At 42.5% G+C, this 144179-nt stretch overlaps 1 protein-coding gene and 1 long non-coding RNA gene across 2 annotated transcripts; one reads left to right on the forward strand and one right to left on the reverse strand.

Moving 5' to 3' along the window:
• Positions 1 to 2187: 2187 nt before the first annotated feature.
• LOC133267033 (uncharacterized) lies at positions 2188 to 110028 on the reverse strand. Its single transcript, XR_009742622.1, has 3 exons — positions 109857 to 110028; positions 57295 to 57402; positions 2188 to 2331 (listed from the first exon to the last, which is right to left on the reverse strand). It is a non-coding gene; the product is annotated as an uncharacterized LOC133267033 (long non-coding RNA).
• On the forward strand, positions 17156 to 29882 carry LOC133270048 (inducible T-cell costimulator-like). Its single transcript, XM_061454880.1, is given in 7 exon segments — positions 17156 to 17197; positions 17200 to 17272; positions 23234 to 23272; positions 24724 to 25062; positions 26499 to 26611; positions 27226 to 27316; positions 27816 to 29882. Coding segments are annotated over 6 exon segments (696 nt in total). The 3' UTR covers position 27316; positions 27816 to 29882.
• Positions 110029 to 144179: the final 34151 nt, after the last annotated feature.

Consider the following 144179-nt stretch of genomic DNA (forward strand, 5'->3'; position numbering starts at 1 on the left):
TCAGCTCCTGCCCTAATTTGTTTGCACCACCAGTGGTGGGTGAGTTGGTCCTATTAGTCACCTTCACAGAACTAGAATTGGCCAGGAATTTGATACAGAGAACGCTCACTCTGTGTGTGTGTGTGTGCACATGTGCATCCATGCAAACAGCAATTAAACTATGTTTGACAAAACTTTCCTGAGGTCAAAGTTAGACTTTCTTTTCAGTGCCAGAAATGGGAACTAGGAAAGCCACTTTCTTGAAGGCTGTGGTACTCAGCTGGGAAGTGAGGCACAGATTACTACTGCCTGATCCCATATCAGAGGCAGTGACATGCCTAGACCACTGACTATCCCAGTAGAGTGCTCACTCTCTCTGCACTTCCAGTGGAAAAGTTTCAAGGCTGGCAGGCCCTCCTTTTTTTAACTAAATATCTGTGAAAGATTACAGTTTTGCACTGGTACAGTTTGGGAAATTCTTATCTTGAAACTTTGCAAGTTCAATAGCAAACATTGTAATGATCTATTTTTTGCATTAAAGCTCTTTGAGACTGCTAAAGGGGGCATGCTATGAACATCACTGTTCTGTTACAGCACAGGTCACCAGCAGATTTAGGGGTGAGTACTGTAAATCTATATCATGCAATAGAACTAGAAATCCTTATTTTCAACAGGTGTGAGACACTTAAACGTTCTTTATTCACTAGACAGAAGAAACCGACTATAAAAAGTTCAAAACGATTAAGCATCATTCTTTCTTATGCAAGAAAGGTCTCTGATCTGAAAAACTCCTATGTATATCACCCATTTAGGTGCTGTAACCTACTAAGGAGTAGCCTTTTGAATCCATTTCCAGATGGAGTTTTATCTCTGCTGGTAATATTGCGCTTAGTTCTTCTCCTTTTCCAAGTCAGATAGGGCAGTATCCAACAGAGATATGCAGTCAGGCATCTTATTTGTACTTTTTGTAGGTATTTAAGCATGGGATACCATAGCACACCCTTTTGAAACTGGCAAAGTATGTAGTAGGCTCTGCCCTTGGCTCATAGTCCTGCTGCAAATAACTCACTCTGGGACAGAGATTTCTAACAGCAAGGCAGTCTGTACATACGTATTCATTGTCACCAAAGCAGTCTGCACTGGGCACATATTATACAGAGTCTTTTAACTAAAAATGGTTGTCTCTACACTTTTTAAATTCAGGTAATTCGGGCTTATTTAATGGGCCTTACATTTGCTCCTGTACATTCCTTTTCCCCATATTTATTTTTAAAGCTGTAAGTTTATGCCTTTGTGAGTATTCTGGGCCTTACAGACTACTGTATGGTCACATTTCTGTGTGAATCCACAGACAGCTGCTGTTGCAAAATGAAATCTCTAGCATATTTTTTTTTCATGGTGAGCTTCTGTTTCTTCATTCCAAAGGCACAAAATAAGATGGTCACTGTTAACTCACTGGCTGAGGGAATACCAGACGACACTCAGTTCTGTAGTAGGACAACACAGCAGCAGTAACTCTTTTTTTTTAATATGTGGTAATATTATTACTTACAAAAATCAAGGAGAGTACAATACAAATGAGTACTAATAAACTAGTACTTGCTTTACAGTGTCTGCAAGCATGACTCAAGACAGAAAAGAAGGTAGGAGTGATGCTAAAAGACACTGCAGCAGCTATACAGATGGTGATTATAATCTCTGAATTCCTAGGTGGTGAAGCGGAAAGCTTCTCCCCTTTGGTATTTCTGTTGGAAAGGGTGAGTCAGGATGAGATCTCAAATTTACCCACAGACATTACAGGAAATGTGAGAATGCCACAGTTCAGACTACCTTGAACAAAGGCATGGAGAATCATGGGAAGGTTGAGGTGGAAAGGCACTTCTGTAGATTGTCTAGTTGACCACCATTGCTCACAGCTGGGTCAGCTGCCATGCCAGTGTTTGACTACACTCAGTAAGAAAGTTTTCTTATATTTAAATGGAATTTCTTATATTGTATCTTCTCCTGTCACAGGCTGCCACTAAGAAAAGTCTGGCTCTGTCCTCCTCACAGTCCCTCATCAGTTATTTATATGTACTAATAAGATGCCTCCAGAGAGTTTCCTTTTTAAAGCCAAACAGCCCTAACCTCTGTGAACTCAGGAATGGCCCTTGCTTGACTTGGATGTAACCAGTTAACCTGTTGGGAGGCAAGACATTGCTCGCTTTTAACACAGTTGTGCAGGCTGCTCCCAGAGTTCTGTGACTTTTGTTTCAAGGCTGCTTGTTTCCTTTGCCTGTACTGAGCACATCTGACTTTTTCCATCATGGAGGCTGTGCTACAGAAGACTCTTACATGGGTGAACTGCTTGGTCTGCAATGGAAATAGCAGCTCAGTTAGAGAACATGCATTTATTGACCTAAACAATTACCCCAAAGTAGTACCTTTTTCCTATAAAGCAATAAGCCTACCCAAATTGCATTACAATCCTATGAGCTTCAAACAATATGCAGGATATTGTACTTCTTAGGGTTTGATGCTATTTATCAAACCAAATTACAATTTGCTATCATTGTCAGCAACAATGAGAACCTAAGAATATAACTGTGCCTATAGCAGGTCAGACAAATGATGCACTTCAAACATTGTTCGCTTTCCAACAGTGACCAAAAGCAGATGTCAGGAAAGAGAATAAAATCAAAGAAAGTATGCTATGAATCCTTCCTAGAATACTGTCCCAGCCCTCCCTCACCAGCAGCTCAGGAACTTCAAAGGCTGATGTCTTTGTATCTGAGGGATTCCTCTTCCATGGATTTATCCTGTCACTTTTTGAAACCCTGTGGACTTTGAGTCCAGGTAAACAAGGATGATCAGCTGTTCTGCATTACAAGTGAAATGCAAGAACTTAAAAAAACTCAAATAGCCTTGAAAACAGCAAGAAAACCTAGACAGACAAAAGGTGATATCGGAGGGAGTTTTCAAAGCTTGGAAACAGTGAAATGTTTGTTTCACAGTGGAAAACTAGTTATGTTTCCATATCAACTAGAATAATTTGTAGCTGTATTATATAAAGCTAATAACAAAATCACCACTTGCTCCTCTGTAAACCACTAACACTCATCACCTAGTTATGAAAACGTAACTAGAAGGAAAGATGCAAATGGCCAAATTAATTTTTTCCCCTTCAACTCCTTTTTTTTTCTTCAAGCAAAAGAGGCACCAAAGCAATCCATCACGCAAGCATTACAGAGCCCTCCCTGATGTCACTAAAACATGTACTGTAACCACAGCAACCCAATGAGAAGTTGCATGACTGGCTTACTTGGGGTTTTTGCTGCAGCTTTTTTCTTATCTAGCAGAGAAGGAAAGAAACCAACAGCCTGCAGAGCTAAATGCCTATATCAATATAATATGAATCAATGACTTGAAAAATAAAGAATCCTGTGTTGTTGATTGCATGTGCAGTAAGACCCCTAGCATAAGAAGTAATACATTTGTATGCTTCCCTCATACTGTGAACACCAACAAAACAAATAGTGCTTAAAAATCCATGGGTCTTGCCATGTGGGGCTGGTTGAAGCAATGGAAGCAGAGCAACAGGCAAAGCAGAGGTAAACCCATCTGGGCTGCTGCACTGTGGCAAGATATCGCTGCCCGGGTGCAGAACCTGGTGGTGAAGGTACGTCATGTAGATGCCCATGTACCCAAGAGTCGGGCCACTGAGGAACACCAGAACAACCAACAAGAGGATAAAGCGGCTAAGATTGAAGTGGCTCAGATGGACTTAGATTGGCAACATAAAGGTGAATTATTTTTGGCCTGGTGGTCCCGTGACACTTCAGGCCATCAGGGCAGAGATGTAACATATAGATGGGCCCATGATCGAGGGGTGGACTTAACAATGGACACTATTGCCCAGGTTATTCATGAGTGTGAAACATGTGCTGCAATTAAACAAGCCAAGCGGTTAAAGCCTCTTTGGTATGGAGGACGATGGTTGAAGTATAAATATGGGGAGGCCTGGCAGACTGATTATATCACACTGCTACCAACCCGCCAAGGCAAGAATCATGTGCTTACCATGGTGGAAGCAACCACCGGGTGGCTGGAAACATACGCTGTGCCCCACGCCACTGCCCGGAACACTATCCTGGGCCTTGAGAAACAGATTTTGTGGCCACATGGCACCCCAGAGAGAACTGAGTCAGACAATGGGACTCATTTCCAGAATAACCTTATAGATATTTGGGCCAAAGAGCATGGCATTGAGTGGGTATATCACATCCCCTACCACGCACCAGCCTCTGGGAAAATCGAATGGTACAATGGGCTGTTAAAAACTACACTGAGAGCAATGGTGGGGGAACATTCAAGCATTGGGATACACACCAAAGGCCACCTGGTTGGTCAACACCAGAGGATCTGCAACAGGGCTGGCCCAGCCTAGTCAGAACTTTTACATACTGTAGAGGGGGACAAAGTTCCTATGATGCACATGACGAATTTGCTGGGGAAGACGGCCTGGGTTATTCCTGCTTCAGGTAAAGGCAAACCCACTCGTGGGATTGCTTTTGCTCAGGGACCTGGGTATACTTGGTGGGTAATGTGGGAAGATGGGGAAGTTCGATGTATACCTCAAGGGGATTTGATTTTAGGGGAAAACAGCCAATGAACTCAATCGTATGCTGTTGCCTGCTGTGTAATACTTTTATAGCCCATCAACTAGATGTCTCCAGGTCACCAGTGACTGGCCCTGACTTCCCCCCAACCATCGTTCCAACAGAGAATGAACTTTGATAGAACCAGACGAGTTCTGCAGTAAAGGAACGATCAGCATCAGCAGGCAACAATCCAACACTGCACACAGCCTTTCCTGCCCTGAAAGACTTTACAAGAGATGGAACCTAACATCATGGACCGAATGGACTCGGCAGCATTATAGGGATTGGTCCATGCACTAAGAAATGATCTCTTTCTCTGTGTGTGTGTATGTGGATGTATACATATATGTAAGAGCGATGGTATATTGAAAATGTGGGATCTAAGCATGACGTGAATGGTATGGAATAAGGGGTGGATACTGTCCTGGGTTTAGCAGCAGCAGCCATTTTTTTCTCCTTCTTAGTAGCTGGTGCAGCATTGTGTTTTGACTTTCAGCCTGGGAGTAGAGCTGATAACACTGATGTTTTTAGTTGTTGCTAAGTCTTGCTTACTCTGCCCAAGGACTTTGTGAGGCTCATGCTCTGCCAGGGAGGAGGCGATGCCAGGAGGAAGCAGAGACAGGACACCTGACCCGAACTAGCCAAAGAGGTATTCCATACCACAGCACGTCATGCCTGGAGAGTTAACTGGGAGTTACCCGGAAGGACATGGGGCTCTCATGTGGGTCGGACTCGTTTCGGCAGATGGTATCATATTCTCTTCCCTTATTTCCCTTATCATCATTATTATTGGTGGTAGCAGCAGTGGTTTGTGTTACACCCTTAGTTACTGGACTGTTCTTATCTCAACCCGTGGGAGTTACATTTTTTTGATTCTCCTCCCCACCCCTCCGGACCGGGGAGGGGAGGGGGGGGAGGGAAGGAAAGAAGGAGGAAAAGAAGGGGGCGGAGTGAGTGAACGAGCTGCCTGACTGGTTTTAAACCACGACAGTCTCAACACAGAAAAAGGTCTTTAAAAAGATCTGGGAATAACCAACTGGAATATAATCACATCCAAAAGCACCTTTGAAGAGATACACAGCAGCACCTGAAAGGACACTTTCATCAAAGGGAGGATAGTTCAGCTAACAAAAACAAGCATCAGCTGTGACGCTGATCTCTATGGAATGTACCAAACACAGCTTCATTGCTAATGGCTTTCCCATGGCCACACCTTGCCTCTGTTGCTGATGCAGTATGCTAGATGGACAGGGATAAAGAATTGCAGCAACCAAACAGGGCAAGCAGCCAGAAGAGTTGATTTTGAATTAAAGAGAGGACATATGTGTGTGACTTTTCTGTGGTCACCTGAAACAACAGAATGAACCGCTTTCTATAAACATCTAAAGATCTGTGGAAAGAAAACTGAGTTCTATCAAACCATATTTTCCAGGGATATCTAATGAAACTTAGCTCCATTCCTGTCCTGGCAGCAAACCAAGGCATCTTCCAGACTGAAGTGGATTCCTGAGGAATTCCAAAGATTGGCTTGGGACAGTGATATGATTAGCCCCAGACACTAATGTAACATTAATGTTTAGCAGCAGTATCAATACAGTGAAAGCAGAGAAACACCAACTTTCACCTTTCCTGATAGCCATCCAAGCAATTCATGAGGGTGTAATTATAAGGGCTGGCTCCCCCAGGTGAGAACAGGTCAAGAATCTTGCCTCCCAGGTATGTATTCAACAGTGGGTGCTTAGTGAGGAATGGAACAATAGAAAAAGCAAATGGTAATGCTATTCTAAAAGATTGTCATAAACTACAAAAATCTGCAGGTTGAGGACTTCTTTGGGTTAACGTCTTTGTGACTCAGCTGACTAAGCTGAAGACACAGAAAATCCAGGATTCTGTATCTATCCAAACAATACGGATGACTCTATTTCCCCAGCTTCACTACACTGCAGCAGACTCCAGCAAGCTGCTTGACTTCTCTGGATATGGCTGTGCATTGCTGTGGCTTGGTCAGAATTGCATTAGGCTACAGACCCAAAAGTGAAGAGGCACTTTGGCTAGGACACCAAAAGCTCCCAGAGCAAACATTCACTTTTAATGACCAGCAACCACAGAGCTGAGATCAAAGAGACCAAACACGAAATGCCTTTTCTTTTAAGTTTACCAAAAGTCAGTCATGGGCAAGTAGGGAGCTGCACATTCCTATATGATGCCTGTACATCTGCCTGGGCCAATTTACTAGTAGCTGGGAACAGTTTAGACTTGAGTAGAGCTTAGTGAGGTTTTATGCTGAGAACAAGGGTGTATCAGTTACAGCAGAGCTTGCTGAATGGGACTAGATACTTCCCACATTCAGGCTTGTTCTGTGATCCAATTAAAGTCTAGTTTGAATACATTCATCCTGAACTGTATAGTGTGCACCAAAGACACAGGACAGATAACCAAGATGGGAGCTGGGCACCTGCAGAGCCCAGCACTTTCACTACTAGTGCTGTGTCTTGGCCCTATTAACTTTCGTAACTTGCATGCACTGCAGTTTCTTCTGGTTGCTCTCTCAGAGTGAAGTCCCTGAAAAGCAAACTGATTTGACATGGTAATATGTAGCTGTGGAAGACCCTCAAAATGAGGAAGAATGTCATATCTTCAAGGTCCAGGCTCAGCAATTAAGAAGTTGTGCAACTTCTTCCCAAGCTAGGAACTTCACTGAAGAAACCTGGAGTCTTTACATTACAAAGGCCAATTCACCAGAATATCTATGGTGATCTGTAATGTGATCAATGTGGTTAAAGTAATGTTTTAGAACAGTCATTTCAATCACTTATGTCTTTGCAGAACACAGACATCTGATTTCTACTTTTTGCTCATTCTAATTTTTACTGCAAACTCCTTTTGCGTGGTGACGGCACCCAAGCTGGCTGTGAGAGGAATGCCTAGATGTTTCCCTTACAGTGAGCTCCTGAAGAACACCAAAAGCTTTTAAGCTACGCTTCACTGGATTAAAAGTAGTCTGGGATGAATAGCAAACACATCTGAATAGCAACTCCCATCCTGTCTCCTGCATTCCTGCAGGCAGGTATTTGCTCCCAGGCTTAATATTGGTTAACTCAGTGGCTTTCTGAGTGGCAGCAAACTGATGAGTTCTGTCTGGCCTCTGGGGAGTTTCTTCAGCCTCTCTGGAGGTATGGCTGTCCTCCTTTGCTCTTCACTACAATATCTTCAAGTCTGCCTGCATCAACGATCCCTTAATCTGTCCCTCTGGCACAGCACATTCAGCTGCTTGTGCTGGGATGAAACAGCCTTTGGGTGCTACAGGGGTTTCCAGCCAAACCACGCTTCCTGAAGGATGACAGTCCAGCGGACAACCAAACGCACTGTTCACACCAATGGCTTACACAGGGTCTGAGTATTTCCTCCACACAGGCAGGGCAGCCCCCTGCCCAGAACTGCCCTGGGCACCACCATTTAAATGTTCTGCTTGTGCTACAGATGCTGGGTCTGCCAAGCAGGTTGGAGAAGATGATGCCTTTGATTGCTGGAATCTCTGTGTGGCTTCTGGGAACAGTTTCTGGCCAGGATCCAGAACTCAGAGTTGCTGTTATGGAGCTCAGCTTACTCTGAATTTCTTTTGTGTCCTGAACTTCACATCAACACTAGGATAAGGTATTAGTATGATCCTCTTCTTCATTCTCTTGGGAATATGATGAAATGTGTGGCCTCATATGAGAATTTTGTCCTCTTTTCCAACTTAACACATGCAGGTCAGTGCCACTTACTTCCTTTAACATGTTTCACATGATTGATGTTTCCAGACCATGTAAAGCCACACAAGCTGCGCTGATCATAAATGTATGTTTTATTTTTTCAATTAACTGCTCTGATTTCAGCAAGTTTGTCAGCATAACCAGATTTAGTAAGTTGTTACTGATCATGGAGTATGGAGAGACCTTCCAACCTGAAGCTTCTCTGCTCTGGATGTGGGTAATCAGAGTTTTACTAATGAGCCAGCCTGGGCTTTGGCTGGAAGCAGCAATCTGCACCCAGTCGCCTGAGGAGGGGCTGCTAACAAATAGAATGGAACACAGTGACATGAAGAAAAAATGACCTCTATTCAAACTCCTTTGACTCTTGGTCATTGCTGGCCTGCTGCAAGGATTGTTCTCACAGCTTGTTCTTTCTCGTCAAATTAGCGAGCACAGATGAACAACGTTCCAATGCCTAAACAGAATACCATTCTCAGCTCTGACGCGTTCAAAATCCCATGAGTCCTAAGAAACCTGCTCTGTCACTCCAAGCGCAGGCACTGCAGAAGGAAACAGTGTGCTGGTCTCCATTGTGCAGGTTTCACAATTTTCTCCTGATGAGAAGCCCAAACATTTTAAACATAAAGCCATGTGTATGTGGACGGAATCGCATGGGATTCTAGAACACCGCAGAGAGGAGCCAGACCTTCATAAGGGTCAGCAGCCAGGGAGTGCCCCTGCGCGACCCTGGGATGGCCGCGCTGCAACGCACGAGCTACGCTGGGCTGAGGTCAGGGTGACAAGACCACAGTCTGTCACCTAAAAGCAGTCCCAGCAGCGCAGCCGGGCTGGGGAGGAGCCACCGGGGTTTGCTGCAGCCGCCCTTCCCCTCTCCGCGGCGGAACTCGCAGCCCCGTGCGGCTCTACCTGCCCGGAGCCGCTGGGGCAGCTCCGGAGCTGGGCCGGGTGGCGGCTCACGGGCCGGCAGCGCCCCCATGCGGCCTCTCCGCGGCGGCGCGGGCGGCGCTGCCGAAGCAGCCCCAGCAGTGAGCCCCGCGGGGGCTGCTTGTGCCGGGGCACTACCCGACCACAACCGGAGGGCTGTGCCGTGCTTATCCCTCGGCTGGGCCCTACTCAACACCCTCCTGGGATGGGTGTTCACGTTGTTCCAGGGGCTCCGCTAGCAGAGGCACACACGGAGCAGGTGTGGCGGGTCACCGGTGGGACGCTAAGCACTTTCAGCCACGGGTTTCATTGCCCAGGAACCACTGCACCACCTGCTCCCTGCCCTACTGCTGATCCTAGGTGAGCTCAGGCTGGAAGGCAGCTCCCCGAGCATCTCCTGCTGTCCTGGGTTCAGCAGTAGCAGTCAGTCTTTCTCCTTCTTGGTAGCTGGTGCAGCGCTGTTTTGACTTTCAGCCTGGGAACAGTGCTGATAATACCGATGTTTTCAGTTGTTGCTCAGTAATGTTTACCCTGACCAAGGACTTCATGAGTCTCATGCTCTGCCAGGGAGGAGGGAAGGCCGGGAGGAAGCAGAGACAGGACACCTGACCCAAACTAGCCAAAGAGGTATTCCATACCACAGCACGTCATGCCTGGAGAGGTAACTGGGAGTTACCTGGAAGGACACGGGGTCTTCTGGGTCGGACTCATTTCTCGGCGGCTGGTATTGTATTCTCTTTCCTTGTTATTTTCTCTTATCATTGTTGTCATTGGTGGTAGCGGTGGTGATTTGTGTTGTACATTGGTTGCTGGACTGTTCTCGTCTCAACCCGTGGGAGTTGCACTCTTTCAATTCTCCTCCCCATCCTTCCGGGACCAGGGAAGGGGAGAGCCCCCGGGGGTGCCTCAATTGCTTCCAGCCCGGCACCACTCACTGGAAGTGAGTGAACAAGCTGTCTGGCTAGGGTTTAAACCACGACACCTGCCAAAGGGGAAACAAATCCTTCATCAGTCCCTTTCCACGGGAGCCGAAGGAGTGACAAAACACAGCAGTGTGCTCAGCTTTGGTTGTCTTTGTTCTGGTACCGGAAAGAGGACTGTGTCAGGACCAAGCCTTGAGGGTGACAGAGCAAGTAATCTCTGGTCTGCAGGGGGAGTACCGACTTCTGCAGCTTTGCCCTACATCTACAAAGCAGTCTGTTCCCAAGGCAGTAACCTGTGAGATTCTGAATGACAGGCACAAAACAGAGGACCCTTAGTTTCATATCTGAGGAAGCTGTGATTTCATTGTTTGTTCTCCTCTAAATCCTCCAAGGCCTGAGCTGTCTAAGCCTAGCTCCAGATAACCACTGATAGCACCAGCAAAGCCTGGCCTGAAAACGCTTGTGAGATGGGATTTTCAAAAGCAGTGTAAGTCAGCTGGGAACAACCAGTGGCATGTGTGTACTCAGGTTCTTCAGTGTTTCTGGAAGTTCAAGCCAGGCTTGTGCTGCTTCACTGGTCCTTGCAGTTTTCAGCACAACACTTGATTTATCTGAAAGAAGACATCACAGCTTTGAAGGCTGTTTCTGTTGGATAAAGCTCCCCTTTGTTATACTGACAACACAGTGGTAGCAAAAGTTTACCTTTAAAAAGTAATCATGACAATGCTGAGATAAAAATCACACCACAAACCCCAAGTACCACCACAGTATGTGGCTCTTTCAGTCCTAACTCCTTCAAGGCATCTGACCAGATAACCACATAACAGGAGTCCCCACCCCACTACAAGCTTTGAAACAGTTGGGGTGTGAAAATTCTACAGACGGTGCTTAATTCATCACTGTCACACCCAAAAGACAAATTCCAATCTAAAAGCAGAATAATTGTCCTGGTCACCCAGCTCATCTGCATATATCTGTCATGTGCTGCTCTGCAAGTGGCAAAACAGTAACAATCTGGCTCCCCAGGTTTGCACTTCATTTGGGTTTTGAGTATTTACTAGCCATTCTGAAAGACCTTCCTTCTGAATCTAGGTACAAGCAGTGCTGGTGATGAAGCCCCACACAGCAGCATGTTTGCCATAGTGTAACTGCAATGGCTTCAGAAGGTATCCCCCTACCTCCAAGAGCACTGCCCATGAATCGAGTGTGATTACAACTCTGCCTCCTGCACACTCAGACCTACGTTACTGAGAGATACTTGCTGCTCACAGTCCTCTTCCTGTTACATGTTTCAGGGCAGGAACATATGTGGTTGTTATCTTTGTTGCTCTTATTCAAGGTAGTAAAACTTCCATAGCCATCCTGTAGTTCTGTCGTCCACATCACCAGCACATGCACATGACATTAAATGGTCCATTCCTATCTATGCTCTGTGTCCTGGAGAAGTGATTAGGTACCACTTTAGGTTACTACTGTAACAGGCACAGGCGCTGGATACACAGATGCGCAGCAGCTCCTGAGACCAGACAGCGGTGGTCTTCCGCCTATATGGCTTTCAGTCCAAAACATTAGTTGCAGGATATGAAGCATGAAACGGTTTGGGTTGGAAGGGACCTCTAAAGGTCACCTAGTCCAGACCCCCTGCAGTGACCAAGGACACCTTCAACCAGATCAGGTTGCTCAGAGCCCTGTCCAACATGACCTTGAATGTTTTCAGAGTTGGGGAGTCTACCGCCTCTCTGGACAACCTATTTACATCGACTGAATTTGCCACTTTGTGCCTCTTGACTGAAGTTACAGGTTAGTGCCCTTGCATGTGTTAAACCTGGGCTTAACTTCTTAATATACTTTTTTTTTTTTTCCTTCTTTTGGAAAACTTGATGGCAATGAAATATTCTCAAGCATCATCCTGAAAGGTGATCCATGGAGCACGCAATCTTGTACCAAGAAGCAAAGCCACACACACTCACACCCTAAAGAGAACTCTTTCATTAGGTCTGCTTTGCAGAGAGGAGTTTGCCCAGGTGAGCTTAGCCCTGATAGCTTCTGCTGGCACACTTGTAGAGAGAACTTAATGGTGTACCCCACATTGATAGAGAGAACCCTACAGCGTACCCTGGGGACTGTGGGAGAGATCAGACCAAAAGAGGCATCAGAACAAATGAGGGAGCACGTGAGCTGCATTTCAGGCTGAAACCTCTACATCTTGAATGACTGCAGCTTCTTTACACACCTGATAGGCAGTGATGCAGATGGGAAGTAGGATTCAAAGCCACCACAGAACCTTAAAAATAGCAGAGTGAAAGGCACTGGAGGTGGTGTGGTTTAAGCCCATCTGGTAACTCAGCACCATGCAGCTGTTCACTCACCTCACTCCTCTGGGCAGGATGGGGATTAGAATCCAAAGAATATAAATCCCACAAGTTAATATACGAACAGTCTAATAACTAAAGTACAGTATACTACTACTACTGCTACTGCTACTACTACCGCTAACATTATTATCATTATAAATATAATAACATGGGGAGAGAATATAAAACTAAAAAGGGAAAGGAAAAAACCAATAAACACAAGTGACGCATAATACAATTTCTCACCACCCACTGACCGATACCCAGCCTGACCTGAACAGCTATCTGGGCCTTCCAGGTAACTCCCCCCCAGTTTATATACTGGGCATGACGTGCTGTGGTATGGAATACTCCTCTGGCAAGTTTGTGTCACGTGTCCTGTCTCTGCTTTCTCCTGGCTTCCTGTGCCCCTCCTCACTGGCAGAGCATGAGACTGAAAAAGTCCTTGATCAGGGTAAGCATTACTTAGCAACTAAACCATTGATGTGTTATCAGCATTGTTCTCACACTAAACCTGAAACACAGCACTGCACCAGCTGCTAAGAAGGAAGAAAATAACTTTTACAGCTGAGCCCAGGGCAAGAGGACAGGAAACAAAAACGCCCAAGTGTGGAAGCTTTCTGTTCCAGCCCTGAGGGAATGACCCAGAGTCATGAGAATATAGGCCAGATATTGAAGGAAAGAATGAGAAGCAGCAGGAGCCAACAGAATATAATTTGTGTGGATAGGCTGTAGAAGCCTCTGCAGAAAGAATCACAAAACATTCTACTGAGAGAATATTTTATATTGCTGTGGGCATCTGCTGATCATCCACAAGCAGAAGTGGAAAACTGTTGAGACAGAACAAGCTACTTCAATGTAAACACCACTTTTGTTTCATAACGAGCAATGCAGTAGCATTTTGCTAACATGGATATTATTTAGGGTGATACCAATCAGTAGAACGAGAGTTATACGATTAAACAGAGCAAAGCAAAATATACTTAGTTCATCACAGGGAAAATTGTTGTTGCAAATTAGCTTCCTTAGGGAAGCTTCCTTAGGGAAGCTGCAATGATTTCCAAACTGCTTGGAGTTAGAAGGGGGAAACATTGAAGGTCACGTGGTAGACAGCACTGATGTATGGACCAAGGGATGAGCAAGCCCTTTTCTCTTTGCAACTGGGTGTATCACTGGATGCATTTTTAAAGGCATAAAAATGCTCATAAGGATTTTCCAAGTTGTTAATAGTCAGTAATGGCAAGTCAGAAGCAAGATGATAGGAGAACTGTACTACTGTACGGGTAGTGTTGAGCGTAGGACATGACGAAAGAATGGGACTTGGGGGAAGGAGAAGCCCCATTCCAGAAAGGAGCTACTGCACATGCTGAAGAGTAGCCTCTGCTTGAAGAGAAGAGCAGACAAGGACTGAAGGTCAGTAAGAGGAGTAAAGAAGTTAACTCTGAGAGTCATATATGGAGGAGAGAGTGAAAATCAAGACAAAGAGAAATGAGTGATGATGGAAAAAGGAAACACGTGTTTGTGAACAAAAATAGTTGTAGTTATAGGAAGTGTGTTGTGGAAACAGATTGCTTGTCCCAGGTGGTTAACTGTAACTGTAACCAACCATAGTATTTACAGGAAACATTTCCAAATTGCAGTCACAATGTCTTTGTGAAGTAGTAAGCACTGACAGAGGAGGGAAGCAAAGACAGAAAGATTGAAAGGCAACAGAGGAGTCTCTGTTGGTGTGGGATTAGGTGAGCACAATTCCTTGTGCTCAGCTCTGAGCTTAAGCTTTGTGTCTTCCGCTTCTGAACAAACACTGTGAGTGCCCTAGGCTCTGCTGGATCATCGTCAAATATACTTGACCACTGAAAGAAATCACTGTTTAAATCAAGGTTCAGAGTTCTGCCAAATGTACCCCAAACTGCACCCTGTCCTGGACCCTTTTGAAACAAAGGGAGCAGTGTCTTCTAGCAGCCCAAGTGCCAGGAAGCAGAAAAGGAGAAGGTGTAATTCTAGACTTGAGGCTACAATTACAGTAGAAGAAGAGAACAAATACAAACTGCTTACTGGACAGTAAGACTTGTTCCAGTTGTTGTAGTGAGATCTATTCTGGTAGCTATTCTTACCCCAGGAGGGAAATAGATGTGTATTAATAATCTCTGCATTGGTATAACTGGTAAGCTCACTGAGAAGGGAGGGAAGGAATAAGTTGCTTCAAAAAAAAACCCTATATTGATTAAAAAACAAACACACCCCCCCCCCATACTAAAATAACTTTTCTTGGCAAAGTATCTAAATTTTTAAGACAGACAACCCACTTTTTGAATGCTAACAATACTGATTTGGTTTAAAGCTTGTTTTCACAAAATACAGCTAAAACTTTGCTCAAAGGAATACATTCCCCACACACCTTTATTGGCAGCCAGCAGTAGGCTTTGTAGACTCAGCCCTTGGTGTGTTGTCAGCGCACACATCTGTAAAGTGTGTATGGGTACTTTACACATGATTTTCTTCCTCCCTTAATTTTGTAGCAGCAGCAGCTCTTTTTACTGTAAGTCTTTCTGGCTGCTTGTCTTATGTTTACTTGTGGGGACAATAAAGATCCCCTCACAAGAGAGGGCTGCTCTGTTGTTTCAACACTTACCACAAGTTGTTATGGGGGACAGTAAGATGATCCTACCTAGAAACTCAGTAGATACCAACATGGGTCATAACTTCACAGGCAAAGCTCAGGAGTCAGCTGTATCTTTTTCAGCTTTCTCATTGCTTGGACTATATATTACTCTTAAGCTTCGGAATTAAAAGCATACTGCAGAAACTTTCTCTAGTTAGAGTTGCTTAACTTCGGCTTTGGAGACCTGAGCTGAAAATTTATATCAAATCCTGACTTGACTCAGGCTTAGCTCCAATTTTAATTTAACAAAGTCCAAAGATCTGAATAGCTTTGCAAGATTTTGAAAAGAGTAAAAATCTCTGCCAGTCCATGATCTTTAGCAGTAGTAGTGACAGAAATTAAGTCACTTTGTGGGGAAGAGGAAAACAACACATAAAGATTTATTCACAAGAATGAATCTATAACGCAGTCCTGCAATTCACAGATTATTTGGTACCACTGCATGACCATTACATGAACTCACCCCGAGGAAATCTGTCAGGCACCACTATTTGTCTTTTGTGTCTTCCCTTTGTGCAATCAGAAATGCTAGCTGCATCTAATATATTAAACATGATTTAGAAGCTACTTTGCCAGCATATTATCTGCACTGAAATTAGGATGACAAGATGGCCTGGGTTCAGCTGTAGCAGTCATTTTTCTTCTCTGGACTTTAGCCTGAGAACAGCGCTGATAACACCGATGATTTCAGTTGTTGCTCGGTAATGTTTACCCAATCAAGGACTTTTAGTCTCATGCTCTGTCAGTGAGGAGGGGCACATGAAGCCGGTAGGAAGCAGAGACAGGACACCTGAACCAAACTAACCAAAGGGGTATTCCATACCACAGCACGTCATGCCCAGTATATAAACTGGGGGGAGTTACCTGGAAGTCCCAGATCGCTGCTCCAGTCAGGATGGGCATCGGTTGGTGGGTGGTGAGCAATTGTATTCTCTTCCCTTGTTATTTCCCTTATCATCATTATTATGGGTGATAGCAGTAGTGGTTTGTGTTATACCTTAGTTACTAAACTGTTCTTATCTCAGCCCATGGGATTTGCATTCTTTCGATTCTCCTCCCCATCCCTGCGGGAGCAGGGGAAAAGGAAGAGGGGAAGTGAGTGAGTGGCTGCGTGGTTCTGAGTTACCATCTGGGCTTAAACCATGACATAAGCATAAATAAATAGCCAGTTTTAAATGATCATAGAATGTGTTATCCCAAAGGGTCCTAGAGCTTTCCCAGAATACAGATGGATAGCAGGCCAGAATAGAGTATGCTGCACAAAAGCAGGCAGAGGAAAGGAGAGAAACTTTTCACCTCAGGCCCTTGGGCAACGGGTCAGATCTCCTCCTCTCACAGAGCCCCATGAAGTTTCTCATGCCCATGCAGAGCAAGCCTGACCACCAGGGTGGAAGCTTTATATCTACTGAGCCTTCGGGAAATCACAGGGCTTAGGGCATCTTTCTGCAATTTGGACTAGTTCTTTCAATGAATTCCAGGACCAGGACATGCAATAGACTCCTACCCTACTAAGTAATGGTTTTTACATAGAGCAACACCATCAGTTATGCAAGACCAGCTGAAAATGGTGCGGATGAACCAGATTGCCAGTTACAAATATGCATGTATTGTAAGTTAATTTAAGGGACAAGTTGGGCCATCTGCAGGAAGTGTTCTGTAGATGACTGTGTCCTCTATCATGACAGATTTAACCAGAAACAGTCTTTGTAAAAGTGAACATCAAACGTAATGTCAGAAAATCTTTCATCTTCTTGTCTGTGACAGCAAACCGTGAAGTAGGAAAAAGCAGCGAACTCCACAGGTGTGGGCGACAGCTAATGCTGACATAGCTGTAACGTAGTCAGGGGTTAAATTAAAAAGTCCTTCTGATTATCATATAATTTCCCCCATTGCCCACAAACCACTTCCTTTTCTACTCATGAATTCTTTCCCATCTTCACAGTAGACAGAAGGCTGGTGCCTCTCTGTCAGGCAAGCATGAAGTTCGTTGCTCTAACTTTCTGTGTCCTCTGCTTTCAGTTTGAAACCCTGTATGGTGAGTACTCTTTTGGATTATTCTCTTTGCAGTAGATGTCTCTATGGGATAGAACTCACCCAGTGATGGGAGACAGTAAATGAGCCATAATAGCAAGGGTTGGAGGAACAGAGGTAACTAAGGCAAACAGCTGCGAAAAGACTGCTCTCAACTTTAATGCCGCTAGAGTTGGTGTGAAGAGAATTCCTGCCAGCACAGGGCATTTGCTTTGAAACGGAACAGTACACTTTTTCAATGTTTATACCTTTTAGCTCATCTGCTCAGTGTTATCTTCTAGCTGTTTAGACTGTAATGCTCCCACCAGCTTCCCTTGCTGGGCATTATGTCTTATAGCAGCATGAGAGTAAATGGTTTAATAAGGGAAGCCAGGTTATTGATATTGAACCTGCTCTTGTCTGGGTAGGGAATTTTTTTACTATTAAAAATCTGTATAGCATGGGAGAGTGGAAGAGCTTGTTTTGATGCAGGCTTGAAACACAGATGACTTAAAAGGAAGTGTAGCATCCCTAATGCTGTGTTGAGAAGGCACATGGTGACAGCACTGATCTTAATCCAGCCACAAACATGGCTGTAGCATTTTACAAGAGTCAGTGTTTTATCACAGCTACACAAAGTAAAATATCAGAGCTCACATTTATCTGTAGCCTCTCTGAACCTCCCCTATTACCAGGCAGGCACGGCAATACAGATAATATCTGATTAAGAAGAGTCTCTTTTTTATTGTAAGTATACTTCCCAAGGGTTTAGTATGATGCATCACCTAAGTAAGACCTGAGATTTAGTGCACACTGTTACTAAGCACCATCTGAACATGTTCCCTTGAAGGTCATGCCAAAGGCTATCAAATATGGTTGCTTCTGAAATTCTAGTGATGTAGGATGGGTTTCAAGTCCCCCTGTAGAATTTAAGTACTCCTGAGGTTTCATACAGAATTTAAGCTTTCATTTGAATAAAAACCAGTTTCCAGATCTTCAGGCAATGCAGATACCCTTCTGAAGGTTAACTAATACAGCAATAGTATACTGAGTTTTCAGAGAGATTGAAATGATGGGTGAAATCACAGGGGAGGAGGATGGTGATAATTATCTCTGAAGGGACATGAGCTGCTCCTTTTCTCCTTGAAAAGTTATTCTTAAATCTGCTAACAAAAAACCCTATAAGTTCTGTTAAATATTTCTCAGCTAGTCAACTGAGCAGGTATACTCGACCAATATGCTTTTACATGTGTCTGAAGCTATCTAGCTAGGCCATTCCTAGTGGGAAGAAATAGGCTGCATTTTAAGGGTGCAATCAATTGTGCTATCTGGTACCAGCATTTCTCCCTTCTTTTTCCCTTTCTCCATATATGGTGGATAGGATTTGATCAGGGAGCTGAGGAGAGGAGATTGCAGGAGAAAGAGCCTGCCTGTAACAAGAATTGTATCTATCTCTCAACTGTTTTACATTACAGTGCTTCCAGTATAAAAAGTACTAATTATTATCATTCTTGCTCAAAAGAAAAGGACTGTAAAAGATCAGCTCCATGTATGACACATTAGTCATTTAGAGAACCAGCCAGCACTTCAGAGAGCTCTCAAGCACTATGATGAATTTCTGGGAGCAAAAGGAGAGCAATATCTGAGATTTTGTTGGTTTGATTGATTGGTTGGGTTGTTTGTTGTTTTGTGTTTTGTTTTTTGTTTTTTTTTGACTAAGTGATTATAAGCCCTACTTGTGACTTGTGGATAGGGTTTTTATCAATGTAAATAAGTCACAGAAGGTGATGTATGTGTGTATATGTGTATTATGAGTTTATATCCTAGTTGTGATAAAGAAAGTGCTGTAAGAACATGGAGACTCTCTGGTGCCTGCAGAGAAACACAGGCAATGGGGTTTGGGAGTACAGAGCTGTAGGATTCTATAGCACTTGAGGCCCTTGCTATGAAACATTGCACATGAGCTTTTGCATGCCAACATTTGCAAAGCATTATTACTGTTACCCACAGATGTCCTGTTCCCAATATAGGAGGAAATCATGGTCATTTCTCAGAAGGGTGTCTGAAATATTATCAACAATGGTTGCTGTGTCAGTGATATGTTTTATAAGAGTTTCTTTATTTCACAATATATGTTATACCATACAAATCATTCAGATTATAAATGGCTTCCTAGAGTAATTCTGTCCATTACTTGCTTTGCCCAGAAGCACGGCTTTCCTCTCTTATTCCTTGATTCTTAAAAGCTAAGAACATGTTAGTTTCAAGCATATGACTAATGACACTGAATTGACACTGTCATCTTTCAGAGGACCTTGAAAGGTCGAAGCTATAGCAACTTTAAAAACTGTGTGGTTTCATTACGCATTTGTTTTTAACAAAAGAAATGTGTTTGGTTTAAAGGCAAGGTCTGCACTCTTCTTGCTCACCTTCAGAGGCAAACACACCCAAGTGAAATTATCCTCTTCTTTTTCATCAGCTGATTAGTTTTCTGAGAGCTGGGGCAGGTGAAACAAACAGCAAGAAAACCAAGCAGGAATATTCTATTCCCCTACCCTACAGCCAAGGTTTAAAATTAATCAAAAGTGGGTTTTAAACTTCTGTTAGGACAAAAATGCGTAATGGATGTTTAAAATTGCACTGGCTCTGCCAAAGAGCAACCAGAAAGCTCAAAATCACAATCCCACTAAAACAAAAATAACCTGCCTCCCACTGGTCTTAGTGTACACTCACACTATCATAGAAATGCCCAAACCTCTGCCAAAGGGCTTTCACGCTGCAGTAAAGATGAAACCAAGACAGAAATGTACATGACTGTAAATACACACATACATAAAATGTGCACACACACTCTTTCATAGTTTGACATAGCAAGATGTTACTTTCATACACATGTTCATCTCTTGGATTCACATCTGAACAACAACATTTGTCTTGACACTCTGCTTCACATGAGGTGAGCCAGGAACAACTCTATGCAACTCCACAGTGTGACACTGCTATGAAATGAATAAAAGATTTTCTTATTCTTGTCTCAAAACCTTCATATGTGGTTGAATTAGCTCCTTTATGAAAAATACTAAAAAGGAACCTTGCTGCCAAATCTAAGCAGCTTTACTCCTGACCCAGTGGAGGTTCTTCTGCTCATTTTCAGCAATACTGTGATGTAGTCTTTTATCCACCTGTTTTTTTTTTGAGGTGACTATTAGGAAGGTTTAGTGAGCAAATCTCTTTATATTACTGGAAGTTTAAATTCCAGTTTCTTATCTCCCATCCCACTAAATGTACATTTATACTGACTGTAACTTAGCAGATGACATCCCAAATGTGTCTGGTAATTAACTACAGAGTGTTACAGGCCTGTATGACCATCCTAGGATTGAACCCTCACAAATGGGCACAGGAGAACAGCAATCAGGCACAGGGAAGGGGGAATAAGCCACCTTTTAGTATGCAGTGAGGGCATTCAGATTAGGAGCTGATACAGTACAGCTAGTGAATTGGAAATTCATAACAGATCTCACCCATTGTGGTCATCCATGTAGATGGTTTTGTGTTTTAATCTCAGGCATCGTTGATCTCATTGTAAAATGCGGTCCCTTTATACTATGCTAAGCACACTCACTTGTTTCAGAGGAATACTAATTGTGTCACATGTGCCAAAATGCTCATTCAGAGAAACACATTGCTGAGTCTTTCTTGAGAATAGACTGTTAAGGCTTCTTGGCCTGAGAGAATACAAAATGATCTTTCAGCTTGCCACAAGGTCGCACGAACTACATGCTTAATGACCTCTCTCTGCCCTTTTCCATTAAAAACAAGGATTAAAACCATGATCTCTGACAAACATTTTAAACCACCTGCTATGAAAGGGCAATTTCATTAGCTAACAGCAAAATATAGCTATTCTTAGGGACAGAGAAATTAAATTCAAAGCTGTTACTTCACAGAGAGCAAGGTAGCCCTGCACTCCTCTGGGGTGCTGGGTGAATATAGCACTGCTTGCCTCTGTAGCTGTCCTGACAGAGCCCCACCTGCCTCTCAGACAACCAGTGACAAATGTAGAGGTCTCAGCTACAGGTGGATGCTTCTCAAGAGTATCAGGTTGGCTTGCACATTCACCATGCTCCCTAGCTTCTGCTGTATCAATACAGTTTTTTTCTTCCCTAAATAATGTGTCTGCTGCTGAGCAGAATTTAAAAGGTATACGTTGCCAAACTACATGCCATTAAACTACAGAGCATTTTAAAAGACCTTTACTTCAAATGCTATTCTCATAGCAGCTGTTTTCTCTCACCATGCAACATGCAAGTCATCAAGAACTGTTTATTAGACCTTTGCTTTCAGCTTTTCACACTATATGCCATTATGAGGGCTCACACTTTCTGTGTCTGTGCATTCAGTGTATCTAGAGCTCTATCTCACTGTGGCGAAGACGAAGCTCTGTTTCACTGTGGTGAGATGTGTGTTTTATCTGTCTTATCTTCACACCAGTGGTATAAGATGCCAAATACCCCTTCTGTTATGACACACTTATATAGTTGTTGCTGAATTAGATAAGGGTGCTGACCATGCACAGTAAACCAGGAATATGATAACTAGGAGAGAGTAAATCAATCAAAAAGAGGTAACAGTTGCTACTGCTTTCCAACTGAGCATCACAAAGCATCTTCCAGAAGTCCATTAGCTTGTGTGTCACACTAAAAATATTTTAAACAAGTATCATTCATTGCAATGCCTTTGCCAGTGGTAGTAATTGGGGAGCAAGAATTCAAAGAAGGAAAAAGCATGGACACTAAAAGATTGGCTCTGTTCAGAAAGAGATGAGAGCATACAGAAGTACCCAAATGAGAATAATCTGTTCCTGTGCATATGCAGGCTGGATGTCAAAGATAACAGGTGCCTTGGAAAAAGGATTATTTCTACTGGGTAATCCTGTGTGACACTTGACACAGTTGGGGACTTTGTGTGGATCTAGACTACCGATATAGCAGTATCAACAAGAATAGGATGGTGCATCAAAGTGTTTAAATATTGGCCCTGTATTTCCTTAACATCATAAAATCCTGATGTAGGGTGTATTTCAACCTCAGCAGTTTCTGAAGAACTTACTCAGGTTACCAGAAAACAGAAAAAGCAGATAACAGGGTTTTTTCTACTTGTGTACTGAGCTGTACCTTGAATTTTAGGGCACCACAAAAATAAAATTTCCTAATAAAACCCTGTTGGGCTGTGTTATGCTGCCAGTACTGACATACAAACCATTTCAAAGCAGTACATGCCACCAATGCAGCCAGAAAATTCCACTTCCAGTACAGTGGGTTGTGAACCACTTGTCTTCTGTAACGGAGGCTGCTTATGCACAATAGACTGAATGCAGTTTGATAATCATGAAGGGGAAAAACTGCTGAAAAAGGAACAGAACTGTAAGCATTACCTGAATATTTTTTTGCTGTATGTACTGGAGCATCTTCAAGATACGCATTCTGGATGTGCCATAAGATGTTTTGGTACAGTGTTGAGCAGTGGGGGAAACAGAAAGAACATAGACCAACATGAGCACTTTAGTTTGGAAGCAAAGTATAATTCTGGCTCAGTGCAGATTCTGGATTCATAAGAAGTGAAAAAAAAATGCTTTTTTATTTGGGGGCAGATTTCCTTTGGGGGAAATTTTAGTTTCATCTTGGCTTCTATTTATGAATTAAGTCTATCACTTTCCGGAGGTGTTTTAAGAATTTGTAAATGCTATATGTATAATCAGTAACAATTCGTACCTATTGCATTGTCTTTCTACTGTGTTTTTCCTACTTCCTATTTTTCCCATTTATCACATCATAAGATTCTATAGTGTAGCACAGACAGGATGAGATAGGCTAATGAAACAAAGTGGAAAATAACTTCAGCATGTTAACATTGCATGGCTCAGCTTCTGTTCCTGCATCTCTCTTCTTGAATATTAAACAGAAAACTATTCTGTATTTTTCAGGATCAGACAGCTGCTCGTCAAGACCGTGCAAAAATATAGGTAAGATACATGCATAATTTGTTTAATGGTTTAAAATGCCTTTCTAGATCAGAAAATACTGACCTCAAATGAAAAAGTAGTAATTCTTTTACAGCACACTTTAACATATTTTTGTCTGAGGGAGTTTCTCATGCTATTGGTTGCTGATTTACAAAGTCAAACTGTGAGGTAGCAGGAGGTGGTTGGTCAGTTTGTTTTCTTTATCTTCTCCAATAAATTTGCCAAATGAGATTTGCACAATGTCTCAAAGGTTTTAGACAATTTTGGGGAAGATCAAACTTGATTTTTTGATTGCATGTAGGTACATGCACACAGAGATATTTGTCTTCTACTCCTCCCATTTTGTTAGTAATAAAGGTGCTATGGCCATTTAAATAATTAGGTTTAAACTTCATGTTATGCCTGTGACCACTATCTACTCTAGAAAAGAAAGATATGTCTTGTGGTTAATGCACTTCTGTAGGAGTTTGGTGTTTACATCCCATTTCAAGTTTTCAGCTACATCATCAAACTTGTGGGATAGCCAGCCCAAAGTGTTGTGGTGAATGATGTTAAATCAAGTTGGCGGCTGACCACAAGTGGTGTTCCCCAGGGCTCAATATTGAAGCCAGTTTTGTTATGTTTATAAATAATCTGGAGGAGTGAGTGGATCGAGTGCAGCCTCAGGAAGTTTGAAAATGTCACAAAGTTGGGTGGGGTGTTGACGTGCTTGAGGCTCTACAGAGGGATCTGGACAGGCTGGATCAATGGGCCGAGCCCAACTGTATGAGGTTCAAAGAGGCTGAATGCCAGATCACAATAAGCTGTGAATTCAAAGAGGCTGAGTGCCACTTGAATCACAATAAGCCCATGCAACACTATATAGGCTTGGGGAAGAGTGGTTGAGTCACCATCCCTGGAGGTATTTAAAAGATGTGTAGATGTGGCTTTTAGGGATGTAGTTCAGTGGAGGATTTGGCAGTGCTAGATTAATGATTGGACTGGATGATCTTAAAGGTCTTTTAGGTCAACCCAAACGATTCTGTGGTTCTATGATCATTAGGGTGCAAAATATTAATCATAAATCAGAGATGATAATTTTTGTCCCACCTTGTTTTAGGATAATCCATCTGAGGCAAGGATTATATGTCCATATAGTGTTTTGTCCAAGGCGGCCTTTGAACATTCTCAAGTAACTCACTGATCCAATGCTAACAGTGACTCTCCAGCCTTACAGTGGACAATAGGCCAGGTCTTATTTATTTTCTCAGTAATGCCTGACATGACCAGAATAATGCACTGGTATCTCATTGTACAGACTGCTTTCCACAGCCAGACTATTCTGAGTACCTACATGCCTTAAGTTTCAATCACATGGCTCACTTGCTTTGTTTAAATGAGTTTCTTAACATTTTTAGGGATTCTTTTCATTGCTATGTGAGTGACTATACTTATAGTTTTCATGTCTTCAGATCAGCCTCATGTCTCTGACTCCCAAATGATGGTGGAATTTGAAAATGGAAACTTCAGGTTCATATTCCCCAACCCCAAAAATGTGAGTGAATTCAGCATGACCCTCTTCAAAGGGCATGAAAAGAAGGAGATCTGTGCACTCCATTTGAGTGAGGGGAATGTTATCCCCAAGAGTAATGTCACCTACTGTCAGACAATGCATTCAAAAAGCAGCACCACTTTCATCCTCAAAAATCTGGAAAGAAAACACATGGACATGTATACCTACTGCCTGGAGAAGTTCTTACCCCCTCCTTATATAGAGTGCCGGCTGAAGGAAACCTATTTGTACATCCAAGGTAAGTTTACTTCTCTTCTCCCCTCACTTCAGGCTACTGATAAGCAGACATTGGACATAGCTATGCTGCAGTGAAAAATGTGATTAGATTTTGCACAGATATTTCTAAGACAGTTTAAGATTACTTAGCAGGGGGCTGGTCACAGTGGAGCTGAGTTGGCAGATTGCTCAGTGGGACCTCTCCATAGTTATTCATCTTCTTGGGCAGGCTTTGTAGGCCATGCTGAGCTCTGCATGGTGCTGTGGAAGCTAGCGAAACATCTTCTGGAGTATTGCAGTCCCACCTTTGCCTGCAGCACAAATTTCCCATTGTTCTTTTTACAGGCTGCTGAGTGTAAATGTTAAGATTATTTCTAGCCAGAGGAAAAAAAATCTATCCTGGGAGCTATCTTTATGTGCCTGGGATAAGAAAAACCCCAACAACTAAAACACAAAACAGCTGTCAAATATCTGTGCTAGTAGTGGTATTTGGAACTCTGACGCCACACTGATGTGAAGATTATGTTCACCTCTCTGAAGCAGGCCTTCAAGTTTATAGCCTTTTTAGACCAGAAAAGATTGACAGCTGCTGAGGATTTTTTGCATTTTACTAAGAAGGGCTTGGACTAACTTCAAAAGACTCACTATATAGGCTTTAATTTTTAATTGCCTAACACTCAGTGACTCTTTGGTATATTAAGTGAAGAGAGTTAATACTGGCTTTGCTCATACCTCTTCTTGGTTCTCTGTATAGTCCAGTTGCAACATGTTACTGCCTGTTGCCCTTCCCTTGCTATCTTTTCCTACCTCTTAACACAAGGACTAAACAAAGATAAAAGCTAAGGCTACAGTTATGTGGTTGGGTCAAATTATCTCTCAGCCTTCTCTAAACGTAAACCAGCTCTCAGAATTAAGATGTGGCATCCCTTTTTGTCTGCAGTGTTTCCCGAAGCTGTACATTTCCATTTTTATAGATAGCCAGATGTTCATAGCTATTGCCAGATATTTCATGCCCTAGCATATTTTCTCCCTGATCTGGGCAAGGGCAATCTTGTGTCCGTCAGCTTGCCTTCCTATCCAAACATGACTGCCTTTCTTTTGTCTATGCTGCCTTTTAAATCACCTGTAGTATTCACTGCATGTAAGCTTTGCTCATCTGAAATACCATCAGGCTCTCAGACCTGGTTTGGTTTCTTTTCAGTCTACACTTTCAGCCCTGTGTACCAACAGTTTCACCCTTCCTGGGAAACTGTAATGTCCTGCTTCCTGCAGAATACACACTTCCAAGGTGGCTTTTCACCTCAGGAAAATCCTTCTCTAGAGCTCACTTTTGCTACGGCATTAATATGAAGGGAAGAGGGGAAAAAATTTGGAAAGTTAACTTGGGTGGTGGTGGGGGGGGAGGAGGAAGTGAATACAAATTATCAGTAACGACTTTTTTTGCCTCCCCAACTTCAGATAAGGAGGATTGCATTTCAATGGGACTCACACCATGGATAATTACTGGCCTGATCACGTTTGCCATGATTTCTTGTGTCTGTTGTGTCATAGCCTGCTACCTTTGGAACAAGGTAAGCAAGTCTATGAGATTCTGCAGGACCCTCCTTCCAAAGGTCATGGATGGGGAACTTGGTTTAATGAGATTTAGAACATGGGACAGGCACATACTCACTCAGCACATGATGTGGTTTTTGACAAAGAGGCTGAGTTGTTAATTTACCCCTGGAATTCAGTCATTCAGCAGCTCAGATTTAATTTTTCTAAGACAGAATTGCTTATTAATTTAAAGAGCTGGGAATCAAAGGAAAGAGAGGAAATGCTGCACAGGTCAGCAAAATTACCTTGGTAACCAATTCACCTGATTGTTTTCTTCAAGAAGGGGAAACAAATCATCAGTGGAGCAATTCCAGCACTGTTTTGGAGCAAAAGCACTTAAACAAAGAACCAGTTGGCTCAGGGAAGAGACCATGGACATTCATTATTCTTTTGGACAATGTGTGTTTTTCATTTTCAGTTTGTTTTATTCCAAGTTTCCTATGTGAGTGCCTGTCTCTTCTGACTTAAATATTCCCACTGAAAACAGTGGGAGTAACTGCCCTACTTAAACAATAAAGGCAGATGTGGCAGAGGTCAGCGACCACAATGACCACAAATTATATTCATGGCATTTTCTCTCTGTTGGCAGAATCAGCAGTGTGAATCCAAGTCCCATGAGTACAACAGTGAATACATGCCCATGGCAGCAGTGAATGCAGCTAAAACCCCAAGAATCTAAGGTTGTCTTAAGCCTAGCTGTAGCTCTGCTTCTACCTATTGCACGGCTTTCTCTGGGAGGGAAAGGGCTATGTCTCCCCTTGATCCTAGGTGGGTGGGTGAGCAGATGAGATTGTTGCAATGGCTTGATAATGGAGTTCATGCTGCCATGTAGCAGGCAGCTGAAATGGAAAGCAAGATCTCTGGAAATCTTTTGAATCAGAATGGTGGGCTGGTTCCTAGAAAGGCAACTGCTTCACATCAGTGCACAGTAATGAACTTATGCGCGAGGAAAAGATGTGAAACTGTCCCATTCAGACTCTTCAGATGATGGGTGGTACCCAGCATATCTCTGGGGAAGTGATTTACTAGATTTACTGCGTTTCCTGGCTAAGGGCAATAATCTGTAGAGAATGAGGAACTTCCAAGCTACTTAAGCCTTGAATACAGCGCAAAATAAGAATCTGGACTGATTCAGAAGTTTGAGGGTTGCATATAACTAATTCTCCATTCTTATTCCAGGTATAAGTTGCTTGTGGGATGGCGATTCTGGCATCAGGTTTCCAGCTACTTGAACCTGGACAAAGGGAAATCAGCATTTCCTCACCTTTCCCAGCCTCCCTGAGATCTCATGATGGTCCTTGGCTCAGCCATGAGACACCCACTTTAGTACTGTTCTGAGCTGTGTTTGGTCGAGGCTTGTGTGCCTAGAGCAAAACTGGCTCATTGCCTGATCCACTGACTTGTACATGGAGCGCTAACAATGTGTTAAACATGCCAGCTTTTTAGTTGAAGAACATGTAGTGAGTTTGCTTTAAAATAGATTTGTGTAGTACTGCTACAGAGGGACCTTTTATTTTCTACAGTCTCATTTATGATAAATTTTCCACCAGGGACAAAATAAAAAACCTACCTCCAATGCCACTCATTGTGGCACAGCCGTGAAGCACTGTCCATGTATTGCATATGCTCTTTTGTTAGGGCTAGCTTAGTATGTTCGTATCAATTCACTACGCTGGGAGAGTGTGGAATGCACACATACTCTCCTGCACCAAGCCATGGGACAGCAGGGGAACAAAACCTGAGAGAGCACAGCAGAGACTTCACTGTGACATGGTACCTCAGGTGTGCGCAGCTGTAGTTTTCAAATTCATGCTATCAATACGTCTTTGGCATGCACACCTTGGGACTCCTTGTATTTAATTTAATTAAATTCTGAATTCCTGTAATAACAGAGGAATGTATTACAAGAGGAATATATTGCAAGGCTGCAATTGTTCTTTAAATCAGTTCAAGCCTCCAAGATCCGTCCCTAAACTGGGAGGCACAGCCTCTCCTCTTGACATGTCTTGCAGCACAAATATAACACAGTCCACAAGGCCAGTGTATTCATGGACTCTGCATTGCAATTATCCCCCTCTCGTGGTTTGACATAAAGCCTTTACCATTTCCCTGGTGGGTTCAGAGGTTGCTTGACCTGCCTCAAATTGCTCAGAGCCTTCAGTATGAATGAAAGGATCAATCCTTCATGCTCCTTGTGAAATCTGTCAAAACTCTGACCATAAATGACCAGCTGGGAATCCCAGCCTGCCTGTTGCCAGATACTGTTGGGCTGCTGGAAGCAGATCAGTGCATTGATTTTGAGTATCTCTGCAATTCATTATGAAAACAAGTATCAGTCAGAGGATGCTATTGTGAAAGATACATAGCCTGCTTGTCTGGCAAACAGAAGGCTGATTTCAAATTTGATAGGGCAAACAGGGATTGACAATGAAGAGAACGTAAGCTGGTATGTCTGGAACAGGGTTTTCCGTTACAGACACCTAAATTCTAAGAAATATTGTAGAGGCAGGGTGCAAACTGTTAACTATGACTTTAAGCAAAGGGGAAATGACTAAAGCATCAAGTGAAGTGGCGACTGCAAGTTTCACAGCCAGTACCCTGCTTAGAGAACTAGCTCCTAGGCAGAGATGTAGAGGGGCACCTTGGTATGCTGGGTAACATCATTACATTCTCTCCTGTCCTTCTGCCACATAACCTTTGCCAAATTACTTGAACTTCCCAGCAAACAGAACTTTCCTCTGTACATCCACAAATACACTGATTTCACCATTTAAAAACTATTCCTGGAAGCATTGCCTTTGAAAATTATTGGTGAAAATAACTAGCTAACTTCTACTGCCCAAGAGAAATGCCGGTTGCAAGATACTGTGTGACAGAGGAGAGTCCTATGGCCTGGAACCATTCAACAGACTGAGAAGGATTTTCATGGAATAAAGAGCTTCTGAAAGAGAGAAAAACTTGAGGTTTGCCTTGAGACGCTGCTGGATAAGGGACAAATGATGAAAGTCTGAGCAAGGTAGTTCAAAATACATTCTGCTCTGGAGAGATAAATGATTTATACTCATTGTAACAAAGCTTTTTGAAATCTCAGGTTCTGTCACTGCTTTATTTTTGGAAAAAGATTTTTATTTTTAATAAACTGTTTTCTTCTTATGCGACATTTGTCCATAAGAAAGTTCATGCATGCATGCTGTGTTAAAGAAATAAGCTCTATAAAATCCACAGTGCAATGGGGAGAGAGTACTGGGCAATTTATCCCTGAATAGCAGCTTAATGGGAAACAGGAAAAAGACTAAGGAAAAAAAAAGAAACCAAAGAAACCCACAACAAAAAAAACACTGAAAAAGTTAAAACCAAAAATGTTTATCTTTTCCAATGCACCGAAGCAATGACACTGTTTGGATCCGCTTGTTTCATTTTATTTTTAAGATAAAGCCTTTTTCTGTATCGTCCCATCCCTTCTGTATTTTTTTTTTAATCCCCTATGCCAGAAACAGATAATGTTCACAATTATTTTTGGACATTTTTCAGTTTCTTTCTGCCATTCTTCAATACTTCAAAATCAAAAGAAGATAAAGGATGGCAGAATGAGAAAAAAAAAACAAAAAACCTGTGAAAAAAGTCACATGAGCTGAGGGTATAGACTGTGTGACAAGAAAGCATTAAGATAAAGGAAAACAAATAAGGAGTCAATAAGAATAAACAAAAAAGCCTGATATTCTAACAGGACAGCATTTCAAAATGTAAAAGCTCTCTTTGGAAACTTCCAGATTAGGGAATAGACTATTTTAGCAGGAAAATAATCAAATAAGAGTATTTCAGCCAACTCTTCTACAAAATCCACTTTCAAGACAAGCAGAAATATGAGTAATGTCCAAATAACCTCCGGGAAATCAGAGTTTTGAGGGTAAAATAAACTACTAAGACACAATCTCAACCTATGCTTTCTCTGTGTGCTACATAATGGTTTAGTGTGGGGAGTGATACGCCACGTTTAGGACTGTAATGCGAAGTTTACAATTATAGGACAGTCTGTAAGGAGGGTTCTACAATCTGTCCCTCTCCATCTTTGTCCTCTATTGCTTTGTGGGGAACATGACTGAAAAAGTATTTTGGCTTGGGCTTTTCCAGGAGCTGAATCCCTAATAACAGTATTCTTGTAAACCCAGTTTCTGTCTTACAACATGAAACATAAGATTTAGGATCAGTAAATGCTTTCATCCTTTCAGATTTATCATTGCTATAAGTCACCCCCCACCTATTTACACTCAGTAATGCTCTTCAGATCTTCCCAGTTCATGCCAGCATGGAGTGTATGAAGTCAGTAAGTCAGTAAACCAAATAGGTATGTATAGCAAAGAACAACTCAATCTTCTTGAAGGTTAAGACTTGAAGTAAAAATGTGCAACTTGAGCAAAATTAATCTTGCTGAACAGGTACAATGATCTAAAGTGAACAGGTGAAAGATGTTAAGGATGACAACTACAGCTACTCAAAAATTTAAGGAAGGATGAATGACAAGAATATCATCATTTTAACACCTGCATAGCTTGAGATGGATTGAAATCCAAACCTCAGTATGTATTTTATGAAATTTTCTTCCCAGCCTGAATTATGAACCCAAATCTGAATGCTTGTGGAATTTAATGATTCGATTTAAGATTGCAGTTTCCTAGTCAATATATAGCACTAGCGAATGAAATGACACTATGAAACGCTGTGGACTCTTTTCCCTTAGTACAGGTATTTCTTTAACTTCAGAGTTCAAGTAGTTTTAAATTCTGTCATACTTCTTACAGACTTCGACAAAGTTTATTTAACGCTGGGGAAAAAGGCTCTCGAACTAGAGTAAATCAAACAAACTAATTGAAATGTGGATCTGTACTGAAGATACTGTACACTGCTATTCATAAAATGTTTTACACTGTGGAAAGTGACTTATGCATTTGAATCTATAAGTTTCATGCAACACAGCATCCATGCAACAACACATCCATGCAACACAACAATAATAAAAGTGGAAAAAATACAGGTCACTGAAATGATTTAGCAGTCCCTACTAACCCAATTGGTACGGACTTCTGTCCATTCAAAGACTACTGGGGAGCTGGATCTAAGTCCTTGCCTTTGGTTTGACTTTAACTTCAATGAGACATTCTGTATACCCACGTCCCTTGAGTGGTCCAGTCCATCATTGCTATAGTAGTCTACCCTGTATTAAAAATTTCCCATTTCTTTGAGAGGTAAAATGTTGAGGTTTTTTTATTTATGTGCTATGACTATGAGTTCAATTCAGTGTGTGTGTGTGTGGGGGTGTTGAAGAAGAGGGAGGAACAGGAAAGATTAAACAGCTTTTCTGGCAAAATGAATTCGACAGGTATGAACTGGAGATACGAAGAAGAGGCCAGAGGGTGAACTTCATCTAAATGATTATGCTTAAGCTATTTAATTCCTCCTGGGAGTCATAAGATCTTGTATGTCATAAGATCAATTTTTAAAGAGAGATAAATCAACTCTGATTATCAACAAGAAAGATTTAGCTGCTGCACATATCAGGCATAATCATTTTTAAAAGTTGCAAAACATTAACAACTTTGAAATACTGAACATCTTCCAAATACTAAATCCTGTATCAGTCCTCCCAGTTTTTAGTACACTTTTGGCAAAACCATCACCAATGATATTTCATCCTCTGTCCCAGTGCATTGCAGGAGCGAGTTTCACTGCAGCTTATATAGTTTGTTGCCATCTCTCAGAATTGAGGCCAGGATTTAATGTCTGGATTGTGCAAAGGCTTGCAAGGGAATATTCCTTTTCCCCCTGTTGTGAAGACACAACATTTGCTGCCCTAGGGTTCTTTCAAAAAGATATTTGAAACACTGAGAAAAGCAGAAATTATGTTACTACCAGCTGGTGAGAGCAAGAGGGAGCACACTGCCTTCCAAAGGCGGCAGTTCAGTTGAACAGAAACTATGGAGTATGAGAATGCTGCACAGACTTTTCAGGCCAAATTTTGGGGAGGAAGCTCAAAACTGGGATTCTGAGACATTTTTCTGGTTACTTTTCTGCATAAATGTAAAGTACTTGTGCTAGTCTATTCAATCAAATAATTTTACATTTGTAAGACAAAAAGAATGACAGGATTTGCTCATTAAGACTTTTGGCCCTGAGTGAAACCGGATATTGTAATAAGTAGCTGACTGAGTGGCAGGAGAAGTGCCTCATATCTATGGATTCTCCTGTTGATCAGGCTTGCGTGGGGTTACAACACAGCTGGGCAGGACCATGACCATGAGGCAAAAGGACCAGAGAGTCTCATGAGGGTCAGAGATGGAATCATAGCCTAGTGCTGCTGCTGTCATGAAACCGAGATACATCTACTTAGCCCTTACTAGCTATTACATCCTTGAAAGCCAGACCAATGCTTTCATTTCTGCTCCTTTTCCTGGCTGTGTCCCTACTGTTCAGTCACAAATCTACTTGATGCCTGCCCTGGCTCCTTTTAAGACCTGTGCTTTAGAGGCCCAGCCAGGACTTTCCCTCCTGCATCATCCAGTTGTCAGTAACCAGACTTCAAAGTAGCTTACCTGCACGGCAAGGGGAAGCTCAGAGGAGGTGCATGGCAGAAGCTCCCACTTAGTAACACAGGGATCACAAAACAGAAATTAAAGAGATTGCCATGGAGAAATGTGTCGGTTCCCAGGGTGTAAAGAAGGTAAACGAAATCAAAGGATTTAGGACTTGGGGAGTTGCAATAACTCACACAGTCCCCATCTGTAATAACAGTAAGATGGCAAACATTGCCTGTGAGGACAGGTAGCTTCCAAAAGATACCTGGCATCCACCAAGTTGTTTTACAAAACCTCATCCAGGCAGTAACTTCTGCAACTAAAATAAGCAATTCCTAAGGCATACTGCCAGAACAAAAGGTATCTTTGCTTCCAGGAAGTCATGTTTTTTTACTCAAGGGACTGACAAAAACAAGCAGCCAGTGAAAAAGGATCTCTTTAAAGCACAATACATTTATCAACAGAACACTGGCTGGGTCTTCATCCTGTCTGATGGAGACACCGCCTTCTCAAACACTAGCCCATAATCACGGCTTTTCCTTCTGTGAAGGAGATGGTCAGCTCTACAGGGCTGTGATATCAGCCAAAGGGACACTCTCTGTAGTCCACAGCAGAGCTGCCTGGCCAAGAAGCCATGTCAAGCAAGAGCTGCTGCTGAGCGTCTCTTCACCTGTAATTGAAGAGACACCTTTTCTGCATTTCCTTGTTTCTGTTTCCTACTGCAACATCTGTCTCACTAGCTTCAAAAGCTAAAGGAAACTTCATCACCATCAGGAATACAACCCAGATGAAACAAGCCCCATCTTTCTTGCTAAGTGTATCGGTAATCTTTCTGTTTAAAGATCAAAGAAAAGGCGTGCTGTTTACTGGAAAACACAGACGTACTAAAGAAAACAGCCACCCATGTTTAATACTGGCTCATGATTCAGAATTTCCACTGAAAATGTGAGTAAAAGAAACACCCTCTTTGCTCAAGGTGGTGAATACATACATTTTATTTGGTGAGAAAAGGGGCCTGTACATGCTTTAAAAAAACTCCTGTCACTAAGCACAGTTATTACTTCAAACACAAGTCTCCAAGTGACCTCAAACGCCTTCAGCACACAGACCACATCTCTCCTTCTATAATTACAGCTAGCCAAAGCATCTTTCAGAGACCTGAACTGCATTCCAGCAATGGTGATCCATTTCCCTTTCCATGAAAAACCAGTGTTTGGTTAGTAAACTCCAATAAAAACCAAGAACTATGAAGAAAAAATATACAGAGAAACATTGTCATAGCTAAGATAGTCAATAAAACACCTTACTGAGACATTCAGTCAGATCTCTTTGGTGAATTACCAGAGCATCACACCATGAGACCACCACAAGATACTTCTGAGCCATTTTTAAGCTACACTTTCTCTGCTTCCTGTGATGCTGGCAAATGCAGACAAAGAATGTGAGTCTAGAACAAAAGCAACAAGGATCATTTTCCAGGCATTTAAGTGCAACTGAGCAATCTACCAAGGACCCGCTTGGGTGTCCAGAACCTTGAAATGTCCAGAGATCTTACCCTAAGTACCTATTAGCAGAAAAGTGCAATTCCTTTGCCTCCATACAGTAGTCCCATGAAGCTCCAGAGGCTGAATTCACAAGTGTTGGCACAGGATGAATAGATTTAAGGTCAGAAAGGGATTTTTTAGGGCATGTAACCTAGAATATGGCTCATTCTCCTTTAAGCTGTTGGTGTCCTGTGTCATCCGAGAACTAACAAAGAGCTGAAAAACTGAAACACTCAGCCTTCTCCAACCTAATCTCTAGCTGTTATGCTTGGGTAGTGGGTGCCACAGCTCATGGAAGTACTGTGGGGTCGCATCCCAAGGGCCTGGGGACAGCAATTCACCAGGGGTTCGCTGCAGCACATCACAGAGTTGGAGAAGAGATGGACCAGCCTAATTGTTGCACCCTCACAGTGCCATCCCAAGAAGTGCTAAAGAACTTTGTGTGAAAAATTCTGGGAAACCAAAGTAGGTTTTGAATCAGAACTATTGTTTGTCCCTTCTCAGGTGAGTGACAATGACCAGTGGACTACAGAGATTTCTCTCTCTTACACTCTTCCTCTCCCCCAGTGAACTTTCAGCCTCTTACGGGATGTTCAGATCACCCCTCCTCAGAGGGGCTGTTTGAGAGCCAAAAGGATGCTCAGTACTCTACGTTGGGTAATAAATACTCCACATTGAGTAAGCCACATGCTACTGACACAGTTGAAGAACACCTTCATTAGGGAATTTGCAGCTGGATGCTGCCTAGTCTCTGTGCCTGCAGACAGATGGTGACCTATACCTGCCAAGAAAAAGGGAACACCTATGAGAGTTTAGAATTTTGGGAGTTTTTTTGCAACCATTTTGTACACCAGTGTCTGGTATCTCACACATCCCCAGTGTTTGCTGTGCCACAGGGTAATAATGCTGTAAAAAATTTATCAAGCCTGTTTAGATCTGCCCTCAGTTACTGCTCCCCAAACATACAGGCAACATTCAAGTTGGCAGCGAGGTTTAGCATGAGAGAAACAGGAGAGAGACACTGCAGTTAGAGGGCTCTGGCTAGCAGAAGGAGCTTTGAGGTTTCAGGCATGTGCAGGGGGAAGAAAGGGAGTCTTGTTCTCTCCCCCTCTTCCCTGTTCTAATGCCTCACTCCTTTGGTTTTCTCCTGTGCAGCAGCCTCTGCTCCTGGTGTGTCTGCTGCAGCTCTGGAGAGAAGGAAGAGGAGAAAGGGCTTTGCATGTAGCTCTGCTTATACAGGAAGTGGAGTGGAAGAGATGAGACCTCCTCTGCAAGCCAGATGAGGGCTGTCCTTTGTCTCCATGCCTGTCTCAATGCCTTGGAGGGAGGAAGAGAAAAAAAATGATAAGAGGCTAAACAGATGAAAAGAGGAGAGCTTGTTCCTTTGGAGAGTTTGCATTCAAGTAATGCTTCGCAAAGCCACTTTAATTCTCAGTGCAAACTGTATGGATGAATTTTACTGAAATTCCAAACTATGCAAAAGTCAAATGATCTGGACTTTCTAAACCAAGGTTGAGATTCAGGTCTCACTTGCTTGAAATGCAGTTAATCTGTGAATACTTTTGCCACATCTGGCTACTTTTGATTTGACATCAAAATCTCACAGTCCTTTCATGATGCGCTTGCATTGTAGTCAAACATTTGATGAAGCTTTGTGGTTTTCATTACGTTTGCTTAAAGATTTGAGCCAAATTAAATTCCTTTATTCGCAGAGGCAACTTATGTAAAAAGAACTTAAATAAAATAGTCAAGCTGTTTTTCTCTAGTTCCTAGGCGGTCACTGCTAACAACTCTTCAGCGCAGTTCCAACACTGCTATGGTAAAACTCTCACTGAAGTCTCTCTCCTACCGTTCTCAGAGGTCTCTGGATTCTTCCTTTCCAGACAGTTCTCTGCGGTCCTGTGTATAGGGCTGGATAACCAGGTCTAGCTTTCTGCACAAACCTTCTCTGACTCTTTGTTTTATCAGGGCCACACGTTTCTCAGGCCACCAGGCAGAGACTTCAGCACAGTAAACAGCCTGAGACTAAACTGTTGAAAACTTTTTGAAGAATTCCCAGAGGGTTGAAAGTAATGGAAAAGTCTCTGATGCCAGCCCCTTTCCCAACACAGACTTCTAACACATAGTTTTCTCTGCTTCATCAAAAAGGGTTGGAAAATAATGCAAAGAGCATGAAAAGTATCTGGTCTCTGACTCAGTACATACGGATCTGGGTCTACAGCACAGTTCTACTGACACTTGCACCCGGTGATAACTCTAGGAGAGTCTACTCAACATATGCAGAGCAGCGCTTGGGATCGTTACACAGCATTGCAACACATGTCACAGGTAATGATGCCCGTAAATAGCAGTAAATAAAACCAGCAGCTGAGTTCACATGTGGAGAATAAAGCCCTTGTTTAGAAGTTCAGCTGGTGAAGCCACCCGATAAAGCAGTTTTCAGTGTGCTACTGCTCTGCAGAGCTACCAGCACCATTAAATAAATGAAATATTCTCATGATGAAACTACACATGTACAGCCCTAAACGCACAGAGTAAGCAGATCTAGAAGACAGTACTCCCTCTCTGCTTGTATTCAAAACAAGTGTATGCTGTTAATAGCAGTGTGCCTTATTAACAAACCCAAACAGCTTCCTATGATAGCCTGGGATCAAAATCAGCGTCTTCAGCAAGACTTACCTTCAGGGAACCAACAAGGTCAGAATTTTTTTTAAGGTTGTCTGCATTTTGAGAATATTAATTTCAATGCTACCAAGATAAAATAAGTAATATTGAAATGAATGATGGACCACACAGCTTCCACAAACTGAAACCCTACAAACTACATCTCTTTTTGAAAGTTGCATTTTATCTAAGCACATTACACTTTGATGATCAAGTAACTTAACCTATCAAATACGCAGAAGTGTTTCTGAGGAGCATAGAACTGATGCACATTTTCTTTTAAGGCTGTCATGTTGCCAAGTAAATACATATATATCCTCACTTTTTTTTTTCTTTTTTAAGAACAACTGAAGGAGCTAAATGGTTTCTCACAAATCATTTTTCATCTCTCCTCTGGTCTGTTTCGTTCTTCCCCTCCTCCTCCTTCATATTTGTCTTGTGCCTTTAATCTGGAAGCTCCTCAACTGAGAGAGTAAGCTCTACGCCATGTAGGTATAGCAAGGCCCTGATCCCTTCTTCCAGGCCTTTGGTTCACAGAGTGTAAATAAAATGAAAGCATAGAAGCCTTTCCCATCTCTACACATCTTCTGAACCATACCTGCTCCCAGCTCACCCAGCAATGCTCACTTGGCTGGGAGGCAGCAGCCATGGAAGTGTCACCTCGGCTGCTGCCTCTTGTGTGTAGTGTGAAGCCACAGTGAGTGTGCTCTCATTACACTTGAGCCGACAGGTCACCGACACCCTGCTTAGATCTTGACCTTCACCTTCTGACTACAAACAACTGTGTGTCAAAGCCTGTTTACCACAAAGTACAAACTGTGATGGGTGTATCAAGGGCAACTGGAGTCCACTTACTTCAGGTGCAGATGATACGGTTACTGCGCAAAAATCACTTCCTCACCACAATCAGCAAAGAGCCTGTGAGCTTTTCTTCAAAAGATCCCAAGTAGCCCACAGCAAATTCCTCTGTCCAATTTCACAGCTTAATACTCTCCCCTTGGATACTGGCAACTCAGAGTACCAGTGTTGATGGGAAGGAATTTTTTGCCAAGAATTTAGGCTGCATGATTAAGGATTTCTGTGATTCCTGTGGACATCTGAAACTGGCACAAACAGAAGGCAAAGCAGGAACTGAGTTCCCAAATCCAGGTAATGCAGCACTGCTAGCGGAGGGACAAGGTCTGCTTAGAACTGCCGTGCCCCACAGCTCCTTTCCTCTTCTGGTTTATGGACAGCCGTAATCTTTGGGCCAAACTGAGCTGAAAGCTAAACAAGGTAACTTTGTTACCTGCCTCCTGAGATAGGTCTGATCATTGCAGCAGTGGAGGCATGGCTATCATGGTGTGGTCCCCATTATCAGAAATTACTCCTGAGACAAGCAGCCCTATGGCACAGACCTTTCCCCTTCTAAGGACAGGTAGGTTCAGAGCACTCTAATACATTCAGGGGCCCAAGATATATTTTAGTCTCCCATAATTATATTCAGGCTTGTATGTAATGAATTACTCCACCCTAGCTATTTTCTCACATCCTGCAGTGTGTGTTTTCCACATGTGGATACTTTCCGTGGATGTAATCAGTGAAACTGGGGAGTCTCTCAGGGCAGGGGTGCCCTCCTGGAAGAAGGGGGGGGGGGCAAGAACTCCCATTCAGGACCTACTTTTCCTGTGGAAACAGTCTGAGCAGTGGGAAGTGAGGTATTACCGACCCTATGCTCTGTAATATTTTCATCCATAAAAAGAGTCTAGTAGACTTAGGATATCACAGTCAATAGTCTCTTTTGGTTTTTTTTGGAACCATCTCTGTGTCTCTTAGGCTCAGTGGAGATGCGATGTTGCTCAATTAAAAGAATAATAAAAAAAAATGAGGAATTGGCATAATCTGGTAAAAAGTCAATGCACAGGAGCACCAAATAGCATCAAATAATTTGAAAACCCTGTGCAGGTCAATATTGAGATTGTTTCTTCCAATCAGTTAAAAGTCCTGGGTTTTGTTTTCTAATGTGTGGCACTCCCATGTAGTCCAAGATGTCTTCAACTTGGTATATGTGGATCGTGAGTATGTTACTCAGATGTGAAAGATTTTCTCAGGGAGCAAAGCTAGTGTTTAACAACAGATTTTATGCAGCTGTAGCCATGATTGCTGGTTTCTCCTTGTCTCTGTCTGGGTGAGAAGGATGCAAACAGCACAGAGTGGCCTTTGAGGTGTCCTAGTTGTAGATAGTATTGCTGTTCTAAAAAATGTTTAGATGCACATGCGGTTTTGGCTTCTGAGAATTTGGTTTAATGATGGTTGAAAACTTCAGTACCACTCATGTGGCCATGGGAGTTACAGATGATAAGGAAATCATTACAATCAGGGTCTTATATTATATATAGATAAATACTATATATAGAGAGTATATAATTATTATTGTACACATGAGCACACACGTCATTGTAATCAGTCTGTTCTGGACATCATATACACAATAATTCCTGGTTTATGCTCCAAATAAAAGACCTGGAAAAGTCATAAAATTATATTATTTACAATTTTGAAGAGACAGGGAGATACATATCCTTTTTTATTTTCTTTCTTTCCAGTAATTCCAGAACGGGAAGAATATTCCTAATTTGAGTATGAATAATGCAACCAGCTTTTGATAAAAGATTTACAGGCACAGAGCTGGTGGACTAGATTTTCACAGTGTCCCATCCTAACAGTTACCAGGGTTACTGATTATTTCAGTTTCATGAGGGGAAAGACAATGTAGGCTTGAGCAGTCTACACTGGGGAGGGTGATCTGGTGTGCATAAAAGTAAAGTCTCTGGGCCTTTGGTTCATAGATCAAATTCTTTTCCTGTGAAAAATGGCAACCCCCCTAGGACCCAGGATTTGAAGGCTTTAAAGCATATTGCCACTTTTTTTTTTTTTTTTTTTTTCCATTATGAAAAGATTTCATGACATTGGTCCTTTACTGTGGGAGGAATAATACGGCATTGACAGCGCAGTGCCAGGGAAGAAGCAGGGTGTCTAGAATGGTGTCAGAACAACAGGGTTAAAACTTGTGATCTGCAGAACTGTGTTCTTAAATGTTGTTAAATGTTCTTAAATTAAACGATTCTTAATGTTGACAACAGGAAGTTTGTATTTTGAGGTGAGCCTGATTCCTCAACAGGAAAGATCGCATCAGTGACTAAGAAATCCTTTGCCAGAAAGAAGGAGAGAAAGTTCAGGATAGGGAAACATGTCCAGAGCCTTACCAGTACGTATCCTTGGTATGTCTTTGCATGGCTAGGTACGGAGCTGCATTTTTTAAGACCTCAAACATATCACTTTCCCCTAGGCAGCTATCACAGATCGATAAACATACTCAACCCTATCAATACATCAATACAAGAAAGAGAACACTGAGAACTGTCATGCATAAAAGGACAGTTAAAGGAGGGCCTTTGCTTTAAGACGATGATGCAGCTGCTATTGAGAAGCTCATGGCCTTTGCATTAAACAGATTTCCCCACGCACACACCTTGTCACCTGCTACTGCCAAATAGAGTGATACTTGCTAATGAGACCAACATACAATTTTCTTCTTACCGGAACTAGGCACAAATTATTTCTATGTATCTCTGCATCTCTAAAGCACGCTGTCTGGAGCATTTATGAATGCTAGAGTTTGACAGGGAGCCTCTGGCTGTTTTAAAGAAAGCTCAACTACTGTGGCCTCTGGCTCCTGAGGATATTCTTTTTCAGGGAAACCATCAATGCATGTGCTTTTATTACAAGCCCAAATCCAACAAAGTCATCCATTATTACGATTTTACCAGCCTATATCCTCCTTCCTGGATATCTTAGAATCAATCATCATAATTTTGACAATCCCACATTAATCTGGTGTTGACAAAGTTGAAACATGTCTTCTGAGAAGCTTTTCTCCCTCATGTCATTTGTCAGAGTAGGTAACAAACTCACATTCCCTCTCTAGCACATAAATAAAAGAAGGCATCAGAAAACAGTGAGGAAATGGCCCTCCTGGGAATCAGAGCAAAGGTTACAGGATAGCTAAAAATCCACAAGATTTCTCATTTTGAAGAGAAATGTTATTTCCTCTTTCTCATTATCAAAAAGCACCATCTCAAGCAGAAACAAGACATCTCAGGATTTCCCACACAGTATAAAGTCCTTGGAAAAGAAAAGGAGTATGTTAGTAAGTTCAGCCAGGGAGGAGTACGTTAACATAAGCACATGAAACTGGTGAAGCCCACTGAACATCTAACAGTCAAAATGCTTAGATTTTTCTGTGCAATAAGTTTGGCCAATAAAATCCTTCCCAAATTCAGCACTGTGAAAGAAGTTAGCAATTTGTCTGGTGTTGGTTTTCGCTAGAATACATAGTTTCATCATGTGGCTCTGTATCACTGAACCGGGGCGAAGAGCTGTCTCTTCAAAACATGCCAGCAACATGCCAAATCCACACACTGCTAGGTCCATTACTTAAACATGTGTATTTCATAGCCTGGTTTATTGCTGTGCATGCTGATTTAGAATGATGCAACTTGTCAGACCAGTTGCGAAAGTCCTACCTCAATTTTCACACAGATTTGCTGATATCTGAAGAGTCAAAGAAACCAAAACCATCCCTGAGTGATAATTCAAGAGAATTCACAGACAAGCTCCTAATGCAACAATTCTTTTTAGAGTTTTTGTTGGCAAGATGGAAAAAGTTGTTGAGGAAAGGCCTATATAATGTCAAGGGGATTGCTGCACACTGTGCTACTCAGGAAAATCCCTTGATTTGGGCAGTTCAAATGAGTTTGTTCTGGAGTGAAGCTTGGTCCTCATGAGAGGAAATCTAAAAAGAAAGTACAGCTGCTGCTTTTTGTGAGAAACCCAAGTCTGAGGGAAGCTAAAATGAGAAATACTAGCCTGTAAGCGGACTAAGAAAATGATTTGAAGAGGTTTATCACAAAAAGGGTAAATCTATCCCCTCCACTGATTGAAAATGGAAGTATCCTTTTCCTAGTATTCTCACAGCACCTAGGAGCCATGGTAAAAGTTACTTTATAAATAAAAGGGTGGATAATTCCAAGCATTACTTGAAAATACTATGTAATGGTACAGTAGTCATCAACCCTACTCTGAAGTACTGGTTTGCAAATATTCTCTCATTTTCGTGGGAGGTTTGACTACTGCTATGAATGATGACCAATTGTTTCCCAGCCATAAAATAAGCACAATTATTGCAGATGATTTGATGGAATCTGCTTGTGAAAGTGATGAGAATGAAAGTGCCTCTGTAGATCCGTACAACACAGGACTCTGGCTGCCACGTACTTAGTGTACTTAGCCCAAAATATCTTCACTAGTGTAAAAAACTGACCTTCTACAACCCTAAAAAATTTAATTCTTTATGAAACAACCCAGGATCAATGGCAGACTGCAACCTTTGGTGAGGTGAATGAAACCAGGTCTGTTCAAATCTCTTTTTAGAGACTACTCAAGGTGCAATAAAGAATGGGTTATGTGGCTGTGGAGTTAAATGATCCTGTCCCCAGAACTTTTATTTCAGATCAAGGTTTTCTTCTGCAGGTTAGCAGTCGCTTAGCACTGGAAAAAAAAAAAGTCAACTGGATATGAATCCAGAAAGGCTAGTAGCGACCTCTTCTATACGCTGAGACTGCTACAGGAGTAGATGTTATGAGAGTGAAATGTGGCTTTCTTATGAGTTCTTGTCCGTTTCTTCACCTGGTAGAGAGTAACTCTATTCTACTCCTCCTTGGAAAATACAGTGGTCATAGTATTAGAAAAGTCCACAGTGCTTTAAAATAACTCTGACAATTCACCAGCTGGCATTCTGAAAAACATGTGCAAGCACATAGAAAGTGTTGGTAACAAAAGGCTTAAAAAACCCCCAGGGAGACGGAACCACTCTGCATCCTTGCAAAGTGAATTTCTACCCTCAGATTCTCCTCTTTAATCAGTGAATACTGGTTGGAACATCCTGGTCAGAACACAGGTCATATTTTAAATCCATATAATCAATGTCGTTCTCAGCAGTAAAATGCTGGTGATAAGCAACACAGGAGAAACCTTTACATAAAAGCTTTTTCTGTGCTTATCTGAGTGAGTAAGAGTTGAAACAGTTTTAGCTCAGACTGACACACACTTCAAAACCACACTGAATGAGAGCCACATTTAACTTAAGTCTCTATTACCTATGGGAAAAAAATCTTTTTTCTCTCAGTTGCTTCTTCCTCACAAATGGTGAACCCCATGTCTTTTGGCCTTGCTTCTAAAGAAAGGGTTAGGAGAACATATGGATCTTCATAACTTTAAGCACAACCAATAACTTTTTATTAAAAATCTAAAGGCTTCTGATGATCTAGGATTTCGCTTGACCATTGCCTTACTAAGAAGAAATGTTATGATGGCCTTATTTACCCTTATTTCTTTGGTAATGGGGTAAACATAACTCACAGGAACTTAATGCAAATTGTCCTACATAAGGAATAAACACTGTTCTTTCCTTGCAGAAGTATGCGCCATAACCCGTGTACCCATGTGCTCTACAATGTCCATGTATGCACACCAGATAGATGTTTTGTGAATCTCTGCAGTGAAAAGGAATTCACAAGTATCCCCTCAGTATAGTTATTTAAAACAAGGGCTAGTTTACCGTCCCTGGAAAACATTTAAGCACCATTAGGATTTTCTTTACAGCCATCTGTTCACTATGTGGCAGTATCTCAGACGACTTAACCTACCTGTCCTACATTTGCTCATGTGGAAAAATCATTCCTGAAGGGATGAATAATAGCAGTGCAGGATAAATGATGCCAATTTTTTACATCCCTCAGGATATCAGAGATGTTGTTCCAGCTGTAGGGATAGTGTATTTCCACTAAATCCTCTTCCCAAGAATGAGAGATCCAAGAGTTTAACTTGATGGAATCGTAAAACCTGAGCTCATGATTTATGAGCAAACTCCAGCACAGGTTTTGCTGAGTAGAGTACAGTAAAAGCTCTCATTGCTTATATTGTCTCCTGAAAGCATCCCTGTCCAAACATCACACACTTTGGAAACTTCAATCCAGCTGCTTAGTTGCCACCCCAGCTACTTCACTTGCTATTTACTATTGCAACAACACTTCATCAGTAAGGTAAAACTAATCAGTCTCACGATGATCTAACCCAGCTCACCCTCCCTTTTTATTCCCTTTACTCATCTCACAGCTGTAGCAATTTCAACCATGTAAACCCTTTCCATGTTTGTAGTTGACTTTTTATAATTATTAAAGGTATAAAGAGCCAGTGATCTTCCCCAGTAATCTTTTATTTGGCACCTTGTTCTCTGCACTCTAATAACTCCATCTGCTTTGAAAATGTCACTGGCCTACACCTGTTAATAACATTTTTCAAAAGGCTCTTTTGATTTCTAACAGAGTGACATAGACTCCTTTGGTATAAGGAAAGCCCTTCCCTTCTTATTTCCTTTCCTTTTTTCCTCTTCCTTAGGGAAAGACTTTAGAAGAAAGTTTAAGACCTGGTAGCTCAAGGCAATGGCAGAAAATGGAGCCCAGAGTGGAGGCAAAGGATTTGTAGTCCTGCTATCAGGTGTTACTGGCAATGATTACAGGCTGGCTTCAGTTCTGCTATCTGAAGGAATTCAGCTGGCTGCTTAAAGGCAGTCCAGATCTAGAACATACTCCTACTCAGAGCTATAGATTTAGTTTAACTATACCTGTGTCTGCTCATTGCTACTTGCTAGTTTCAATGGAAATTAGTTTCACCCCTCACATGTGCACTTGTAGGTTAGGTCACTGAGGGAAAAATACCATATGCTGTTTAGGAGACATAAACCTCTGCTCCAATATGATCAAAGAAAGAGTCAGCTGAGTGGGTGGCCAGCCTCCTATGCCACTCCAGCACCCTGCTCCCAGAAGAGGCATAGCTTGACCTCATTAGAGTCCAGCCCACAGCAAACCGCACTCAACTGCAGGAGTGCTCTTGCCTATGAAGCAGGATTGTACCTTGCATTTGATATAGCACACCAGGGAGAAAGACGATGTAAGACACAGCTCACCCCATTCTCACAGGCGGTAGAGAAATGTTTTGCTTATTGACAGAGCAGGTGGCTTCTTCCTTCAAGTGAGTAGGAGGTATAGGGGCAGAATCTGGATTGTGCCTTCTGCCCAGGAAGCTGAAACAGGGGAAAAGCTTCTGTGGCAGATGTGCTGCCTTGGATTTATATAGGTTTATATATTTATATAAGGCTTCCTATGGAGTGAGACCTGGAGCAGCCTGAGAAAGGCTCTCTTTCTCAGGAAAGCCTCTCTTTCTCAGGAAAGCTCACAATTTGATTTTGTGTGGTAACAATTTCAATCTTGTCTTAGTGTGGGGGAGGGAGGAATGTGGTCAGATCACTCAAAACCAAAGTTGAAATAGACTTTACTGGCACACATATTGCCAGTTTCAGTGCAGGTGACTCAAGAAACACACAAACTGAGTCACTATTTCAGTGACATCAATGCTATCTTCAGTGAATAGCCAGAGCTCATTAAAAGAGTTGCATGATAGAGCTGCTTCTGTTTTAACTCATCCTGTCCCTGTCATGAGACGACGACTGGATGCTGGTTTTTAGCTGTGGCAATCTGTCATGTTTTCTAACTGGGAGAAGTGAAGAATAGTGCAGTGACCATGGCTGGGGGCTAAGTGACCTCTTCATATTGGCAACAGGCAAATTGACAGCAGGCAAATACTTCCAACTGTGTCTTTGCTGTCTCTCAGCTGTGCACTCAAATGACTTACGGCTCTTGAACCAAAGAGTTTGAGCTAGTTACTTTTGTGTCGCCTGAAGCCAGAGTGCATAAGCATGCCAGCTGCCAGCCCTCTTCCCATGCAAGAAGAGCAGCATGAAAATGAACATGTAGCCCAGAAGTATGGGTTCAAGCCTAAACCCCAGTCTAATGCAGTAGTGACACCAACCCATAATGGAGTTAGTAGAAATTTTCTTGAGTAGGAAAACAAGGTGCAATAATTTACTACTCTAATTAAAATCAAAGTAACCTGTATCTTTGGGAGGATACTGTTGGTGTCAGTGCTGCAAGAAGATATGGTCCAGTTCCTTACATCATTCCTTTACCCCACTTTGATCCCAACCCTTAAATTTTAGATGCAGGTTAAAACTAGCTCTCAGAATGGTGAAGAAGGATGTTTAAAAAACCCTCACATTTTGTTTCCTTTCTGCTGGGTTTAAACTTTCAGATCAAATTGCCCCGAAAAAGATGTTTGTGCAACAGGAAAATGTGGTATCAAGATTATCGGAACAAGGTAGACAATAATATATTTCATGTGACTTGATTGCAAAAAATGACAAGAAAACCACAGGGCATCAGTGTGAATGCAATGGAACAAGGCCACGAAGCATGTGCTGTGTGCCACAGACATAAGGGTTTATGTAGTCCTGAATGAGATTCAATTTAGATCAAAAGGATCTTCAGGGTTTTTTTTCTCTTTTTAAGCTAGAGGAGTCTTTTGGCATTACACAGCTTGTGGCTATTGAGGCAGATCTGAAGGTAACAGGATGTGGAGCACACATTTCTGATTTACTAGCACAAATGGCTTATACAGGCATGGAAAGTAAACTGTTTCAAGCCCTTCAAGATCAGAGATAAGACTCATTAGCAGGACTGTCTGGGGAGTTTTTTCTCATCACTTCCTTGCCATGCTAATTTGATACAAAGATACTTTCCTGACTGGCCTATTTGCACAATATAACACCCAGATTTTGTAACCCATCCCTTGCACTAGCGTCCATGACATACCCCTACATCCCATCTCACTCTGCTGTTGCATCTTGCCTTTGTAATTTTATCCTCCTTCTCTCATATCTCTTGGGTCAGTAGCAGCTTTTCTTTTGATTCCTGTTTTCCTGAGCATCTTCTACCCGCATGGGAAGTTACGACAGGACAAACACATCTGAGATGTTGCAGAAATAGGCAATTTGGTCACTGTGACCTCCTGGCAGACTGGAACTTTCCAGCAACCTAAAATGACCCTACCTACCAGTAAGAACTAAAATACATGGCACCAGGTGCTGTGACAAGTAACTCATGAAAAATACTTTATTGTGCTTTTCCTGTCTATTTTTCACTATTCCAGAATTCAGTTCTAGAAGAAGTCCTGAAGAATTTTGTGTTGAAATGTAATGCTGACTAGGACATCCTGTACCGATCATCAATTCTGTAGAGCTGGTTTTAGCCAGGAGGTAATCTTGTCTCTCCCTCAGGAAGCTTTCTCCTTCAACTCTTGTCAACTTACTGGTTGTACAATTTAAGACTCATCAGAATTTAAAAACTGCAGATTCAGCTTCTGAAGTATCATTATCAAAGCACCCAGCACAAAGCTTGCTACGTAACATGGAACATGCAAAGAGCTTCCCTCGGCCTGATGTAGTTGATGGCTTCTTCATACATGATTTGTTACATGTTTTGTGTTCAGCTCTGTGCCCAGCCCCATATATGAAAGCCAGGCTCATGCAGCAGACCTTCCACATGCTATGGCTTCCGACCAAAGACTGCAAAGCAATGCCCACTCCTGAAACCAGTCTGCCTCCAAGGGGCTGTGAGACAAAGCAGATAGTCCTTAAAGCAAGATGGTTCCTTAAAAGCAAGTGCTATGGAAAGGGAGGAAAACAAGCTCTTATCCTTCCTCCCACTTGCCCACTATGTGTGTAACCCACTCCCTAATTCCAGCTACCTAGAACCTGCTTTCCTCCCAACAGCTCCCAGCAACCCTAGAAGTCTCACTCCAGAAAGAGAGATGCCTCTCTTTGACATACTGTTTTCTAATTTCCTATCTCAGCTTCTCCCAGGCATCTTCTGGAGAATACTAAAACAAAGACGCTTTCCTCAAAGCTTTTCCTTGTACTCAGGAGGTCCTTGCATGAAGAATCAGCCATATGTGAGCACAAAAAATTGAGGCACAGAGCCATTCATAAACAGAGCATTACTGTTTGAAAAGAAATTAATCAACTCAAATTCTGCAAACCTGAGAAATTTTAAAATAGCATATTTTATCATTTTCTGTTCACAATTATAGATCTTGACAAAACCAGCCCACTGATTATAGTCTTCCACAGAAACAATGTGGGGAAAATTACTTTAAACAAAGAACTCTCAAATACACAAAGAATACATAATAACCCCTTTCACCCTATATCTTTCCTTCTGACTTCCTCAGAAATAGCTACTTTACACGTCAGATTCTGCTGGCTTAAAACTGAGATCATGCTGCCCAAATTAATAGAACCATTCCTGAACTATCATACAATTCAGTGTACGCAAGTTCTTTATTGAAATGCCAATATGCTCTGAATGTTAATGTTGGTACAAGCCCAGATTCTGCATGGTGTACTCTCACAGTGCAGGAACAAAATCTTTTACAGCTCATTTTCGCATATTGAGCTTTTTTATTAAATAAATGGCTACATCATGTTTGCCCAAAATACGATGTCCTGTCTTTATCACAACATAAACCAATCAGTGGAATGGGTCTCTGGTGTGCTGAGTAGTATTTGGAAGTGAATGAAAGGAGGTGAGCCAAGCCCTCATTAGGCTGTTCTTTTTTGGAGAGTAAATGTTGACAAGACTTTTCAGTGCTTAGCGAAAACTTTGATTCAGACATTAAACTACTGGAAATACTTATTCAGAAAAAAAGGTATATACCACTGCTATACCTGAGGTTTTCCAGTGTTCAATCTCCTCATGTTTTACAAGAAGTAGCTTTCTCTCTCATAGAAACATTTCACAATCCCAAAACATGTCAAAGCAAAAGTGTCCCACTTTTGATTTTGAAAAGATACTCACCTTTCCTCTTAGGTAACAGAACCATCAAAATTCAAATATCCATTTCAGGTACATGATTCCAAAATTTGCTCATATATGTTCACCCCCCTAACAAATATAGCTAAATGGTAAAGGTAATACTTTTAAAGGGGGATTTTTTGTTTGCTTTTTGTTGGTATTGCTATTTGGTTTATAATGTTAATAATATAATTAATACCAATGTCTATAGTCTGGACACTTAACTGAAAGGGGTCTTTGCAAATGCACTTTGCTACATACTCTAGGGAGGGCCAGGAGCACACACACACATAATAAGAATGGGATTACATCACTTTATGCAAATCTGGTCTCTATTTGCTTTTGTTATTAAAATTATGTCTGTTGCATAGACACTATATTGCTATTACTCTCAATTTATTGCCAGGCCCTTTCTACTATTCATGTATGAATACACCTTGTATGATCTTCCAAGTCTCTGTTACATTTTGTTTCTTCTGTTTAGACCTGAGTGACTTGAAAGGTTTAAGACATTAACTTACTCAATTTGAGTTCTTTAAACAGATGGAATATAGAGTTTCTCTAGCCTGTCTCTGCTTGGATAACACACTGTGGTGTTTGAGTAAAACATACCATTCAGAAACACAGCTGCAGGTTGATTTAAAAGCATCAAGAAAGAGAGATATCCCACTACTTCTTTTGAAAGTTTATTTTGCTAGTTAATCACTTTCAGGGTTAAAATCCTGAACTTTTGCTTGTGTGGGTGAATCCTTCTGGTCAGGATCCCTTCCGAATTACTGCACACGTGCCAGGGCTAGACAGCTCTCTGCTCTAATGGGGTTTGGAATTTGGGATTGCACCTTGAAAAACTTGCTTAAATCTTTTGTGAGTACTGATCTGTTGTTTGCACTGTATAAGCAGATAGAGACTGAAGCTAAGATTTGCTGATACATGCACAGTAACTCTGCTATAATACCAAATAGGCAAAATAGAAGATGAAAGAAGAGTCCATCCTCTTTTTACAGATGAAGAAATGAACCACCCTGCATGCGCTTTTGAGCTCACTCAGGACAGTTTTAAAATACTGCCACATGTTGAGCTCAACTGAGTTATTCTGAATTTATAAAGGAATAAATGAACATCAGAATCTGGTTCTGAAACTTGCCTGAGAGAAACAGGAAGTTTGTGGGAAGTGAACCCAGACAGAAATTTCATGTCTACAAAGGCCTGGAAAAGAGCCAAATAATTTATAGTTATAATAGATTAGAGTTCCTGTCCTATTTCTATTTGCTGATACCCCACTGCTTACTGCCCCATATCCCGTGAACTCAGACTGTGCACTGGTGCACTCCCACATATGTGGCACCAGAGCTGATACCCCTTTCATTGTTTCAGTCTAAGACGACTAAAAAACTGGAAGCTTTTAGTCAGAAGGTAACGTGATAGTTTCACTGTCTTTAGTAGATATGAACAATATATATTGTACCTTGTTACATACATTTTCTTGCTTTGCCAGTAAAAGCATTCCTGTGGCCAGAGGACTGTGTGGCATGTTGATTCTGAGTGGGTGCTTGGTGACAAACAGAATCAAGCTCGCTACCTCTGAGGTCCTGTACAAAACTTTACCTTTTGGTTCAGGTTTTTACTAGGGTTAAGGCTCTTTCCCGAGTTCTTCTGACTGTCTTTTTGGCCTGTAACATCTCAAGTGACGCAATACAGTTGCTGCCCTCCACTACAGCTGTTGATTTGTCCATCTAATAACCTGAACCCTGAAATAAGGGAGTATCCTCTTGGTTGGATAAAGGTGGACCACAAACAGGCCTAACTAACTGCTTGTAAAGCAGGCTTAGTAGTCTTCATTTTGGCGTATCATATTTGACTGCTTAGCTGTTGCTGTTTCGATCTTGCCTTTGTTTCACTGTAATATACGGAGGATATTTCCACAAATCATATTATTTAAAAAAAGAGACCTCTTCTTTTTTGCTTGTTATGTGATAGATTTGCATATATAGCACTCTTGTCAACTATAATGGAAGTTACACATGTAAAAACCCTGGTGGCAGATTGTGATAAGGCAGATTTGACACAAATCACTCTGCAGATAAGGATGCTAGAAGACTTTGACATTTGTAAAGAAATGCTTCAGGGAAGGACTGTATATAATTGATAATGAAATGCAGATGGCTTGAACGAATTGTATGCCAAGGAGGCAAACAACCTTGGAAGAATGTTTGTGGCAGAACTCATCCCATAGAAAAGAGTAGAGGTAGAAAGGACAGGCCAGTTTTGCCCCTCTGTCTTTACTGCAGAATCAGTGCTATTGAATGTAAAAATGAAGGACTAAGGAGAAAACAAACCCTCTAAGACCAAAAGATGGGGTTGGAAGATTTGACAGTAGCATGAGAGTTTGCCTGCATCCTTCATCCCTTCTCCTTCCATTTCACAACGGGAGTCCTTGAGTACCCGGTGGAGGTTCCCTTCTTAAACACATTATGTCTTTACTGCAAGGTTAAAAAAAATAGAAAGTCGTTATTGAAATGTCATACATTACTTCCCACACCACCTGCATGAAGAATTCTTTCTCTGTCTCTCTGTAAATGGCATTCTCTATTTATTTGAATGACAGTCACACCTTTCCCCTAGCTTTTATTTTAAATAGTTTTGGCTGTTACTCATAGCTAAAACATAGTACTGGTTTCCTTGCCACCACCCTGGTGATTGGTCATACAGTACAGCTATTGCTTGTCAATAACGGCAAGTAACTTTGAAATCTAGTCAAGCCTATAGTAGGTTTCAGGACTCTGCTTAAAAAGATAGCTTAGTGAATTTGAAATGAGGAGCCTGGGAACAGCCTAAAGAATTATAGTTACCACCTGCAAATGAACTAAGTCAGGGTATTGAAACCTTCAAGAAACCTTGAAGATAGAAAAAAGCTTTGAGGGAAATATTCAAATCATCAAGCCTCGGAGAAGGCTCTAGAGTCAGGTTTATGACTTGTTTGCTACTTAATGTTGATTCAATTAGGCTGTTCTTTAGCCCATTAATGTATTTTAAGGCTGGATTCTGCTGTCTCACAGCCTTTTTTTCCTGTGCTTAAAGAAAGTGGAGTCTAATAGCCTGTTACCTCAGAAAGATGCAAGTGCCTTTTTTCACATACTACTGCAGGCAAACTCTTGCATCAAGAAATTGTTTACTGTCCACAGGCATTTTCTTCAAACTGCTAAAACCAGAACTATTAATTGCTGAAAGAAACTGAAGGTGTCTCAGACAACTCTCTAGGAGATGACAGACTGCAGGCCAACCCTATGAAAGCTCGGCATCTCAGGTGAAGAGCCTGTTTTCATGTACTAGAACAATGTGTGCTCATGCTTTCATAAAAAGATAGCACAGAAACCATTTGACAACAAACCAATAGGCTCTTAGCTCATGGGAAAAAAAAAAAAAAAGAATGGGAAATGTACTGAGCTGAAATTCAGAGGGAACCATTCTTTCTGTTACAAAGAGAACTTGAAAAGCCAGAACACAGAGATGCAAGAAACCTTGAATATATATTACATAAATAAAACAAATAGCTATACAGTCCCTTTTCGGAGATGACCCATGTGAGATGATGAGATGCAAGGTCTTGCTGTGCCATACAGTGGAGTCCAAAGAAATTAGTATTACAGGGTACTGAACCCCCTTTGCAAACCTGCAGCCACATCAGATCTGAGCTGGGCCCAAGCTACTGGCCCGGTCCTAGGAGCCCATGTGAGGTATTGCTAAGGCAGCTGCCCCACCACTGTGGTGGGGTGTGGCTCTCTGTAGGGGACAGCATGCTGCCTGCGGTGGCACTGACGCCAGCATCTCTTGGCTGTGCTCCACAGTGCCATGCCACATATGCGAGCTGTGAGGCAGGCAGACCCACCTTAGGTGGTCTGTTGAAATCTCATTTGGCCACTACCCCTCTGGTGCCTATCAGTAAGTCCTTGAACTAAGACTTTCTGCGTAGCTGAGTGAACTCCCCATCCGCACCCCTTGCCAAAATAATCTGTTCTGACCTGTTTTAGACGTTGTCCCACTGATGTCACGATTTTTACCTCACCTCTTTTTTCCCCCACAAGAGGGCACCAGCACTGCATCCTTTAAGACATTTTGTTTCACAAGGAAACACGTGCCTCAGAGGAAACTGGAGGGAGAGAGAAGCCAGAGGGACCCTAGCAGCAGGTTTTGGGTCTGGAGCAGCTCCTTTCCCCCCCGGGGCTCCACAATTTTAATTCCAAGGTTTTGATTCAGAAACATCTCTGGTGACAGCTGCGTGAATCCTCTAATAGCAAATAGTTGCATAAAGCCCCTAATAGGAGAGGGTAGCTCACAGGCACATACTTGATTTTATTTCTCCATTCTGTCTCTTGGTCCCCGCTTCAAGCAGCGAGACTACAAAAAAGGGTGTCTCTGGAATTACACGCCTTCACGGACCTTAAGAGAAACCAGTCAGAGAGCTGAGAAATACCAGACACCAAATGTCTCTTGAGATAAAACATACCTGAGACAGCCAACAGACAAATCTTATTCAGGGAAATCAGAGTGAGGTAAAAACACAACTAAAATTGCCATAGGACAGGAGAATCTAGTGAACAGAGAACAAGCGAAAAAAAGCCCTTGTACTGTATAACCTGACAGTGTGACAGGTATGGGTGAGACAAGATAAACATGCGGAGAAAATGAAAATCAAGAAAGGAAAGGAATTACTTAGTGTGGTCTATGGGTTTATGCTTAGAAATATAAAAATAATTCCAAAGAAAGGAAATGTAGGCTAAGAACCAGACAAGTTTCCTGTACAGGGTAGGGAGCCTACATGCTCTCTTGCATGCAGTGACTGCCCACATTTAAGACACTAATTTGGTCCCCTTATTTAGGAATCTGTAAGTGCTGAGCTAGTCTTCAGGGGCAGGACACAGCTACCAAGAGAGTGTTACTCTGGCTTCTGCTAGGGCTCTAGTTTACTTAACCTACTATTGGACATATTTTATAGAGCTCTGTGATCAGGGAATTGTAGGAGATCCATGTAATGCTCTCCTCCTCTCACCTCCTCCACCTCCCCTGCCTACACTTGCTCAGGTAAAGGCAGAACTGTTTTCACCAAGTCCTAGAACCTGAGAGCAAGGGGCACTTGATGAAACCAGTAGGAGATTGGGTTAAAACAGATAAAAAAGCAAGTTTCTTTACAAAACATGTTTGAATTTCTGGTACTTGCTGCCACAGGAGGTTGTGGAGGCAAGCACAGCAACAGGTAAAAACAGGTTTCAGACAGTCTCATGGACAACAGGTACAGATGGAATGGGAAAACTCTGGGTGGGGTATATTCTCTATCATCCTAACCGACCTATTTCAGTTCTCAGGGGTACTGCACACAAGGACACCCATACGAGGGGTATGGACTGCAGACTATAGCACCAAATAGGTGCACCTTGAAAAGTTGATTTGAAAAAGGACTAGAGAGTATTCACAAGCCTCTCAAAGCCACCACCTTGCAGGGGCCCTGAGGTGGATGCTGCACACAGAAAACCTGCTGAAAAATGCAGCATGAAGTGTTGGTGAAACCATTTTCTGCCAGAAGATGTGATTCCCACAAGCTAAATGCTCTTCACCAACTGCATCAGTTTGGCTTAAATTTTTTTTGGCAACCAAACAAAAGTGGGAAGGGAGGGTACTCTTGGCATTGTCCAAACATCCCATTCCAAGTTTTTTGAATGAAACATTCTTATTTTCCTTGCTTTGATCAAGCTTCAAGAACATTTTGTTTTCAAGTATAATATATAAAATAAAAGATGGAAAATCAAAATTTTATGTGTAGTGGTCCATGGATTCTGAGTCACTTTGACACTTACGGAACATGAAATTGCACCCAGCAGTCAAAGAATGAATATATCCAATTTTAACAGGCATAGCAATGGTATAAAGAAAGTAATGCTTGATGTTTCATGGTACAGGAATAGCCATCATGTCCTCAGCATTTTCATCATATGAAGGTCTCACTACAGAAACTCACTAAGGAAAGTTTAGTGTTTAATGCTGTAAAGAACACAGAGGCAGTAAACGTGAGTCTTCACATAGGAAGGCCTGAAAAGAAAACTCTCCAGGACTTTTTAAGGTATAAATTTTCCTAGTGTCCATAAAGAAATGCCTTTCAGGACTATGTATTTATTGCATGTAGTCTAAACCCTCCAGTTTCTCTTCACAGGACTAGGCAAAGGACTTAGTTCTGTTAGAAGCAATTGGATTATTTAGAAAATCCATTCTGCAAGAAGATTTCGGCTCTGATTCTGAAAATTCAGTTTCTGGATCAACTTCTTGCGTGATCAGCCTTGTAGGTACAAGCAGTGATGAGCAAACCACATCAGTGTGTTTGTACCTGGGTGTGCACATAATCCAGGGCACCCAACAACCCCACTTCCTCTGTCAGACTTAACGCCTACTTACCTGTGAGAAGGGATAGTTCCCTACCTTATGAGGAGGAGGGGAAATAACAGTGTTTCACAGATATGAAATCCACTAACAATTTTGTAGTATTAAAATACTGCAGTAGCGTAGGCAGCAGGAATAGAGCTAAATTGTTATCAGACTCTATTTACACCTACTCTTGGATGTACTGATTCATATCGGGAGCGTTTGGAGAACACACTGGATTTTTCATTACAAGTATGAAAGTGGTGTTTGAATCTAGCCCACCCTTATATGGCTTTTCACATACCTCTTCTCTATTGAGGTATATTTCTTGAAATGACTCTTTTGTAGCTTCTGTTCTGAAAGCAACTTTGAATGAAAACTACTGGAACTTATAGTAGCTGCTGTACTATTTTTCACACATTTTACAATTCAGTCCCAGGTTTCACATTAAATAGTTACACTGCCTATTTTTAGGGCTAAGCAGACAATAGCAGGAGAGCACCTGAAGAAGAGCACATAGGAATTCCAACCACTCCAGCCAGTAAATCGGCTTCATCAGGGGCCCAGCATAAATCACAGAATCACAGAATCCTAAGGGTTGGAAGGGACCTCAAAAGATCATCTAGTCCAACCCTCCTGCAAGAGCAGGGTAACCTAGAGTACATCACACAGGAACTTGTCCAGGCGGGCCTTGAATATCTCCAATGTAGGAGACTCCACAACCCCCCTGGGCAACCCGTTCCAGTGCTCTGTCACTCTCACAGTAAAGGAATTTTTCCTGATGTTCACATGGAACCTCCTATGCTACAGTTTACACCCATTGCCCCTTGTCCTTTGCAATGACTCTGTGCAAACTCACATACCACAGGGTATAAATAAGAAGAGTTAGATGTGTCCACACCTGTAGGATCATGATCTTATTGGCATCACAGAGATGTAGTGGGATGGCTGCTATAACTGGACTGTTGGAATGGAAAGATACAGGCTCTTCATGAAGAACAGGCAGGGGAGACAAAAAGGGGGTGTTGCTTTCTATGTCAATAACCAGCTGGACTGCAGACTTCCAGTACCTAAAAAGAACCTGCAAGAATACTGGAGAGGGACTTTTTACAAGAGCATGTAGTGACAGGGAAAGTGTGAATGGCTTTAAACTGCATGATGGTAGATTTAGGTTAGGTATTAGGAAGAACTTTACTGTGAGGGTGGTGAGATACTGTTGTTGCCCAGAGAAGCTGTGGCTGCCCCACCTCTGGCAGTATTCAAGGCCAGGTTGGACAGGGCTTGGAGCAACCCGGTCTAGTGGAAGGTGTTCCTGCCCATGGCAGGGGGGTTGGAACTGGATGAAATTTAAGATCCCTTCCAACCCAAACCATTCTATGAAAAGTTTCTAACTTGGTTCAAATGACTACTGACGTCCCAAGCTGCATAGAAACATGTAATGGGAATCTGCTTTTGTCCAGAACAGATAGCCAGTTACACTCAGTAATCTGGAATTTGTATTATTATATGCTTTTTCTTTCACAGTAACGTTTTCCTGCAGAGCAGTTATTTGGGGTTCATACTGGGAGGCTAAAAAAATGAAAAGTGGAGAAATAGAACTCTGGAACAGTAACATTAAAACACTTACCATTTCCCATGCATTAGCACAGTAAATGCTGTAGAAGTTAAATTGTCTGTGGACTCAGCATGGACAAGGTGCCAGGAATCTGCAAGTTCTAATCTCATCTCTGCAGCTCTAGAAATAAGCATAAGAGAATTAACTCATCACACTTTATTGCCTGAAAGTATCTATAAACTAAAATCTTATTTCAGATATTCTCCATAATTGATTCACAGTTTTACTACAGTTATTTTCTTAATGGCCTTTCCAGGCCATAACTCTTAATGCATAAGCCTGTCCAAAATATTGAAATTTGTTTCCTGATCTATTGCTGGAAATATCAGGAGAGGGGATCTGCTCCCAGTGAACAAAACTCCTTAACATTTTGGGATGAATTTTTGTTTGCCCCAGGACTTGCTAGCTGTACCCACACAAGTGTTTCATAAGCTCCTCTTGGTGTCAGAATTCATTACAGAATCTCCTGCCTAGGAGATGTTTCCATCCTTTTTTCTTTTCCCTTTTTCTTTTTAAAAGAAGTGAGATAATGCTTGAGAAAGATGCCAGATCAAAAGCCCTCAAGTCCTCCTTGCTGCACTCTAAATCCCACATCAAGAAACACTCATCTCTCCTCCCAGGCATGGCTCTTAACCCTTTGTCTAATAAAATAACTGAAACCTGCTCCCAGGCTCTCCTGTGCTCAGCCGTCTCCCTTGAAATTTTCAAATAGGATGCCCCATTGTTGGCCTTTGAACCCACAATGAGTATGTGGAAGTCAAAGTAATTAGTTTAATACATCTAGAGAGCATACAAGTTCCTTTCATGTCTGGATCTGATCCTGCAAGGGACTACATATCCTCAGCTGCCTTTGGCTGAAGATGTCTAAGCATTTCTGAGAAGGCCAAGACTAGCTAAAAGTAAAACTCTGCTAATATTAGCAGACTGATAAAGCGATTTTGCATTAATAAAAATAAAAAATGCTAAAACTGTAGAAGATGATAATGAAAGTATGAAATTATTAACAAGGAATCCTATAGATGGGGGCTGAAAGAATGAGTCTGATAATAGAGACAGAAATGGAGTAATGCTAATTCCCAAGATATCAAGCTTGGCAATAAACCTGTTAGTAAAATCCTGGCTCATCAGAGCAGAAGTGAAATTGTAAGGGATAACTTTAGGTAGCATTATATATTGCCATCTCATGGGAGGAACAATACAGGCATATGTCACCACTGGCAGCACTTCTCTGAGAGAGAGAAGAGAGGTGAAGGTGTCAAAACCAAGCAGGGGAAGCCCTTCTCTTTCTCACCAAGGCACTAGCTGGCACACAGGAAGATAATATGCAACTGTAGGTGCCCGTTTCAGGGAAGGGGAATTTCTGCCAGGATCCTTTGCTCCATCTGAGCCTGAAAGGGTCCCTCTCTCCTCCTGCGAACTTGTTAGCCCTGCAGGATGTCAGCACCCCCCCCCCCCCCCCCCCCCCCACTGAGCTGCCACCTCCTGATTTTCTTATGTCTTTTGAATTGGAGAGAGCTGCTTAGATCTCTAAGTATCCCTCTGCTTGTAACTCCTGTCACTGAAATAAGAATGCCTTGCTGAAGAGCATAGACATCTTCACAGATTAGGAAATAAACCTCGATATTTAAGAGTTTTCCTAAAATAACAAAAGAGAAGGGAAAGGGACACAGGCATTAAGGGAAGAACACAATCTGCTGCTGGTTTTCAATTGCAGTATTAAGTCAGGCTTCAGATAGTCATGTTATAGGAATTGACTGTAGCCTCTTAACTAACCTGTTGCATAAATTCTGATTCAACAATATATTACACCCTGGATTCATTCTTTACATTAATGGAAATACAGCTTTTAATGCAGTTGGAATACAACGCTGGAAATTTTTTTTCAGCAGCAGATTATGTGCTGGATTCATTCATAATATTAATGGAACGTTTAAGTGCTGTTGAAAGATGTCACAGGAAGATTGTTTCTTTTTTATTCCACATTGCTTTCAAAAATATATTTGAGGGCTTTTTAGAAGTTGCAGTACGTCCAGATGACACAGTAAAGAGATGCAGCTCTGGTTAATACACCAAAGGACTTGCATTCAGCTACCCTGACATGTCAGACTTCCATGGGCCTAACCTCACTCTTCTAAATCATGATCTTGGACCGCTGAGGACTGACCTGCTGCAAACCACTGGAGTGGGGAGAGGGTTTGAGCAGGAGAGTAACCTGCATAGTTAAAATCTTTGTGGTCCTTCAGGTGTTCTCTGGAAGGACTTAATTGCAAGGCCACATTGAGCAAGCAGGACTTCATGGGCCTGTGCTGGCACACCTAGGTTGGCCAGTTAATGGGAGCTTCACTTTTTCTGCACTGTGCCTTCTTGGAAGGAAAAAAAGATGCAGGGTCAAGTACAGAATCTGTACTTAGTACCAAGAGCCATAACAGAAGCCACTGTCAGAAGACAGCATGGGACTGGTAACCGAAAGTGTGGTCTTGAAACTCCCAGCAATAACCTGTGAAAAAGCCATGTGACAAGTGTCCTTTCCTTTCCACAAGCTACTTCGTGCTGGGCCTAAGACTACTATAGTCTTCTGGATGAGGTCCCCAGTGTGGAATGTTTTAGCCTTGAAGGCCTGCCTAGCTAACACCATGGTAAAAAAGCCTATACCTCCACTGCAGGGCAAATAAGAATGTCCCATATTCCCAGTCTCTCACTCCTTCCCACAAAAGCACATGAAGCCTTGCAGCTGCTCAGCTGTTTCCTCTCTAGTACAGCACATTCAGGGCTGCTCAGAAACCCTTCTGAAGCCCAAGCTCATTGTATCAGAGAGGTGTGGGATTTTCTGTGTCACAGACATCATGGTAGTTATCGTGTAGATGCTACTAAATTTAGGAGACACCTGCATGTGGTTTCAGAGCTCTGGAGAATCCAGCTGAGTTTGTAAGACTGGGAAAAGGGAGGGTGGGTGTCTGCTGGGGCCCAGATATTCCCAGCATATGAATGTATAGAGAGAGGGTAGTCATGAATTGTATTGATCCTTTTGCTAGATACTGGAATAAAACCCAGACCTTTGCATACTGAGAACAGAATCTCAATTTTATGCCAGCAGAGCTACCAGGATGGCTGACTTGCAAATTCAGATCAACTCATGGAAATATGGATGCTCACAAATACACCATTTGGATACAAGCTTTCAAATTAAAGCATGCAATAGTTTCTCAGTATTGTAAAACACTGCAGCATAGTCCTGTCGCAGCCTGAAGGTGAAGTTCAAATTGCATTAGAGTGTTAATCATACAACAGAGATGACTTCATTCTCAGTGGACATCACTGCACCTGAGGAGCAGCATTCTGAATGAACTTGCCCCACTGCAACATTCCCAAACTCTTCAGAGATATGGGCATTAACAACAGCATATTTGTAAGAGGCTTTAAGTCACAAAGAATATTGCTGAACATGGTTGTGTCTCACTATGCGTTTTTGCTGACATCTCATTTCCTCTCTCTTGTTTTGTGGTGAAGGTATAAACAGGGTTTATTACCAAGTCATCCTTCCTGTGGTAACAGATGGAAGCAACAAAAACTGCACAAAAAAAAGGATTATTAACATCTATGTGAAGCTTTTCAATACTCTGGCCGTTAATTTTGAGTACTGCAAGCTGGAAGTTATTATCACATCTAAGTGCACCCAATCTCCAAAGAAGGAAAAATAAATAATATGAAGGACTGACATATGTTTGATAGAATACTCATCCAGAAAGAGAGATAAAATTGCTGAAAATGTATACAATACTGAAAATATTATTAGAATAATAAAGTTTTAGAAAAGCTGACATAAAAATTACTAGTTTTATGGACAAGCGCTTGATTTTACCTGTGTTAAGTTTCAGCTGCAGAAGAAAAAGGTTGCTGCTGAACAATGGGCTATTACATGAGCAGTTGCCTCCTGCAGCTGTAAGCTCAAAGCCTGCTTTTGGATACAGAAAGAATTTGGTGATCCTAGCCTTGCTCCTTTTTTTGTGTAGCTCACAAAACACATTGACAAACTGGCTGTCCCATTGCAAAAACCCTGCAAGATTGGATTAGCAGGATTCAGGGTTGAGGTGCACTGGCTGAACTACAAGATGAAGCTTGTACAGAGCGTGCATTGTGTCTAGTTCAAACCAGAGCAATTAGCTGCTGACTTTCATGATTATTAAATGCACTCATAATTAAAATTTAAAAGTCTGAAGTCTATACTATTTTTTCTAAGCCCCAATTATAAGTAATAAGATTTAAGTTTAAGTTTAACTTGTCTCTTAATAGAGGGTAAAGAGCCCTTATAAATCAGTCAAATAGGGATTGCCATTGGAGAGCTATTACTGAAGAATTGCTGTCGAAGTAAAACTAATTAATATCTGTCACTGCAAACAGTTAACTACAGAAAACTTTCCTGCTTAACTACCAGCACTATTAAACCACCAGGACTTACATCATCAAAAGAAAAAGTAGGAGAGAACACACTGTCTCTTTTGACATCAGCTTTTATCTTCTGCTCTGACAAGATTCTGAAGTCTTTTTTTCTGGAATCTGACCAGACAGAACCGAAGCCAGGGCTGGCTCCCCAATTAGCTCTGGTAACGCGGTGTCGGATCTTGTTCTCAAAGAGAACTTTCCCCTTAACTGAACTTTCGGATCTCAAAAGTACAGAAAGAGACAATCTGAAGAAACTAAGAGGTTGATAAGTTTCACTCGAATGACCCAGAGATGGCTTTGTCATACTTGGGCCCAGAAGTGAGAGACAGATCCTGAAATCACACTAAGTAGCATCACATCTCCTCCATGGCTCTGGTCACACATCATCCCATGAGGCTGCTTGAAACAGAGGAGCACAATCCACATTCAACAGTCAGAATCAAGCCCACTCACTAACTTCTGTCCCTGGTGATATACATCTATTCCAATAAAACACTTCTATTAAATGTGGCAAAGATATAAAAAACACACCTTAGAAGACCTGCAGTGGAAGATCTGATGGCTGTCTTGTGCAATATTAGCATTTTCTTCTTGGCTTTGGGACATCTTAGTACTAATTGCAGATTCTTATTAGTGGAGCACTTGCTGGATGAGTTTTATGGGTTAATACTTCTTAAAGCACTAGATTCAGCTTCCCAGGGGCTGTCTCAGCCCTGGAAACCTGCAACAGCCTCTCCGAAGAAAGATTTGATTACTTATTCAGAAGGCCTCATCAGAGATTTAGCAGAAATGTTTGCAGTGTGAAAATCAAGGCTCCCAGAAAGTCAGTAGAAGGCCTTGCTTTGGGAGGGAAATCGGACCAGATACCTCCAAAGGTCCTGTCCAATGAAAACTGTTCTCTGTTTCTGTGATCATTCCTTGCGTTCCACTGCATATGCAGAAATACATGATAACATGGCCAGGCCTAATCCTCCACTAAAAAAAAAAAAAAAGCAACCCTACTTTGACTGTACCCTTTTTCTAGTAGCTCCTTTGTGATATCTTTCCTGAAAAGCTGTTTTTATCAGCTGTAACTGCAAACCATAAATCCCAACTGTTTTCCTGATGGAAACAAATGATAAAGGAAAGATTTCACTTGGCCTCAACACAGCACACCTCCACTGGATCTTCTTAGTTTCTCCCACTCTCCTTTTGGCTGATAAGTATTCAGATTTTCATGTCCAATAGGACTTCAGGGTGGTAGCAGTATCTCCTCCTTTGGCTCTGATGTGAGGAGCCAGCACACACTGCCCATTTCTCCAGGGCACCTCAAAGCCAGGCAGATGCTGGCAAATTGGAGGGAATTAAAACAGCAGTGAGAACCTGCATTAATGGACTGAAGTGACTGATTTGTGACAGGAGATTAAAAGACCTCAGGTTAAAAAGTTTGGCCAAATGATGACTAAGGAAAGGGATACTTAACTATACTTGGTATGGTTTCCTTTTACTTTAAGAAGGTGTAAGGTTCAAAGGATGAAAGTGTCAATCCACATAAAGGCTAGAGAAGTAGTTTTAAATGGTCCAACAGATTCTGATCAGAACTGATTAAAAACCAAAGACACAGGTTTCTCAGATGTGCAAACCAAGATAGTGCCACTTCTTTTAACTTCATGACAGATGAGGATCCTGTCCTGCCTAATTTTGATCTTGACACTTGTCTGAGCGTACAAGTGACAGGCCATGGTTTCACAAATTATATCTCTACTGCTAACCTGACTGGCAGCAGTTAGCTTAAGGAATGGCAGAGTAACTCAGCTTTTGTACCCAGTCACTCTTTGGATCTCCCTGCTGGATGTCTGTACACTCGATGGCAATTGCACTGGTGCTTGTAGTCTTCATGAAAAAGGTTAGCTGTCCCCTTGAAACTGCAATAAGATGATTTCAGTAATTTTCAGGAGAAATTCCTGAAAGGGACACCAGTAAACCTGCAACTAGTCTCAGCATAGCAATGGTGGAATCCCCACGATTTGTGTCAGTCAAACTGAACTGGAAAGAGCTTGGTGGATTTGCCAGTGGAAAACAGAGTGAAAGCTCCTGGGGAGGTGAGTGAGCTGGCCTACATTTTTGAGGGAGGAAGGTTAACATAAACCTCCTTCCAACCCAGGCTCAGTGTCATAATCCCATGCCTCAGACTGCTGTGCCAGTGCTCATCAGCCCAACTTGAGGCTTGCCAGTTTTCTGCTCTTCGAACTGCTGGTGCCTTACCTTCAGTCTGGTTTTCTGCTCTAGCAGTGAATGGCTTTGACACCTGCACCAGCCTGGGAAGAGGCTCTGGTGCTAACTGCTATGCACCTGGGCTGGACCCATGACACCCAAATCCAAAGGGCTTAAATATCTTCTTGTAAGTAGCTGTGAAAGCAGACAGGATGGAAAAAATAAGGAGGGTGATCCAAAGACTAGAAGAAAAAGAAAGCAACTGTTTTTTAACGTAGGAAACACATGAATGACTGAGAATCTTTCTCCAGTTAAGAATTAGTTTGAGGAAATGGTTTCAGCTGGAGTGCTCTAACAATGGGACATACTTGGCTTTTCTACACATCATGTCCTCTAAATTTCTGGTCTTGCTAGAAGAAGTCTCTTTAAGAGCTGACAAAAAAGGTCAGCCTCTAGGTCCACTACATCATTTTCCTTTCTAGACAGTCTAACTAATTTGAACAACAAATCATGCTTTGGCTTTGCAGTTTTCAACTGACCACTGGAGAGGAGCTGAGCCACCTCCTGTCCATCTGTGTCTTGGAGATGAATTGCTATGCAAACAGTAATTAGCTATTCCATTGTTTTGGATGAACATTCCTTCAGTCTCCCAATAAAAAGAGAATATTTTGCTTTGCTGTTCATAATAAAGACAGTTGAAATGTTCTACTGTTAGCAGTTACTATGGTAACTGCTGGCAATTTATTTTGAAAAGGGGAAAGACTTATTTTTTCACTGGTTACCTGATTTTGTTTTCTTTACTTGAAATTTGATATTACATGTAAAACAGCTACCAAAGACCACTGTCATGGCCAGCTCAAAGACCCAATGATCTAATAGGCCAAATATGGTCCGCTGCTCTTGAACTAACTTTCAGTGACTTCAACAGAACTGCTTGGAAGAGTAATCCAGCAGGATGAAGTTTAAAAACATCTGTCTTTTGCATGCCTATTTCAATTTATTGCATTGAGAAAACAACACAGCTAGATCTTTGTCAGATAAAGGTCTGAGCTCAGCTTTAGATCCAAGTTCACCAATTTGAAATTGGGAGCCAGGGTTTGGTACTACTCAGTTTAGTTATCACACTTTCAGTAGTAAACCAGCTACCCCCCCTTGTTACTTTCCTAGTTACCATTATGTATAAGGTTGCTACTACTTGTACAAAACACAAAAAATCTGGAAACCTCTGATATTTCTACCTCTCTTCATATATTTTTCTTTATATAAACGCAAAGCTGATGATGCTGAAAGCATGAGTTCCATTCTTTATTCTGGAAAACATAACAGCTTTTGCCTTTATAACCTGCCAAATGAAAACCATCAAACTTAAATTCTAGTCCAAATTTTGCAGCTGGACACAACGTTATTGTAATATCATGAGGTTGGAAAAGGAAATGTAGAGGCAGAATTGTCTTTAATGACAAAGCAACCTGTATGCATGTGAAACTGTTTTACAGATTTTACAGGTTGGGAAGGAATACAGTGATCATTTAGTCTGATCTATGCTACACAGGTCTAATATGCTATGAAGTTCACCAAGAATATAAAAAAACATTTCTACTAAAAAATAGAGCCTATTGTAACATGAGAACATTTGGGAACCATTAGCAGCATAAATGAAGTATCAGAAAACAGCCAGTGACATCAAGAACAAGGAAAGCCAAACAGTTTAAATCAAGGCAAAGAAAATACCCAGAGACAATGTAAATTCATAGTTAAAAAGAACAAACTGGCAAGCATCTTAAAGTGATGTTATGAGGGAAAGGAAGACTGGCACAACTTCATGGAAGTAGTTGTTCTTGGAAATCAACTAAAATACACGACATGGAAACATAAAAAGATAAGAACTATTTGGCATTCGGATCCTATTCAGAAAAACATATTTCTACTTTAATAAATCAGGCTGGTTTAGGAAGTGCTGACTTTGCACATTTTGGCTTTATCAACAGTACTTCAGTAATGTTTAGGAAATAAACTTCACAGGGAAACCTCTGGTGTTCAGTCAGTTTTAAATGTTTTAGGGTAGGAACTAAGATAATGAAATTATAAGGATAATGGTGGCTTAGGGCTTTGTAACTCACATGAGATTCATACTTTCCAATATAACCTCAAGCTGTACATATGGCATTAGAAAGAAAAGGAAAAAAAAAAAAAAGAAGGAAAAAGGAAAAAAACGGTTCCTGGCTGGAGGAACAAAAGTGTAGTATGGAATGCAGTGAGCATTTTCTGGCTTCTCAGATTTTGTTGGGTTTTTTTTTCACCAGTGGATGTTTGGATTGTTTGGATGAAGTGACTGGGAAATGCTGCACTTTCAAATGCCATCTTAACTGTTACCCGAATCTCTGAAACCATGAGCAACGTTAACTGAACTGAACAGCATCTAAACACGCTAAGACTTTATTTCACAAGAGTCATTTACTCCTTATGTAAATTATGCTCAGAGGGAATACAGTGCAAACCACAAGCATGGAAAAGCCTGCGTAAATATGTCTGGACCTCTCTCAAGTTGCAGCTGCAAAACCCAAGGGGTTTCACTTTTGCTGTGCAAACTGAAAGCTGGGAAGGAGTGAGGGTTGTGGCATGTGGAGATGGCAGAGGAGTGAGGAGCAAGGGAGAGAGAGTGGGCTCATGCTGGGTGATTTTGAGATTTACAGCTCCAATTTAGTAGCCTAGGGTGGCTGTTTTCCCATCTCATTCTCCGGCTGCAATTCAGTCATACATTCTTCCTTGTGAAGTAGGGCCCCTAATCTGAGTGCTCTTAGGATCCCCCAGAAGAGCGCCTGTCAGATTTCTTGGGAAGGCTGGAAGGGGCTAGCTAAACCGCAATCAAAAAGTGAAGTATTTTGAGGTATTACTTTCAAATAAGTATGCTTTGTAAAAGAAGGACACAGTTTTTGGGAAAAGAAAAGCAGAGGGAAAGCTATCATCCCTGAAAATCTCATGGCAGGAGAGCTAACTTTAGGAGTCCTTAGTGTGCTATGTGGTGAGCTGACTTTCCCCTCTTTAGAGTGAGCCCTCTTAAGGTACTGGGCCAGCTGGGTGCTTTCTGGAGACCTTGGGCTGCCTAGGCCAGAGGCTACAAGCTTTCAGAACATACAAAGGAGCTTGCCTGCAGCATATGCAGCTGCTCAGTTCTTCTACCTTCTCAGGGCAAGGTTGCTTCCAGACAAGATTGCCATAAATAACTTTGAGACACTGGGGGTGGAAGATTCTTAGCATCTGCAATGTTTAAGCTGTTGACCATGAGATGGAAAAGGAGAAAGGGAAAAGGGGGTCAACAGCCCCACCAGAATGAAAAAAATATTTCACAAAGCCAGCTGACACTCACAGAAAGAGCCATTCAAATACCTTCAATCAGAAAATTAATAATATTCAAAGTATGGAAACTTCTGGCTTGCTCCCTCTCTCCTGAGGCTTTACTACAGCCCAAGGGGAGCTCTGCCGATCCATTTAAATCAATAGAAATTTAATCTTATACTAAATAGCTGGTATAGGTGTAGACTAAGAGGGCAGAAGAGGGATGATCTTTGTACAGTCTGCTCATTGACAACTCAGTATCTCTAAAGACAGAGGAGATGAAGATTGTACACATAGGTATTGCACATTTCTTTGCTGGCCTTCATGACCTATCTGACTTCTGTATGCTCACTATACATAATCAGATTTTGTGGAAGAAACCTTATTTTGGGTCCCTTCAAGGTCATGAATCTAGAAAGATAGAATTTCACAACTACAAGGACTGGCCAGAGATTTGTCCATGGCAAGGAAGAATGCCCCATGGATACTCTCCTGAGCAAGAGGGGAGCTCAGGAAAGTGAGTATCAGTTTCTTCTTTAACACAACAATGCTGAGCAAATCGGCTTCTTTCGCAAGTGTTGATTCTCTTGTTTGTGAAATGTGACATCTCCTACCGCTTCTTTCCCTTCCTCTTTAGGCTGTTTGCTCTTCAAGGCAACATCTACCATGTACCATCTACTGTTGTGCATTTACGCAATGGCAAGCAAAGCAATACCATTCAGAGCTGCTCTACCAGCAGTGAATGCATTAACTCCCTGATTCACCTTGTCTCTATTTGACTGACTATTTAGTGGCGCACATGCAATGAACTCATTTAATTTCATGTGGATGTGTATTCATGTTGACTCACTCAGAAATGTCTTTATATTCAATATTTTGTTGTAATGTCAGCTCATTTTGCAGGTGAATGAATACACTCCAGAGCTGCATAATCCCTTTTTTTTTTCACCAGACCAATTCTATTCAAAGAGGGTTATATTTTAAATTTGAGAACAGCTATATGAACCCATTTAGCAGCCTTTTCACTTATCCATGGAGAGCACTTAAAGGAAAATCGTATTCCCTGACTGCTTCAAGAGAAGGTCTCATCAAGTGTTTCAGGAGTGATGGGAAAGGGCTTTTAGAAAGACATGGATAAGTTGTAGAGAGCCCAAAGGAGAGAACCAAGAATGATCAGATGTCTAAAAACATGTGATTTACAGCAAAAGAGAAAATAAATTGGGATTGCTTATTTTAAAAGAGACTTGGAGAAGATACGATAGCAGTCTTCCAATACAAAAAAGTCTGCTTCACAAACAAGAGGGATAACCTGTTTTCTCATGGTGGATATAATGAGAAGTAATGGTCTGAAACTGCTGCATGCAGACCTAGGTATGACACTGGGAAGAGCTCTCTTTTTTTCCAAGGGTATAAGGCACTGGAATAGATGGACTAGGGAGATTGTATAGTCTCCATTACAGGGGGTCAAAAATGACATATGTATAATCCTTCCTTCCTGCCTCTGGACTAAGGGACACAATAGATGACCTCCTGTGATTCTTTGTGTTCCCAGATCTGCCTTCATGTATAATGCAGAAACTCTGCACACTGAGCAGTACAGATAATAGAGAAACCAGCATAAAGGAAATCTTGCAGTAAACAAAATCATCACTACTTGAAGTACAGGAAGTACTTTTGAAGGGTTTCATTTTATTGCTTATTATTAATTTTATTTCAGGTATCCATTTTATTGATTGCTACAAACCAGTGCTGAATAGTGGATCTAGAAAGAAGAAATGTAATGAAGATCCTTGGATATTGTTATTTTATGTTAGATAAGCCAAGGTCTAAACTTGCAGGAACCTTGGCAAAAGCAGGTGCTTTTACACGAACAGAGCCCAAATGGACTCTGTGGACTTCTGCCATTTGAGCAGCTGCCTACATCTGCCTGGCAGTCCAGGAGCACCAGCAGACACATTTCTAGTCCTTTCCCCTAGCAACAGCCTTGAAAACCAATCTTGAGCTTTGAGAGATTATCATTGATTTTTCCTTAAGATCACAGGTTATTCACAGCTCCTTCTGCAGCCCCATGCTGGATGCAAAATGTCTTTTTGCTGTATTATTACTTTTTTCCTTAAATAAACTGCTGAGAACATTGTCAATGCTTAACTCACAACAACAGTAGGAATAATAGTGTCGTCAAGTTCAGCCGTCACAGGATAACACTGAATTGATAAAATGAGAAAGTATGTATTATCTGATGCATGAATAATGCTGGTAAAAGCTATTATTTTTTTCATGCTCAGCAGAGTTAAAAATCAGTAAAGTTCTGTAAAGGTTTGATAATTTCAAAACTTTACAATTTCAAAACACCATTTTTTTGAGGAAAATATGCCTGTTGGCATACAACAACATACAAATAGCACTAGCATATGAGAGTCACATGCCACACTGACTTCACAATCTTTCCTTCTCTCTCTGAAATAGTTTCTGTGCCCAGTGGCATGGCTGCCTTGCTGACACTATCCATGGCTACTCTATACACAACTTCTGAGGTCCACAGGCTGTGGCCACAGGAATGCGAGTAGCACAACAAAAGTTCACCCTCTGTCACAAGGCAAACCAAACTGTTGAGAGCTGGAGTTGCAACAGGCACAGGGACATCCAAAGAAGTTACACAAACTCACCCAGCAACTCCATTCAGCAGCCTGTGCTCCACTACACAAAACTTAAAGACAACCCATGTGCTTAATAGGCTACACCTCAGCCAGCAGTGAGTTACATTGCATCTAGTATGAGAAGGCAAAATTTCACACCCGAGGAGCATGACAGTCATCAACTAGGGGCTGCTTGGCTCTTAGGTCTCTACCAGCTGTAAATCAGAAACAGGAACATGGCCTAAATGAAGGAACCGGTTTCTCCAAGCTGCCTGACCAAAGTAGAAATTCAATAAATGAGCAGGAAGAAATTCTGGAGGGAAGGGCCAAATTCAGCCATGGCATATGCAGCAGATATAATTCTACTCACTGTAGAGGCAGGGGTGCCTTCTTCTAGCTTAAGATTTGGCCTAGAGTTAGATAATGACCAAAGCAAAAGAGTTACATGCGGCTGCTATGAAATAAAATACATCTGTGGAAGCATAAGGCTGTCTTCAACTCCCATTTTTTTATTTTTCTTTTATGTCCTGAGAAGAGGTACATCTCCCTCTCTCTCTCTCTTTATATATATATATATATATATATATATATATATCTGAAAGAATCTCCCTCTCTCTCTCTCTCTTTATATATATATATATATATATCTATATCTATATATATCTGAAAGATATTCAAGAAGTCAGCATCTTCTTTCCTGGAGAGGAAGTCTGTATTCCTCCTATACTATTAAATGCAATTTGCTCCATGTATCAAAAAGGCTCTGTCAGGACAGGCAAATTCTTAAGACAAACATGGAGAAAATTAAGCTTCTAGCAGTAGTTATGGTGTGTCATCAATTAGACAGGACCTAGTGTGGCTTGAGGAACTACTGCAGCACGGAAAGTAAATATAATGACAGTACGAGACTCACAAAAGGGATGCACAGCAGCGCCATGTATATGCTGTTCCCAGACTTCTGAATTCTCACATTGTTCTGATTTTGAAAGGTGTCATATGGCAGCACAGCAGGCTAATGATATAGCATGTTCAGAAGAATTAGTTTAAGGGGCTCTTTTTTCCCCCAACCCAGTGAAAAATAGTAGAAATAGTGAATATTTGGAACTTAATGGGATCATACTGCTCTTTCCTCACATTGTCAACTTCACTTAATTTCCTCCTTCCCATTAAAGTGTCTAATGCATATGTCAGGCGGAAGCCTGACACACTAGCCTGACACACTTTGCCGCCTTCATACAACCTCAGACTGTTGTATGAAGGCGGCAAAGTGTTAAAACAATTGAGCAAGTGAGTACTAAAGTTTGCTGCTCTGGCCATATGGTACAGTGTTTAATTTCCCGTAGTGAAAGAACGTGGTTGTCATAGAAAAAGATGATGAATAAATTTACTTGGGGCAACTTATTATAATGAAGAATGACTTCTCAGAGGAAGCAAACAGAGGAATTTAGAGTCTGATGAGAAGCATATGGGAAGCATTAAGATATAAGCAAGGGTAGCAAGGCTGTGTGCTTTAAAAATGAAAGACATTTAATCGATGGTTGTTGCTGGTGTTGACATATGGAAGTGAGAAATAGGTTTTGGTTTGGAAGACAGGAAGAAGGTTAATAGCAGTAAAGGTGGTTGTAGAGTGATTGATACTTGGAATAAGTAAGGCAGAAAGGGAGAGACCACTTCATGCAGTCAGGCAACATAGAAGAGCAATATAATCTAGAAAATTAAGAAAGAAAAACGTCTGGGCAGGTTGTTTGGCTGTAAGGAGAACTGACAGGCCAAACTAGCAATGATCAAATAGTAGCCTATGAACAGCAGGGGAGACTTGAGACAGGCAGGAATGGCGGGGCTGGCTGTGCAAAGGCATTCCTCAGGATCAGTCTGTTGCAGAACCTCTGTACAGCAAATGATGGAAGGAGATGGGCTGGGAAGGAAACAGCAAGAGTGATGTATGAGGAGTATCCAGTGTAGCTGCTCTTTCTGTGTGTGCATTTTCCCGGCATGTATGCAAGGCAAATGAAGGAGAGCAAATGAGGTTGCATAGCTCTTTCCCTGTAGCAGCTCCTGGTTTATGTGGGCATTTTCTGTCTCAAAACCTGAAGGCCACACTCAGTCCTGATGGTTAGGTCTTCCTTCTCTGCTGCAGCTCTCCCACAGCTCACAGGCATTGCATAGCAGAAAATGAGAAATGTCCCCAAACCCCTGCAGGAGGAGCAGGGGCAAAGCAGCCTGACCCTGCCTCCCCCAGACTGTACTCTTCAAGCAGTCCTTGACTGCAAAGCCCACAGTGGCTTTCGTTTCCCAATAAGCTGCCCGCTCGTGTCAGTGCTAGGGTATACAGGGTAAAATGGGGCTGAAGACTCCCTGTTCACAAACTTCCTTGCGTGGTCAAACCCGCTCACCTCGGCCCTTCCTGGCGCCTGGTCTATTAAAGTACAGCTTCAGCCTCTAGGTACTGCTTTTAAGCTCCATGAGGTCAGATAGGCCCTGATATTAGAGGCCTCACAGAGAGCAGCCCTGTACAAGCTGCAGCACCTACAAGAGCTTTCCAAGAGGCTCCTGCATGCTCCTCCACCAACACACATCCCATTGCCCAGGGTGCGCAGAACTGCTGAGGGGCTTGAGCTGAAGTCACATTTTTCTCCCTGTGGTGGATTTCTATTAAAGCCAGCTTCCCAGAGGTGAAAGGTGATCTCATGAGCACTTAATACCAGCTTATTCTGCCTGTTTCTGTTACTTTCTCAAGACGACAGTCATAATCCTAGCACACAGAATTCATTCTTGTTAAGTGATGACATTGCATCTAGATAATAAACAATATATAATATGAATGCATAGCTAACCAACTGTATGCTTTCCATTTTTCAAGTAATATTCTAGCCTGATCTTTATGCTATGCAAGGTTAAAGAATGTATTTTACAATGAAGAGCTATTGACATGAAGTTAAAAGAAAATGCACATGGGATTTCACTTTTCAAGGCAATGATCTGCTTTTTACTAATAGGGCTTTGATAATGCATTTAATGTGCTATAATATAGAAAGATACGGATTTAATTTGAGAAATTGGACAGCTTTAAAATTGCAAGAGAACTTATGAAAACTTCTTAAAGGGAATGAAGAAATTGTTTCTGTTTCTCTTAGTGTGAGTCCTCAACAGCTGCTATTGAAACCAGTCTCATTCTGTATCTTCTGTATTTTGATGACCTTGGCATGAAGAGCTGGTGTATGCAAAACTGATTAGCACATAGTTGAAAGGCATTGTCAGTAAAAAGAAAGAACTATATCAGATGGGAAGAATTTGAAAACCAGAAGTGGAATAAAGTAGTGTGAAGTCATGCACTTAGAAACCAGTAACAGAACTCCTACTGTAAGCTTTGGCTCATTAGTTGGAAATGACTAAGGAGAAAAACCTAGGTATATCATATTTGATCACTGAATGATTTTGAGCCAGCAGTATACTGTGGCCATCATAAAGGCAAGTAAAATCCTAAAAAGTGATAGGTGATAGGTTTCAAAGGAAAATAAGGAAGTATTGAGGTCATCGGACAGGGCTTGAGACTTCATTTGGAATACTGGCCAAACCTATCCAAGGCAGAGTTTCAGACTAGAACAAGTCTGGAGAAGAACAGATTGCCGTGTATCAAAACACGGTTATAGACATATCCTCATGGGCAAGAACTGCCTACATTGAAGAATAAGGTTGGCACAGAAAAAAAATAGCTCTGAATCAATGAAGAATGACTTTGAATGGAAATTGGCCTTCCAGAGTACAAGGATTCCTATCTGGTTTCAAGTGGGGTCTGATCTGATTATCAATCTGTGTATAATGTGGTTAGCAGCTGAGTTAATTACGGTCTTTATTTCATATTGATACACCTTGGACATGAAGAAATGGAAGGCATGCTAAAAAGAAAAAAGATATTGGCTATGGCACAGTTTCATAGAGGCCTGATTCATACTAAGCTGACACCCCTGAGACCACAGACTTTTTAATATGTGGTACATGCTCCCAGCCTCCAAGTAATGTGGTGCTACAGCCAGTGCAGGTAGCACTATGGTAAGAATCTATCTGGCATCACAGGAGGAAGAAGATAAAAGCTAACAACTCCAAAGTGGACCAGAGTGACACCAGGCAGAGTTCCAGAATAAGGGAATGAGAAAGATTACAAAGAATCATCTGAATTCACTAAGTTCTAGCCCCACAGGTCTGAGCAAACGGAAATCTAACTCTGCTTCCTGGACTAGAGGAAAAAAGCAGAGTTGTGCACTGGGTTAGCTGTGCCTAGAGGTCCCTAGAGATTGGAGAAGGTCTTTTGTACACATGTGGCAGTGCTGCAGTCAGCCCTTTCCCCTGTCTCCTTAGGCTAAACCCAGAAGAAGGAAAGGTGAACACAACGTTTAGCTGAAGGTGGAGTGAATTCATGACTTATGATTCACTGTTTCTTCAACATCAGTGGTGCCATGCAGTTGGGCTTTGAAGGCTCACTCTCCTGACAAAACCTTTAGACTTCCAAGTAAAAGACTTCTGTGGGTGCAAAGGCAACTCACATCCCCCACTCCCACCCATCAATCCACCTCAGCCTGGAATTTAATTAAATATTTAATGAGCATAGCAGACAAAGACAAAATATCGTGTTTAATTTTGAAATCATACTTTTAGTTATTAAACCTTTAAAATACCAATTTGATCTAAAAAGGTAATATTCCTGTAATTTTCTCGTAAAGGCCACAGAACTTAATTAATGTGAAAAAATCTAATTTTAAAGAGCTGGAGACAGGTAGTTACAGAGAGAATAAAAAATTGCACAAAACACCTTGTCTCCTGTACTAGGAACTAACGCTGAAACAGTGTGCCTGTTGAGCAGATAGGGATAAGCCAGGCAGCTCCAGTATGATGTCTGCTTTATCAGTGGGTATTTCTTTTCCATTTTTCACCAAGAAATTGCTGCAAGAAGGGAGAAGGAGAGAACACTTTTCTTGCTGCAAGCTCCACAGAACTTGAATATCCAAGAATATTAACAAGGGAGATGCTGTAACAAGAGGTGAAAAAAAGGGGCTAAAACATCAATCGTTATGAATTGGCACAGCTCCCTTAAAATGAATTGTGCAGCTCTGATAAGTAAAACCAAACTGAGCTCAATGGAGCAATGAGCTACTATCACAGCTAAGGAGCTGGCCAAAAATCTTACAAAAGGATGGAGGAAAAGGGAAGTGATATGCTGCATAGTCAGAGGGCAACCAATGCTGCACTTGTGAAAGAGAAGCATGGAATAAAGTGAGAGGAGTTCGGGGAGAAAATGAAATAGCCCAGCTCCTTGAGCACTTGTTCATGTCAGCTCAGCTATGTTCATTCAGGCCAGCCAAGGACTGAGTCTAGAGAAAGGGCATTCATGTGGGGCAGCCAAGGTTTTGAGGGATAGTCTTTAACTCCCAGAAATCTAGGTAGAAATATGTGCATATTTTTAACTTGAGTCATCCCTAAATAAGAAGTTCACCAAAGGTTTAGGAAATCAAACTGGTTATGCAAATCCAAAAACTAGTTCAGGAATTCACAAGCACAAAGCAACTGCAGTTTGTTCCTGTCTGCTGAGGGAGCCTAAGGAGACCTACTTAACTTTGTGGTGTGTGCATGCAGTGAGTGCTCACTCTACCTTCTCTGAGGAGGCCCCAGCAAAGCATGTGGATGGTGTCACCAAAACAACTCCTCTACCTGGAGACGGGAGCACAACAACGGTAAAGGGATCGGAGCATCTGTTGCCCAAGGAGAGGCTGAGAGAACTAGGAAAATTTAGCCTGGAGAAAAGAAAGCTGGGTTGGAATCTGGCTGAATGGCCTCACCCAAAGAGCGGTGGTGAATGGTGTCACATCTAATCGGTGACTGGTCACTAGTGGTGTTCCTCAGAGCTCAGTGTTAGGGCCAGTGTTGTTTAACATCTTCATTGATAATGTGGATAAAGGGATTGGGTTCACCCTCAGTGAATTTGCAAACACCAAGTTGGGTGGGAGTATTGATCTGCTGGAGGATAGGGAGGGTTTACAGAGGGATATGGACAGGCTGGATCGATGGGTTGTAGCCAGTGGTATGAGGTTCAACAAGGCAAAGTGCTGGGTCCTGCATTTGTGTCACAACCCCATGAAATGCTACAGGCTCGGGGAAGAGTGGCTGGAAAGATGCAGAGAAGGACCTGGGGGTGCTGATTGACAGAGGCAGCTTGTGCTCAGGCAGCCAAGAAGGCCAACATCTTCCTGGCCTGTATCAGCAATAGCGAAGCCAGCAGGGCCAAGGCAGTGATCATCCCCCTGTACTCAGCACTGGTGAGGCTGCACCTCGAATCCTGTGTTCACTACAGGAGAGACATTGAGGTGCTAGACGGGGTCCAGGAGAAGGTGACAAAGGTGGTGAAGGGTCTGGAGAACAAGTCTTATTAGGAGCGGCTGAAGGAACTGGGGGCATTAGTCTGGAGAAGAGAAAGCTCAGAGGGACCTTCTCACTCTCTACAACTACCTGAAAGGAGGGTGGAGAGAGGACGTGCCTGGTAATAAGTGACAGGATAAGAGATAATGGCCTCAAACTGCACGAGGGGAGGTTTAGATTGGATATTAGGAAAGATTTTTTCACAGAGAGGGTGGTCAGTCATTGGAGCCGGCTGCCCAGGGAAGTGGTGGAGTCACCATCCCTGAAGTGTTCACAAACAATGTAGATGAGGCCGTCAGTGACATGGTTTACTGGTGGTCTTGGCAGTCCTGGGGTAATGGTTGGACTTGATGATCTTAAAGGTCTTTTCCAACCTTGTTGATTCTGTAATTTTATGATTCTAAGGACATATAAATAACTGATGGGGAAAACAAAGAAGACGGGGACTTCTCAGTGATGCCCAGTGGCACGACAAGAGACAGTGGGCACAAACTAAAATATAGGAAACTTGATTTAAGAAAGAAAAGACTTTTTCACTAAGAGTGTGATGGGACAGTCCTGAACAGCCTGCTTGGGGGGGGGGGGGGGGGGGGTTGGACTCAGCCCACTGCTAGGTTTGTGTGGTTTGGAGTAGTCCTCTAAGCATAAGAGAAGCACAGAGTTCTAGTGAAATTAATTAGCAAGTGCTCCTTTGTCTGAATAGATCCCAGATTATTTTTCTACCTCTTCCAGTGTCATATTTTGCCCTGTCACCTCAGGCCTCTTGATAATTATATAACAAGTACACTTCAGGATGAAGTGATTATAGACTGGGAGCTGCAATCACACTCTGCACAAATCGTATTTTCACCTATGTATGTGCTGTAGACCTGTGACCTGGTTGCAGTGCTGTCATACACACTGTGTAAGAACAAAATCTCAGTCAGTACTTCTTAAGCCAGCCAGCCAGCCAGGCTGCTTTTTACAAAACAAGCAATGTATCTGCTTTAATGTCTACTCAAGGGATGTAATTATACGAATATAGGGAGGCCCTGTCTAAGGATGCATAGCTGTATACTTACTGTGCAAGTATGAAAGCTGGAAAAGCACATGATGTATACACACAAGTGGTTGCCTTGTAGGTTAATAGCACTTGGAGCCTACAATCTGGAGTGTCTAGGTAAATGTGCACAATTACTTTGTAAAACTGAAAGGGATTCCCTTTATCCAAGCTGAAATTTGCCTTCAAGAATGCTGAGGCTAAAGATACCCAGTTTAATACCTGTGGGAGGCCTATGGTAACAGTCCATAGATACTACTCTTTATCTTTATAAAATCATTTTCTCAGGCTTGAAAGAGCCAAAAGTCACTTGAAAAAAATGTAATATATTTTCTAACACAAAAAGTCATATTTTATCCTTTGAAGTATGTGGTTTGCTGGAAGGTGAGTGGTCAGAAATGCTTTGCACTTTATAGAGGCATCAAGCATATGTTTACTTCACACTGAACGTCTACAACTACTCAAACTCAATAATTCCTCATTATTTTCCTGGGCTTATTCCTTTCCTTACTATTAGAACAACTATACGCTTTATTTTTCACCATTCAGATCCAACACCTGCTTCAGAAGAGACTCAGATCTTCTCTTGCCCAGAAAGACTGCCAATAATAGTAAATACCTAATTTAGTGCCATCACAGCACAGGCAGCACTGGAGTCTGGAAGCATTCAAAGTCATGGGCAACAGGGCTGAATGCAAAAAAGACCCTTGTAATATTAACCCTTCAACACAAAGCTGGATGCATGGAAAGTGACGGCTGTACTTGTCTAAGAGTGGTCCCTACCAGCCAATACAGAAAGGTTAAAGAGAAGCATGGTTCCCAATACCTTGTCCAGACTTGCATAAGGAGACAGTGGAAGTATATGGTTAATGGCAGGAGACTGTGGGACAGCACGAAGAAGAGCCGGATTGGAAGAGTGCGTGTGGGGGAAGCCTTGAGGAAAAAGGAATGTAACCTCAGTACTCTGTAAATTTCTGGGAAACATTAATATTGTGGTATCAATTATAAGTCACAGGAAATTATTATAGCATTGGTTAAGTATATGTGAGGTCACATTTGAGATGTGGTATGCCTGAGTGGTCATCTTATAAAAGAAGGATATTGTGGAAAAGTACCAGAGGGCAACAGAGATGACTCAGACACAGAGCGGCTTTTAGAAAGGTTAGGTAAACTGAATATGCATTCTTTAGGAAAAGAACGAGATTATAGGACTTATTAAAGTACTGCAGGCAACTTCTGAGAGAAGAAGAAAAAGCTGCTGTAGCCTACTTGAGCTAGGGTGCATGAATGTCATCAACAAAGAACAGACAAACTAAAAGGACTGAGGAGGCACTTTAAGGAATAAATTAGCTGGGAGAAATGGAGAGCTGTTAAATAAAAAGTTGAATAGATAGGAGGGCAAAGGAATTATTTAGAGAGGGGGCAAAGTATAGTCTGACAGGATAAGATAACCTTGGGCAGCCCTTTTTAAATAAGGAATAAATATTAATCCATTTGGGGTTCTGTAAGTGCTATACTGGAGGTAAAGCATGCGTGGCTGCAAAATGTGTGATTGTAGAAGTCAGTGACACGAGTAGTATTAAATGCTACACGATAATCAGTTGACCAAAAGATGTATTTCTCTCTAGATCATGAAAATGGAATTATATCATGAGCTCAAAAAATGTGAGAGGGATGGGAAATGCCCACAGATTTCCTGTTTTCTGAGTTTCCTATAAATTAGATGGTCTCACAGGACTAGAAGGGATAACAGTTCTCCAAAATCCATGAATATTACAGACTTCAGAAGGAAATCCCCTGGACATCAGAGCATGTCAGGAGGTCTGAAACATTGTTTTGGGGGACTGCCTGCTCTCACGGTGTGCTTCCAGGAACACCCCTGTGGTAGCACCTGTTTATTCATGAGTCACGTTCCTCTCATCTTCCTGTGGATGGAGGCACTATAGAGTGAGATCTCATAGGACATGTTGGAAGAAAAATCCTTTCCAGCCTGATGCTGGCTGATGTTTTTATGGATGATTTCTCCAATTCTTTTGTTTCCTTGCCTAACTACATCTCACCAGTACCATATGTGAAAGCCTGTATTGGGTTACAGCCCCAGACAATGTCAAGTCTGAGTTTCTCCCTGCATGATACCCACCATACCCTCACTCATGAAGGGCCAGATGTGGGGCAGGCAAGGATGTGCGCGGCCTCTGCCATGCAATGGGGAAGCTCTCTGCTGGCCCCTGAAGAAGTCAGCACTGGTTGAGGCGAGTGCAGAGCTAGCAGGGACAGCTTTATGTTGAGCCCAGCCACTGGCTGAGCAGAGACCAACACCATGCCTCTTTCTGCCCAGTAGACAAAGGAGCTCTTGCCCCTTGTCTCTCAATTCACAGCAGGTCTCATGCAGCTCTCAGCCACATAAGCAAAACTTGAGACAAGAAAAAAATGTCCAACCCCCTCTGAGACCCCTTTTTCTGATGACAGGGGCTGGAAGTTCACCTGTGCTTATCTTCTGTGAAAGAGGATATAAGCTACAGGCAGGCTTTTGTAATGCAAGACCCATAGAGTGAAGGACTCGACTAAATTCATGACATAACAATGGGTTTATGGCACTGGAAACAAAGGGAGCAGAAACATGCTCTCTAACAGGAGTGTTGGAGTGGGTGATAATCAATCTGGGAACTGCTGAACTTCTATCAGTCCCCTAGGACTTATATGCCTGAACACGTGCAAATACACTGGGTACTTTTCCAACCTCTAATAATGATGATGTGAAATCCCCTGTACCTAGAAAAGACCAAACATGGTGGAAGTATCTACAGAAAGGGCAAAGTAAGGAGGTATAGTTATTTACATCATTGTGGTTAAAGAGCCTCAAGAGAGCAATCTCAGTGGCTCAATTTGTGATACAGAAACAAGTAGGAGCCAACAAGCAGCAGGAGCTGCTGAGCTGCTTGGGCAGTGTTCATATTTTATGCACATCTTGGAAACTGTTACCACTTTAGGAAAAACATAACAAAATAAAATGGCTGGAGGCAAACTGATTTGAGTTGAAACAACATTAATTTAAAATATGAATAACGATCTTGGTAGATTAATCAGTCCAAATGTTGGGGTTGTTTGGGGATTTTTTCCCCCTCTTCTGCAGCTGTATCTTGCTAAGTAACACATTTCTGTTTCAAGGCTGTTAATGCTGGAGCAGCTGCAGCACTCTCTGGGATTTTTTAAAAATCATGATGAAATTAAAGGCAGGGACATAAAAACAAATCCTTCACAGCTACACTGGCTGATAGCACTGTATCAGTAACAGTAATTTTCAGTGCATCATATTCTTGGCAAATACTACATTTAATCAGTGCAAGTCATAACACTGCATGTGTCTTACTGCATTTTCCTCTTTGCCACCTAAAGATAATTATCAAATGCTAAGAAACTGAGCTTCATAGAATCATAGAGTGGTTTGGGTTGGAAAGGACCTTAAGGTCATCCAGTTCCAACCCGCTGCCATGGGCAGGGATGCCTCACACTAGACCATGTCGCCCAAAGCTCTGTCCAACCTGGCCCTGAACACTGCTTCATGGCCTCCCTTCAAGAATGTACTTTATCTCTTCCCCCCCCTTTTTTTTAATTAATAAAGACATGGAGTAATTGGCTCAGCAAACTGTCAGTCACAGCAGGTTTGGGTTATTTTTCTAAAGAGGTCTTGGTTTCTAAACTGTGTGCATCGAACTGCACAGAAACAAAGAGATGTGACTGCAAGCACAAATTAGGCATTTGCACATACAGTGATGAAACTGGACACTTGTGTTTAGCAACCTGATTGTAGGAGCTAAGAATGTAATTCTGAGCTCCTAACATCTCTCTCAAATATAGTTTTGGAAAAATAAATAAAATAAAATAAAACCCAGATGTTGAGTGACATACCCCTATGTACCTATGAAGCATGAGTAAGGCTAAGAAGGGAGCACACGCCACTGCTCTGTGTCTTCTGTATCAGGAAAATAAACCATCTTTTTACAAAAAGTCCTGTTCAACTGCAGAGCTGTAGGATCGATTGCTTTCAACAGTTTGAGTTGAAGAGCTAGGAATCCAAACTTTCACATCACATCAGTGGTGTTCAGAGAAAAGAGATAAAAGAACAAGCAAATCTTTTCTCCACTGAAAAAGCTCTGCCTCCAAACCACCTTTCTTCTAGGGTGTCAAAAGCCTCAACAGGCTCCACATCATTTGTCAAACCCAAAGCTCTTCCCTCTGTAATGTCTACAAGGCATTTACACATGTGGAAATAGAGCCACTGCTACTGAGAGGTACAGTATGTGCAATACATTAAGCGTTTAGGGCTGAATTTGTGAAACTACCTTCTACTTCAGTAGATGCAAACCAAGCACAGGTCTCCTTTAGTTATTGAGTCCAGACACTTGAAAATGCAGGCTTGTTACCTGCATAACAGAAGCCCTGAAACTACAATGCACCACAGGATAAGTGCAAGAGAAGTCAGAATTACTGACCAGACATAGAGAAACTGGGCCTGTCAGGTAAAAAGATGCTGTGAGACATGGGGAGACTCTACAGACTAGAAACAAACAAAATAATAGCAATTTTTTTTACCCTTCCTTTCAGAGACCTTCCCTCTAAGCTGGGGAAAAATGTGATTTCTCTAAATGTAAAAGCACAACCATGGGAGCACTCCACATGGACCAGGTACTTGCAGGGATTTCATAGTGCTCCTCCAACATCCATAGAAGTTGTTGTTAGGTGGTATGAGCCACATCCACCAGCCACTGCTGGTGCAGTTTTCAGTAAATGGAAAACATGACGCCTTAACCAAGGTCAAACTGTTACGGGATTTTTGGCAAACAGTAGAGTGATCCTGAGCAGGATCCTGAGCAGGATCCTGATCCTGATCCTGCCTTTACCTTACTATATGGCACTGGAAAATACACTTGGGAAGACCAGGATGGATGTCTTTCCCTCTCAATTTGCTGCGGCTAGCAGATAGGAAGAGGTTACAGAATGAAGGCTCTTTGCCTGCTACAAAAAGGTAGAAGCTGGGTGAAGGACTCTTGCAGAAGACAGGAAGAACATGGCTCCTGTCCTTACAAGGTGTCATACAAGTGAAGGGGAAGGGAATCAGTGATTTGATTTAGGTGAATAAAGATGCTAGTATCTCCCTTCCCATCAGGAGGAATCTAGTGTATATGTCTGAGGCAGGGAAGAGAGATATTGAAAAGAATCTCCAGGCCTTGTGCTTTTCTGGCAGGATTTAGACAGGTATTTGTTCTCCCATGCAAAGCAGACAAGCTGTTCTTTGGCCTGATCCTGTAAAAGGCTGAGTCACTTCCAGGGCTCAGTACCCCTCATCATGAGGGCACTGACCAACCAGTTTCAAGGGTCTTTTTCATTTTTTATTGTCTTTTGTGTTTCTTTCTTTTATTCTTTCTTTGGCAGAATGAGTTTCAGTTATTTCTCCATGAACAGTTTCCAGCTTTTTGCCTTCTAAGGCTGATGAGAAAGGCGAGAGTGTGCTGACAAAAACCAGCTCTATCAAAGCACGGTAACGTTCTTGCTGTCTGCCTTTATCACAGATCTAAGCAGTGTCAGGCACCCAAGATTTAAACAAGTGGCAAGGCTAAAAATAGACTGAACAAATGCACTTGTTGGTTTGACTTTTAAGAATTATTACAGATAAAATCTGCTTTGTATAAAATATATGCAGCAGAAAGGGAGGGGGGCTTCTAGGAGACTTGGGTACATTCAGATCCCGCCTTGCAAGCATAATGCAGCTAAGACACAAACCCTGGGTCTATGAAGGCACATTTATCTGCAACTCATCTCTGACCCAGAAGGGCCCCTGTTCCTGCGACTGGATCCAAGTGGGTCAGTTCCTGCATCTGCACAGACTTTCACTGATTTCAGTGCCTGGGCAGACCCTTCTGCAGGATTCAAATCCTGGATGTCTAAGTTCAGACAGAGCAGCATCCAAGGACCCTCATCTGTCCTTGGAGTCTTGTTCCCATATCTGGGAACACTCAGCAGGACAAAGAGCCAGCCTGCTCTCCAAGCCACAGTACGTAAGTGGTGAAATCCCCTGCAGACAGGAGGAGCCACCCACAGACTGATGGACTGATACCTAGTGATCCTCCAGAGCCCTGGAGAGCTGGGCTTGCAGCTTACAACCCACACCGTATCTCTCTGTTCTTCACTAAAAGCAAGACTGCTTTCAGGACTGTCTGTGCCAAGGATAAAGGCAGCAGGTCCTTCAAAACTGGTTTCAGCTTTCTAGTTCACACTTGTTATCTCACCCACTCCTTTTATTTCTGATCACCTTCTGTACTTGCCTCTCCCTCTGGACGCTAATGCTGTTCTTAGCGTCCACCTCCCACACCCTTTCCCCTTGCTAATCCCATTCAGATACTGACACTGGTACACAGGAAAACACAGGCAAATAAGGCCTGCAGCACTCACGGACTGCTGGAACACACAGCTGCCTGTAATCTTGTAGCGACAGGTTTGTGGGAAGGCATACACACTCTTAGTCCTCAACAGACACTGAAGAAATGAACCGAGTGCTTCCCACCTCCAATATTTGTCAGACCTGCATAAGAGGTGGAATTATAGCATGGTTTCTACTTCATGCTATGCCCAGTTACACTGTGCGGTTCAGTGCCACTCATTATTGGTGCAGGCCAAAAGCCGAGATGATTTGAAAAATGACTGGACATTTTCATGCTGGATACACCCGTGGTTTTTAAACGCAATGATTTATATGCTTATGAGGTCCCTATCCTATTAACTGCTGAAAAGGTATATAGCAGAGAAGGAATACCCTGCACTCACCCCCTTTCCTATACTTCCTCCCTGAACTAGAGACATCTTTGATCTAACCCAGTAAGACTATTACCATATTCTAAAGGACTGAAAACTCCTGCATTTCTTTATTCACTCTTCACCCAAGAGGATATCTTCAAGTGTCACCTGGTCTCTGCTGCCCAGCTAATGACCTCATCCTTTGCTTATGACTGGAGGACTGTTTTTTCTTTGATAAATCATTCTCTGTATTAATATCAAACAGCCTTAGTCTTTCTCAAGCAGATTAACATTTCTGTCAAATTACTCCCTCCCCTTCCCCACAGATAAAGAAAATGGACGAATGATGGCCATCAGTCCAATAGGAGTGACACAGATGTATTTTAAATAGCTTCGGGGGGGGGGGGGGGGGGGGAGGAAAACCTCCCAGTAAGTCAGTGTTTGATATGAACTTGACTTGTGAAATAGAAAAATAGAAGATCAAGTGTCTTAAGGCTGAAACCTGTATTTTATGTTTCTACAAAGTTGGGTGTGAAAATTGTGGTGGTGGTGAAAATTTTCTGTTGTTGTTCACTTAAAGCAGCATCAATAATGGAGATGAATTTTCTTGAAGAATTAGGAAGAACTGATAAAGATGTTTAACCTTTCTTATTTTCAAGGTGGAGGGAAGGTATATATTTAAAAGCAATTAAAATTGTATTTTCCAAAGGACTCGCCCGCATAGGCAAGCTAAAGCATGAGCTCTTTGTAATTACAAGTTCTTTGTACTCAGAAGTTCTCAGAACCAGTTTAACCATCCAGAATCACTGTTACACGCAAGACAGCCAGGTGTTATTATCCATCACTGTCAAATAAACTCATGTCAAATTAGGCTTTCAGTCATCTTGATTACTTGAATGAGTCAAGCAGCAGAATCAGTGAACCTGCTTTGGTAACAACTGATCAGAAATAGTCCGAGACAGTGATAGGAGTCAGGATTCTTAATTCCTGCTCTGTTACTTTAACACTTCACTTCCTCCAGTAAAGCTGCAGACATTTCTTTTGCTACCATGGCATCTCACATGAGCTGAGGAATGGAGTTGCTGAAGAGGGCTGTGGGTTTTTTTTTTTCCCCTCTGACAAGTTTTCTATCAAGTTTAATAAATAGAATTTGAAAGTTTTTTTCATATTTTCCCCTACAGCTGTGTGAATGGCACTGAGCAAGTTGTTATCAGCTGGATTTGCAGGAACATGAGCTAATTTCTGAGCTTCTAAAATACCATCTGATTTCTCTCCCAGATCAAGAGACAACTGTCTTCTGCAAAATTTCAGCTGAATTCTTTGGCAGTTTTCAGAAAAATAAAAACCAAACCAGTCCCAACATACTTGGGGGTGGAGGAGAATGAGGTTTTGGCCTTCAAAGAACAATGCTTCAACAAAACGATTTTCCTATGGAGGGAATCAACATTTGTGCTGGGGACCACCCAGCTGGAATGCAGGTTGGCAGGAAAAGACTTGGGGTCCTGATGGACACGAAGCTGGCCATGAGCCAGCAGTGTGCCCTTGCGGCAAAGGTGGCTGGGCTGCATTATGCAAAACTATTGCCAGCAGGTCAAGAGATCCTTCCCCTCTATTCAGCATTGATGAGGCCACACCTGGAGCAGCGTGTCTAGTTCTAGGCTTCCAAGTCCAAAAGAGATATGGACATATGGAGAGTCCAATGAATGGACACAAAGTTGATGAAGAGACTGGAGCATATCTCCTGAGGAAAGGCTCAAAGAGCTGGAACTTTGAGCCTGGAAAAGAGAATGCTCAAAGGAGATTTTATCACTGTACACAAGTACCTGAAAGGAGGGTGCAAAGAGGTTGGAGCCAGGATCTTTTCAGTGGTGTCCAGTGACAGGCCCAGAGACAATGGGCACAAACTGAAATACAGGAAGCTCTGTCTGAATATCTGGAAACAATTTTTCACTGTGAGGATGACTGAGCATTGGCACAAGTTGCCCAAGGGAGTTTGTGGAGTCTCCATCCTTGGAGATACTTAGAAGTTGTCTAGACAAATCCTGGTCCTGGGCAACCGAATCTAAGTGGTCCTGCTTGAGCAGGGGGTTTGGACTAGATGACCTCCAGAGGTCCCTTCCAACCTCAGCCATGCTGTGATTGATTCTCTGACTTTCTAAATGCAGTGACTGTGTCAGCAGTGATAACAGAAGGTTTGGGCTTGGGGCTGCTTTCAGTTACCCCAGATGACAGGCAAGGAGCAGCCTGTGAACTTTAGGTACAGCTTTTCCTTTCTAGTCGTGTAACCAATACCTTGCAGTGCCGGGTTTGGATATGAAAGGGCTTTTTCAATGCTATATAAGGATATGCTGACTCACACAAAGACCAGATAAAAGAGCTATAAAACCAATTCCATTAGGTCAGGACAGTTTTTCATGATTGTCCCTTCTCCAAAGTATGTGCTATAAATCTATGATTCTCCCATGTGAAGGAATGTTTTAAGAGAGATGGTTTCCGGTTCGGGCATGGGTAGAAAGCCAGCAGCACTCAGAGATCCAAAGCCTAATTCTAATGGTGACCTTCCATGCAACACAGTTCCAGACTTCTGTGGTATATGGCTTACCCACCCCACAGCATGAGAATTATCTGCTGTGCTCATGGAGGCTTTAAACGGAGCTCTGGGAAATTGATCGGACATTTGCCACTGGCTTTGATAGATCTACAAACAGATCCAAGTTTATTCCTATTCTATGTCCTTCTAGCTCACAGCTGCACTGCTTTCTCTGCATAGATCAAAAGAGACAGGAATGTTAATATGTGCCCTAAGTTGCTTCCACAGCATAAAAAGCTTTGCCCACTAGATCTTTTAAGTAAAACATACTCTGAAGTGACCTCCTGTAATTTAAATAACTCAGGAATTCAAATCAGAAACCTCTTTGATATGGTTCAGGGTCTGTAAACCCTCTGAAACCTTTCACAGAAAAATCTCCTACTATTTCTTTTTTTTTACAGAGGTTCCATAACAGAAAATAATTACAAGGAACCAGTTATGGTTGCTCAGAGTTGGTCTCAATAACCAAGTTACTGTGTTTGAAAAGTGGAAGTTCACCCAAGTAGCAACAATAGAGATTGTATCTGTCTCAGGTCTTCACAGGAGTTTGTTTTGATTTCTGAGCCTGCTTTGCTTACAGCTTTGTACAGAATTAGCAAGTAACTGGTTGAGTTTTCTGCTCTGTCCCCAGATGCACACAGCCATAGGCAGCTCCCAGGGCTTCTGCATTGTCTGGGAGTCAGTGGAAGCTGCTGGCACAAAACAGACACAGAATTTTGGCCTCTGGCCAGTGCACAACTATGAAAGGCTCAAACCACTGTACAAACAAAAAGGACCCAGTCCCATCCAAGAGCACCTTAAAAAGCGCATTATCATGCAAATATCCAAATACTGCTTCTACAAAAAGCAAATAAACAGCAGAGAAAAACCCAGCTGTGAAATACAACTGTGGTCTTGATTGAATGTCTCTTTCCCCCTTCACAACTGCAAGCACAGCAACAGTAACATTAAGGCTAACATAAGCAGTTTGTGTAAAGAAGCAGAGGTGAGACTTTGATGTTTAGCGTATGACTAAAAATTCCATGAGGAATGCAGGTTTTGAGAAAAGTGTCCACTGTGTTGAAAGTCCCAAGGTCCTGGGATCATTTAGATGAAGTATTCATGAACATCTGGATTCTTGAGTTACAATTCCAAGTGATGGGCAGCACTAGAGGCTCACCCAGAGCTGAATGAAGCATTTCAGCCAAGTAGAAGGATGTGTGGTGGCCAAGGCACTGTTTAGCAGGACTGCTCTCACCCACACCACAGCCCCTGTATGCACAGGAGGCCAGTGGCAGAGGAGCTGACTAGGAGAACAGAGGTTTGCTTGTGTATGTCTTGTGATGGAGATCAGAAAATAGGATCCAGGGGTGATTCTGAAATCTCACCTGTAATTTTTCTCTCTTCTTCCTCTAAAAGAATTCTGCCAAGGAATGAAGCACAATCAGTTCAGTGGAAGGTGGGTATCTAATTCCCTTATCCTATAATAAAATAACTTCAATAGCTTTTTTGCAAACAATCACAAAAATATAGAGCAACACCCTTTTATTTGCCATATAAAATGAAGCATGTTCTACAGGTACACACGCAGCAGTTACCATCATCTACCACAACTGAGGCATAGAGATAGGCTGAGACTTCAGTAAGTAGATGCATAGTTCCTCTGAATTAAATGTGGGCCCTAAATTCTTATTTAGATGCAAATATTACTGACCTAATTTTTAAGGGTTTTCCTATGACTTCAGTGAAGAAGCTTGTGGTGGTCAGCAGCCTGGAAATTTAGGCAGTAAATATTCCGATGCCTACTATTCTGGGACTTCCAAAGGAACTAAGCACCTAACTGTTTTTGAGGAATTTGGATCGGGATCTTAATTTCATGTCCCAGTTTAACCATGTATCTCACAGACAATCTAACGAGAACACTTGGCTAGCAACTCCTTTCTTTTCCAGATACAGTTAAAACTTAGAGATCAACAGAACTATGGATTTGTTTTCCATCAGCACTTCTTTCAACACTCTGCAAGTAATGTGCCTGAAACTTGCAACTCACATCAAAACTGTATGGAGGCCTGTCAGAGTAAATGTGGATGTGCAGCTCCTGCACTGGTGTGTGCTTAATGCAGAGCTGTATAGGCAAGTGAGTGGTGTCACCCTGTGCGGTTATTTGTGGTGCACTGCCACCTAAGTGATGGGCACATTTGTGTCTGCTTATATGAATGAATTAAGCATCTATGTGCACTATATGTGAGTGCCACAAACCCTTCAGTCTCACCCTATCAGGTGTATGTTAAAGACCAGGAAAAGCAGAGGCTCAGAAAAGACTGTGTAGTCCTGTGCATGGGGCACTGAGCTGACTACCCAGAGACCTCAGTTCTTTTCTTAGAGCATGTGCTACATGACCTTTGGAGTGTCCCTGCTCTCCTCTGCACTTCTACTTCCCCTCCCAGGCCTGCTTTTCCTCACTGCAAATTCTTTACAGTAAAAAGTTTCTCCCTTGTTTTATCCTTCAGTCTCATGCAGAGGTGATGAAATACAAAAAAATTAATAGCAACTGAGAAAACCAAAAGCATATAAATTCATTTAGTTCATGGATGTTACAATTTTGTCCACAAGGATGAGATGTAGCACTATATTCTTGCAATTGTCTCTTTAAGGTATGCCAGGAAAATGCAAGTCAGGTCTTTGGCTGAATTGCTGTATACATTATTAAGAAAAAAACCCAAAGGCTTAAACAAATTTCACATCCCAGACCCACATCCCTCTTAAAGTTGGTCTGCCTTCCTTGTTTTAGCCTCCCACTGGGACATAATAAAGTGTCTGCTTGCCAAAGAAAACTTTGACTTCTTGAGGAACCGACACATGAAAAACAAACCTGAGGGTTTTGATGGCTGGTTTTCCATTTTTCACTGAGAAACCTACCGAAACTCCTGGACCAGCATTACCCGTCAGCTCTGAGCTTCGTGCCTGACTGCGTGTATCTGGAGGCAGGTGAAGTACGTCGCGGCTGTAGGATAGCTGTGGATCTATTCTGCGCTGGGCTGGAGATGAGCGAGGCGATGTGACTCTGCCGGGCCGGAGTAGGAGCGGGGTGCCCCGCGTCTCCTCCAGATGTCAGCACAGGCCAGCGCAGCTCCCCCGAGCCCTCCGCTGGGGCGCTGCGGGGATGGGTGGGCGGCCCCGCTCCCCTCTCTGCTACATTTGTTTTTCTAATTTCTTTCTTCTTGAAGGTTTACCAGCTGCTTTATTACCAGGCTGAGCTTTCCTTCCAGTCTCTCCCTCTCTCCTCCTCCTTCCCCTTTTTTTGTTCCTCGAGACAATCACTGTCTCTGGTCCCAGCTGCCACTGCTGATTTTTCATTACAGTTTAATTTAAAACTGGGATTGGAATGGAAATGTCTTTTTGCCATTTGGGGTTTGCAAGGCCTGTGGTTTTATTGCCAAAGGCACAAATGTTAGCTACTACTGTTTTCCAGAGTGCAAGTGTAAGGGGCCTGCCAAAGGGGGGGCAAAAGGGTCGGGAGGCTCGTGAGGAACGGTGCGGGGGGGAGGGGGGGGGGGCGAATAAATCCACCTCACAGAGAGAAAATAACCCAATTCTTTGCTTATGCATTTATGCTGGTACATGTGCTGCTGTGTTAGAAGGAGGTGGGGTTGTAACATGTCTCTGGGCATGGGGTCTGTGCACTGCACTCATGAAGCAGATGTAAAAACAGACCACAGCGCTGCTTGCTTCCTCAGGGGACATCAATGGGGAACACACAAAACAGGCTAACTACTTTTCATTTAAAGCTCCTTGACTCTCTTGCTTTATATAGCAAGCTGAGTGTTATATAGCACCCTGCTCAGTAATAGCACTTCAAGGAAAAACAAAACTGGAGCGAGGATGTGTGAGAAAAAAAAGGAGACCTGCTAGTCATTGCCTTCAGTTACCTTTTCTTATTCTATATCAGAGACTAGGACACTACCGACATCACTACAAGCTCTCCCAGGAGGTCAACAGCAAGCTGTCCTAAAGCAGTGTCCCCCTGCATGTCCCCAGCTGGCAGAGCCTCTGCTGTTCCTTCTGGTCTGCTTTACCCAGTCTCCTTCATTCATCTATAAGGAAATGATCAGACAAAGAAGAAAGAAATCGCACAATTTCCAAGTTCAAAATTAACTTAAGCTGGATGGAAATTTAATCCTTTCTCTCTAGAGAAAAATGGACGAGGATGTTGTGGACAGTTGCAGTCTTCAATTTGAATATTGAACACAGGAAGCTACTGTTTCCAGCATGGCAGGTTACAGATGGGAGTGCCTAATCTCTGATCTGGTATGCTAAAAAACAATTATTGTCTCTTCTGCTAGGAAGAGCCTTATCTTTTCCTGGCTACAGCATTTCAGATGTCAGACAAATTTCTGCATTATCTTGGTGGATCATACTGACTCTTCACACGTCCAACATTTCAGCCTCCTTCCCCATTTGCTTTGGGCTGCTCTGCATCTGGAGCTCATCTGGTATTGATATGGCATTTCACTGTCAGTCCACCACAGCAAGAGCACGTGCTGCTCTGCAGAGATGCACAGAGCTTCTTCTCCTCCAGCATTTTTCATGTCTCTCTCCACTGCCAAACAGGTTCTCAGTTACACAGAAGCACTGACAAGAAATTCAGTGGGATAGCTTCTGGTCACATGCAGTTTAGCCTGCTTTCTACCCTCCTCTCCAGGCCTCTAAATACACTAGAGGGCTTTCTGAGATACTGATTCTTCTCCCACACTCAAAGACAGCCGTTTCTACACCCTCCTGCAGTGCTGAGTGCCCCTCCAGTTCTACTTTCCCGTTGCGCTTGGTTGTAATGTATATAGTTCTAAAGACAGTTTGGGGATTGTGCTGGAAGAGCAGTAGATGATATATCCACCATGCTTACCTTGATGTAGATGGGCTGAGTGGGGACTCTAGGGCAGAGCTGTGTGTGACTAGTTGGGGAGGACAAAAACACTGACAATAGAAGGAACTGATTAAGACTCTTGAGAAAGGAAGAAACCTGATCAGAAACAGCAGGAAAAGATTTTAGCTGTGAAGAAAGCTCAGACAAAAAAGGCTGATCCACAGAGATGAACCAAGATGCAATAAATGCTGAAAGACATTGTGCTCAGTCCCTGATCCACTCTCAAAGGTTTTTAGTCAGGTTCAGATGGAAAGGATGGTTTCCAGAATCACTGCAAACGAAGAAGTAACAGGATTTGGCAGGAGCACAAATGCGGTAAAGGCTGAACAGAGAAGTGCTGAAGGCTGAGTGTCATTTTCTTCCACTTGCATAGGTTTCTCTGTCCACTGGTTGTGATCATCCAGGAACCACTTCTTTTGTACAGTGATCTTTCTCTATCCTTGTCAGCCTGCAAATTTCGTTTCCAACATCTGTTTTCTTTGCTGCCTCTCTGCTTCCAAGTTGGATCTGTGTGCCAAGGGGTAGTGACAGAAGGCTAACAATGGGGGTTATTTAGTCTTGGTGATGTCCCTGTTCACATACAGACAGCCTTGGACAAAGATCTGGCTACCGTCCACGGGAAAACTCAAACAAAACAAGCCTGAAACAAACAAACAAAAACCCAATCAAAGAACAGCTTCCCATAACTTTTTTTTCTCCCTCTCTGTACCAACAGAATCTGCTGGGGTCACTGAATCATTAAGAAATAAATCAGTTAGCAAAGACTTGGATTAACAGCAATGGTAGACCCAAGGTAAGCTGCCCAAGGGTTTTATAAGAGAAGGGAAACTCTCTGATCTGCCAATTCAGAGAGGGATAGAAATGTCCAGACAGGTTCCATGTCCCTGAGGAGCAGCCATGTCTATGAGGGAGGTGAAGTGTCTCAGGCACATTAGAAGAAATCATCTATTCCCACGAAGAGTGTTTGGGGGAATACCAAAGCTTACCCCAAACTAGGTAACCCCAAAAAACATGTCCACCAGGAGAAGCTTTCCCAAGGCTCAACTGGAGACACCAGCCCAGGGTTCAAGCTTGCATCACTCTGTGTTGTCTCATGGTCCCACCACTGCTGGCACTACCAGGAACACCTCCCACACACTTCACTGGGAGGCTGCATTCAGTTCCTCACGCGCTATTTGCATTTTGCAGTGTTGTGGGATACATCCTGTGAGACTGCACCCACTGTTTCTGGCTCTGGGCCTGCTCCCTGCCTGGGTTTGCTCCTCAGTGTCTTTCCAGCCAGCTACAGCGCTGAGTGTTCTGTGTCACTTCAATGACCTAGTCCTCTGCCTGCCACAGGAGAAACCTGCTCCTCTTAAAGACCCAGGGCAGTTCAGAAGGTGTGAATAGACTGCTAATTCTGGAGTACTAATGCAGTCCCTTGATTCTGAGATTCAGCTTTTCTCCCATTGCAAACATGCTGCTGTTCTCTTGGCTTCAGCTTCTGAGCTGCTGCCCATGCTCACTGAAGTCACCACATAGCTTGGCCAAGGAGGCATGACGAACACGCAATGGTACAGCTTTTATAGGGAAACTTATGCCCATACCTTTCTCCTATACTACCCACTGACACAATTTCATCCTGGCTGCCGTTGTGATTTTTATGGAGTATTGTTTCACAGGGTTCTGCAATTTGCCAATCATCACAGCATCCTTTACCCCCCCGAATATCTCTTTCTCTCTTTCTGTCTCCCCCCAACAGAGCTGTAGGCTGCTCTTAATGCCCAGAACTTTATTACCTATTTCTGGGAAAGCCATATAGGAACAGATAAGTCTTCAGGGCCAGCTCAGACTCTAATATTGGGTGACTCAACAAAACGTCTCCCACATAAATACCTACAGTTTGCCCTCACATTTTGCTGCATTCATCTTTCTCATTGACTTTTTCTTCAGCAATAACACTTTGCATTTCTTGAGCACTTTCCACATGAAAATCACATAGAAGGCTACAGACAGAAATTGATGAATCTACTCAGAATCTGAGAGACAGAAGAAACTATGCTTATGTGGCAAGTTATCTACTGATAATTTTAAAGCTTCTAACATCTATACAGGCTAAAGGTCACCCCAAAATGTTAAAGCAGGCTCCACAAGTGGTCTCAAAGGAACAGCTGTTCTCCGTTCTGCTCTTAGGGGTAATTGCTGGCTTCTACGCTGATGACATTTCCTAGGGGAATGTCAGAAGGTTTGAAGAGACCTCCTAATGGCATTTGATGCTGTGTTAAAAACATGAAAATGGCCATGGGAGAGACAATCTTCTGAATGCCAGTATGGAAACAGCATGGATACTGAGAGACAGAGATACTGCTTTGGTCTTTGTTCCCAGTTCGCTTTAGGAGAGACTCTTTGTCAGGAGCTCTAGCTCAAAATTCCCCAAATGCTACTTCTATCAGCCTAAGCCCTTAAAGTCACATGTGCAAAATCCCCCAGCACATCTGCACTCAAGGCAACCAACCACTGGGACAAACATGTTGCTTTTAGTTTTCAGACCTAGCCTACTGATCCTCCTCCTATGCAATGGTAAATAGAATTCCAGTGGTTTGGCCTTTCTTGCAGAACTGATGTCAGCACATGAAAACAATAATATTTCTTATCCCTGCTACCCAGAACACACTTAAAATGAACAGGGAAAAACCAAACCAAACCCAGCCTCCTCAGGCTTTTTACAGTCCAATACAATGCATTTCCATCCCAGTAAGGATTAAATACCAGTGCTATGGCAACACTGGAACATCTGTTGAAGGCATCAAGAAGTTCATCAAATTAATGGCAGGTCTGTGTACACTGTGCAAGAAGCAAGGTATGAGGTCTAACTGCAACGTATCAATACAAAAATATCTAGGAAGACAAAAAACTTACATCTCCAAAAGATGCATTAAAAGGTAAATATTTTCTGAGCTATTTCATATCTTGTCTTGCTGAGAAGCTGATTACAACTCTAAGGGTTTTACTGCTGAGGAATACTAGAGGCTGTCATCTGGGTTTTTTACAGAGTGGGAGTCCTATCCAAGTTTGTTAGCCTGTATTTATAGACTCAGCTATGGCAAAAAAAAAAAAAACGCAGCCCCAGTGTTAACTGTCCAGTTCAACAAGAAAATGTACTTTTGATCTCATTTGCTGCTATAGAAATTTTTTCAGAAATCTCATGGAAAATCTTACAAAGCCCAGGTTAGCTTCTACATATGGGACCCATCAACTCCTCATTTCTGCTGGTACTTAGCAAATATTTGTCTGGTGACTACACATGAACTTTTTGTGGTTTTGCTTTGTTTCACACTGCAGAGCACTCTGTTGACTTGGTTTGGTTTTGGAAAGCACTAAGCATAGAACGCAGCCCCAGTACATCCGAGAGAATCAGTTAGTTATGTTAAATCGTGTGGAACCACTTTCAGATTCTTTGGCAGCGAGAAGAGTCTGATCTTTCCCTTTCCTGGGATTTCAGAGTGTTGGCCATTGTTGCACTGAAAGCTTTACCCCACACAATGCAAAAGCACACCCAAGGATTATGCATTTGGACAGGAATTGTATACCATCCTCCAGGACGTAAGGGGAAGAAAAGAATCACCCATTTCCAATGTGGTCTCTGAAATAGATATATGTGTGTGTGTGCACATGTGTATACAGGGAGCTTCACTGCCCATTGTCTGAAGGTGGTATCATGTCACACACCTATTCCGGTGCCTTCGGCTATGCCTACTGGAAAGGGCAGCTCATCCACACCAGCTGAGTAGCTTACTATCATTCTGATGGAAAACGGGAAGACACTACAAACAACTACATGGACTTTCTCCCTTGGCATCTGGAATCCAGGAATTCTGGGGATCTAAACAGCTCCTGAACCCCTATGTTGTGGGGGAGAGGAAATAAAAAATCCCACCTTATCAGTCATATTCCTGGGCTTGAGCCATTTATTTTGAAAAGCCAGAAGGCAAGACAAACCAAGGTCATCTATAGAAATTACTTTTCTAAGTCATAAAGCAACAATATGGGTCATCAGCAGACAGCTGCCTATGTAGCATTCTTTCCTTCTGCCCAGCATGCTTCTCCTGCCTCTGGCATCCCCCAGTACATCCTGATGCAAAGGTGTCGTGGTTTAAACCCAGTCAGGTAACTTGTTCACTCACTCCCAGTGAGTGGTGCCAAGCTGACAACAATCAAGGTCCGTGTTCGTCTCCCCCCCCCCTCCCTGCACCGGGTCTCTCCCCTTCCCCGCTCCCGGAGGAACGGGGAGGAGGATCGAGAGAGTGCAACTCCTACGGGTTGAGACAAGAACAGTCCAGCAACAAATCACCACCGCTACTATCAGCTAAAACAATGATAAGGGAAAATAACAAGGGAAGAGAATACGATACCACCGGCCAAGAAGACGAGTTCCACCCGGAAGCTCCTGTCCTTCCGGGTAACTCCCAGTTACCCCCCACCCCGGGCATGACGTGCTGTGGTATGGAATACCTCCCCGGCTAGCCCGGGTCAGGCGCCCCATCTCTGCTTCCTCACAGCTTCCCCTCCTCCCTGGCAGAGCATGAGCCTCACAGAGTCCTTGGTCAGGGTAAACATCACTTAGCAACAACCGAAAACATCGGCTTCACCAACGCTGTTCTCAAAACTAGAAGTCAAAACACAGCACTGCACCAGCTAACACAAAGAAAAAAAAAACATGACTGCTACTGCTGAACCCAGGACATTATCCACCCCTTATTCCATACCATTCACGTCGTGCTCAGATCCCACATTTTCAATACACCATCGCTCTCCCACATATATACATCCATATACATACAGACCAAGAGGAAAAAAAATCATTTTCTTAGTGCATGGACCAATCCCTATAATGCTGCCGAGTCCATTCGGTCCATGATGTTCCAAGTTCATTCTCTGTTGGGATGATGGCTGGAGGGAAGTCAGGGCCAGTCGCTGGTGACCTGGAGACATCTAGTTGATGGGCTATAAAAGCATTACACAGCAAGCAACAGCATACAATTGAGTTCACTGGCTGTTTTCCCCTAAAATCAAATCCCCTTGAGGTATACATCGGACTTCCCCATCTTCCCGCATTACCCACCAAGTATATCCAGGTCCCTGAGCAAAAGCAATCCCACGAGTGGGTTTGCCTTTACCTGAAGCAGGAATAACCCAGACTGTCTTCCCCAGCAAATTCTTCATATGCACCACGGGAACTTTGTCCCCCTCTACAATATGTAAAAGTTCTGACTGGGCTGGGCCAGCCCTGTTGGCAGATCCTCTGGTGTTGACCAACCAGGTGGCCTTTGGTAAATGTGTATCCCAATGCTTGAAAGTTCCCCCACCCATCGCTCTCAGTGTAGTTTTTAACAGCCCATTGTACCGTTCGATTTTCCCAGAGGCTGGTGCATGGTAGGGGATGTGATATACCCACTCAATGCCATGCTCTTTGGCCCAAATATCTATAAGGTTATTCCGGAAATGAGTCCCATTGTCTGACTCAATTCTCTCTGGGGTGCCGTGTCGCCACAAAATCTGTTTCTCAAGGCCCAGGATGGTGTTCCGTGCAGTGGCATGGGGCACAGCGTATGTTTCCAGCCACCCGGTGGTTGCTTCCACCATGGTAAGCACATGGCGCTTGCCTTGGCGGGTTGGTGGCAGTGTGATATAGTCAATCTGCCAGGCCTCCCCATATTTATACTTCAACCATCGTCCTCCATACCAAAGAGGCTTTAACCGCTTGGCTTGTTTAATTGCAGCACATGTTTCACACTCATGAATAACCTGGGCAATAGTGTCCATTGTTAAGTCCACCCCTCGGTCACGGGCCCATCTATATGTTGCATCTCTGCCTTGATGGCCTGAAGTGTCATGGGCCCACCGGGCCAAAAATAATTCACCTTTATGTTGCCAATCTAAGTCCATCTGAGCCACTTCAATCTTAGCCGCTTTATCCACTTGTTGGTTGTTCTGGTGTTCCTCAGTGGCCCGACTCTTGGGTACATGGGCATCTACATGACGTACCTTCACCACCAGGTTCTGCACCCGGGCAGCAATATCTTTCCACAGTGCAGCAGCCCAGATGGGTTTACCTCTGCGTTGCCAGTTGCTCTGCTTCCATTGCTTCAACCACCCCCACAGGGCATTTGCCACCATCCATGAGTCAGTATAGAGATAAAGTACTGGCCACTTTTCTCGTTCAGCAATGTCCAGGGCCAGCTGGATGGCTTTCACCTCGGCAAATTGACTCGATTCACCCTCTCCTTCAGCAGTTTCTGCAACTTGTCGTCCAGGACTCCATACAGCTGCCTTCCATCTCCGATGCTTTCCCACAATACGGCAAGAGCCATCAGTAAACAAGGCATACTGCTTTTCACTTTCTGACAGTTTATTATATGGTGGGGCCTCTTCAGCACGCACCACCTCCTCCTCTGGTGACATTCCGAAATCTTTGCCCTCTGGCCAGTCCATGATGACTTCTAGAATGCCTGGACGACTGGGATTTCCTATTCGAGTTCGTTGTGTAATTAGTGCAGCCCATTTACTCCATGTAGCATCAGTTGCATGATGTGTAGAGGAGACCCTGCCTTTGAACATCCAGCCCAGCACGGGCAGCCGGGGTGCCAGGAGGAGCTGTGCTTCAGTGCCAATCACTTCCGAAGCAGCTCGAACCCCTTCATAGGCTGCCAGTATCTCTTTCTCAGTTGGGGTATAGCTGGCCTCAGATCCTTTGTATCCCCGACTCCAAAAGCCGAGGGGTCGACCTCGAGTCTCCCCTGGAGCTTTCTGCCAGAGGCTCCAGGTAGGACCGTTCTCCCCAGCTGCAGTGTACAGCACATTTTTTACATCTGGTCCGGTTCGGACTGGTCCAAGGGCTACTGCATGAACTATCTCGCGTTTAATTTGCTCAAAGGCTTGTTGCTGCTCAGGGCCCCATTTAAAATCATTCTTCTTCCGGGTCACATGATAGAGAGGGCTTACAATCGAACTGTAATTTGGGATGTGCATTCTCCAGAACCCCACTGCACCCAAGAAAGCTTGCGTTTCTTTCTTATTAGTTGGTGGAGACATTGCTGTTATCTTGTTGATCACATCTGTGGGGATCTGTCTACGTCCATCTTGCCATTTTATTCCCAAAAATTGTATCTCCTGTGCAGGTCCCTTGACCTTACTCCGTTTTATGGCAAAACCGGCTTTCAGCAGGATTTGGATTATTTTCCTCCCTTTCTCAAAGACTTCTTCCGCTGTATCGCCCCACACAATAATGTCATCAATGTATTGCAGGTGTTCTGGAGCTTGCCCCTGTTCCAGTGCAGTCTGGATCAGTCCATGGCAAATGGTAGGGCTGTGTTTCCACCCCTGGGGCAGTCGGTTCCAAGTGAACTGGACACCCCTCCAAGTAAAAGCAAACTGTGGCCTGCACTCTGCTGCCAAAGGAATGGAGAAAAATGCATTGGCAATATCAATCGTGGCATACCACTTGGCTGCTTTTGACTCTAGCTCATACTGAAGTTCTAGCATGTCCGGTACGGCAGCACTCAATGGTGGTGTGACTTCATTCAGGCCACGATAGTCTACTGTTAGTCTCCATTCTCCATTAGACTTTCGCACTGGCCATATGGGGCTATTGAAGGGTGAGCGGGTCCTGCTGATCACCCCCTGACTCTCCAGTCTACGGATCAGCTGATGGATGGGAATCAGGGAGTCTCGGTTGGTGCGATATTGCCGCCGGTGCACTGTTGTGGTCGCAATTGGCACTTGTTGTTCTTCAACTTTCAGCAACCCCACAGCAGAGGGATCTTCTGAGAGACCAGGCAAGGTGGACAGCTGCTCAATTTCCTCAGTCTCCAAAGCAGCAATACCAAAAGCCCACCGGTACCCTTTTGGGTCTTTGAAGTACCCTCTCTTGAGGTAGTCTATGCCGAGGATGCATGGAGCCTCTGGACCAGTCACAATAGGGTGCTTTTGCCACTCCCTCCCAGTCAGGCTGATTTCAGCCTCCAGCACAGTCAACTCTTGGGATCCTCCTGTTACTCCAGAAATATAGATGGGTTCCACCCCTTGACAGCTTGATGGCATCAGGGTACACTGTGCACCGGTATCTACTAGAGCCTTATACTTCTGTGGGACTGATGTGCCAGGCCATCTGATCCACACAGTCCAGTAAATCCGATTGTCCCCTACCTCCACCTGGCTGGAGGCAGGGCCCCTCTAATGGTCGTCACAGCATTGGACACTTAAGTCGTGTTGAAAGGGATTATTCTTCGTTATCACAGGAGCTGGAGTAAAATCAGCTCTTCCACTCCATCTGGGAAACTGCTCACCAGAAACTGAAGCTGTAGCTCTCATGGGACGATCAGTCTTGGCCCTTGCTCCCCTCTTCAGTTCACTCACCCGTTCCTCCAAAGCTGAAGTAGGTTTTCCATCCCACTTTGTCATGTCTTCTCCGTGATCCAGCAGGTAAAACCATAGGGTACCCCGTGGCGTATACCTTCTGTATCTCCTCTCTTGAACAATAGGACGTCTTTTGTTAATAGCTGAGACGCGTGTTGGTACACGTGAGGAGCTGGATAAATCAGATACATCGTCCCTCAATTTGTCGAGGTCCTGGGACAGTTTTTTCACAGCTGAGATGATGGAAGGAGTGAGATTGTCTTCGAACTCTCGGAGTTTATGAACCATTTCATCCACTGTTAGTGGTACTATGTCATTCCAGGTCACTGTTGCCAATGAATGGGCATATGATGACGGTGCATTCCGTGTAAGTTTTCGCCACATGGGTCGTGTACATTCAACTTCATCTGGATCTATAGGTGTATCCCCGTTATTCGGCTTGATGTGATAGATCATCTCTACGATGGCCGATTCCCTCAGAGACTGGATGCCTTTGTCTATAGTAGTCCACTTGGCCGAACGACTCGTAACATCGTCCTTGTACGGAAACCTTTCTTTCACAGCTGCCAAGAGCCTCCTCCAAAGGCTGAGGGACTTTTTCTCTCTTGCAATTGCTTTGTCAATTCCCCCTTCTCTAGCAAGTGATCCCAGCTGCTTGGCTTCTGTACCTTCTAGTTCGTGACCATCGGCCCCATTGTCCCAGCATCGGAGTAACCAGGTGATGATGTGCTCCCCTGGTTGACGGGTAAAATCTTTTCGCATATTCCGCAGCTCGGTTGAGGTCCGGGGTCGAGAAGTTACCTCTTCTTCTTCTTCTTCGTCATGTGAGGATGACTCCTGATCAGATTCTGGACCGGGTGGTGAATTCATTGGTTCTTCATCTCGCTTCACCCTTTTTGCCTCCTTCTTGCTTGTTCTCTTGCGTACAGGGGCAACCGATATTGGTACGAATTGGTCCTCTGGTTTGGCTGCAGTGATTATCACTGTGGTTTGAGTAGCGACTGTACTTGTTGCTGGGGGTGGTGTAGCTACCGTGCTTGGAGCTGGGGTAACCGCGCTGTCTGTTGCAGTTGAAGTTTGAGCAGCTGCTGTACTTGCCACTGGGGTAGCTGCGCAGTTCATTGCAGCCAAAGTTTGAGTAGCGACTGTCGCTTTGCCCTCAAATCCGCCAACATTCTTTTCCTTTTGAAGGTGCTGGATAGTGTTGAACAAGGCCCTGTAAGCATAGGCCAAGCCCCAGCACGTTGCCGTGATTTGTCCATCTCTGGTATGGCCAGAATGACCACACACCTCATTTAAGTGTTTTACTAATTCTTCTGGATTTTGCAGTTGTTCGGTAGTGAAATTCCAAAATACTGGGGGGGCCCACTGACCTAGATACTTGCCCATACTATCCCACACACCCTGCCACTCATGGCTGTCCAGCCTCTGGGAAAATCTCTCGGTCCTCCTACATCGTCGTTTGACCCCAGACAAGACCCAAACCTGAATCTGCTTAACTCTTGAAATCAGTAGTGGGCAAAACACACTCTGTATGCGTGTTAGCATGGTGATTCCCATCACCATCAGCAAACAAGTCTCAAGAGCATTAAAAGGCCATTTAAAAAATTCGAAACTCTCAAATGTAAATGGTCTGGGGGGACGACTAGGAGGGTAAAAGGATGTCTCCTTCACAGGTTGAGCACCTGAGAAGGAGAAAAAAGATGTGTAATTGCTAAGCACCTCCATCATATACCTCCCAAAGTATAAAGGTGGTGACCACACTGGGAACATAAACCAGATCAGTTTCATGATCAATGATTCTATTGTATTACAAGTCATTACCATAAAGTACAATGGGATAAAAACCTTAGCCCAAGCCCCACACTTGAAAAACACTAATACAGCCAATACCGGATGGACGTAAGATATGGTATACTGAAACTGTGAGATCAAGAGGAAAAACCTGGAGAGCCAATAAATCAGCATTGTGACGAGTGACTCTCAATCCAGTCAGATCTGTTCTTATCTCAACCCCTCGTGCCCCACGTTGGGCGCCAAAAAGAACTGTCGTGGTTTAAACCCAGTCAGGTAACTTGTTCACTCACTCCCAGTGAGTGGTGCCAAGCTGACAACAATCAAGGTCCGTGTTCGTCTCCCCCCCCCCCTCCCTGCACCGGGGCTCTCCCCTTCCCCGCTCCCGGAGGAACGGGGAGGAGGATCGAGAGAGTGCAACTCCTACGGGTTGAGACAAGAACAGTCCAGCAACAAATCACCACCACTACTATCAGCTAAAACAATGATAAGGGAAAATAACAAGGGAAGAGAATACGATACCACCGGCCAAGAAGACGAGTTCCACCCGGAAGCTCCTGTCCTTCCGGGTAACTCCCAGTTACCCCCCACCCCGGGCATGACGTGCTGTGGTATGGAATACCTCCCCGGCTAGCCCGGGTCAGGCGCCCCGTCTCTGCTTCCTCACAGCTTCCCCTCCTCCCTGGCAGAGCATGAGCCTCACAGAGTCCTTGGTCAGGGTAAACATCACTTAGCAACAACCGAAAACATCGGCTTCACCAACGCTGTTCTCAAAACTAGAAGTCAAAACACAGCACTGCACCAGCTAACACAAAGAAAAAAAAAACATGACTGCTACTGCTGAACCCAGGACAAAAGGAAAGACTGCTGCTCCAGCATGGCCCAGCTTTGCAACAGCAGGGCTGCTTCGAAAGGAGCTGAGCTGCATTGGCAAGGAAAAGTGGGGAAAGCTGTACAGCACTTGACAACACCATATTTATTCAAGCTGGTGTGATTAGCACTTCTTTTTCTTAACCTGCCTTTTTCCCAGAAGTGTAAATTATCAGAGGCTAGAGGGATTTTTTTGCTCTTTGCTTTCTGTTTGGATAGAAGGGGCTTTGTGGACTGAATGTGCTTAATAAAGATGCACACCTTGTATTCATGTTTATGGCTCTAAAATGCTCCCCTCAAACAGTTAGAAAAAGGGTTTATGTATTCAACCTTCCTCTGAGGAATGAATGAAAGGAAAGGAAAGGCAAAACCTGCCAGACATTGAAGGTCTTATAAACTTGGGGTTATTTTTAGTTTTCTAGTGTAAAAAGTCATTGAGATGAGCAGTGATCTGTTTCCAGCAGAAAAACATCTGAATCTTCATTAATAATTCCTCATAGATGGCTGTGTGCCTTTATCTGACAGACTGACAAGCCATACTAAACAACAGTTACTGCACTAATGGAAAAGATATAATCTCACTACCCAGACTCATGGTGCTTCCATTGTCATGTTACAATATGACTGGAGTCTCCACCTTCCCTGAGAGACATGGCAGCAGGGTTATTTTATAAGGACTTGCACAAATGTGCTCATGATGGATGAAGTTTGGTGCTTTGACACAGAAATGTATTGGAAACTAGATCTGACACAAGATATAAAGAAGGAGAGGGAAGAGAAAAAACAAGAACTCAAATGTGTAATCTTACCCTTGATCTGCCTGTCAGTGACAATTAGAAAAAGCCTGTATCAAAAGCTGAGCTTCAAACTGCTCAGAGGATGGGATTTCATAGTTCCCAGCTAAATGTCCTAGCTGGCTTTTACAAAGCCAGGTTAGTGAAAGTCAATGACACAAGTTCTATTCCTGGCCTTGGTTCTCTTGCAAAGTCGGTGGCTTCTCCTTGCAGTGGCTCTGAGGCAATGGAAATAAAGACTCGTACCTTTTGCCACACCATCGCATTGGAGAAGAGAGTAAACTGGATCATTTTACTCTCCTGGGTGGTGCTGAAACAAAGCCAAAACTTATCCAGCCTTTGAACTGGCTCAGAATAGAATCCCAGCTAAAGGCATTGAATCCATCCCAGCTGCTGGTGGACATGGTATGACCTCATATGCAGCACCAGGTCTGTGTCAGTAACACTGCAAGGGAAAGAACAGCTTCTAAAGCTGCTAGCCTGGGCCAATTTTAAAATGACAAACACACCCTAAGCTACTGGACCGTTTACTTTCCTCCCTCTTCCTGATGTTATCAGTATTTCCTAAACCCTGCCTGTCAGGCATGCTTTGTTAATAACCTTCCAGTATTCTCAGAGCAAAGGTTGCCCAACAGCTTTCCCATCTTCCTGTTGCCTGTCAGGAGAGGAAATCACAGCTTTCAGGAGAACCTGACACAGAGGGAACTGGATAGCACACTGGGGTCAAGGGTAAGAATGCATGAAGAAGTGAGAAAGCACAGGCACACCAGCTGGCTGCACAGGAAAAGCTTTGCCTCCGCTTTCCCTTGTTTACTGCATCAGGATGTTCAGGAAGAAACTCAACAGGCTTCATATCTGAAACAGCCACTCAAGCACAAATCACTGTTTACAAAGCAGTGTGAGGGAGAAAAATAACGACTAACAAACAACTAACTAACAAAAATAACAACTAACAAGTTTGTGACAACTTAGGTCTTTCCTCTTAAGCCGAGGATTCTGAAAGTGTGGACAACACTACCAGCTTTCACACAACTGTTTTATTCCCTCTTGTCTCAACTGCCATCTGTGAAAAGTCCCAGCCAAACCAGAAGTACCCGAAGTGCTATCAGGATACACCTATCTACTCCTTCAGCAAAGGAAAACTTCCCCAAGTGGCTTTCCTAAGACCGCTACCTGGAAGAAGAAAGGTTTGGAGAGGAAAGTGCTTTAGGACATGCTCCTACAATAAAAACATACTTATTGGGACCCTCTAATTGTTCACCTAGAATGCAAGGCCATTTAGGCCATGTCTACCAATGTGGGACACACCAAACCTCCGCATGTACTCTCCACACTCCCTGGGTCTCTGGTCTCCACACTTCTCCAGCCCTGAGCCTGAGAATAGGTCTTTTGACTCTACCAGCCCTGCAGCAGGCCAGTGCAACTGCCTTCTGTCAAATCATTTCTTCATGTAAGTAAAGAAGATTATGCCCAGCTGTCCTCAGCCATGCAGAGGTGTACATGCTCTCTGAAGTTCATATGGATATCCACATTGCTATGCTGGGCTCAGAAAAAAATATCCCAGACATAGCTAGCTGTGAGAAAAATCCTTTTAACCTTTGTACTTCTAACAGCCTAGTGCATGGATCCTTTGCGACCAAGTAGGTACAACTAGCTCAAACTGTGACAACCCGTCAACAGAGTTTACCAGAAAAATAACTCTTAGATTTGCTGCTGTTTGTGCTAAATCCACATCAAGGTCTTTGTTCCTGCATGGGAATGGTCCTGACTACTGATGACAACACTACTTCCTATAGCTATGACTCTGTCCTCCCTGCTGTCTTCTATCAAGTACAATGAAAAGAAAATATTCCACTAAAAAGAGACCATAGAACCACAAATTTGCCAGGGCTGATTCTGAAATAAGAATGGACTCTAACCACGTTACATTTAGAAGTTTCACTGAGGGATAGAATATATTCTCCATCATTTGAAGATGTTAAAACAAGTCCTGGCATCTTCCTAGGATGAACTGTAGCTCCATCAGAAGATATCAGCCTGCTGAAGTTCTGTAAGTGACATGTGTTAAGGCAGCAGCAGGACCTGAAGTCACAACAGTCTTTTCTCTGAAAAATCTGGGTCCCCAGTCTTCTTTGATGTCTTCTGGCAGTCGGAACCCATTCATGTCTGTCCCCCTCCACACTCATCACTTCAGTCTGCTCTAATTTAGGCAGACTGTCTCAGGAGAAATGAGATGCCCAGTCATAATCCTTTTAAAATAAAATCACCCTATATTTTGTGAGTTAAATGGAATTTTGCTGGAGAATTAAAAGGAACACTGAAGTGCAGCATTGTGCAGGTTACAGAGTAATTTTTCTGTGCAGTGGTCAAGAAAACCAGATAGGATTGAGCATGGAGTGAGGAACGGTTGTGTTTCAAATGATCTGAGTTCAGATTTGCTAACAATTGTCAAAACAAAACACTGGAGAGAATTTGTAATTTCTCCTCATGAAGAGACAATGTAAAGACATAGTTGATAAGAGATATTTGTGGTAAAAGGCTGTAAAATTTTTGCTGGAAAATGTGAGTATTATCCTGTAACATAACCGAATTCCACAAAAACCCTAACTAGCCATTATGTAAAACAAGCTTCACCATCTGTACAATCACTGGAATGTCACCCACTTGACATAATTAAAAATACCTTCCTCTTGGAATTCTCCTTGCCGTGAGATTCCAGAACAGATAAGTAGTGTTTTACTGATTAGGAAACTGAGGCATGGACAGGAGAAGTGGTTTCTTCATCATCACCAAGTAGGCAGTAGCAGAATGGCATGTAGCTCCAACCTATCACAAGTGTTCACTGGGCCATGGCACAGCAATTGAGCAGAGACAGCAAAAACATAATCAGCAGATGCTGGTCAGCTTGCATAAAGTTTGATATTGGTTTGTTGGGGGAGAAGGCAGGGGGACAATGTTTTGTGGAACAAATGGAAATTGGAGTAGATGAGAAGAGAAAGAAGAAAGAATGAGCCAGTTAGCTTTGGGATATACCTGAGTGCCAGACAGATTCCTCTCAGGGATTCCAAAAGCACTGAGTGATTTTTATCTTCCTGTTAATTGTTTCATATTTGTTTTTCAGACAGCACAAGAAATCCAAGGCAGTACCCAGGGGAGTGGCTGGCAGCTGTTCAAAGACCGGTCTCTGGAATATCAGACAATGTCAAGCACAAGTGTCCAGGAAAAAGAAAAATAAGCAGACACAGGGAGAAGCCTACAGAGAAGCAAACTACAAAACAATCAGCCACCCCACACTGAAAGGTATACTGGGCATGCTTTCCAAGAGCAGTTTCAACCTTTGCCTTAACTGCTGCACTTACCTTCCCCTTGCAAGGATGGCTTCTCCTGATAGAAACCACCTGCATTTCCTACACCCCATGTTGAGGCTGGGTGCATGCAGAAGCAAGTATTGCAGATGAAAAGTAAAAAAAAAAAAACCCAAAATGTTGTCTGAAAAGTAATTAGAAATACACAGAATGGATCAGGGTGGTAACACAAGCCAAAAAAGCAACTGAGAGACAGAAATAAACAAGGAAATATGCTTGATTCCTTTCAAAAGGAAATTAAGAGCATAAGGAAAAAAAAAGTAAGCTTCAGTTATAGGAGCAGGAATTGATACCCTTTTGGACTTGAAAATGTTCTTTAAATTGCCACTGTCTTGGAGAAACAATTTTCTAGAAAATAGGTGGCTTGGTTTTGAAAATGTCATCAGACATAACTCAAGATGCCAAGAAAACACAAAGAATAAAGCAGATGGGGTAGGTAACAAAATGCCAAACCTTCCCGGTTAATTAGACAAGCCTACCAGATGGTAACAGTGCAGAATTGGGGTCCTGAAAGGGGAGCTCAGCTGTAGGCCCTGCTACACCCTGTCCTTATGCCCCTGATTACAGACATGACAGGGAGGTACCAGAGGAAAGCCTACTCTGTATACTGCAGTTTTCTTTTCCTCCTTTCTGTCTCTCAGAGTCAAGACTGCAGGACTGACCAGTTTTGATGAGTTGTTTTTGGGAGCAGAAGCATGACTGAGGGCTCAGGATTAGGACAAAAGCAGGATGGCTTATGACAGACACTGCTTTAAAACAAAACAGAAAAGAAGATAAAAAATCCCTCTATATTATGGAGACTGTTTTGTGTTTTCCATGAAGACACTTAAAAAATGGCTATGATTAAAAATGCTGAAATGCTGGCAGTAGTGCCCCAATTAGTCACAAGTTGTGGAGCCTTTGCTGTACCCAGCCCAGAGGCCTGGTTTCCTGACTCACACCACAAAAACTGCTGGTGGACAGTTAATCCTTCACTTGAGATAAAGCCAACATGAAACATTGCCAACATTCTTACATTTATTAAGTTCAAAAATCAGACTTTGCTACTTCGTGTGATTTGTGGTATGTAACTAGTTTTGCTGGATTTAGTCTTCCTTCTAAGCTGGTCAGAAATACATAAAGCATACTTTCTTTGTCCTGTATTATTCATCAGGCTGTTTTGTACTAAGCCCATTTCAGCCTTTAAACCTGTGGCAAATTGCCTCGGTTATCTGTTGAAAATTCATCACTTTCATAGTATCACTGATTGCTAGAGTCACACAGCATTGGCTTTTTTCTTTTTGATGAAGTGACCACCAAAGTCTAAAGCAAGATGCCCACTAGTAAGCTGTAGAAATGAGACTTAACCAAATCATTGTAAGATCAGGTCTTCCTTGTCTATGGGCTAGTGGTATGCACATTCAGAGGAGATGCAAACATCCCAGTGAAATTGCCCTTTTTCTCCCATGACAGCCTCCCACCTTATTAGTCTTGTAATAATCTTGTACAAAGATTCAGAATCACGGCCTCTTACATGCCTATACACAAGTGCATATGGTCCCTGATCCAAAGCACTGACAATAACTACACAGTCTAAGCAGAGTAGGAGACAACTATGTCTTTGTTCTATAAAAGTGAGCTGAGGCCCACAGAGGTGTCGTGACTCGCTAATACAAGTGTTGCACTCTTATCTCTTGGTTTTCTCCCTCCCCATCCACCAAATCTCCATTAACCACACAGCAGTACCTCTCTTTAGCAGCATTTAAGGGCTGCTCAATAGCTTTTTAAATGCAGAAGCAATTTCTGCTGATCTACTGCTGGTATGACAGTATTTTTGCCTTCCAGAAAACCTCAGTGATAGAAACTGTAGGAAGGGCATACATGCTAAGCAGGACTTCACCATCCAAATCAAAGCAAGACAGCTAATTAGTATAACAAGGTACAGGAGGAAGGTCTCAAAAAAATGGGACTACACGAGGCAGTTATAGAAACAGAGCAGTTGGCAGAATGCAGTCATGTAAGGGTCAAGGCCTGGATTAGCTGTTTCTGCTGAACGATGTCAGGATTACCCACAAAAAAAAGCATTTTCCTCAGAAAAATTCTCCTTCAGCATCATGTATTCCTTTCAGGCAGGAAATCATGCAGAATGAATTCCCTCCAGAGAAACAGGCTGCAGCATTCTCAGAAGATGGAAGCCAAATTGCCCAGGCTCTTACTGAAAATCTTGTGAGGAAGAGGCTATTCCTGTTGAAGGCTGAGATCTTTGCATAAGACTCTGAGAGACAGAGCAAACAGGCATTCAAATTGCCAGGCAGGCAGAAGGATGCTTGTTCTTCCAGGGAAAAATCAACATAAACTCCTTTGCTAAATTAGCCTCATGCTTGTCAGTTCCTCAAAAACCCCACAGATTTTGCAGTGTAAAATAACTCCTTCTAAAGGACCCTGACGACATGCTGAGGAATAAATTCTTCACAATACTCCGCTTGGAAAGGCCAAGTTACATTGCAAACCAAGGACACCCCATTTCAAATCTCAGCTTCCTCCTAAGGCACAGACTAGCTCTCACAATCTTACATTCTCTAAGGTGAATATAGCAGGACTGGGGGAACGGCCGACTGGTGAAAAATAGCCTGCTTCATGGAACTGCTGATTGGTGAGAAAGCCTGCTTCACAAACAGATGAAAAAGACCTAAAGAGCCAGAGCAAAAGGTCTTCCTGCCTCTTAGAAATAAGACATGCTCTCCAATATAAATGCCATTTGTGGCAGGATCCAAGGACAGTACCAAACCCCACCCCAAACTGCACTCAATCCCTTCCCTCCACTACCCTCTCCTTTCCTCTTCCTTCTTTTGCAGGCTTCAGTGAGCCTCACAGGTTAACAAACTCCAGCTGCATCCACTCACCAGACACTTAACCCCTCAGCTGTCTGCTTCCAGCCTTGCAGACCTGACAGGAAGGTAGAGTTTTGGCCTTGGTTCAGATGCTACAGTGATAAGGGCTGTGGAAATACCTTTAGTTAAAATAAACAATACTGCACCAACCTTTTCCACTGTAGGATATTGAAGTCAGTAGATCCAAAGCTTTAGCCTCCTTCTTCCCTCCCTGTCCCACTCTAAGAGCTAGGTTGCATCCCAGCTAGGTTTAATGGCTAGGATGAGGAACCTCCCTGGATGGCTGAAGCATGATCTGCTGTTTTCAAGGTCTTCTGGAGATCAGAAATACAAGCCTTCAGGAAAGTAATCCTGTGGGTGTGCTACATACAGCAGCAGTGCTGTAGGTTGCAGTGAGGTTAGGTGTACATTCAGACTGCTCCTAGGGCACTCCAGAACTCAGGTGCTTGCCATGGAAACCTCGTCAACAGCCAGCAGCTGCCCTTGAGACTGCGCCTCCGTAAGAAAACACTTCCCTTTTTTGAAGCGACCACTGGCATATCTTGACATGCAAATGTGCCATACAAACCAGCTGGTAGTTCATGCTCTTCATCAGAGTGGTGAATGATATCTGAGAACAGATGAAAGCAAAGAAAAACCTCTTTGACTTCAACTCCTCTTACCCTTTTTCCGTTCTCTACCTCATCTTGGAAAATTAGGAATAAGTGCAGCAGGAGGGTTTTTTGGGGGGATGTCCTCATCATTGGAATGATAATTTGTCATTCCTTGGTCTGATGGAAACTGTGTTTAGGGATCAAGCCCTGCTGACAACTGTTTTTCATTCCACATAAGCTGTCAAAAATCTTAGTTGAGGCCATCCAGCAACCGCATAGATCAAATGAGATCAACACAACTCAGAGCCCAGTAGTTCCTGCAGAATTTACAGGAAGCTCTTCTGCCTGTCCCAGCACATAGGGACTTAGGATGTGTCCACATATGTGATTAAATCCACAAACAGGATAATGAAAACTGATAAATAAGTAGTTGCATCTGTGTGACCCTGTGCTGACTCGGCAAAATGAGCACCTCCAGACTAACATTAATAATTTAATCCCTGCAAAGTGCAAGGCCTGCTGCAGTGCAGAGTGGCATTATTTTGACACTAGTAACATGATAGTGGCAGAAGTTAGAGATATTTGAAATATTTTCTTAATTTCCTTTCAGCTTTTCTGAGACTTAACCTTTTCTCCTCTGCTGGGGAGGAAGTCTACCTGCTGCTGCTGTGCTTCTGTGCATAGCTGAGGAGGCAGAAGGATAAGAACTGTCAGCAGTGTGAGATACTTGCACTCCTGTCTTTCGATAAGGCATTGACAGTCATTTTGTCTCTTCTTGTAATGGGGCTGAATTGTTCTTGCTAATTACTGAAAGGGATTATACCAGTCCTCGGGCCCAAACAAGCTTTGTGGCTTCAGCAGCAGCAGCAGTAGCAGCAGCAGCAGCAGCAGCAGGACATCCCAAATGAACGGCTCATGGGCCTAAACCTGCAAGTGCTTAAGTGAAGAAACAGGCAAAGAGAAATCAATGGGGGAAAGTCTCAAGTGTAGGAACCACTCCTGGTTGCAAAGCTGACACCATTTTCACCCTTGGGAGCAGAAAAGTGTGCAGAGAACCTGGATGGCTCAGAGTTTCAGCAAAATATGAATAATAGCTAGAAAAAGGAAGTTAGATGCTGACATGGTGCTTTAAAACTTGTGTTGACTTGCTTACATGGTTTTTGCAAACTGTGTTCATGTCACTTCATCTCTGTTTTCAGTAGCTCGCATCAGCATGTGACTGTGGTTCAGGCTGTGTTTCTTTATATTCTCTCTTAGCTCCCATGGAGATTCCTGATTTTGGGCAAATCATCCTACTGTTCTACCTGTTTATCCTTTTCATCATGTCCTGAGAATTGCTCCTACACAGTTTATAAAGAGTAGATGTAAGAATCAAGAAACATTAGGGTTTGCCTTTCCAAAGCAGTATGAAACCTATCTCCAAAGATTTTCCAAGTATTCAGAGTATGTTTTACAGTTCCCCTTCATTGACATTTGGTTTTGGGCCACTGACTCTCATCAGCCATGTCATATCTCAATGACTATAAAAATAACAAGGTGAAAGGCAGTAATATGAATATATTGAATATATGAATATATTGCTCGTATAAAAGTGAATATTGAGTAACTTGAAACTTAAATGTAATCCAAAAGTCTCTGCTTCAAACACTTCTCAGATCATGCCTTTTAGATATTGGTGAAAGTCACAAATTCAGATGCAACTGCTGAGCTGCAAAGGTTTGACTTGATACAGTGTCAGGAGATGGACCATTTGCAAATCACTGATGCAAACTAGGATTACTGTAGCACCAAAATAGGCCACTGTTAGAATGCTTATTTTCCTCTCTTCTTTAAAGGTGACAAATCTTTGTGGGAGCTGTTGCTGTAATACAACTTGCTTGTTGCTGTCCTCAGCAACTACCTTCTCCACAATTCCTTTGGAAAAAAAATCCATCACTGGAATTGTATCTGCTTTTATCCTGAAGGTTAATAACTGTTTTCTTTGCAAGGAAGGAACTGTCTTGCCTTTTTAATTTTTTTAATTTTTTTAATTTTTTTAATTTTTTTTTGGCTGTAATCCTAAATGGGATAAAGAAAAGAGTTTTCATACGCTGGATATTTGAAGGGCTCTGAAAATTTCACTTCACAGAACAAGTAATTTCAGAGTTTCTGAAAGATGGGTTTTATGTGGTCTGAGGAAGAAAGGGCAGAAAGGCAGAAGCAAAGGCTACTGTACTTAGAGAGATACCCAGTTGTGTTGGTGAAACGTACAGTGAAGGGGGGAAGAGCTGTCTATGAGGGTCTGGCTAATTCAGTAAGAGCAGATCAACATTATGGGCAGCATGCCAAGAAGGAACAATAAAGCAGGTATGCTTGGCTGCAAAATGGAGCTAAGGAATTATATTTTTGTAGCATGGCTAAGTAGGTGTTTACTCAGTAAGAAAGTATACATCAAAAGATGCTATTGGTAGTTACGGCTTTTAGAACTAAAGGGTTGTCATTTCATCTCCCTGGATTTGCACATTCAGACTCTTCAGTTCAAGATAAAAATAAAAAGACATTGAAGGACTGATTGCAAGGTTGGCTTGACAGTGGGTAAAAGGTTGACAAGTAATTGGTGGGAAAAGCAATAGCAAATAATGGTTGTCCATGTTCAATACAGTCTAAATGTCTGATATGGGAGACAGACATCCTCTTCCACAGAGCTATGATGGCTAATGGCAGCCTAAAATGCAGTGGACAGCCTTCTCCTAAACAATAGGGACAGCCAAACGCAGATCTGGACTAGAAAATAAAGGCACCAAAGGTCAGGATTTTGGGCTGTCCCATCCTAAGGGAATGTATAAGCCAAGAAATTGCCTTCTTTGTTCAGGATTCAAGACAGATCCTAAATTCGTCTGAATTTTGAGTCCTCAGAAAAAAAACACCAATAATGAAAATGCATTCTGAAGCCGAGGAAAAGCAGCTTGCTGAATTTGTTTGCTACTTCAGTAGCTTTTTAATTACATAAAAAGTATTAATTCTTTCCTGTCCATTCAAGCTGTGCGAGAGACAGCATGCAAGCAAGTGTTGGTAGAGAAGCAGCAATGCTTTTCCAGAACAACATCATCACACGCTCTATCGCTGAGCTGACTGCTGATGCTCTCCTGCTGTTACTCCCCAAAATATAATTTTGAAGAGGTAGTTTTGTGTAAGGACATGGTGGTCTGTCCCACCCCAGGTGAAGTTATCAGCAAGTTAGTCAGCAGCACATGGAGAAAAAAAAGACTTCAGACATCTAAAATGACTTTGAGTAACTATTATTCTTTCAAGGCAAAAATAGCCATGCTAGGCTGTACCTATCCTACTTTCCTTCTGATAGCTCAGCTGTAATCAGAGAAGCAGGACCTTGTGCCAAAGTCTCTGATATCTGGGGGAATGATTATCTAAGGTGACAATAAGTTAGTCCTGACCAAGTGAGGTGTCAGAAGGTAAAAGGCTGCGTCCCCATTAACATGTTCTTATGTGTACTGTCATCCTTAACCATAGGGAGACATGGTCAGACCTCTCTTCCATCAGCACCTCAGCTAATCTTGCTGAATTATGTCTTCTGAAGTTTGAAAGCTTTTGTCTACAGTGGCTTGACCCTTGACTAACAGCTGAAAGCTGGGCTAGAAAAAAAATGAAGCCTTGAATTTCCAACTGGAAAGTGAAAGTGAGCTTTTTACCGTGTCTTTTCTCAAAGCACACAGTATTCAAAGATCAAGCCAGAGAGATGGGAGACATGTGAAAGATGAATAGGAAAATGAAGTAATTAGCTTAGTAAGTGCAGAATGAGGAGAGAGAGGAAAGGGAGATCCTTTTGTTAGACATTTATAACGCAATCCTCTGTCCTGGCCAGGTGTGCTTGCAAGATGTTGTCAGATTGCACACATTGGTGAATCTGAGGAGTAGAGCACCACTAAATTACTTTCAAAGGCACCCATCTGAGGAATCCTCATTTCTAAAAGCAGGAGATGCTCTGTTTGTGTGCACTGGGACTGCCAGTCATAGTGGATCCTACCAGTTTCCTTGTAGTAAACAGATATTATTCCTCTGGTTGTGAGTAACGGACGGAACCTTTAGTTACAATGGGTAGTTTCCAAGGATTTTAGGCCTGCTATGATTAGGACTTTGAAGGGGAAGGGGCAAGGGTTGAGGAGCTGGTAAACACTGAAACAAACCAAAAGCCCTATAGATATAGAAAGTTCCCATGAAGCAGTCCTTTGCATGTTAGATAATTTTTGGTTAAATGGATCTTCTATAAAAAGAAATCCTCAGTGTATTTAGTGAATGCTTGGAATAAAAATTGCCTATATTCTTACTGTCCAGGAGCAGAAACAAGCAAACAAATGAATAAACAACCAATTCACATTTCCCCTATTACCTTTAGCAAAAAACCTCTTCTAAAATGAAGTCTCTCAGCCCCTGGTTGCAGCTTGAATTTCAATATTAAAAGACAGACCTAGACTGTGGAAAGGGGAAAAGACTTATGTGTAACTGTTATATAAGCTCCTTCCCTTTGAACCTTGTCTCACATACGGTTCACCAGTCACACAGCCTTGCCTCTGAGCTTCTTTGTCAGAATATAATGGGCAGGAGTTGGAAGCACACCTCAGTTCATTGTAAGCACTATGTAAACCTCCAGGGTAATTGAAATGATACATATTGCAGGAGTTGTTGGAATAAAAGAATAACCAAAAAGAAGAGAAAAGAGCAGAGCCAGCATAAACTGCTCTGAAAGCAAAGGTGAACGTGTTGTCATGAAACCTTGAGGCCTGAAAGAAGAAACCTACTCCTCAGGGAAGTTTAAAAACCTCTTGGGAAATTTCCTTATAGGAAGCCACATCACATGGGGTAGGAGGAGACCAGGGGATTCTGTCTGAGCTAAACACAGGGCCCTGCTGTGAGGCACAGGTAAATGCACAGAGACACCAGGAAATAATTACACTTGGAGCCAGTTTTGCTGCAGGAAGCAAAATGAACTGTTCATGAAGAGGAAAAGAAAAGGAGCCTCTCTGATTCCTGGAGTGTGAGGGGCACAAGAAAGGATACAAAAATGAAGAGAGATGGGAGAAAAAGATCCTCACTGCATCTACAGATCTTCTCCATTGGTTCAGCTGCTCCCTCAGTCTGCCTTCCTGTACCTTTCTCCACATAAAGGTATTCTCTGTTCTACCTGTCAGGCCCCTCACATACACTCATGCCACATGCCCTCATGCTCTCCTTTTTAAAGTTTCTCACCATAAAAACCTTTTTAGTATTTTTGTTAACACTCCCACTGTTATCTTCCATCTCACACCCCTGCTGTTCTCCAACTCCTCTTCCCCTGCATCATTAAACTTGTGGAAGTCCCCACTTGCAGCTGAGGGCTGAAGTCAAAACAAGTTAAAGCAACTTCAACAAAAGCTCAATTTGCTAAAGAAAAGGTATTTTGGGGGGCTCCAAACTGTGAGCTGCGTGGAACACTTAAACTAGTTTCATCTGTACAAAAATGGAAAAAAGAAGAGGAAAGTTTGCTTAAAAACCCCAGCATTTTAAAAACAATGCTCCCTTGTCTGAAATTGTTTGTTATCTATTCTGCCTAAGCTCATGATACATACCTGATATTATTTTGCTTTAAAAATATCAGATACATTGTCAACTTGTATTTCAAGTATTGTATTTCAACTTTTTTGGAATGAGACTTTGCATCTCCCTGTACTTCAAGACTCTCTCCTCCTGTTCAATTTCTCTAGAATTATCCCCACCCTGCCCATGATCCACGTGGTGTCTAAGACTGGGATCTTTGCCTCGATGTCCAACCCAGCCTACACACAAGCTTTACAGATAGCTCTCAGCACATCATCTGTTCAGTCAAGGTTTCATGTTGACTCTCATTATTTCACATCTCCACCACCAAAACATCCTTTGCCTCAACCTGTACAAATGGCATCTTGTCCCTTCAACACCCACTCAGAACAGTGCAGAAAAAAACCCTTTTTGACAAGATCCAGGGGAGATATGTGCTGTAAGGGCCTCTTATGCTGTTCCAGATAACTACAAAAACCAAGCTCTGAAGAAATCCCTGTAAGATGAGTGCAGGACTGGTTAAAAATCAGTCACAAAGAATACATATTTAGTGGATGTCTCTCCTGCTGGTGGGCTACCTGAAGCAGGATCCAAAACTGATCTGTCTAGGCTCATCTTTTATATCATTAGTGATGTGGGTGAGATAATAGAGCATACCCTCAGAAAATGTGCATGACATTGACTTCATTTGTTTTAATTTTCCAGGTGTTTTTAAAAATCTTTGAAAAGCTAGACTGCAGAGCTGAAATACATTAATCTCTTCTTTTTGTTTCATCCAGAAAGAAGAGAAACTATTTTATTAGCATGCTTATGGCTGCAAACCAGATTTTGGGGATAATCAAACAGCTCTCCACATCTTTCTCAGCTCAGTTCTCCAGCATACTCCCTTCCGCCCCATGTACCTGCACTGCATTGTATTTCATATCCCAGCAATAAAGCAAAATGAAAATATATATCCTTCTCTATAACTGTGCTTCTCCAGATCTAGTCGTGGAGGCATTTCGCAATAATAACAAAAGGGCAAGATGTCATACGTGCAAAACATTGGCTTTGAAAGATCTGGCACTCAAAGCTACGAAGTTAAATCCTGCTCAATTCCCTGTACTTTATATTAAGGTCCCTGTCTTTTAGCAATAGTTGAAGACATAGGTTCGTCATAGAGCCTTTCAAGAAATAGTTACTGATTTGCAGTTCTGTTAAGTTTACATATGTAAGAAGCTTTAAACATGGCAATTGCCTTTAAAAAGCACAAAAGGGTTTGGTTTGGTTTTGTTTTTTCCTCTCCTTCCCATTCTGATTGTAGAGGTCATCTTAACTTAATCCAAAACATATTGCATGTCTCAGGTCACTAGCTTTCAAATGACACAAGCTCCATAAAAACCTCATGAAGTCTTTCCTGAGAAAGCCATTCATTCAGACAGACTTGGGAAATTAGAATAGAGATTTAATTTTCAAAGTACATCTAGTGTGCAGGGAGGCTGCTGATCGGCAGCCCCCAAGGCTGCAATTCCCCATCAACACACTGGCACACTGAAAAGCAACAGTGCAGAGTCCTGACTCAGCCCTGCCAATGTGCATGCCTTACTGCAGAGCGCAACAGTGATTCAGTATTTGCATCTCTTCTCATACAGGGCTCTAGTGCCCATCTCCTTTGGTACTTAACTGGTTATTTTATGCAACTACGCCATGGGATACTGTGGCTCAAAGCAGACAGCTGATGGCTTTTGTAGATCAGGGAGGAAGTAGTCAGCATCTATTCCTGAAGAAAAGCTGCCAGGGAGCGTTCTAACTAAAGCCTGTGTTTGGGAGACACGTATTCAGCGACAGACTAAGCCTACCCTAAGCTTTCAAGTTGGCCTTCTCAGGACAATAAGTACTTGATTGCAAGAAAAGGTGAAATGCTGTCAATCCATTCCCAATTCCCATTTCATTTATCAGTTCCTTGAGCCTCTCAGCTCTGCTCAGGCATCCTTTTCTCTGACATTTCTGCCCTCAGCAATTTGAATATGTCTCCCAGGCACTCTTCATTGCTATAGTAATGGCTGGGTATCCTTTCCTCTTAAGTCACCAGCCTTCTTTGCCTTCACTCCCAGGCCCAGGCTTTGGAGGGCTTCCTTCAAAATCTTTTTACCCAAAATAAGCTTTACATCCCTCTTGATTCTGCTCTCCTGCTCTCCCATCACTGAACTTCTAAGCTGTTAATAATGCATTGTTAGGTGCCCTCTGCGTTTCTGGGAAGCTGAGCACAACATCTTTAGTGCCTTCTCTAAATATTTTATATGCTAAACTACAATCTCTTCTCAAAACATCACTTCACCAAGTCCTTCAGATTGCAGCTGAGCCTCTGGTGATGTTTTTAACGGCACCCTTCCTCCCCCCAGGATTGCTATTTATGTCACCTGCTGCTCAAAAATAAATTCTGCTCTTGTGCTGCCTGCTTCCCATAGCAAGTGACAAGCTTTACTGTTAGCAGTGAGCATGTAATCACATGCTGTGCATTTAAGCTTCAGCTGTAATGATTTCTTAAAGATTTTTAAATTATCTAAGTAGTGAATATTTGGGCATATGGACCGCCTTGTAATCCTGTTTGTTCTCAGTACATCACTGCTAAATTGTATCTGCAGAACTAAGGCTACCATTGTAATTACAGCCTCCATAAGGCTGTAACTGTCCAACAAAGGGAATTCATTCAGGTCAAAACAGTATTTGAATGCCATTTGTGGCTACGGGGGGCTGGCTGGTAGTGCTGTGCTGACTTGCTGTTGTGTTAATTGGTAGTCACAGATGTGGGTATTGAAAAAGAGGGGCTGGAAGCTGGGTGAAAGACAGGCTGACATAATTAGTGGGAGTTGGTGAGGAGATGGACACAGACTTGCAGGCAAAAGAAGCTCCCCACTTGCTAGCTAAAAAGCATCTCTGTCTCTGGCTGCAGGGGTTGCTTGCTGAATCTCGCTTCCATCTGCTTGAGAGATGGATCTCCAAAGGTGGCAGACCAAATCCCATGCTCAGACAAAACACATCTCCTCTGTAACACAAAGAGGAAGCTTTGAACAGAGGGAGGAAACAGCTGTGAAATCCAATCTCAACCAAGCACAAACACTTGAGCCAGAAGAGTCCTTGGTGTTGAGACACCCCTGCGGACAGCTTGTTAAAGCAATTTCCCTGATTACCAGAAGAGTCTTCTCTGGTGGCACAAGATGACATCTGCTCCCTGGGAGACTTCATAGTGGAGCTCCACCTCCATCCCCCCTTCACTAGGTGCCACATCTGGACACTGCTATGCAACCAAACCAAGTCCCAGGCTAGGTCAGCTGCTTCATGTGGATGAAGTTGAGACCTGGAGGTAAACCACTCATGATAAAACATTGCAGCGGGAAGAGAAGCAGAGATATTTCCCCTGGACAGTCACCCCCATTGCAACAGAGCAGGTTGCAAAGTGCAGAGCAGCCTTGGGAGTCCTGTTCCTTTAGGCTTCAGACATCCATTCTTCTCACCTGAAAAACTTAGCTGCCAGACATGAGACAATGGCTTCTGTCTATATCCAGTCACCTTTCTTACAGGCTGTGCAGAGCCTTTCTCAAAGCGAAGAGACTCACCCTAACATTGGCAAAGTAGTTGAATTCAGTATCATTCATGTCTGTTGCATTAGAAGACAACCTTCTTTCTGGAGGAGGGAATGTCCCCACAATTATTCTCAAATTAAGCCAACCTAGCTGGACTCCTCTGGCATACACTGTTTCTTAGGGAATTCTCCTTTACTTTTCCCTATGCTCCACTTTTCTCAATCTGTGGTTTGTTTGTTTTTTTTTTAATTCCTTGAGAGATGCTTTCAAAGAAGAAGCCCAGTCCATAAAGAATTTTAATCAGAAGCCCAGTCCTGGTGCAAGTTTGCAATTTCAATCAATAAGATTTGTGAGTCATCATATGTGTTATGTTATCTGTTATGGATTTATGAGGATTTATTTATAATCATGGGAAGTGGAGCATTAAGACCTCTGAAGGTGTCCTTGTTTACCTCCTTCTCCTAAAACAGGAAAGTCTCTTCTCTATGAGAGAATTCCATGCCTCACAGACAGGAGCCTCCAGTTTTACCCTGTATTCCAGTAGCCTTACAGTGCAAAAAGTTCTCCTAATCATGACTTAAATCTCAAGCTCCATTTAAGCCCATTGTTTCTCTTCAACTCTGGGTAAGGAAAATAGATTATTCCCTTTTCTTTGAAGAAACATATTTTCTGCTTGTGGATTTATCATATCTTCCCTAAGTATCTTCTGGTAGACTGAACAACCTTAAATCCTTTAGTATGTCTTCACCAGCCACATATTCTGAGTTTCTGGTGGTTGCTGTCACTGCTTCCCAGCCAGGCAATCCCTACCTTGAATTACAGTACCCCAAATTGGATACTTAGTTCAAGTACTAAATACAGCAAAAAAAGTGGTATCCCTAATTTATAGAGATTATATATATATATATATATATATATATATATATATATATATGCTAGCACTTCTACTTTTGTTATAACACCATCTTGTTTTTGACTCCTGGCTCTGCAAAGTTTCTATTTCTTTGTTCCCCATCTGACATTTTTGCATCTGATTACCCCTAGTAAGATACAGACATTTGTACCTTGTTGTTACAGAACTTCATTCTCTTGTTTTTCAGATCAGCTTTCTAAACTGGAAATATCTTTGTGAATTCTCTTCCTGCTGAGCAGTGTGCCCATAGGCCCTGTGTGCCTGGTGCCACCTGCAATTTAACCAGCACACATATTTGTATATCAGTTGTTTTGTTTATCAAAGAGATACAAACCTCATCCCCTCCAGAACCCACTGACACACCACAACCCCACTGTAATGGGTGCTGTTCAAGCAAAGCACTAAAAGATGAACCTGCACTAGCAGAGCTTGCAAAGTCAGTAGCCTTGCTTTAACACTGTTTAATTCTCCAGCTAACCTTCACCCCATCTGCATCACTCTGATGCAGGACCCTGATCCCAGAGTGCTCTTTTGACATGAACCCCCAAGGCACTGGTGGATCTCCAGAGATCTGGCAAACCATGACAGAGTTCTGGTTGATGGTAATTGCTCAGAAGCTGTGCTGCCAAAGTTCATCAGAACTTTAGGATCTACAGATCTGTAAGTGGCCTTCCTCCTTACATCATGCCCAAGTATACAAAATTCAGTCACTGCAAATGCCTACCTACACAGACATCCCTTTAGCTACAAGCAGTCCAAGGACATCATTTCACTGCTGTCACTGGAAAAGTACATTTCTCTAGATTTAAGTACAGTAAGGTCTTGAGCTTTATCTGTGCTGCTGACACCAAGGCACACTAATCACCTCTATATAGAAAATATGCAGACATGATTTATGTGTTTGGTAAAACTTTATCAATTTACAGCAATCAAATTAATTAGCTAAATTAATTCCTGCTAATGTATTTACATTGCCTAGGAATATTTCTTGCATGAATAGCTCCATTAATTGCAATATTATGTTTCAGAGAAACATCAAAGTTGAGTTGTTCGGTTGTAGATTACGTTTAGGCTGTGGCTTCAAGCCATATTGGCTTTCACCAACTCTGAAATCTTGGAAATTGGTATCTCACAGGTGATTGACTCTTTCAGGATTTCAGTCAGCTCAGAAGGTGAGTGCTCCCCTTGAAAAGCCAGTCTTAAAGCACACTGGAACTAAAAAGAGAGGCCCTTTGTCTGACCCAACCAGGGACAAGAGAAGTATAAACATAGACAAGCCTGGCAGCTCAAAGTTAACCCTTAAAGTCCTACTTGCCTCAAGCTTGTCTACCCACTAGTATTTTTGTGCAGAAAATATTCCACATTTTGTCTCCAAACAAGTAAATAAGTAAAAGAAAGTTAGTTTGCTAGTTTTTCTTCTGCAAGAGGGCTTATGGAATGCCATCTCCCATTGAGGGAAAAAGATGCTATATCACTGTGTTGGTCTTGGCTTTGTAGAAGTTCTCCCTCTCCTTCCCTTCTTCTTTCCTTCCCTCCCTCCCACCCTCACCTTTGCACACGTATTTTCCTTAAGTGCTTCATGGAAGCTTTTATAAATAACTGGACATACTCATTCTAACAAGCACTTTGGCCAGTCAGATTCATTTCTGTATAACCCCTTGCAGTGCTATTCAATAAAATGCGAATAATTACCATAGCAACTGCAGCATGTGGTACATATGGTGCCTCTGAGAAACAAAGCATTTTCTTTCGTTTCTTTCCCTTAAAAAAAAGAGCCACATACATCAGCTTTTAATACAAAACGATGTCTTACAGTGTTTATTAGAGGGGAAAAGAGGTTTTCAAATGAAGAGCCATCTTTCACTCTTAGAAACTCAGATAATCGATTCTTCATACATCACCATCCTTTAATCTCTCATTTCCTCACATTATCAATGTCTATTTTTTTGCAAAATGGAAACAATAAGTACTTAGACCACAAAGTACCCTGATTACCTCTTCCTGTGCTCTCACTGGCTGGATGCTCCAATAGATAGACAGCACAAAGTGAAGGCTGTTGACTCATGGAAGGACTAGATTAAACCCGAAGAGTAGCAGCCCTTCAGATCTACCTTGAACATCCCCTGGAGGCTTCCTCCACCTTGAAAGAAACAGCTGAACAATAGAAATGAAACTGTGCCCAAAGTGCTGCACTGTACATCTCATGTCCTGAACGCAGTTATTAACACACATCTTGTTATTAACACTGAACTGCAAAACTGAGCATTGCAGTTGTTCCCCATGCAGTTCCACATACGGCAGCACCATGCAGGAGTGAGGCTGAGGAGCATTTGGAAGCAGAAACAGTGTCAATCTTGTGTTTGTGAGTCTAAGTCCTAAAATATTTTGCCAAGATAAAGGTGTGGTAGCTTTTGAGCCTGACAGGTGCCATCTAAAGGTGCCATCTTGTCGACCATATGGTTAGAATCACATGCTTGTATATGCATGACATGGTCATTGAGTTTTCTGACTGTAGAAAAAACAGTGCATTCTATGAGGCTGGTTTCTCAAGCCCACAGCTCCAAAAGTCAAATTAGAGCAGAGCCGTCATGTTCCACAAAAGAGCTCTGAAGTAGCATAATTTTTTTGCATCCAGTTAGAAAATGAAACTGAGGAGAGGCACCAGATGGAAGAAGGACAGTGCTCTTGTTGACTCAGCCTGCAAGTTATGAATGTATAGTAGTGCTTTCCTGAGCCTGCAAGCGTTGTGATTCTTTGTTGTTGAATTCAGAGGGACTGAGCAAATACCCTGTGTTAGCAACCACAGGTCAGCTCATATCCTTCATTCCATCATCCTGCAGCAGGACATCTTGCCCAAACACTCTATGTCAAGTCTTTAATTGAACTCTCCGGGCTGTAAGGCTTAGTGCCTAAAACAAACAGATCCCAGGGGACTCCTAAGGGACAAGGACCATCTCTTCAAAGCCCCAGAACTTCTGTACCAGCCTTTGTTTCCAGTTAAACCTTTTTCTCATCTCTCTTTGTTGTCATCCTCCCCACAGGACCAATATCAGAAAAAGGTTTCTTGGATGTGCAGACACCTGCTAGACACAAGCTTAGGAGATTGAAAAGATGTGGCTTGTGTGCTTCTGCCTCTGCCCCACCTTTCCCTGCTGTCACATCCTCCCTGAGCTGAACAGAGCCTGCTTCTGCAGGGGGTGAAGTGGTGTGGGGAGGGGTGGTAAACCTGCAAAGAAAACCCTTTTCCTGTGTGCTCTTCCTGCCTGAAAGAATGACTTGTATGGAAAAGATCCCAGATCCCCCTTTATTAGCTTCTATATCCCTGGGACAGTCCCAGATAGTTGGATTCTTGGGGGGGAGGGGCGTGTTAAGATTACTTTTGACAACATTATCTATAGGTATCTGTATGACATGAAAGAGAAGGTTAATTATACCTAGCTGTACCTATCCTTGTACACATGTTGCATAGAGAAATGGCCACTTGAGGTAGGTAAATGTGGATCTGTTTTTGTCTGTTTTCAAGCTTTGTTTTAGTGATCATTAGATCTCTAGCAGGCAACCAGCAATGCACATTCACTCTGCAGTCTTTAACCACCAAACCCACTGGAGAAAGCACAGCCCCAGAAGATCACCAAATGCAATTTGGAACCAAGAGAAACCTTACTTTTTAGAATTGAATTATCGGTTGCCATTTTATACTTGATGGAATAAGGCTGCAAACATGATGAAAATGAGCTCACAGTTTAACTAATAATGACTCCAATAAATACCAAAGAATCCCTTAGTCTTTTGGGGAATATGTTATTATTTCGCCAAAACAAATCTTGGACTGGCATAACATGACTTATCTGAATACAACTTCCTGTCATAATCACCTTTCTCCGCATTTAGATTAATCTATTTTGAGCTGTTCTACCACCCCCAGCAGCAATTTTTCAGACAAAAAGCCACTAGAGTGCGCCTCTTCCACAGCGATGGAACAAGCCCTGTAAACCTGCTTGTGTGAGAGACTATTTTGCTGAGAAGTGGAGAATTCAGTGACATGGGTAATTATTATGCACCATTCATTTCCTTGTAATTTAACTCTCAGTAACAAAAGCATAATGTATAGTCTGGTTTACTGGGCTGATTTACAACACTTTAAGTGAAAAGACGATTTCCTTCTTTTCATGCTGACATCAGCAGGTACAAAGTGTGCATCTTGTAACATGACATCGTGTAGACACAGCAGTGCAGAAAAAAGCCCTGAGAGGTTGTGGCACAGTGAACAGCAGCTCAGGAGCAAAGCAGCATGTCCAAAACAAGAAGACAGTGCCTCACATAAGAAGATATGTGTGCAGAAGTCTTCCAGCCCAATAGGTCACTTTAGATAGCGAAGCAAATGTGTAGACATATCCCAGAAATGGCAAATGAGTTCCCCTGCTTCGGTTTTATCAGGTACATAGATGATTCAACATTGGTGAATCAGACAACAAGAAAAGAGGAGCAGCTGGTTAGTTTGAAAGCACAGGGGGTCCCCCTGCATTGAATCCTTGTACCCTGACCTTGCCACTACCTCGGCCTGTAGGCAAATCTGTAGAAACAACATGTTATAGCAAATGGCTGGATTTGAAGTAAGTCATTCACCTTAACATGAATTATCAGGACTATTTCAAAGCAGCTGGGATGTCTGGTTCGTGTTTTTGTCAGCTCATTGGAACCTACCCATAGCGTCTTCCCAGCAGACAGGAGCGGCAACATTGCACAGAGCTCTGTGACCAGGAGCTTAGCCACATCCACTGAACCTTTGCTGGAGAGAAGTGCAAATCTGGTATAAGCAGGTGCAAATTTCATTGAAACCAAATTGTGCTCTTGACACTCAGCATCTCTGGCAACCTCAGTTATGGTCTACTGAAGTTCTTATTCCCACAGTTTTTCTGGGATTGGTTTGTCCATCTACATCAAACATGGGGAATATTCCAGCTTTAAGACCTTCCTGATAGTGAGGAAGCTGGGACCATTCCAGCTTAGCTTAAAAGGTTGCAAGCACTGGTCAGCAGTTACCATAATCAGAAAATCATGGCGTTTCTTGCGACAGACTCTCCAGTTTATCCAGATGACTCTTATAACTTCAGTAAATTCTTATGTATGTTTGTGTTCACTCTGAAATAAGAAACAAAACCAAAGCTTACCCCACTCCCCTGGGAGCTGCTAACAATGCTTCATGAAAGTTACAAGCTCCCTGAGCATTGATGGTAAAGTACGCCCTTGGTAAATAGACCAGCAAATACGTTCTGCAGTTTTTCTGAGTTATGATCATGAGAAAAGCCCACAAAATAAAACTTTTTTATCACTCCCAGTGTACAGAAATTTTAATGAATTCCCTGGTGAAAAATTTGGTAAAAGGTAAAGGTGGGTTGAAAATATATTCTTCCCTAAAATAGCACCAGTATGCACAGTCCTAATGCTTTAAAAGAGGAAAAAGTAAAGAAAGAAAAAACAACCCCAAGGCATACAGGAAGTCCCTACACTGTTATTACAAGCACATATTTGGCTGCTCCAGCCATGCTTTCAGTATGTGGTGGCATTACTAAACACTTACATCCCAGCTACAACCCACATCATGACTTGTTAGCCAGCAAAGGTATGATGATTTTTTCCAGGCTTGATGAGGTGAGTTACAGAAGTAACATGGACCTGCCCAAATAAGATGCTCTGTACTTCAACATTTGCTCGTTATTAAACACATTGTTATTTGTACAGCTCAAGTTGTGCGATTCAATTTATACCTGTTAGTTGCATGCTTCACAGCATGAAGGCACAGTTAATTCTAACATTTCCAACTGACATGATTTGAAACCTTAGTATTTTTCCATGAACTCACTGGAAAATAATTCCAAATAATGAATCAATGTGAGAATTTCACAACTCTTTGTGAATAGGAAAAAAAAAAAAAGAGAGAATTGTTAAATGAATTATTTATTGATAATGACTCACTTCTGTCTCCCAAGAAGCCTTCTAAAAGCCATAATGTGCTCAGCAAGGGAAGCTATGGAAGTATTTGTTAAAGTTACAATATGGGGGTCCAGGCTTCTTTCTGGCTAAGAGTCCTGTTCAGTTTCTGGGTACAGCAGTTATTGCACGGATTTCCTCACAGCTACCAGCACTGCAAACTGAGCCTGGGATCAGGAAGTCATGCTGGATTCCTTCAGTTCTGTTTACCATCCAGGCAAGCAACAAAAGCTCTACAGCCCCAGTGCCAGCCTCAGTAAAGCACAGGGAGCTGCACTGCCTTCAGTTTATGGCATTTCCAGATTTGCACAGGTGCTAAAATGACAATGAACTGGCCAAACTATTCTGATTGTCATACAGAGGAAGGAATTAGAGGGAATCCTCTTCCCTGTCTGTTCCAGTGCTGCTTGTGGGAATATCAAGGAACACAAAGTATATTTGTCAGAAAAGGCAATAAATGCAAACAATGAACAGATTTCTTGAGCAGGACTCCAGCTTTGCCCAGCCAATTTTCAGAATCAGATCAATATGAAGGTTCATGTGATACCTGACACTTTTCTTGAATTTTATGTTTTTAGGGCTTCTAAATGAACCATTTCTATTAACATTACTTTAAAAGGCAATATATTCTCATTCTTATCCATTCAGAAAAGTTTGCATGGAAATAATTTAAACTCTGCTAAAATAAATAATTCAAGCTTTCCCTTTTTATTACATGCTAAGAATATCCTCATGTAAGCAACAATTGTAATGTCCCTGTAAGGTGAAATCTTTTACCATACCAATTCATAGTTATGTTTGCAATGCTTTTAAGGTAGTGTGCAACCTGTTTATGCACTCTGTGTTTTCTCACTGCCTGAGAAAATGGGCTGAATGGAGATGTTCCTTTTTACAGGTTTTGTGTTATATATTGACTCTTGATAGAATTTTAGCTATATGATGTAAATTAGAAATAAATCAGTAAATGGACAGAAGTAGTCCCTGATAGGTTGAACACAAGAGATCAGAGGCATAAGGAGTGTAGGGATTGTCTCCCTGCAGATGGCTCTGGAAAACTCGCAGCATTGTTTCATGTGCAGTGGGTAGTTGGACCTATGCTTTTGATTTTTTAACATCTTGCACATCAAAAAATGCTTGGATTAGCTTTGCTATGGCCAAGGAGGGGAAGCAAAGAGGAAAATTCAGTCTTCCCGTAATCACAGGTGGGAATGGTTGTGAACTTGCTTTTCCTCTCATCAGCCTCCATTTAACAATTTGCCCCAACATAATTTCTTACTTGGTGTTGGTATTTGGTGTTTCAGCCTTATTTTTGCCACCATCTTTTCTTTCCCAACACAAGCACTGAACTGAGAGAATGATGTAAAGTTTTCCACCCAATTTTATACGGAAGCTGATTAACTTGTCTGTTTATTTTGCATAGAATCATAGAATAGTTAGGGTTGGAAAGGACCTTAAGATCATCTAGTTCCAACACCCCTGCCGTGGGCAGGGACACCTCACACTAAACCATGCCACCCAAGGCTTTGTCCAGCCTGGCCTTGAACACCACCAGGGATGGAGCATTCACAACTTCCTTGGGCAGCCCATTCCAGTGCCTCACCATGCTTACAGTAAAGAATTTCTTCCTTATATCCAATCTAAACTTCCTCTGTTTAAGTTTGAACCCATTACCCCTTGTCCTGTCACTACAGTCCCTAATGAAGGGTCCATCCCTAGCACCCCCTTCAGATACTGGAAGGCTGCTATGAGGTCTCCGCGCAGCCTTCTGTTCTCCAGGCTGAACAGCCCCAACTTTCTCAGCCTATCTTCATACGGGAGGTGCTCCAGTCCCCTGATCATCCTTGTGGCCCTCCTCTGGACTTGTTCCAACAGTTTCATGTCCTTTTTTATGTTGAGGACACCAGAACTGCACACAATACTCCAAGTGAGGTCTCACAACAGCTGAGTAGAGGGGCAGGATCACCTCCTTCACCCTGATGGTCACACTCCTTGTGATGCAGCCCAGGGTATGGTTGGCTTTCTGGGCTGTGAGTGCGCACTGAAGCCAGCTCATGTTTATTTTCTCATTGACCAACACCCTCAAGTCCTTCTCTGCAGGGCTGCTCTGAATCTCTTCTCTGCCCAACCTCTAGCTGTGCCTGGCATATCAGGGCTGATAAACAATGACTAGAAACACAGAACTAGATACCTGTGGAAACCCCAAAATGTTGCTGCAATTGGTCCATGTGAATCGCATCCCAGACCAAAGGAGAGGGTTTCCTAGCTCCTTCCCAGGCTCTCAAGAAGATTTTAGGGTCAATCTGAACTGAATTGGTGAAGGTTCAATACTTTTCTTAAAGTTTTCTTAATTCTACCCAGGATCTGAAGAAAATATATGAAGGAAGGGGGAGGGAAAGGAAGGGAAGGGGGAAGAGAAGATCTGAAGGTCAGAATGGTTCAATGATAGCTTGGTTAAGCTGTGAAACACTTGAAATTTTTCCAACATCACAAAACGAAAGTAATTGTCACAATTTATATTTTAACCCAATTAGCTTTTAAAATAATTATGCTTTGAATGTGGCACAGCTGCTCCTATGTAATTCTCTCCCTCCAGAGGAAGGCAGTGAGCCCTAGGAGCTCTTCAGTTCCTCCAGATTTCCTGCACTTTCGACCACAGACAAGGATCCTGTGCCTTAACACTCCAAACCACACCATGCACCTGAAGAGCAAAAGGTGCTGCTAACAAATGCAAATAGCAGAGGCATCACAGATCTTCAGTATAGGCTGCCCCCACTGGCACCAGAGGGTGAGGGAGAAGCAGGAATGCTTAAGAAAAGCTGGAGCTAGCCAAACAACTCAGCTTCAGTGTGCCTCAGGGGCAATTCACCTCACAGTGAGTCTACCCCAGCTCTTCCTAAGACTCAGCTTGCACTTTCTTGACTAATATTTTTTCTTTTGTTGTTGGTAGTAGTAGGTATCATTCGGATAAAATGCATAAAACATACTGATCAAAACCATGGTAAAACTATTTGGTCTTTCTTTTGTTTTCCGAAGGCATGACTTGAGTTTCAGCAGCTTTCCAATAACACTGCACAAACACTGATGGGTCCCAATATCTTCACAGTGCAATGACAAAACATGACTAGTGTTTCGCACCATGAAAACCAAGATGTTTCATGTAGCCTTTTGCATTGGTTAGCTAGTTCATGCCAGATTTGAGGCAAAGTACACAATTTCTGAGCTGAAGCTTGCTCTGTTTCTGATTTCTCAGGAATTTCATCAGCTGATTTTTTTTCCCTAGTTAAAATAAAATATAATTTGAAAACTCCAGCCTGCTCCCTATTTCTCCAGTCCATATGCGGCTGTATCATAACTGCTTCAGAGTGTTCATGGCACTAGGCATTACCTTAGCCCCATACTTTAGGGGGCCTGTCTGTACCCCAGGAGATCTCACTTAGAAGGCACATGTGCTACAGTCTGTCAAGCCTGCTGCTCTGAGTGCAGGTGTCAGCAGTTCTCCCTCACCATCCCACAGCTGCACTCAGAGACTTTCTAGGGGGTTTTCTGGCTCCAAGGCACGGGACAACCATGTAAGCATCACCTACTAGCTGGGCAGCAGAAAGGAGAATGACCCCACACACATTCCACGGTCCCCTATGACTCTATGCTGGATGGGAACTATTCATGACTAGATCCTGACTAAGGTCCCACTGTGGACAGGTGATACAGTCAGCAGGACTGTGCCAGCATATCAACAGCAGGATTCCATTTTTAAGGGACAGAATCCTTCAGAATCATCCTTCTTCTTTGCATAAACAGGAATGACAGTAGCATCTTTTCCCCTGACTCTTGTGGACACTGATCCAAAATGCATTTAGGCAGATTTAGGAAGTTAAACACAGAAGTAATCTTCCTGAGTGCTTAAATAGTGCTCAGGCATCTAAATGCCTTCATGAAGAAAGGTTTAGACCTCATGGGTAGAACCATATCTCACTCCGAGTATTAAATACCTGGCAGAGTAACACTTACTACCTTAATGACAAACAAGAGATGGAGAAATCTGGGCCATAGCTTGTGTGAGTAAACCGTTTTCATTTGCTGCCTGGCACCTTTCAGGATCACTTTGAAGATTAAAATGGAAAAAAATAAAAGTGACTTGGCCAGATGAATTCTTCCCAGTTCGACAGCTACATTTGGACTAACTCCACGGACTTCAGTGAAGGAACCTTCTCTTTATATTGCTTTAACAGAGAAGTTTTTTGCCTGGGATCATCTCTAAAATTTTATCCAAGTTAAAAGAAGGAAAAACATTTGGGAGGGCAGGGAGTTTAAAAGTAAACAAAGAAATAGGAGAAAAGAAGAGAATATTTGGGGTATCAGAAAGTGGGAAAAGGATGAAAAAACACGGAGAATTTTGAAAAGACTTCCAAAATGATGATAAATGGAGGTGCAGCACACGGGTCAGGCTCCTCTCGATAACAGGATCTGAGTGCTCTCAAACAGTTGGTGTCTGTCAGTTAGATGAGAGCCCCTTTGGTCTCTTGTGGCTGGAGTTTTTCATCGTGCATTTCTGACAGGATAAAGCAGAGCAGCTAAACAGGATAATTCCCACATTCTGTTGGGTGAGTCATTTCCCTCATGCTTTTGAGAAACCTTGCAGGCAAAGGGGAGCCGTGCTGACAAAGCAGAGGAAATGCACTTTTTTGGATTTCACAGGGTGCCTTGTTCAAACATGTGTCACCGTGACAGGGAGCACCTGCAGCACAGTTCAGCAGCAGTCTGGCAAACACAGCCAACCAGCTCAGCTGGGGCCCTGCACCACACATGGCCTACAGGACTTTATTCTTTATTTTCATGTTATTTATTTAAACCTTCTGGGCAGTGGGATGAAACCTTCAGCCAGTGCACTTTTCTCTCTCTTTATATGGCAAGATGCAATGACTGAATTAATGAAGCTGCCCAATGCTGGAACAATCCCTACAGCGCAGCCCCATGGTGTGAAGGAGAATACGTATAGCTTAATGCTGTTTGGCAAGGCTGGGCTGAGCTCAACTGGAGCATCACAGCATTAACAGTGCTCCTTAATGCCATTTTAGCATTATGGAGGTAAAAGGGCTGCCATTGAGAGCAATCTGAGTGGCTGGTGAGGTTGCTGAACCTGGTGATTAGCAGACTAATTACCCCCTGTGGCTCACAACTCATTAATCAACCATTAAAATAATCATTTCCAAGAACAGCCTCAGATATATCAGGAGAAAAATTCTGGGATAGTCTGTAGCCACTTCGGGCCAATTTTTTATTCAGCTGTTCTAACAGCCAGGAGTGATATGGTTGAACTAGTAAGTGCTTCTGCCCCTGCCCCATTACTCTCCAAAGCTTCTGAGTGAAAAATACCTTTGGCCAATTGACATCTCATAGCTTCTTCTTTCTCCCTTGCTCTGGTCATTCTTCCTACCAGGACACACACTCCATTTCCCTGCCTCAGCCCACATAACACTAGTCATCAGGATGGAAGTTCACATCCACCTGGCCCTTGGACTGATGGGCTGAGAGTAGTTGCAGCTGAGCAGTGAGCAGATCAGAGTGCAAATGTGCCCAGTCCAAACTGAACCACACTAACCCCTTCATGCAAACCTGTCCAGCTTAATCCTATGCCAAATAAGGGAGAAAACAGAAGGCAGAATAAGGTTTCACTCAAACTGTGGCTCAGCTACACTCACACTATCTCTCCAGGGATACAGTACCAGGATGGCAGGTCATCTGAGTGGGTTCCAGGGCAGAGATACTGGGTAAAAGCTCTTGCCAGTGACACACACCACCAAAACACACCAGTGGACCTGGGCTGTCACCAGACAGCATGTGGCAGGAGGCTCATCCTTATGTTCCCTACTTGTTTTAACAGCTTTAACTCAGCCCATAACTTGTGATTCCAGCTCCGCACACAGTGGCCAGCCTAGCAGTCCAAGCGATGTCTTCTTCACGATTTGTTCCTGTGTCTAGTCTTTATACCTGCTTCTTCTATTGCTTTGGAGAACATCTGTGTAAAAGGGCAGGCCAGCTAAAACACTGTCCTCTTTTGACTCCTGCTTTAAAATCCCCCCTGCTGGAATGCCTGCAAAGCATTTGATGACAGCCAGACCATGCTCAAGAGGGCACTTTCATCTTTTAAGCTAATGAACGATGTTTCATTGTTTAACCTACCTTCTGTCTGTCCAGAGGCTTCTGCTTAGTCTCACTTATCCATATGTACAGTTAATCAGGTCTTCAGTGAAAGAACTATCTTTATTATTTGTGTTGAGCACTTAACATGAGAAAGTCCTGAACACATGCTGAGGCTGCACTACACAGCAGTAGGATAATTCACATATTTTTAGATCAGCTGGGCTTAATGAAAGTCACAGGATATTTAAAGAATTGGCTGAAGATGAGTTTGTGCACCGAGACCCCCAAAAGGAAGGGTAAGGCTTCAGAAAACTACAAAAGAAAGAAGCATGCCTGCATTTTTTTATATATATATATATATTTCTTTCTTCAGAAAGGAGGAGGAGACAAGGAATAATAAAGCTAAAATCCTAAAATCCAATTCCTGGGGAAATGTTGGAACAAATAAACAAATTACTTGAATACCTAGAAGAAAAGATGAGTAATAGACAACATGGATTTGTCACAAAGACACCATGTCAAACCAGTCTAACTTCCTTCTACAATAGGGAAGTAGCTTTAGGGGATAAAGAGAAAATGTCATGTGTCTTGACTTCAGTAATGGTTTTGACACTGATATACTACTTTGAAAAAGAAGATAAGGAAATGTGACCAGACAAAAGTACTCTAAGGGTCAAGCAGTAAAAACTTGGTTGGAAAACCATTCACTGTCAAAAGGAAAAGATGGGCCTGGTGAGGTTCCATAAGGATGATTTAATGTTCTCACTGGGGCCTACATGGTAGATTAGTGAGGTCACCCAGCAAATCTACAGAAGATGCAGAGCCCAGGCAGTAACAATCAACAGTACAAGTAGAGAACAAGGCTGGGTAGCAGTTCTGTAAGAAAGCAGCACAAGCTGAACATGAGTTGGCAGCACAATAGCACAATCTCTATGACAAAAGAGAAAAAAAGGCAACAGATCAGCTTGTACAAACAAGAGTGTAATGTGCATATCGTATGAAATGCTGTTTCCAAACTACTATGAAGGCCTCCTCTGGAACAATACCTATTTAAAAGATACAGACCAACCGTGAGGCAAAGGGAGATTGACAAGAAAAGACAGCATGAAGACTGCAAAAACTAGTGTTGCTTGATGTGGCGAAGATAACAAGGAGTGGAGCTGTACTAAGTCCTGAAATGCAGAAAGAACAGCTTTAGAGAGAAAGGGATGAGTTTACTCTCTCACTGACATTGGGCAGGATGAGTTCTAGTAGACTGAAATTACCATGAATGCTAGGTTAATCATAAAAAACTAATGGGAGTACACTGCAAGAGTAAATCTTCTGGGGAGATTATCAAATCACCATCACTGAAGGTTTTTAAGGATGTTGGACAAAGTATCTTCAAAGAACAATACAGGTTTAAGTGAAAATGCCTTAGGGCAGGGAGCTGGAGTGCATATTCATGCTAAAAAAAATGAGTGCCAAACTGGATCCACTTCACCCTCAAATTCAAACCCACAAGAGTTCTTGTTCCTCCTCAATGTAGCCATGGAAGATTTTGTTCTTGCATGGTATACTTTTCTCTGGTACTCTTTTGCTTATAAAGTGCAAAATGAAGGCAAACATTACTATACTACAGTAAGAATTTACACCCTATTTGCACAGGCGTAAGCAGAGAACGAATCCTTGTTATTATAGTCAGTGTTGCATTAGGCAGCAAGACATGAAGGTCAGAGTTGTTTCTGGGTTAGGATGACAAAAGCACAATCCAAGTGTCTTTTGGATACTGCATTTCAGCCGTTGCTTCTACTGAGAGGGGCATGAATATGCCTGTGCACCAAATTGCAACCCTTTTCCCATACTCTTGCTAACACAGCATTTTATTACATTCCACTGGGCTAGCAGCAGTTCTAAGGTGCTATTGAAAGAAACAGGACAGAAGCCCAACCTGTGATATACGAGAGTAGTTCTAAGCGTAACTTATGTATCAGTACACTTACTTCATGCCTAGAGTCATATCATTGCAAGTTGTGATCTTCTCAGATACTGTAACTAGGACTAAACTCTGTTGAGATTTTAGAAAATCTAAGGGCTGGGAAAATGTTTGGCAAAGCTTTGAACCAGGTCCTCAGCATGGTGCTTGAGGTCTCTAGAAAAAAAAAAAGGGCCATGTTTCATGCAAAACAGCTTAGTGGTTACAAATCTGCAGAAAAGAGAAGAGAGGAAAGGAAAGGAGAAAAGAGCACAGTAAAAAGGAAAAGGAGAAAATTGGAAAAGAGAAAGAACAAGGGAGAAATGAAAAGCAGTTGCTACAAAGTGAAAGAAATTTCTACAAGAAAATATTGGCTATGCCACGCACAAAGTAAAAGCTCATATTTTTCATTTGGAAAAACAAATTTTAGTATTCCAATGTTTTCAGTTATTTTTTTCTGCAGAATTACTATTCTCTTCAAAACCAATAGTTCACATGTCAGCATTTTGTCCTAAGCAAGAATGAGAAAGTCCTTTAACACTGAGGTTTTCCACAGGATAGAAACCCCAAACGTTGCTCATTTCTATACCCACCTTTTTTTTGTTTTTCCTTTTCTTTTTTGTCAATTACATGCCTCTGTCATTTCACAGCTAAGGGGGGCTGTGGAAATGACTTATTCTGGGAGAGCTGACAAGAAGTCCTGAGCTGTCCATCCTCTCCACCTGGGGACCCCTGCTCTGACTGCAGGCACCATTGACCTGCTTGTGAACTAAATCCTGGCCGTGACTTGGGTTTTCCTTAACAGTTTTGAGCTCTAATTTACAGCAGTTCTCAAGTTTCCCCACAAACAGAGAAACCAGTGGTGGGGGCAGGAACGCTCAAGACAAGATAACTCAGTGCAGAGGACGGAAGAGTCCAAAATCACAGTTACATCTGTAAGGTCCCTACCCCAAAATCTTGCCACTGAACAGTGCTACGTCCACTTCAGCAGTCCAAGCCCATCTTGCCTAGGATGCAAACTTCACTTCTCTGGACAACTTCCACCTGGAGCCAGCATGCTACTTATAACTTGAAATAGATGTTCTTTCCGTGGAGGCTCCTAGCTTCTGAAGGTTGACTTCAGAGCTGGATGACCAGCAGGAGAGAGAAATATACACAGTACTCTAGTTCTACAGGCTGCTGTGGTTTCTAGGGGAGTTTAGGATCCTTTCAGCTGAAAACCACAGAAAGGTTCTTTCACTGGTCCTCATTGACTTGTTCGTATAAACCCATGTGTGTCAGGTCTCTGTAAAGAGACCTAGGCTGCCTGCACTGGTACACTGTAAAGCCTATTATGCTTTCTGACCAATGCTGATACTGTTTTATTCTGGGTGATTACAGAGATTAAAAGCTGGGGGGGAGGGAGAAAGAATCATACACAATTTCAGGCATTAAATTTCTAGATTCACTTACCAGTTGGCTACATGGGAGGGGAAAGACCACCAGTTTAACAGTGGGACTATCGATTTAACTCATAGAGAATGCTAGATTTTAACAGGTAGCCATCACAGACTAGCAGGACCCTTCCTTGACCAAAACTGTCTTCATCTGCAGCTTCGAAGAGGTGACAAACATGGCTTGTGCTACACCCTTGTCTCCCTCACACCAGCCATTTTTAAGGGAGGCAGTAGCTTTCTGAAATTTAAGTATCAGAAAAAATAGCTTTGATTTTCCTATAAAGACGTTTCAGAAAAAGAATGCTCAGTGTAGACTTCCCGGAGAAAGCATGCCCAGGGCAAGGTGCTGCATAATGGGGCCTGAGCTCCCACAAGTCCCACTAAAGCTCCGGGGCTGGATACACATTCCATTCAGTTGAGGGAGAGAAACACTTAACGTCCTTTTGTTTAGAGATCACTGAAACAATAGAAGTCAATGGCCAAAGGCTGTGAAGGCAGGGAAATCCCTAGGGTTCATTAGGGGCCTGAAAAAAAGGGATTCATGCAGAACAAAAGCTAGAAAGCAAAGTACAGCCAAAACACAAGGGCTTCTGCAGTGGTGGCACAAGGCTCTCTTCTCAGTGCAACGTGCCCATGTCTCACTCATTCCAGTTTATATTCTGCTCTATTAACTTATCAACAGCAGGATGTTTTGCAGTCAGGAGCTGCTGTGTGCATGGGCACACCTCCTGTTCTGCTATGGGCTCTAAGGAACTAACATCTTCAAGTGATACAACAGTTTGTTTTGTGAATGTGGGTCTTTACAAGCATAAGACATTCAACTGAGTTTCAGGATCACAGAATCATGGAATTGTTTAGGTTGGAGAATATCCAGATCACTAAATCCCATTGATTACCTAACACTACCAAGCCCACCACTAAAACAAGTCACCAAGCTCCACCTCAATAAGTCTTTTAAATGCCTCCAGGGATGGTGACTCCATCACTTCCCTAGACAGGCTGTTCCAATGCTTGACAACCCTTCTGGTGAAGAAATTATTCCTATTATCCAATCAAAACCTCTCTTGTCCTATTACTTGCTACTTAGGAGAAGAGATGGACATCCACCTCACTACAACCTCCTTTTGAGGTCTCGCTTGAACCTCCTTTTCTCCAGGGTCAACAACCCAAATTCCCTCAGCCACTCCTCATAAGACTTGTTCTCTCCAGACCCTTCACCAGATTTGTTGCCCTTCTTTGGACTCGCTCCAACACCTCAATGACTTTCTTGTTGTGGGGGGCCCAAAACTGAACACAGGATTCAAGCTGCAGCCTAACCCAGCGCCAAGTACAAAGGGATTATCACTACCATGATGGTCTAAAATCTCTAACATCTACAAGGTTGAATTTATGATTCCAGTTTAGATCTATGATTCATAGAATCATAGAATAGTTAGGGTTGAAAAGGACCTTAAGATCATCTAGTTCCAACCCCCTTGCCATGGGCAGGGACACCTCACACTAAACCATGTCACCCAAGGCTCTGTCCAACCTGGCCTTGACCACCGCCAGGGATGGAGCATTCACAGCTTCCCTGGGCAACCCATTCCAGTGCCTCACCACCCTCACGGTAAAGAATTTCCTCCTTATATCCAATCTGAACTTCCCGTATTTAAGTTTGAACCTGTTACCCCTTGTCCTGTCACTACAGTCCCTAATGAAGAGTCCCTCCCCAGCATCCCTATAGGCCCCTTCAGATACTGGAAGGCTGCTATGAGGTCTCCACGCAGCCTTCTCTTCTCCAGGCTGAACAACCCCAGCTTTCTCAGCCTATCTTCATACGGGAGGTGCTCCAGCCCCCTGATCATATGAAGCTTCCACAAACAAAAATGAGAGGTTTTAAATCTCTCACAGCCTAACAGCTAACACTGCAGTAAAGTGAAAGTAACTACTTTTCATCACTGAAATACTTTGAAGAGGACAGCTCTTGTGCTGTGTTGAGGATGACAGTACTAATAACATAGTTAGTTCTGCTGTGAAAAATAGACATTTCCAGGAGCTACACCAGACTGTCTGCTCATCCACTGAAAGCCTTTTTTGTACCTCCTCTTGAGAAACCCAAGTGCTGATAAAACATTCCAGCAAGAGTGCAATACACATCATTACAAAATAAGCAGGAGACAAATAAGCATTTGCTGTAGGTATGTGGTCATCAGCTCTGGAAGGCTTGCCAGAAACACCGTGTTTCCAGCAGCCCCTTCATGGATGAGAGCTAGACTGTCCATCAGGTAGGCATCAGCTTTTTATTATCGCTGTACTGAATAGCTGGGATCCAGCCCAAGGATGAGATGCTTTGGAGTGATGGGCTTTAATTGATTTAACCAGCACAGCAGGAAGCCTGGTGAGTACTTTTTGGATCTCTTCATAGAGAGGCAGAGGCTTTCAGAACACCAAGATGAACTAATTTATCAGTCAACTTAGGATAGACGCTTGAGTCAGCAGCACAAGAAGAGGAAGAACTTTCCTCTGGTGACACAGTGAAAGTGGTCAAGCTACAAACATCTTGGCAGAGTGAGACAAGGACTCATTATCAGTCAGAACACTGAAAGGTTTTCATTGAGCTGGGAATGTGTAGTACTCCCATATTCACAAAATTGCTGTAGTGCTGTGTCAGCACAAGATTGTGGAGAGAAGGGCACAGTACTCTAAAAGTGCAGCTGGAAGAGGGACAAGAATTGAGAACAGTCTGAACAGTCCAGCTATGACGAGAGGGGCTTGCTCCAAAAGTGAATGTTCTGGCCATGGATGAAGGTGTGACCATCAGCCTCACAGTAAGCATCAGCATCCCTTGTCTGCTCCTCACAGCCTCTCAGCTAAAGGTCCAGCTGGAGAGAAGATCTCAGAAGGGAAAAGCAGTACTCATAATAGGCAGGACAGAAAACCAACCAAAATCCCTTCCATGAGCCTTTCTTCAGGAGATGAGAAGGCCTGGCAGACCTCTCTTGGCAAAAGATGAAAAGGTAAGGTAAGGAAAACCATGCTGGGCTACAGAGCATAACAAAGCCTAGTATTTGGCCTCAGAGAGGGACTCACATCTTTCAAAAGGGATCTCAGGTTTTGCAAGAATTATGTCACATCACATCCCATTTTCTCTTTGACAGAAGTTAGGTATCAAATCAGAATATTTCATCTAAGCCTTGCAGATAATTTCTTCATCAAGATGCTTTATTAAAAAAGTGATTTGAAAAAAACCTGACCTTTTACAGGTCACTTTCCCTGGCCAACCAGATCTCGCTCTTCCCTGAGGTCCTAATCAATTATCAGCCCATTTATTTCACTTGATATGAAGACTGTGCCCAATTAATTCAGAGATGCATTAAAGTGAAAGGTTTTACAATTGAAATGAATGTTTCTTGCTTTCTGTCATGTCCTGCTCTCGGAAATTAAGTTTAAATAAATGTTAACGGAATTGTCAATAATGCATTGCACAAAGGTCATGATGGTCAGGCTTTAATACAAGGGATGTTTTTATTTCTTTATTATTAGAATGTATTTTCTTCTTTTAGCTAGTAACAGAGGAGATGCATACAGCTAGTGCATCTGTGGTGCAGTTGAAGATTCACTGCAATGAACTGTGATTTGATACATTCTCAATCGTAACTATCTCCAGCCATAATTAATGCAAAGTTAAATAGGCTCTCCATTTGACATACGTCAGGTAGACTGAAATTTGTATTGGTTAAACAGGTCTTTAGAAAGATTAGTCGAAGTAGAACCAAGATCTCTGATACTACAGCAAAAGTCTTCACCCACTGGAATATAATCTTTCAGGTAAGTAAAACAGACAAAGTTTTTTTTTAAATGGTAAATAATGTGCCAGCTGCACCTGCATTCCTGCTTATAAATTTATTTCTTTCACTCCAGTTTGGTGGAATAAGTTTTGCCTCTTCCGTTGCTGAGATGCAGTACTGCCAGGTTTTCCTGGGTTTCTTCTCTGTGTGGATGGAGTATGCAGAAAACCCTGTCCACTCTACCTTTGTAAAAGCCTTGGGTACAGGGACTCCATGTACTCTCTGTCAGGCTTATCAGTAATGAGCACTCAGCCTAAGAGCCAGGCAGCTGCCTAACCAAGCAGAATACACAACATATAATTTGGGCTGTTAATGCTTAGCAAGGAACTTTTTGCATTTTAGGGAAGACCTGAGGATACCCATGAATTCTGAGTAACTCAAATACTTACATGTCTCTACAAATCTTGTGCTAGGCATGCCCAGTTTTGTGCCAGTCAGGAAAGAACTCAGTATCTCCTTAGTATTATTCCAAGGCTTCAGTGTCGTGGACACCCTCTCTATAGGCTGCTTTGAGACTTCAGAAAGCATACTTGTGCCAACATGCCATTTCTCTCTGCTTGTTCTGCTGGAGAGTGTTATGACAGAAATGAACAGTGAGTAGCTGCACTGAGCACTGCATAGGTCCTTATCTCACTGTACATGAGCGCCCAGTCTTTCCACCTCTCCAAGGGCAGGCATTGAGATTTACCACACAATACAGGCTACTTTCCACACCAGGTTTGGCAATTGCTTTAGGTTTAGACAGATATAATTTAGAAGTGCTTTACTGACTGGAACTGTACTTACTACTTCCCTGCTAGATCAAGTAAGAGAAAGTACAGTTACAAGTGTGGAAAAGGAAGGAGAAAGCTGGTGGCAGGTAGAATATGTGCCTTCCACCTCAACTGCCAATAGCTGAAAAATGGATTGTTTTAAACCTGGGAATTTGCACACATAAAATGTGTGCTTTGCACACAATGGCTTTGCTGATTCAGGGAAAAGCATCTTGTTCTTTCTCTGATGGCTCAGTTGGGAATTGCTGCAGGAAACATGCCATGTGGAGGAAGAGGGCTAAAATTCAGCTCCCCAGTGTTACCCATTTGTCTTCTACAATGTGGCTGCAATTAATGGTATTTTCATTGTTTCAACAATCTGTACAGAATGAGCCAGTGTCCCCTCTGGTTTCAAATAGTCCCTGATCATCAAATATATTGCTTTAAAAATCTGGGTAGAGGCAAGGAAACAGAGACTTTAACTCCATGGGAAAACCTCTACCGCTTTCTTCAGTTTCCTGTACTGTAGTGACAACACTCACAACATAAAATCATCCTTAGAATGGGGTACAAGTTTCTGAAGTTAGAGATGTTGTCTATCCGTAAAGTGGAAGCAGTTTAGAATCAAGAATGTTATTCAGTTTGCAACCACTTTGTCTTGTTGTTTGGCTGCTCTTTCTCAAGGAAGATGTAAAGAATGCTCAGGCCTTCCTCAGATATTTTTCAGTCACAGCATTCTTCTGTTTTCTGTAGCAGTTCTGCTTGTGGAAAAAAAAAAAAAAAAAACAAACCAAAACAAAAAACCCAATGATAAACAAATAAAAAAATCCAAACCCAAACCAAACCCAACCTCAACCAAATGTGAAAACATAACTCAAATGTAACCAGTTCATTTTCTGCTGGAGCTTGCAGAGAGCCTAAAACATCAAGATGCATGATCTGCTCTTTTCCTTTCAAAGACTTATCTGGAAGCAAGTCAGCTCAGATTTGAACTGTGGTACCTTTAATTCTACCATTGCTGTGTCCTTCACAATCCTCAGTATTTAAGAATGGGGAAGGAGTATAGCATCACAAAGATCTGAAGTATGGTTAGGCCCTTAACAACATGAGGCAGTACAGGAGATGCATGATTTGTTTTAGTGAGGAAGAGTTCAACTCTTGTAAGTTTGAAAAATACTACTCAAAGACACGGAGCATCCTGAGTTCCTACTGAGCCCCAAATAGTTAGGTAATGGAGCTTATTTTCAGTCTTTATCCTGTGCTTTTCTTAAAGCTTTAAGCCAAAATACATCATCACTCATTCTGAGCTGCTTCCCACTCTGTGAAACTGAACCAGCACTTACTAGTAAGTCTGTCTGTGGTTTCATATTCATTGCTTGATATCACACCCCAGGAATGAGGCCAGTAGGTTTTTAGGGATTTATTTGCAAGTCTTCATTAGCACAGATTCATTTGCCACAACGATCTGTATTTTTTTGTTAATGTGCACATATTCCTTGAAATACCTTAATTTAAATTTATATTTAAACATCAAACAAAATAACTGGAACTTTGTGGAAATATGGATTCAATCAGTGATCATTGGCTATTTTTTCTTGCCTTGGTTATGAAAGGAGACGAGGTGTTTAAATTACTAGATTTCACATGTGGAAGGAATAAGTCTGAAGGAAATAGCATAGGATTCTTTCCAAGCTTGAATTACAAATTATCCCAGGACCCAGGAGAGGAGCAGAGCAGAGCAGAAAACAAGATTTCAGGAGATTCTTTGTCAAGTTAGTTTCTCAATCAGCCTTGAAAGGCACCTTGAAGACCCAATTTCTTCCTTATGTTGTGTTCATCCACCAGTGGAGAAGCTTAAGGACTCCAATTGGTACCTTTTTCGATAGCTGTTTCTATGATGTGCTGAAGTATTTATCTCACAATAATGCATGTTAATGTCAATTTTGCAAGAAATATGAACTAACAGATGAACTACTTCCTCCAAAGAGCTTGCTTGTTAGCATGAATCTTGCAGGTACATACTACTCACATATTACTAACCTACAAGCTCAAAGGGACTCTTTAAAAAACCCTCATAAGGTTTGATACGTGGATATTATTAAATCGTTCAGATCCCAGATAGGTAGAAATTCACATGTTTGTTTAAGTCCTTTCAGTAAAGCAAGAAGAGTTATCTCCATCCATTCTCTTCCTTTTCCATGCCAAGTTTCTTTTCCTAAGTAGGTAGTTCTTTCAGGCAGGCCAGTAGGAGTAACTGACTGTTCAGATTACTAGCCAGGGTACTATAATCAGCCATGTGCCAGCGGGTCCTGTTCCTGCTCTGAATGCCCACAAATCTAGAGAGAAATCTCTCCCTAGAGGTTGTTGTTCCTCTGGCATCCAGATAGGGGAAAATAATTTCCCTTTCTGGTGCAATGCAGTTCCCAGGTCAATTGGTGCCAAGAGCATTCTGCAGAGAGGTAGCAGTAAAGGGAAAACCAGCAGCCAAGCTCCTGTATCATGTTTTAAATTTAATTTTTTAATTTCTTGTTTAATAATTGACCTGTCAAGATAATTACTGCAGATTGTGAGACAATGTCTGTAGCACATTTGGGAAAAAAGGAGAATACATATTTCCAAAGGGTTTGCTGCCTGGAGCGGAATGCAATTTCATCATCATCTTAAAGGCAAACATTAGGGAAGAAGAGCAGGGGGGCAGATGCGGAGCACAGGGAGGAGGGGCTGTGGCTTTTTTAATTTTCATTTTTGTTAGGCTTTTGAGAGTTAAAAATCCAGTGGCAGATAAGCTTGCCCTGCAAAGGCTACTACTGAAATTAATGCAAGTAGACTTTTCTTGGAGATGACTGCAACACAACAGACATTCTCAGTGACAGGCTAAGGCTAATTCCATGTCTTGCATTATTCAGTGTAGTTTGCATTGTCTTTAACTACAAAGCCTGGTCTATTTTGTTTTACTTTTATGCTTACTTCCAATGGGGCTTGTTTACACTCTGCTCACCCCTCCAACTTCTCTCCTCCAAATACTCTCCAGGGACCACGAGCTAGAGCATCTCTGCAGGCTGTTACACTGCGCCATGCTGCAAATTCAAGCCATTAACATGACAGCACATCTGATCCCAGCACTACTGTCCACCACTCCCTAGTTCTCCTAGGGGAACAGCTGCTTTTAAATGGCAGACACCAGTGTCTCATGCTTTGATATTCAAAAGCTTAGTGGACCGTGCTCTGTGCACTGGGAAGAGAAATATAAGCTGACTCTGCCTGAGAAGAATTCTCCTGCACAGTTTATCTTTCTCAGTTATTTTAATGCAGCACTGACCAGATAATAAAATCCCTAGTATTGAATATGAGCTTCTGAAGTCACAAATGTCATCAGTTTAAAGTGGAAGCAGGCATCATTTCTAGTACAAAAGAAGCCTAAATCATGGGTTCTTTGAAAACAATATGAAAGCACTTCTTAGCCAGAGTGGGCCAGAAAATGGCCATAATTATCATAGAACACAAAATTTCACTTCCCAAAAGGGAAGGCAAGTTCTTTCTGGGAAGAAAGAGGTGGGGAACAGCCAGATGTCTCAGTTGTACACCAGCCTCTTACTTTGCATTTTTAAGCACGCTTCTAGGTGTAACAATTGACAAGTGAGCTGTGAGGAAGCAACTTAAGTATCATCACTTACAGTATCATCCTGAGTCTGCAGATAGCCTGAAATGCCAGCTGTTAATTACCCCTTTCCA

This window comes from Pezoporus flaviventris, unplaced genomic scaffold, assembly GCF_033815535.1.
Source record: "Pezoporus flaviventris isolate CSIRO_AGI_PZ_B2104156 unplaced genomic scaffold, CSIRO_AGI_Pfla_v1 ptg000001l, whole genome shotgun sequence".
Lineage (NCBI taxonomy): Eukaryota > Metazoa > Chordata > Aves > Psittaciformes > Psittacidae > Pezoporus > Pezoporus flaviventris.